Here is a 144,179-nt window from a genome sequence, read left to right on the forward strand (position 1 = left end):
AGAGAGAGGGACAGAGAGTTAGAAACATCGATGAGAGAGAAACATCGGTCAGCTGCCTCCTGCACACCCCCTACTGGGGATGTGCCCGCAACCAAGGTACATGCCCCCGACCGGAATCGAACCCGGGACCCTTGAGTCCACAGGCTGACGCTCTATCCACTGAGCCAAACCGGTCTCGGCTATTCTTTCTTTCTAATGCTAGTTTCTATGCTACAGACTGTACTTCCATCTCATCTGGGCCCATTTTAGCAGCAACTTCACATTCATATACTTGGTGTTTAGTCAAACTGGGACAATGGCTTGTTTTGGTTCTGGTCACCTGCATTCTCCTTCAGGAACAAGATACCTTTCTATTTCACATGATCCTCTTGTCAGAGGCGTTTTAATGAACTGTAGTGTAGAAAAGAGCTTTGGAAGAGCAGTCAGCTTTTTGTTGCCATTGGCAATGCCAGGTGCAAATGGTTGTGCATAAGGATTAGCAACATATACCTCCCTTTATTTCAGTTTGGTGTAGAGGCCTGTGTAAGTGTATGTGGGCACATGTGTCCTTGTGTGTGAAAGAATGAGAGAGAGAAGCAGAGAGGAGAGTTTTATAAAGTTGTATACTATTAACCCGAGCTAACCTTTGAAAGAATGACAGGCCCTTCTATTGTATTTCCTGCTCAGATTCCTAGATTTCAATTCATCTGAACCTTTTTTTCTTTCCTTCCCTTCTCCTTCTTCCTCCTCTTTCTTTTCCTCCCCACCTCTTCCTTCTTACCAGTTCATTTTAGAAGAATGTTACCTATTTTGTAAATAACTCACTCAGGCAGCAATTCAAAGGAGCAAAGTGACATACTATTCTTGATATAATCAAATGATAGTCATCCAAAATTAATTTTATTCAAATGTATGTGATTCTGTTTTGTTTTATTTTATTTTACCATTTTTGTTTTTTTTTCTTGGGTATTGTACTCAGCAGAAGTGGAAATGTAGTCGTTGGTAGTTGAAGATTGATGAAAAACAAAGTTCTGAAGCTGAAGAGATTGCTTAGGAAGACTGAGATTTTGGCTCTCACTTTGGGCATGGTGGACCACTCAACCTTGGCCATACATTAAATGCTTAGGGCAGTGCATTGTGGGAAAATAACTTTGTGAAAACACTTGGGAAATTAAAATTAATATATTGATAAAGTAGCTGTTTTGGTTTTTAGGATAGCTGACTTAATCACTTAAGTTTCTGTGAAAAAAGTAAATGAAATAGCCAGAAAATAAATAGTATTCTTTTCCCAAATCAATAGTTAGTTTTTAATCATTTCATCTATATTTTGCATATTAAAGACATGAGCTTTAGTCTTCTAAAGGTGCTCCAGTGTTTTCTATGGCCTTCTTTAAATTTTATTTTCATAATTTGTTTCAATGTCAGTTTTTTATTAAAAAATTGTAATTCAAATTTATGATACTCCAAACCACAAAAGGGTAATTTTATGTTTTTCCCCCAAGAAGTATATTTTACTAGCAGTTTCCAAATTATTAGTGGGTCTCTATTTAGTTTTTCTTAAAGATGTATAGTGATTGTGTAGAATCTTGACCGTAGCATGAAATACAAAATCACTAGGTAAGAGAAGCTCAGGAGCTTATTTCTATGTTATCATTACTCTGCTGTTAATATGTGCTATTCATTGGCACAGAATAAATGTGATATTGTATTATTTTAATATTCATCTGTTGAATTATTTGGTATTCAATTTATTGATTGAATATTATTAAAAGAAAAAAAAGCTCTCTAAAAAAAATTCTACCAAACAAACAAAAAACCATCTTATTTTCTGTGAGATTCTGATCAATATATTTTCTTTTATATTTTGCAAATAATATTACAGAACATCAGTTGACACATGAGAATAGTATGCATCACTAGTCATTGCAAATATGCTTAAGTTTGCTTGGTATGATTCCAAATATAGTTTGAATGTGTGCTTCTCTGCTTAACCTAATGCAACTACAAAAGCATTTACAAAGTCCCTTTTCTCCCAGGTTGTTTTTGCATAAAATTATATTGCAGGTTTTTTCAAACTTTTTGAATATATGAATATAAAAAACAAACAAAACGTTAGTCAGTTGCTTCCATCCCTCTATCACGAAAATTTGGCAGTGTCTTTGTTTTACATTTTATGAAAATAGTTCAGTAATTTATTCATATGGGAATCCAAATTTACCAAAAAAAATGTTTAAGGTTTTTATTGAAATAATTAAGTCATTAGTTTTCATCAAGTGATCAAACAGAACTGAGCAGGAAGTTTCTATAGCACAAATATATACTCCCAGGTGGATTTTCAAGCATAAACTGACTTTATGCACACTGGTGTTAAATAGTTAGATGCCACAAACAATATCAGTGGCTATTCATTATCAGTTGAAATCATACTTCTAGAAATTGTTTTAGATCTTTATATAAAATTACTCACTTTAAAAGTATTAAACCATTAGTTTGTATTATACCCCTTTGACCAATTGTGAATTACACTGAATGTATAAAGAAAGCAAGTCAGTTTTACACACCAAGGTTCCTATTTCAAGATATATTTATCTATATCTATCTCTTCATCTATTTTATAGCTACTTTATGTTTTAATTGAATGTCCTTATAAAATCTGTTTTTCATGCATTCATTAAAGTTGGGGCTAAAAAGATACTTGAAAAATGATCATCTTTCTCTGAGGCTCTGTACAAAGAAAAAAAACCTGTTCAAGGGCGGCTCAAAGGTAAAAAAAAAAAACACAACACACAAGAAAACTTTTAGAACTCTTAGATTTTTGCACTGGTATGATATAACAAAACTGTAAAACCCCATTATATATATAAACATAGTCATATCAGTAACACATGAAATAAATTATGCCATTTAGTTTGCCAATGTGTAATGTAATTTTTGATCATATGCAAATTTGCCATAAGAGGCTTTAAAAGGAATCTTTTAAAGTATACCTCAAACTACAACAGATTTGTCATTCATGCACTGCTGAGCACAGAGGCCTAATTTTACCTTTTTGCTATTATTTTAAATTAAGGCACTTATCCAAAAGATCAAAACAGCTTTTACAATGGGCATTTTGTGAAGTGAGATAGTGATAATATCTGGAGGAATATGGTAATTGTTCCTGTTGTGGAGGCACAGGGAGGTGAATGCCTTATTCATATACTGGGAAGTTGGAAATACACCCAATATAAAAGTATATGTCTTGAAGGTTAGATTAGAAGGTGCCTATTGATCAGGCAGAAATATTAAATGAAGCAAAAGCATTGCATTTGAAAAGCAAGTACAAAGACATTTCTTTTGCTTTGCTGGTAAATAATATTAGAAGAGGACAGCCAACATTCTGACAGCAGTTTTAAAGTCAGCTTTTATATTTCGGTTTTAAATTCAGTCCTTAATGAGGGACCCCTCGGTATCAGATGAAGAAAGACAAAGAGAATTTTTGATGAAAAAAAAAAAAATCAGGGAAAAGAGAGAGATGACTGCAAATATGCAAACTTTCTCTGCAGTGGTTTGAGCCCAGGCTTCCTGCCGAAGGGACTGCTACCCTCTAACTGCCTATTAAGGAAGGCTGCATAACAAACAGCAGACTATCCCCTCAAGAGCTGAAAGGTAAAGTTCTCAGGAAGCGCCTGTAAATACTGACATGATTTTTACTCTTCCAAATTTAATTCGACATTTTCTGAATGTGTTTGTGGGGAGGGCGGAAAACTCCCTTCGTGTCCTGCAAAGTGTCATGCGACACGGGAGGATTTCTCTGAAAGAAAATGCATCCTGCTTGACCAAACACTGAGCTCTCTCAGCTCGGGAATAAATGCCCTGAGGACATTGCAAGCTACCAGGAGGCCAAGCAGGCCCAGTGCAGTGCTTTCGTGCCATCTAGTGGCTTCCTGAGAAGTCTCCCCAAGACCCTCTGATCTCCAGGAAACTTCCTGCTCCTATTTCGTGTCTACAGGGCGAGAGGAATTGTCATAATTATTCAGAGATTTCAGGCAAGAGGAGTTATTTTTCTGGGAGGAAAAAAAATTTTTAGGTTAAAATATCCGAGAAGTTTAAGTAACCTGGCTTTAAAATTTTGGTGCCATTTTGGTTTGGGTGGAGATAGTCCAAAAGTTAGGGTCCTTTTCCTTTTCCTCTTCCTTTTCCCTTCTCTTTCCTTCCCTTCCCTTCCCTTCCGTTTCCTGCCCTTTCCTTTCCAACCCATTGTTGCTCCCCTACTTCTCTTTAAAATTCCTGTTTTGACTTCCAGTTACTCACGGACTTGAAGCTGTGTTTGCTTGTATCTGTCAGGTTTTCTTTTCCAATAAAATGTCGCCTTCAGCATTCTAATGTTGAAATATTGAGAGGTGATAAAGTCAAGCAACCACCACTTGGGAACACCTGAAATAGTTGTGTTCTCTAACACTCTTCCATTGCCACCCCTCGGGCATGCTACCCTGCAAGCAGCATTTGAATCACCAAATGGGAAAGGTATTGTTTACAAGTTCAGGTATTTTTGTCACTCTCAGAAATATAGCTTTCCATCGTTATTTTTGTAAAATGCCATTAAAATGGCCTTATTCACACTACTTAGATGTCTACAAGGTGTGCTTGGACTTGTTTTGAACAAGTCAATCTTCAGCTGCTATCAAGTGCACTTAACCAAAATCACACTTTTTTTTAATCTTTCCTATTTGAGATTTACTTCATAGGCAAGGAAATTCTCCCTTTTGATACCACTGATTCACACATGTTCATATCTCATTTATTATACCTACAGATATAAACCATTCTACTCTGGAAATACAGTATTGCCTTCTTGGACAATGCGAAAAGATTAGATTTATAATGTTTTCAGTGATGATGTATATATGTCTCTTGATGATGCAAAAAGGCAGATTCTAAATTCGTGTAACAACCAACTGCATAATTTTTGTCATGGATCAAGAATTAAACATTTTAAATCACCCAAATAGGGGGCCTATTGGTAAAAAAAAAAACAAACACAAAAAACTGTAGCATTATATATGTAGAAAGTACGGAGACTTCACAGCATAAGAAACCATACAGTTTTATTATGGTTGGAGATTAATAAGAATTATAAGTTTTAACTTCATTTATACACATGATGGTCAATGGCTGATAAATATTTTTCATAAAATATATCTACTTTAAAGGATTTAGTAAATAAATTTAAAAGTTAATGAAGAGGTGTGAAAACTTTTCATACATTTTAAGTAATCTTGCAGTGGGAAAACAATTTTATTGGTTATTTTCCTTCTTTGGGGTATATATATTAAAAATTCACTTTCACAGATTCAATTATGAACAAACAGAAATTCATAAAATATGAATTTAACATTTGTCTGATTGATATGATGTATTTGCCTTAGTTGTATTCTTTTTGAATATTTGTGTTCACCATTTAATTAGACAATGACAGCTATCTTAAAGTTAGGATGCTCTTTTTAAATGCTGAACCGAATAGAATGTTCTTTAATTTCTCTACTTAGTATACTTTTTAAGCAAATTTTAGTGTAAATTTGCTTAATATGAGTTCAGGTCTGAGTTTTCACCTTCCTCCTCATTTATAGAATTTAAACAACAATAGGGAAAAATTCATGTCACACAAAATACTGATATTTCCCCCATTTTTTCTTAAATTGCACTAGTAGATTCTAAATAAGAAATATTTACATATAAATATATATTTTTTTATTGTGAAACTGCTTATTAAATTTTTAAAGATATTTTCTTATATAATTCTTTACCTGAACTGGTAATTTAAAATTTTTATGCAGTTTTTACATTTTCTAGTAATTATTACATATGTACTTTAATTTTATTTCCATATGTAAAAAGTAGTGACTTATAAAATCTGAGAAATATTGGTTCAATTTCTTAGCGTAATATCTGTTCTAATTTAATGTATATATATTCCAAACTCAGCAGCTTTGTTATACTTTTCAATGTCAATAATGTTGGGAACTGTAGGGAGTCATGTCTCTTAAAGCAGAAAGAAACTTTGAAAAGCTAGAAACTTTTTTGTTGGGTAGCATAATAGTGCTTTTCTACATTCTTCTAAGTAGATTCACATAAAAAGATAAAATAGACTTCCTTTTTTGATAAAAATAAATTCAGTACAGCTATATATATTCAGTGTTTCTTAAAAGTGGAAAAAATCTCAGGGAGGTTTTATTTCAGAGAAGAAGGCATATGGGCATCATATACACATTACTTTCTGAGGACAGTCCTGAATTTTTATGAGATCAAGGATCTATATTTGGAGTGGTAATTTTTTACACTGTGTTTAATTGTAATCAGTGAAGATGTTTGTAGCTTTATAATGGGAAAAATGGTGCTTTAAAATATGTATAGTTGATCATTTTCTAGGCCACAGGCTGCTCAAGGTGGCTTATCTTAAAAGATAAATTTGATATTCAACATTACTGAAAAATAAGAAATCCACAAGTATTTTAAAAACAAATAAAAATTAACTATATACAATGAATTAAAATGTATATATTTTAACCTTACCAAGCTTACATAGGTAATTTTCTTTTTCCTTTTTGTATATTTTTGCATGATGTGAAATAAAGAAGCTCCATCTAGAATACTAGAGAAAAGTAGAATTTGAATTATATTTAAAAATATTTTTATACAGAAAATATTAAGATCTTCCTAATTTAACCCTGATCTCTCCAAGGATAAAATAATTGGCTCATTCTTTAAGTTTTAAGATTGAATTTCAAAGAAAACAATTCTATGCAAGCATCACATTTTGCATCTTTTTCTTTTTGCCTATTTTTTATCTTAGTATGAATTTAACTGATATCTTTGTTTCCAAGTAAATTCAAATTTAGATTGCTACAGATGTCTGAATTTTTCACTTTTTTTTCAGATCCTTTTAATGGAATTAATAAAATTAATTTACTTTGGCATTTATATTATATACCTGAGAGCCTATAGTTTCTGGAATAATGATTTGCAATCTCATAAACACAAATCAAGGGGGAGGGGGTCCTGTCTCCCTTTCATGTGTAGGACTATATTTGATGTAGAGAAGTTTCCTAATGAATGTCCTTGCTCAGGAGTTCTCCACCTAATGCTGCACGTAGAGACAGACATTCTGGATAGTGGAGCCTTCTTTCACTTTGTTCTGGGCTGTTATACTCTCTTGGGCTACACAGCTGCGCTGCAGCACTACCCCATTCTATCTGCCTCATAAGGGAAGCAGAGGGTGGAAAACCAGGCCCCACACAGAAGCATCTGCTGTATTTAAAGCAATGCATGTGTTCAAGACTCAACAAGGCATTCTGAATCACAGTGAGGTTTAGAAATTAGCAGATTAATTTTCCACAAGAATCCTACGGGAATTTGCCTTTTTTTTTCTTTGTATCCTAAGCACAGTAATTTAAGCTTTCACAAATATCTGATTATATTTTGTAGCTAAGATTCTGAACTGGTTAACATTTAAATTAAGTACTGCCGAAACCGGTTTGGCTCAGTGGATAGAGCGTCAGCCTGCGGACTCAAGGGTCCCAGGTTCGATTCCGGTCAGGGGCATGTACCTTGGTTGCGGGCACATCCCCAGTGGGGGGTGTGCAGGAGGCAGCTGATCGATGTTTCTCTCTCATCGATGTTTCTGGCTCTCTATCCCTCTCTCTTCCTCTCTGTGGGGGATCAATAAAATATATTTTTTAAAAAATTAAGTACTAAAGGTAAGAAATTTAAATAGTGTATTTCTGCTTACAAATTTAGGGCCTAAATTCCTAACTTAAGAAAGATGTCCTCCTTTCATTACAATAGCAATTTAGAAATTGATTCATCACTAGAGTGCTTGTGAATTTTATAAGGGAATCTTATAAAATTCTGTTGTCATATATCTTATTTGCCTATAAATTCCTCCACTTGATCATTTATTTATCTTACCACTTTAAATATACACACAGTAGACCTAGACTAGCTTGTTAATCTCTGCCTTGCCTGGCTTCCCACTTTCTTCAAAGTTCAATAACGACACTTACCTCCAGGGAGTTTGTGGTGGTTGATCACACTTGATTGGATTCCTCTCTGTCATGGCACTGCTCAGCATTGATTTCTACCATACCAGTTTGTATAATAACCTTGTGATTCCATTTCATATATGTACTTGATATCTTAAATCACATTTGAAGCTTTTAAAGTGGAAGCAATTTACAATTCATACATTTCTATGATATCTATCCAATGTACTCAGTAGAATATTCCAAATAAGGGGTACCATGTTCAAGAGTTAAAACTGAGCCAGATAGTAAAAGAAAAAAATGAAGAAAAACAAAAAACTGAACCAGATGAATGGCACATCATCAAGTCAATTCTCTGGTCAGAATAAAGGAATAACACTCAATTCTGTCATGTATAGTAGGAAGACATTGTTAAATAAGATGAGGCCAAGACTAATCCTTATAGAATACTAGAGGCCTGGTGTACAAAATTCATGCCCTGGGGGTGGCGGTGGGGTGGGGGGGTCCCCTCAGGCTGGTCTATGCCCACTCACAGTCTGGGACCCCTTGCTCCTTAATGCCCGCCTGCTTGCTGCTCCCTACTGCTCGGCTCGCTGCTCCTTAAGTGCTGCCGTGGAGGTTCCCACCACCTCCGCTGCACTCATCAGCCGAGCCTGGCTTCTGGCTGAGCGGTGCTCCCCCTGTGGGAGCGCACTGACCACCAGGGGGCAGCTCCTACATTGAGCATCTGCCCCCTGGTGGTCAGTTCATAGCGACCATTCTACTGTTTGGTTGATTTGCATATTAGTGTTTTATTATATAGGATTATTTGTTAAACATTTTCTAGGATAGTAAGAATTGAGTAACCTTTCTTTTGGGTACAGTTTTATATCCACCTGGAAATTTTTACATAATTGTAGCTATAGTTTATGGAGCACATTAGGAAGACCAAAATAAGAACTTTTGTTAAAATTATAATACACTAGTGGCCCAGTGCACAAAATTTGTTCACGGGGCAGGGGGAAGGGGAGTGTCTCTCAGCCCAGCCTACACCCTCTCCAATCTGGGACCCCACAGGTATCGGGCCTAAACCGGCAGTTGGACATCCCTCTCGCAATCCAGGACCACTGGCTCCTAACTGCTCACCTGCCTACCTGACTGATTGCCCCTAACCATTCTGCCTGCCAGCCTGCTTGCCCCCAACTGCCCCCCCGCCGGCTTCCTCCCAACTGCCCCCCCTGCCAGCCTGCTCACCCCTAACTTGCCCCCTGCCAGCCTGCTCACCCCCAACTTTCCCCCCCTACCACCTGCCTGCCCACCCTGCCAGGGCTCTGTGATCAATGATGCACAGAGAGAGGCCCTGGCCACCCGCTGGGGCTCTGGGATCAATGGCAGAGCAGAGGCAGGCGTTTCCCACCTGGCCTAGGCTCCGCCATTAATCCCCGCCCACAGAGAGGCCCTGCCCACCAGGCCTGGGCTCTGCGATCAATGGCAGAACAGAGGCTGCTCCCACCATGCTGGGCTCACCATTGATCCCCGCCCACAAGGAAGCCCTGCCCACCCTGCTGGGGCTCTGGGATCAATGGCAGAGCAGAGGCAGGTGTTTCCCACCCAGCCTGCACTCCGCCATTAATCCCCAGATGGTCGTCCAGAAGGTCTCCTGGTCTAATTAGCATATTACCCTTTTATTAGTATAGATTATAACTATTACTATTCCTCCATCTGCCAAACATATCTCATAAAGTATCTAAGAAGAGTTGTTTTTCATTCAGCCACACTGATTATAACTGAATATCTCTAATTTTGAAGGGCTTTTGAAACAGTGGATGTTAAATAGCTGCACATATATCTATACATTGCATTGGTCAAATAAGCAGGAATGGATAATTCAGTCCATGATAACAAACTCTAGGCCAGATCTCCTCATATATGCTTTGTTTAGCCTGCTCAGTTTTTGAAAAAAAAAAATTTTTTTTCTTAAATTAAAAAACCAGGGCATTTCACATATTTTAAAAACTTTGCTTCTCATGAGTATCTGGGAGGTTTTGTAACATGGGGCCCTCTTTCTTGCAGGATAAAATCCCTTGGGACTGAACATTAGCTGTTCTCTTTAGACAGGGCACATGTTCTCCAACTTGCCCGGGTCCTCCGTACTTCTTAGAGAGGTTTCCACCAAGCCTGCTTCTATCAGCCATTGTCTGCTTTCTGTCTGTAAGCATTTAAGTGATTTTTTTATTTAGTTTAAGCTCTGATTTTATTTTTTAAATTTTTTTCTTTATTTTTATTTATTTATTTATTTTATTGATTAAGGTATTACATGTGTACATATCTTCCCATTTCCCCCCCCCCACCCCACTTCCATACATGCCCTCACCCCCCTCCCCCCACCGCCAGTGTCTTGCGTTCATTGGTTATGCTTATATGCATGCATACAAGTCCTTCGGTTGATCTCTTTAAGCTCTGATTTTAAACCATTAAGAGGCAAGCTGAGTCATTTATAGTGATGCATCTAAAGCCTGGGTATTATGCACTGATTGATTAGATGCTTCTTGGAGTGAGTTACTTTTAGAAATTTCAGGGTTTTTTAAGTAGTAAAGGCATTCTATTATCAATGAACACATAGGCATGCACATAATATAATTACTCAGATTGGCTGTAATAGGATTTATTATACAAAATGTCTTCCATATCACATTTTTCTGAAGGTTGAACAATAAAATGGGTAATATGTATTTTCATTAGATCTGAGTGTTCTGTGTATATAAGAGAAAAAAACATAAAGGGTTTTAAGGTAGATAGTTCTGCCTGGATGAGGGAACTGATTTCTCAAGTACATGGGTAATGCTCTTTCTTCTCTGTTGTTTTTCTGTCAGTTTGTGCTAGAGTGTCTGATGGTGAGGAAGGACCCAGCCTGAGAGATGTTGATGGGCAAGCTGACTTTGGCCCAAGTACTAGAGATTTTTATTGCTCTGTGTATCCCTAAGAAGGATTAAAGGAACTGAAGGATTTTACTGTTCCCAAGAACTGCCTAGTAATCTGAATCCTTGGAATTTTCTTGACTTGGTTGAGCAGAAATTCTGACTCTGGATCAGAAAGAGATTCTTCTCTAAATAGAACCTTTTCTTGAGAGCTAGCTAACCCAGTAATACTGTATTTGTTTGTTTTTTTTTTAATGGTAATATAATTTTTACTATTCATAACAGAAAATTTCTTAGGTGAAAATGAATACTTTTAAAAACACGCAGGGATACTTACTTACCTAGGGTAGTTTCTTTTTATTGCCTATCATATTTATCCCAGGCAAACTGAGAAAACATAGAAAGCCAATTTCAGCATGGTAGCAATAGCTGATAGGCCACCTGACACCACATACAGGAGCTTTGATCAAGACATAATAGAATGTTATAATACTAATTATAATATCATTTTTCAAACATGACATTCTCTAGAAGTTCAGGTTAATTTATCCCTTCAATGGGTATTTTTAAAATGCAAACTTGATGAAAGGCATGGTTGATGTGCTGAAGAAGCTAAAATAAAATGTAAGATCAAAGCCCTACCCACTAGTGGCTTACTGTCCAATTGGAGAAAAGTCATAATGCAAAACAGTGTATATACCAACACAAAGGAAGTGGGCAATGAATGTCATCTAAGGCAAGAAGAACCTAGTGAGTGTATTCTAGGAGAGGAGAGACTTGAGCTTAACCTTGGGGAAGACAGCATATGAAAAAGGCCAGAAATGTGCTCTGTTGGGTTGACAGTAAGGATCCCCAGCTGTCTGGATAGGAATGTTCGCAATGGCAAGTAGTAAATTAGGTAGGTAGGTGGGAACTTCCTGGCGAAAGACTTGTGCAGGGCTAAGCTGCCTGAGTTTGAATTCTGGATCTGTCACTTACTAACTGCAAACTTGGATTGATGACTTCACCTCTTAAGCCTCAATAAAGCACCTGCAAGGTTATGATCAGAGCAGGAACAGTGTTATAGAGCCACCTGAAAGATTATATGAGTCCATTTATGCAAAGCACTTAGCACAGCTCCTGGCACATTAGTGCTACTCCATAAATGTCAGCTTCTCTCAGTAGAGGCAGTAGAGAACCCAATATTAGATAGATTTGAATGCCAAAATGAGAAGTCTAAACTCACTCTATAAGTAAAGTGAAAGCTATTAGTGTTTTTTTTATTTTTTTAAATATATTTTATTAATTTTTTACAGAGAGAAAGGGAGAGGGATAGAGAGTTAGAAACATCGATGAGAGAGAAACATCGATCAGCTGCCTCCTGCACACTCCCTACTGGGTATGTGCCCGCAACCAAGGTACATGCCCTTGACCAGAATCGAACCTGGGACCCTTGAGTCCGCAGGCCAACGCTCTATCCACTGAGCCAAACTGGTTAGGGCAGTGGTTTTTAAAAAAATAGATTTGAGACATGATACAGATGATGCTTTGATAAGATCTATTTGGTGGTATTTGCTATAGAGGATGCGTTAGAGAAAGAAGGTGGGAGAGAAGGCATCTGGTAGGCATAGTCAGGATAAGAAGCACTGAAGATCTAGATGGAGAAATTTTAAAGATAAAAATATCATTGGGAAGTTGTTATTAATTAGCTATAGGATGCTGAATCTTAGTCATTTGGGGGCATGGGCTTTTTATGGTATCTGACAAAATTTATCGATCATCCTTTCACAAGTATACAAATACACTTACATAAAAAGTTTGCATGCAGTTTCATGGGGTTATGGGTACTTGGAAGCCCTCTCTTGGATTACAGATGTAGGAGATGAAAGAAAAGGCAGAGAATAGAAGGCACTACCATGAAGAAATGCAATAATAAATACAGCATAATGATAGAGTAAATGTAACAGGTCATATTGCGTATTTTTTATTTCTACTTTTCACTTATTAGTTTGTAAACTGTTTTGAAATTTTAGTTTGCCCCATAGAGTATTGACATATTTTTGCATCTTGATTGATATTAATTGTATTTCCTATTATCTTTAATTATTTTCTCCTGAAATATCTTACTTCACCTAACTGATCTGTCAAATGCTACTTTCATGCTCAAATACTAAGCATTGGATATCATAATGTACTCCACACTGACAGATTATGCTTTTCTCTCCTGTTTTGAAAATTTGTGACATGTGTCTTTTCCATTTAAATTTCAAAATCAGGTCATAAAAATTGCCCAAAATTATTTTTTTAGTTTGAAAATTAAAAAGAAGTCTATATTATAATCTTCCCTCCTCCATTTCTAACACCAGTTAAGACTGAAGACTGGGAAGAAGGCTACATGAGGAGTCTGTTGTATCAATCTTACCTTCACTTACCACTGATTACCCTTCTGCCCACTTATTCCTATGTTTCATATCATAATTAAACTGGCTAAATGATGGTTAATGTACCGTTAATTTTATTTTCCCACATTCTTTTCATTAAAGGAGAAAAGAAAGTCCAAGCAGTGGATATGTGTTTTCTTGGATCTGCTCTCTGATTCCCAGTAGTCAATCCAAATGCTTCTCTTTAGATCTTTTATTATTTCTTTTACTAGAGGCCCGATGCATGAAATTCGTGCACTGGTAGGGTCCCTAGGCCTGGCTGGCAGTCAGGGCTGATCTGTGGGGTGACCAGCAGGGCAATTGGAGGGGCCCCTGCTGGTACCCGCCTTGGCTTGCCTGGCGCTGCCTGCTCACCAGCCCCGCCCCCCACCGCCAGTCACCTCCCTCTGCGGGAGGCGACTGGTGGGGCAATCAGGGGTCTCTGCTGGCACATGTCTTGGCTGGCCTAGGGCCTGCAGGCTGGGGGCAGCTCCTGCACTGAGCAGTTGCCCCCTGGTGGTCGGTGCCATAGCAACTGGTCGTTCCACCAGTCATTCTGCCGTTTGATCGATTTGCATATTAGGGTTTTATTATATAGGATGTTCAGAGCAAGCTCATCCATCCTTAATTTTGTGGCAGATACCAAGAACAATTTGTGTCTTAATTAAAAGTATTCATATATCACACGGAAAATGTGAACATGTTTTTAAAAAAATAATGTATCCATTTTATTTGTCAGCTTGATCCTTTAGGTCAGTGGTCGGCAAACTCATTAGTCAACAGAGCCAAATATCAACAGTACAATGATTGAAATTTCTTTTGAGAGCCAAATTTTTTAAACTTAAGCTTCTCCTAACGCCACTTCTTCAAAATAGACTTGCCCAGGCCATGGTATGTTGTGGAAGAGCCACTCTCAAGGGGCCAAAGAGCCGCATGTGACTCGTGAGCCGCAGTTTGCCGAACACGGCTTTAGGAAATCTCAAATAATATTTCATAAATATTTACAAAGCTTTCATCATCAATCCTGAGTATCAACAATCTAATACTGCCATTTAGGGTACATCTAACACAAGGCAGGACCTGCCATTGAATCAAGTAGAGTAAGAAATAGAGTAGATAATAGATCAAATGACCAATTGACTCAGGTCAAAATTTTCATATTTTCATTAACGTTAATCACATACTATACCTTTAAAGGTGTGTCAATTATTAATACAAATGTCATTCTGCCCCCAAATACATAGACATTGGCTTTAGAAAAGGAAGTGCAGTGCCTGAGATCTTCAGTAAATCCTCCTCGAGTCAGCGGAAAAATATGGATGTGCCATGACTTAGGGGTAAGATTTTATGTGAAACTAAATATGTTATAATAGAATTAATCTACACTTTTACAATAATAGATATTTTATATGTTCATATAGGTTCAAAGATAAACTAAAAGCAATTTAGTTTCAGTCTGATCTTTCATATTTGAGATAACAATCAAATTTAAGTTAGACCAAGACTAATTAAAACAAGCAAACAAAAACACTTTCCCAGTCTCACTGACCTAAGAGAAACAAAAGCTTTAAGCAGAGTCAGCTTGCCATAATGGAAGCCTCACTGAAGTTTGAGAATTATGTTCTCTGTCACAGCATCTCTGAGGCCATTTTCTATTCTGTAAAATGGGAATTAAAATACCTTCCATCGTTGTTGTTTTTCTCAAGGTAATTGTAAGGATCAGATGAAATAAAGGATGAAAACACTTGAATAATAAAGTATTAATCTTAGGTGACACAAAGTTATTTAAAGAGTGGGTTACCGTATGCTATTCCAAATATTAACTTGTTTTCCTACAATGCTCATTTTTCCCTTTGATTTTTATTAATGATCTCTGCCCTCTCTTTGGCTATAGATAAAACCTTGGAACTATTTTTTGTAGTTGAATAAAATTAGTAAGGATCCTGTTTCGAGTAGAAAGATGCCTTATAACCATTATACATGTAAAATTTCAAAGAATCATGTAGGCCTGCAGGCTCTATTCAGGGATTTCTATTTTATAAGCGATATTGGTGTGAAAGTCTGTGAGTGGAATTCAATATACTACACTTAACATTTACCCTTAACTAAACAGATAAGTCCATGTGAAAGGAAGCCCAAATGTCTAGTCTCGCTTCCAGTACTCATGCTAACAAAGAGATCTGTGTCTGTCCATTTCAATATTTAAAGGAGGAAGCTCTTTTTCCTAAGCTACCTCTAACTGGCAGCATCCTGCATTAGACTAAAATCTTAATGACAGTGCTACAGCAGGCACAGGTGAGCCCTGCACATCCTTTACATCCAGACCTGGGCAGAAAACTTAGCTTGCACCATCAGAAGATGGGGAGCTACAGAGCTGGGAGGAGGGTGTGGCTCCGGGCTCCCCCCAGCATTAGAAATAAAAGCGGGGGAACACACCACTTTGCATTCTTTCTAAGTGATTCTTGAGGTACTCTGATTTTGGTTTAGTCATCACGTGAGTTCACTACAATGCTAATTAGCTCAGTTTGCGGGGACTGTGTGCATTTTCTTCACTAGGGTTCTTTGTTTGACCTGCTACATCATAAGCTTAGTCATCTGCTTACAAGCATGGAGGAATTGCACGTATAACTGAATGTAGACAGACTCACCTTCATCTGTATTAACGAAGAAAACCAATAGATTAATTAAGGGTAGTGATGAACAATTTTGATAAGCAGTTATTTTTAAACTAGAAGCCCGATGCACAAAATTTGTGCAAGGGGCTCAGCCCTCGCAGCCCCGGCTTCATCCGGAAGGTCATCCAGACGGTCGTTCTGCTATTCGGTCTAATTAGCATATTAGCTCTTTATTATATAGTATATTGAAATTTGCTACTGGAAAGAGTAAGGAGATAGGGAGGAAACTCAGCTTTCCACCCAGAAAGGTAAAGAGAGACATCCTGCTTCACTTCCCTTGCTTCTCCTACAAACTGTTTTAACATATAATTGAATCGGTGCCTTTATTTCAAAAGAAAAAAGAAGGAATTATAGAGCTTGCTGGGATCATTTTCTGAACAGAGGACATTATGCCTGCATGAATTCCACTGGTGATCTGGAAAGGATCAGGCTGCTGGGACCATTACCCATCACTGTTGAACAGCAGAGTAATTAATTGGGAAAATACGTTGAGATCTGGCAAATTCACATGCACAATAACTGGGCAGCAGCAACATACATACTTTAAAATATATATATATTTTATTGATTTTTTACAGAGAGGAAGGGAGAGGGATCGAGAGTTAGAAACATCGATCAGCCACCTCCTGCACACCCCCTACTGGGGATGTGCCTGCAACCAAGGTACATGCCCTTGATTGGAACCGAACCCGGGACCCTTCAGTCTGCAGGCCGACGCTCTATCCACTGAGCCAAACTGGTTAGGGCAACATACATACTTTTTTAAATGTGAATAAAATAGCAATAGTTTTATGTGCTTGTGTGCAATGTCAGATGACTTTTTTTTTTCTCTTGGCTTTACCCATTCCAGTTATTTTGTCCATTTTTATGTACTTGCTTAAAAAGTGGTGTTTTTTTTTTATTACCAATGAAAAAAGATATGCAGATGAGCAATTTTGATTTGCATGTGTCTGTTTATTTTTAAAGGAATGAATTTGGTTCACAATTCCTCCACTAACTAATTCTAAAAATAATTTGATATTTGCACTAAATTGGGTTAAGTCAGCATGTGGAAAGAATTTTTTCATGTTTCAAAGGGCTTCTCAACCACCAAGGCCTTCTAATTGCTATACAATATTGATGCAAAAGTTTCATTTTTCATTTAAAAGTTACCTGTAAAGGTAGAAAATAAGGCCCCACATTTGCCTTGGATAAGGTAATAATGTTTGATCACCACCTTTAAAAAATAGTTCTCCATAAAAGTATAGACAAAAAAAAAAAATCTAACACTTCATTTGAAGATTACAAAAAACTGACAAGGATTTAGAGAACTATTTATTATTTTTATTGTATTTAATGTAAATCATCTCTGATGGTTAAATCTAAATGGAACAAGAAAGTCTTGGTCTTGATTTAAAAGTAACTCTATTCCCCAGCATCCCCACCTCTCAAGAGGTTAAATGATGATTTTTTTTTTTTTTGCCTGATCACATTTTAATCCAGATAGCAGGGGACTTGCACTTCTAATTCAGACTTTCTGGTAAGGCTCAGGCTTGTCACAATGTATAGCTTTCTTTCCTTTGATAAGGTCAGTTTGCCAAAAAGAACGAAGTACATATGAGTAATACATTACTCAACCACTTGTATACATACATCTATTTTTCTTACCAGGTCTCACTATTCAGAAAGGTACAGACATGGCACCATGATAAAAAGGGTCATTTAAAAGACTTCGCAGAGGCTCTGTACTGTGAAGGATTGAATTTTCACTTGAATGCCTACATTTTCACATCTTTTTCTTTGCAGAAATATTCCTTTTGAATGGCAGACTGCAATTGGGTAGGTTTTTTTTTTTAAGTCACTGACCAGGAATATATAAAATATTAGGAGGCATTTGTCCCAGTGGAAGAACACAGTTCACTGAAAAGCACTAGGTGGTTATTAAGAAGGTTATACAACTTTGCCTCTTCAGATTGGAGGGCTCCCTTTGACAAGAGCCTCAAGTTCAGTCAAGGTGGAACACCAAAGTATGCCTCTTCTAAATGATAGACAATTTAAATAACTTGTGAACTCATTAGCCCCCAAAGCCATCTACCTGGTAATTTTTTATACTCACACCCACTGTATAGTTTGAGGACCACATAATGCTGATTCCAGTTTATTTCATCTTTCTGTCTACTTCAACATTTGACCAGAACATTATGAGAAATATGCTCATGATTAATTTTTAAAACCTCTAATTTCCCCCAGTGGTTTTAAATATCCCATGTTCACTTAAAAGTAGAGACAAAAACCTACTTAATAAATACACTAAAACACTTAATCTTGTATTCTCTGTGGAGTGTGTTAATTCAATTCAGCCAAATGCAATAAATATTATTTGATCTCCTACAAGTAAGGTGTTGTGCAAGGATCATGGGAAGATATAGAAACGAATAAGGCATCTTCTCTACCCTTAAGAATTCTATAATCTAATTAAAAATAAAGTGAACATCCATAATAAATGGTAGACTATGGTGAATAAGAACAGAAAGTCACAAAATTCCGTCAGAAAAAATCAAGGTGATTTCATCTGGCTGAATTAAGGAAGAATTCCTAAACGAGAAGCTATTTAAACACAGCCTTGAAAGATGCATTCCATTGGGTTTTAGCAGGAATGGTCTGAAAGCACTGACACATCCCAGATAGAAAAGTGGCGAGAGAAAAAGCATCAGGGTGGACAAATGCAGGACATTTTTTGTGTGACACAGAGCACCTGGAGTGGGTATAACATGAGCTTCCTGAGGAGGAATGATGGGCGTCAAGAGTGAACAACTCTGTCTTTGCTAAGGAGTTTGGAGTTTGGTTGTGATGCAATAGGAAGTTTCGAGCAAGAGTGTCTATCAGAACTGTGATTTGTAGAGCTCATAAAATATTGTTTCTTCTCATGTATAATTTATCTGTTTTACCTATACTTCTGAAGGCTTTTCTTGAATTTAATTCTCTTCCTCCCCTTTGCCTTTTAGAACTAAATCAGAGAAATATAGAAGTCACAGGCAATCTATGTCACATACAAGTATTCATGTACATTTGGGAACCAAACTAAATTGTTAAGAAACTCCATAGTAACAATAATGATTTTGTGACTCTCACTGTAGTGGAAATTGCATATAGTTATTTTATAAAAATACTCAGAATTACTTCTGAGTTACATGGACTCAGAAACAATTTTAAATTCCTTTGAAAGCAGAACAAGAACATCTTGTGCACATTCTATAACAAAAATAAATGAAAAATATTTTTTAAGAGATAAACTTGTAAGCCTACCTCAAATACAGACACTTTTCTCTCTAAATGTTGACCTTTGGAAAAGCATTAAGGAGTAAAATACATTGATTTGTCTATATATAATGTCATCATATTATTCAAATGAAATGCTCAGTAAGCTCCACCCACTGTCATCCAATTCTCACCCTAACACCTTTACAGCTAACTGAAAAGGTACCTACATTTTACAAATTCAAACTCTGATTAGTAAAGACAAATAAATGATCCCTTTCTAAGTTTTATATTACTCTCAGCTATGGAAAAGTAAAACAAATACTATTTTGAAAAAGATGAGACCATTGAAATGGGAGAGAAAAAATAGCAGCAATGGTGAATTTCAGCTCAATATGGTTTTCAGGTTATTGTACATGGGATTAATAGAATTGGAAAGTGGACTAGAGCTATTCTGATGGCCTAACAGACCAATTGTTTGTAGTGTACATGGGTGAATGACAGATCAGACACATTCTATTCATTCTGGTGTCGGGTGGTGTTTTTTTTTATCCAATCAATTGCTAAATATTTAGCCCTTATGACAGCAAAAACAAAAAATTTGACACTAAAATAATTGAATTAGTGGCTCCACATTTATACTTCCTACTTGGAGTGAGCAGACACAGTGGGAAAGTTTGTCTTTCATAAGACAATTGGATAAAAGGAAATGCTTTTCTTTCATTTATGCATAGGAATAGTAACATTTTTATATATAAACTTGAAAACATTGCATTAGTCTTTTTCAATTTCAAAACGAAGAAACTGTTTTTTTTTAAAAACTGACAATAATGGCATTAGTTTTGGTTATTGTCATGATTGAAATATTGACCTCAGTGTACAAAATGATATTTCTCCTTATACTGCAAATTGCTACAACTAGAAATTATAATCTAGCAAGAGAAAATAATTGCAATCCCTGTGAAGGTAATAAATTGACTGACAGTGCAACCAGCAAAAAGACTGGATGACACATATTTTCCAGTTTCATAATGTGTACTATACTTGCCTCAATGTTACAGTCTTAAATTTAGACATCATAAGTTCAATTCTAAACTTATTTTGTCTTTGAAGAAATATAGGTCAACTAGGAATTTCTCCCTTTACTTTAATCTCCAGATAAACATCTGATGAGGATGGCAGTCTCTAGTCCAGAATGCCAAGATTTTTCTTTTCCTCGGTACCTCAAAGCCCCTGGAATTTCTCATTCTCTTATCCCAGAAGATCTATTTCTCTCGGTAGATATATTCTCTTGGTAGATGTATTGCCAACACATCTTATGCCTGCCATGAACAATCTTTTGAGGAATGGTAGATGTCTTGCTCCAAATTATTTTTGTAAGATTCCCACTTCCCACCCCTCCTTGGTTTATAGTATATTTCTCCTTCTGTCCCTTCGAAAAAATCACAGCTCACTGATGGTGGGCTACTTGCATAGCCTCCTGAACTCTGAAAATATTGGATTATGTATAGGTTTCCCTGATAAAAGTTTACATGTCACCTCCAAGTACAAGAAAATACCTCCCTGTCCTTCCAGAACATGTGGTCTGGCATATGCAAATGTGATAAAGTTAATAATTGTTGGATAGATATTATGAACAGTTATTATGATGGGGTTACATCCTGATAAACCTATCATGAGTTGGAAATATTGTAAGTAAAAAATGCATTTAATACACCTAACCTACAGAATATCATAGCTTAACCTACCCTACCCTAAACATGCTCAGTACACTTACATTACCCTATAGTTGGGCGGAATCATCTTGCCAGCACTCCCCAGCATCATGAGAGATTATCTTACTACACATTGCTAGCCCAGGAAAAGACAAAAATTTAAATTCTAAGTTTGGTTTCTACTGAATGCAAATCACTTTCACACCATCATAAAGTTGAAAAATCATAAGTTGAGGACCATCTGTACTGTGTTTGACAATGTGTGAAATACAAATCAGGATCTTACAGGTGTATGGGGACAAGAGGGGAAGGATTTGTAATCATGACCTGAGCTTGAGATCCAGTTAACACTTAGAAGCTCCAACATGAGGTAAAACACTTAACTTCTCTAAACCCCATTTCCCTCTTTTATAAAATAAAGACAATACTCTCAATAATGCATGATTCTTGAGAGAGTTAAAGATGATAATGTATGCAAAAGTTCTTTATAAATAGTAAACTACTCAACAAACATGATCCTCTGGGAGAAAGGTCTGAATTTAGGGATGAGCTGGGTGGAGACGAGGATTTGCCTTGGGGAAGCCCCAGTCCCTAAATAATAAGGGAGACAAGAAAAATACCAGTTCCCTTTAGAGGTAGAAGCAACTTTGCAAGGCTTTCTGATTTAATTTAAGGAATAAGAAGCTGGAGAAAGATGTCAGCTCCTAGTGAAAGGAGAAGTTACACGTCCAGGGGTTGGGAACTGGCAAAGGCAGCCTCTCTGCACTCTCGATACTGGTATTAAAAATCGGATGTAGCTGAAACCGGTTTGGCTCAGTGGATAGAGCGTCGGTCTGCGGACTGGAGGGTCCCAGGTTCGATTCCGGTCAAGGGCATGTACATTGGTTGCGGGCACATCCCTCGGTGGGGGGTGTGCAGGAGGCAGCTGGTCGATGTCTCTCTCTCATCGATGTTTCTAGCTCTCTATCCCTCTCCCTTCCTCTCTGTGAAAAATCAATAAAAAATACAAATAAAAAATCGGATGTAGCAGTACCATTTGTCCAGCTTCATTTCAATAGCTTCGCTGTGTAGCCCCACGGAAGGCAAGATGGGAGGGCATACCTCTGTGCCTGGAACTTGAAATCGTGAGCTGACTAAAGAAACAAAGGCAGCACTGAAAGAAAGAAAAGTAACTGAAAGTAGAACCTGTGAGAGAAGGAACTTAGGAAGAGTTCCTGCAGTTACTCCAGTGAGGCAGCAGTATCATCGTTCTGTTTTATTATTGGTGACTCCTATTCCATGATTTGACTCCTTGGCTGGCAAAGCCTGGAAAGCACCTGATACTTAAACATACAAGAACTCTTAAAGTTGAGAACTTTCTTTACGGATGTTTAACATGATTAGGATGAAAGAGCATCCTAGTATATTATCTCCACTTTCTTTTTAAAAAAATATATTTTATTGATTTCTTACAGAGAAGAAGGGAGAGGGATAGAGAGTTAGAAACATCGATGAGAGAGAAACACCGATTAGCTGCCTCCTGCACACCCCCTATTGGGGATGTGCCTGCAACCAAGGTACATGCCCTTGACTGGAATCGAACATGGGACCCCTCAGCCCGCAGGCTGATGCTCTATCCACTGAGCCAAACTGGTTAGGGCTATTTTCCAGAATCTTGATTGTACTAAATTTTAACAAGATAATGAATAAAATAAATTGTGTTCTATACCTATTGATAGACATATTTTCCCTTCACGCACCTTAAGAAAATCGTCAGGTCCTTGTCTTTCTGTGACTCAGTAGTTGTTAAATTTCCAGGAATCCACAGACAATCCCTGCCCCGAACTTTGGTTTGGAAAAGCCCAGCCTCTTATACATGATGGACTGTACTTTCCAATGGGGAGAAGACCTTCATGGGTTAGGAGAGTCCAAAGTGAGCCAATTGAAAAAGTGAGAGAGGTTAGGGGAGTTTTGGGGGGTCCTATTGGTTCTGCAGGCGACAGAAACAGAGCTTTGATCCCATGCAGCATCACAAAGAGGTGTCTAAACCTCAGATGGGGGCCGTGATGGTAGTACCTGAAGAGAGTGGACATTAGGTCTGAGTCTCCAGTTTGGAGAAATGCAGCTACCTGTCCTTAAGAGAACTTGCTGTGTCAGGCAATGAGCCTATGAAGGGGCCAGAGTGGCCTGAAGAACAGAGGGTGCTTCATGGAAAAGTCTGCGGTGGATAGGACCCTAGAATTCTTACGTGACCTAAGGAGTAGGAGCTTCCCAAATTATCACTGATATCGACTTTCCCTTCATCCAATTAGGAAGGGGGGCTGAAAGCAGTTTTATCTGCTTTAGAAAAAATAAAATTAAAAATCTGACAACTTTTTTTTTTTTTTTGCGTCTCTCAGATGATTAGTGACTTTGAGCATTTTCTCATATTTCTCTTGGCCATCTGTATGTCCTCTGTGGAGAAGTGTCTACCTAGGTCCTTTGCCCATTTTTTTAATTTAATTTTTGTCTTCCTTTTGTTAAGTTGTATGAGTTCCTTCTATATTTTGGATATTAACCCTTTATCAGATGTATCATTGCCAAATATGTTCTCCCATACAGTGGGCTCTCTTTTCGTTTTGTTGATGGTTTCTTTTGCTGTGCAGAAGCAAAAAGCTGACAATTCTTAAACTCCATGAGTTATAGAAGAGAATTCATGCCTACTATTTCATGAGGGGTTTCAGTATTTTAAGTACCTACATATTCATAGTGATTGTGTAGTAGATACTGATTTATATTTTTAAGTGTCTCAATAAGAAAGGTATTACCATAACAATATTACAAATGAGGAGAATAAAACTCAGAGATATCATTTATCTTGTTCCAAGTTTCATAAATCATAAAATCATGATTTAAGCTTATTATCTCAAGCTGCAAAGTCAAGTTCCTGCCACTAACTACACTGTTTCCCTAAAGTGTAGGTTCTAGAGAAATATATAGCTGGTGTTATGAATATGTCAAAGGGGAAGCCACTCATTCATCCATCCATCCATTCAACTAACACTTATTGAGGTCTCCTGTGGACCAGGCACTGTTCTGGGGGGCTGAGGAAACAGCAGCAACAAAGTTGGCCCTTGTGGATCTCACATTTCAGTGGTGGGAAGTTTGGGAGGAGACATTGAAAAAAGACAAATATATAATGTGTCAGATGGTGATATGTGATAAGAAAAATCAAGGAGTGGAAAGGGGACAGAGGATGATAGGGTGCTGTTTTACAAATAATGATTGGGGAAGACATCTTTGATGAAATGACATTTAAGTAAATTGGGGAAATCATTGATGGAGTGAACCATGAAGATACAGGGGAGAAGCTTTCTGGGCAGAAGAAAGAGCAAGTACAGAGGCCTTGACAGCAAAGGGTGCTTGATGTGTTGAGGAACAGGGAGGATCCAAGATGATTGCAGGAGGGAGATGATAGGGTGAGTGAGGGTGGCATGGAAGGCCGGTGAGATAGGGCCTCACAGGCCATACAGACATCTCAGCTAAACTCAGAATCCATCTCCTCTGACTTGACTGGTAGGCAAATGCTCTCAACCAATTTGGGGTTCTAATGAACTTGTGCAAAGGTCTTGATGCATTTTTTTTAAACGATTAAGATGGTAAATTTTATGTTTGTGCATTTTACCACATTTTTAAATATGTTTTTATTGATTTCAGAAAGAGGAAGTGAGAGGGAGAGAGAGATAGAAACATCAATGATGAGAGAGAATCATTGATTGGCTGCCTCCTGCATGTCCCCTACTGGGGATCGAGTCTGCAACCTGGGCATATGCCCTGAAAAGGAATTGAACCATGACCTCCTGGTTCATAGGTCAATGCTCAACCACTGACCCACACCGCTGGGCTTGATGCATTTTTATACTTACTTTATAGGCATCATCTGTTAAAGAGTCAAGTAGAATTTCTTACAATGATTACTTTGGTTGCTTTATGAAATCAAATTAATGATCCCTCCAATCCAGTGTTTGCTCTCTGAGGGAGCATATCTTGCAGAATAATTTTCATTTATGGTAACAAAACACAAATAATCAGGAACGAATACCAGACAGTGAAATATGACTTTAAATTAAATGAAGCCAGCAATACACCTTGGCCTTTGCATCTGGAAGTTGGAGATCTTGTGATTTCCAAAAATGAATCTTATTTTGTTACTTGTTTTGTGCCAAGCGTTTATTCTTAAGTTCATCTCTGCCCCAATCAACTATGCTTTATGAGAGCAGAGTAAATTTTCCAATGGGATAACAAAGATTTAAATAACATTTCATCCTGGTAGTTTGGTCACATAATGTTAATTAGGAAGATGACAAGTAGAAAAGTTGATTTCAGGTTTACATGACCCGCTATGTGTGTCAACCTCCAGTTCATTCAAGTTGTGTCCTTCACTTCTCCCACGGATCCGGTACTCCATGTGGGGATGCCATCTTAATAAAAATTAAATGATCTATTCTCTCACCAGTACCTAAGGAATTTCAGGGGTAACTTTCATTAACCTTGATGGTCTTACATATGAAAAGCTCTTGAATGTCCATGGGAGACCAGACTCCAAAGAGCTTCTTCTATTTTCTTTAATATTGCACATTTAATCAAAGAATGACAATAAAGCATTTATCATTAAGGATTTATACAGAAGTATTTTAAAACTTTGAATGGGACTAACAAATTACTAACATGTGTCAAAGATGATTACTACAGATACTTTCAAAAATATTTATTGATAAGAAACCAAATAAAACAAAACACAACACAGTAATTGCTTCCTCCATTTCTTCTTCCAGCTCACAAGTGTTAAGGTAATTCCTTTAGAGAAATACATCATCTGTGCCAACATTTGTCACATGCCTCTGATCTGAGGGCAGTGCTAAAGCTTAGTTTTCCAGCCCATCATCACGGTGCACTGTATTTGCATCATTATTGAGCTCCTTTTGCATGGGAAGTGTGGCAGTGGGCCTCTTAGTTTCAAAACTAGGCCCATTTCAGTATCAATAAGGTAAATATTAAATACATTCAGAGAAAGGACAGTGCCTCTTGCTCTCCCACCATGTCACCCCTCACCCACTTACTCATCAAGCACAAGAGCTCATTGACCCTATTGATAGGGAAGGCCACAGAGGATTGCAGAATTTTGCAAATTAGTTTTTGTCCCCTGTGAGCTGTATAGTAATTTATACTTAATGGGAATTATAAAGAGGTCTTCCACCAAAATGTGTCAGAGAGGCAATGGGTTAATAAGAAACGTGAACTTGAATTCCATAGAGAGGAGGCTGAAAGCCCCCACTCCAAGAGGAATGGATGCATGAGGGAATGCAGGAAATGTGGTGAGAAGGTTCTGGGAAGGAGTGAGCAGAAAAGGGAGAAGCCTCTGAGTTGGTCAAAGGAAGCCCTAAGCCATTGCCAAAGCAGGTGACTTTAGTAGAAAGCAGGCAATTTGATTTTCAGTCAGTTTAATTGCTTATGGGTCTGGCCTCTCTGGTGGCAGAGAAAATAATGAGACAAATTGTTAGATGTCAGAGTAGACAAAAATACTCCATTAACTGACTCCAATTCATTTTCTGACCGACTGCTATGGTTTATAAATGCAGCATCGGTATGTGATTGTGTGTAGCTGTGTGTGTACACTTGTGTGAGTGAGGTGGGAGAGGTAAGAGTCCAAGTTCTGATGTGTTGGCATTCTTCCACTCCTTTCCTGTCTACATTAACCCAAAGGCCTTGAGATGCTAAAAGGGTGCTTTCCCGAGGTTTTCCCCATCCCAGAAGAGAGCAGCTTCTCTTTTGTTCTTGTAAATAACTAGAGGCCCAATGCACGAAATCTGTGCAAGAGTAGGCCTTCCTTCTCCTGGCTACCGGCACCAGCTTCCCTCTGGCACCTGGGACCCGGGCTTCCCTCCAGCTGCCTGCAGGCACCCGGAACCCGGGCCTCCCTCCAGTCCCAGCTTCATCCGGAATGATGTCCGGTCTAATTACCATATTACCCTTTTATTATTATAGATTCTTCAATTAACACTAAAATTGCAATTTCAGAAGATCTGTGTAGACAGACTTTATATGAACTCAATGAAAAAATTGCCAAATTTACATATCATCTGATATTAAATATGTCCTATATATGTCTGCCCTGTCTCCACAAGGAATCAAGCAGTTTTCTATGTCATTAAAATTAAGCAACAACTGGGGAACACAAGATATATTCTGGTTTTACATAAAAGAACTAGAGGCCCGATGCCCGAAATTCATGTAAGAGTAGGCCTTCCTTCCCCCAGTTGCTGGCACAGGCTTCCCTCTGGCACCTGGGACCCGGGCTTCCCTGCAGCTGCCAGCAGGCACCCAGGACCTGGACTTCTCTCGCAGCCCCGGCTTCGTCTGGAAGGACAGCCAGTCTAATTAGCATATTATGGTTTTATTATTATAGATAACCGTTTTCCTCTGAAAGTTTCTTTGCCATGCAAAGAATTAACTGTACTTTCCCTTACTCCAGACAGTAGCCAAGGATGGGGAGCATTGTTCTTCCATGATGAGGACCTCTTTTCCACATAAAATCCAAGTTCAATTGGATTTTTTTAGTCTGTTTAAATCCAATATGGTAAAATCAGCATGTAATTTCTTGTTTTGAATAAGAGTAAATCTAAGATATAAATTATTTAATATCTCACAAATCAAATATGATATAAATAGGGCTGTAGGGAAAAATGGATCCATGGAAACATCAACACATTTGTACTAATTGCCAAAAAATATTCTCATGAAAAACAAGTCATAGGATATTATAACTATTTTTTCATACTTCAAGGAACTACAGTATGAATACCGCCCCAAATATTTAATCATTTTAAAGAGAAAATTTTAAAATTATGCTTGAATTTTTGATAGAAGAAAGCTCATAAAACAGAAGTATTTTCCTAGAAATCTCCACTAAGAGAATTGTGTATTTATAGAGATAATTTTTACATAAGTTTTAAATTTTAATATTTCAGAACTTCTATTTATTAAAAGTGATTGTTTTTTGTTTCTTTAATGAAAGCATTAAATTATCTGACTCATTGACTACTGAGGATGTAGTGTAAATCTTGGGGGGGAAATCAAAAAGAAGCAACAACATAGAATACTTACCATGTGACTTGCTTTCTCAGCTTCTCTGAGCATCAGTGGTCAGGGGCACCTGCTCTTTGCTAAAGAAAAGGCAGCAATCTTACCCCTGAGCAGGATCAAAGAATGCTTGCTTGTGTCTTGCAGTGCAGAAGAAGGGAGGTTTTTGGTATTTTAAAAGTGTGTCTCTACCATTTATTGTGTCATTTCTGTGTGCCAGGATGCTGTCAAATGTTTGATACATGTTGTCTTGTTGACTCCTTACAATTACTATTCCCATTTTACAAAAGAAGAAATCAAACCTCTGTGCAGTTAAATAATTTGCTCAAGGTCACAAGTGGTAGGACTGCCATAGAAACCAGGTCTGCATAGCTCCAAGACGTCTGAATCAGTAAACTGCTTCTCTTCAACACAGATCATCTAAAGGGCACACATTTGTCAAAGGGCGAGAGTATCAAACTGAACCTTCAAATTCCACATCTCTCCTACATGCCCAAACTAAACAGTTTATGGATATATACTGAAAATGATTAAAACATGAAAATTGCATTGTGCTTTTTATAACGCTAGTGATTTCGGGGCTATAAAAGACAATAAATGATAATAATAATAATACCTTAACCACCACCTCCAAGAATAATTTCTACTGCCATTTACTAGGCATTTACTTCAAGTACTTTACTAAACCCTTTGCGTATATTATTTCATTAAAAAAAAAAAAGAGCTAGCCACAGATTTCATCATCTAAATCTCAGACTAAGTTGAAACATGTATATGTGTTTTTCCAAAAGTGGGAAATGTGGACATTTCCCTGAATCTACTCTCACTTCAAGACAACACATTCTCTATTGTCTGAAGTCTGGTTCACATGGGTCTGAATGATTAAATCCAGACTTTGGTCCCAAAAAACATGCAAAAGGTACTGAAGTCATTTAGCAAGGACTGAGCAAAATAAGACTTAAACCAAGACCCAACTTAGAACTAATTACAATAAATTTACTCTTCTTATTTTCCTACCTGCTCATATGAGGTGGCAGAAGTTAGATACAGTATGATGTGCCTCTCTCAAAATGTACCTAAGTTAGCAGGCCAGCATACTGTCACCCTGTGCTAACAGGGAGAGTCACTCTGTCATCTCTACCAGTGCAACATTAAGGGAAATGAATCTCATTCTGTTTTTTTTTTTTGGGGGGGGGTGGGAAATAATTTATCAGATGATTTATTTACAGTGCAGTCTGCATGACAAGTAAACAAATATGCTATTTTTGCTCACTGTAGTTGGATTTTAAACATGAGAAAGAGACAGAGGAAGTGTCTCTCTAGGATATGTGAGTAGCTCTGACAACAGCTTTGAAAAATAAAGGAGCTCCATTACGAGGCGTTTAGCAGGAACTGATTTACATACTAGAGTAGACCTCTCATGAATTCTGCCAACGTAGTGAGGAAAAGGGAGGGAAAAGAAAGGTTCCAATTGCACACTACCACTGTGCATGTTGATGAATCCCCCGGCACATGTTAATTAATGCCCTATTGTGTTTGGCAGACTACCAGGGACTGTGATTGTACACGAGCTGATCCTTTAAATGGAGAGTGGCTTACTCTATATTGAAAAGAAAAAAGATTTGTATTTGTATAAGCCACAACTATTCCTTAGGAATAAGTGTTTTGCTTTTAGTGCAATTAAGAAAGAAGAACTGCCATCTATCACAATATTTTATCATTACATGTAAAATAAAATCCTCAACTGCAGTAAAGTAAGTAAAAAAAAAATCACAGAAATGTCATTGTTTTTAAGGAAAAATAATATTGCTCCCTGTGCCCTATCCAAATCAGTGTCCAAATTTCACTCACAAATGATGATAATGAATACTGTTATCTACCATCTTGTGCTCTGGATAAATTGGACGATTGTAGTCAAGCAATTAAAAGGAAATCCTCATTATAAGCACATGGCAATCTTGAAAAAAATTAAATAAATAATGCCATCCTGGCAACAGAGGTGAATTAAACAGAGAAAAAGAACCAGAAGATGCAGATTCCCTAGGCTTAAAGCTTACAGAAATCTTATGCCCTGCTAGAATTTTATTTTTAATCATGGGAAAAATAAAGATTGACTAATCTCCTAGCCCTTATTTTTTATTTGTTTTAATTTGCTTTTTACTACTTGCACTGTAAAAAGCTGATAAATATTGGATGTCTTAAAGCATGAGTGGCCTAGAAAAATAAATTGCCTTATATTATTGTTCCTTATGAATAAAATTGACATATCTAAAGAAGCTGCTGCCATAGAGTCCAAAAAGATATTGCAGCCAAATTGATTAATTAATTGTCTTTCACCATTCCAAATAATAATAAAACTCAGCTGAGACATACTAAACAACCCACCATTTTCCTAATCTACATTGCTTTAGCTGAAATAGGCTGGTCTTTTTCATTTGTATTTTTTCCTTAATTATTTTAGTCATTTGGGTTTTTTTGTATGTGGAACTCCAAGATTTCCCCTGGTACATTTAAGCTTTATTTAAACCAGTGACCCTCAAAGTGGGGTGCAAGAGCCACCTAAACCAGAATCACATGGGGATGCTTATTTAAAATATATGTTCTGTGAACCATGCCTCCAGACACTGATTCAGTAACCTAGGATAGAAGTCATAAATCTGCATTTTTAATGAGTACCCAAGAAGTTCTGATCATTTAAAATATTCTATATGCTCTTCTTTTAGAATTCAGTGGTTTTTTGGGGGGGATGGTAGAGGGAGGTAATTCACTAGCTCTTCATTTTTGTTGCAATGTTTAATTTAATGGAACAAGTGTCCCTTAGAGAGTGTAATGTCATGAACTTGGTTTTAGATGGCCAGGTCTGTTCTCCTCCTGGTCTGAGGAGGTTGGGACCCAACATCACAATGACTTTTAACTCAAAGTGCCAGGATAGTTGGCCTTCTTTGCCAGTGGAAAAGTACCACCTGGCTATGGGGACATGAAAGTTCAAGAATAGAACAGAAATCATCACAGAGTGAACACAGAGAGGTTTGATGGGCCCTCCAATCTTTGGGAAACCTCTTTCTGCATCACAGTTAGCCTTACTAATTCTTAACTCACGTTTTTAATGAACCTGGATATGCAATAAACTAAAGGCATAAAACTAAAGCCTTGTAAAACAGATCTATCATTGATTCTTTTTCCAATATAGGATTCTTGGAACAATTTGTTGAGCGGTTACTATGTGCCAAGGAAGAGCTAGGTGTTTTGTGTATGTTATATCATATATCTTTTTAGCAGTAATCCTTTGAGACATTACAATCCCCCATTTTATAGATGAGAAACTAAGGATTTGAGAGGGTAACTGGTTTACCTGAGGTCCTTAGTGGTAGACTTGGAATTCTGCTCCACATTAGTCTGACTCCAGGGCCTGTGCTCTTAACTAAAAGGCAATCCGGCCTCTGATCTTAAATGGGTTTTTTCTTTTCTTCCTAATCAGCTAGTCTTTGTGCTTCATGGCTTTGAAATAAAGTCTAGGTTGTGTATGAGCATCTGCTTCCTTTGGGAATGCTTCTAGCTACTATTACTATATTATAAGTTCTTTGAGACAAGAACAAACGAACTGAGCCCCACCTCTGGGTTTCCTTGCCAGCGCTGCCAGAACCACAGTACAATGGTGACGTGCTCGGGCTAAGTAAGTGAGGTCCTGCTGCTCTATTTTAGGACTCAGAGCTCTGACAGAGAGCTCACTGTTACATTATCGCACAACATGATTACAATAGATGAAGTCACATTCAAGGGAAGCGGGAGCCTATACCCTGCCAGTACTTTGTTTAATGAGCCCAAGACAAAAATAACAGCATCTAATGGGCAGGGACGCTGAGAGAATGGCACAAAATAGTCTTTACAGAGTGCAACTCTGAAATACAAAGTAAGGCAAAGGCAAGTTGCAAATTGATTTTTTAAATCTTGCTTTGCCCCAAATAATCATTGCTTTACATAGAGGATTTTCTTTCTTTGGTGTATCCCATAGTTGCACAAAGTAGAATGACCAAACTCCCACCAGGCTTCCCCACCTCTGCACTTTGACACCACTGCTCTCATTTGGATATCTTCCTTACACAGACTTCTCTTTGCCCAAACTCTACCCGGACAGTGGCATTCCTTTAAAGATGAGGAACAGTGTGGCTGAGGAAGGTGTGTTCTTGCTCTTTTAAAAATAAGTCTATACAAGGAGATTTAGTGCTGAAAATAGACTCTGTCAGCCGAATCTCCTCTTTAAGTCCACAACTAATCTCGATGCTTTATTTGGTTCTACACACTCTTGACCGGGCTTTGGTTGTAATTCTGATTCCATAATTCATTCCATTCAGTCCTTAACCTGCTTATCCTCATAAGTGAGTACTGGGTTCTGGTTCTGCCCCTGGAAGCTACGGTTCTTTCCTGGACTGGCTTTGATAGCTGGCTGCTGTTAGTTTAGTATCACCCCTCAAATCTCTAGACCCACTTTCATTTTCCCTCAACCTATGGCTGATGTTTGATTCAAGAACAGTGAGCTAACAATCAATCTTAACCAAAATCTTGCCTGGTTATTCAGGCAAGAAGTGACTTATTCCTCCCCTGTACTTGACTTGGACCTTTTTTTTTATGGCACTTATACTGCCTGCCATATAATGACTATTTTTATACATGAATGCATCTAGTTTTCTTTGCTGAATTATCAGCTCCTTGAAGTTAGGGACCAAGTCTTATTCACCTTTATACTGCCCACAGTGTTTTGAATTAATAATACTAGTATTAATATTAGGTAGCATTTAGTGAATCTCTAATATGTTCCAGGTACTATACTATATGGTTTTCACTCATTATTTCTCTTTATTCTTGCAGGAATACTGTGAAGTAGGCATTATTGTTATTAACATCTAATAAAGACATCAAAGCTTAGAGAAATTTGCCCAAATTTATACAACTGGGATATGTGAAGCCAGGATTCTAAATTGGGTCTGCCTAACAAAAACTCTTAACCATTGCACTGGAATTGTTAGTGAATTGGTTGAATGAATAGACCCATTTAAAAAATTAAATAGAGTAAACTGTTAAAATATAAAACTCAATTCAATGTTTCAAATAAATATAAAATAGGCCCAATGTTTTTAAATGTCAAAAGGGGTATTTTTTCTCTGACTCTACAATATTTAAGGAATTTATATCATTTAGAATTGACATGTAAAAATAGTTTACATTAAAGATGTAAATAGAATGAGATTCAGTCAACAAAGTTGGACAGCTAATGGAAAGCATGATGAAAGGAATTTATGGTGCTTTATACATAGTAAACACCCATATTTGTTGAATGAAAAAAAATTGAATTAATAAGCCATTCAATCAATGACCAAACATTGAAAATCAGCATGTATACTAGCTACTTTAGAATAGTTAATGAAAATGTATAATAACGCCTATAAAATATTTTTAATTAGACATACTATCAATAGTGTATATCATTGCAAGAATAAAAAAATATATGTGAAGATGATGATCCCAACAAAATTTTCATTGTGGAATCATACCTGACATGAAATTTTAGAGTTAGCAGCTCCAGCATGTCATTGGCTTAAAACAGAGATGGCTTATTCTAATTAACCATAACATAGTAGATTAATGAAATAGAGCACTTATGTATAGTAAACTTGGTACATAATAGACACTTATGAATGTCAATTTTCTTCTCCCATTCAAAACCTTCCTATCCTATTCATTTAGTGAAACTAATTTTACCTTTCTAAAACCACACTTCTAAAAACTAACTAACTAACTAACTAACTAACTAACTAACTAACTAACTAAATAAATACCACACTTCTTCTAGGCCTTAGATAGCCATCATAATGGTGAAAATCAGACCTGGCTTTCCCAGAAGTTTTCAGTTATATCAACAAGAGACAAAGGAGAGTCAGAATATTTGTGTTAATTTCTCTCCTCTCTCAAGATAGGTCTAAAGAGAAGCCTCAAGCGTGGGCAGTATATGTGGCTCCTCTAGGACTTCTAACTCTCCTCAGTGGTAAAAAAAAAAAGGGGGGGGGCATAGCATGAGTTACAGTAAAGCCCAGTTTCCTCAGAAATCTGAACTGCATCCACAAGTGTCAAGTCTTTGGACTTTGAATGTCCACAGCTTCCCCAGACCTCATGCCCTCTGCCAATAGAAGTCTATAGGGAGGCCTAGATACCCCAACATACTAATTAACCATAACATCACCCTTAACGTCTTTGCTACCATGCTCTACTTGACTCTACCAGTACTAGTCACAGTATTCCCATTATCCCTGTCTGCATCAGTCATTAGAAGAAGCCCAAAAATCCCAGACACCCCTCAAATCTGTCACTTTAATTCTCATAGGACTCTGCATGGACTCAGACTTATTTCCCTCTCCTACCATTCCCCAATTCATGAAAGCTTTCTTCTGTGTCCTCTGGAATTCACGGTCTGTTAAAAAATCCCCTAAATCCTTAACTTCTCTGAACACTCCCTTTACCTTTTTACTCTAATGGAAACCTGGCTTTTCCCTGAGGAGGCTGCTTTCCTTACAATGTCTCTCAACTGGGTTCTTGTTTTATTTGTTTGTTTTCTTCCTCAGTCCTCATACATCTGGAACTGGAAGTTGTGGACATGTCCTTCAATCCATTCTTTTTTACTTACCAGTGACAAGCATATTATATTGCTAAGTCCAATGGTTAATTTGGTTCTCATCTTACTTGACAGAGTTGGTTCAACCCCTTAAAACTTTTCTTCATTTGGTTTCCAGTACACCACATTCTACTGATTTTTTTCCTATGTCACTAAGCTATTCCTTCCTAGTCTTCTTTGCCAGTTCCTCTTCAAATCTCCAACAAAGTAAAATTGGAGTATCCCATGGCTTAGACCTTAGGTCTCTCCATTTCTCTATTTTATTTTCTCATGGGTTTAATTACCACATATCTGTTGATAACTTCCAAATTTATCTCTGGACTTCTCTTCTGATTTCTAGATTCACATAGTTAACTGCCTACTCAACACTTCCAATTGGAGGTAGAGTAGAACACTTGTATCCTTGGCCTCCCACAATCTATTTTTTATATAGCGGGGGAAAATATAAGATTCTCCAAAATAACAGAGCACATAACTTTTCTGTTTAAACCCTGCAAATGCCTTCATTTTTCACTGAGAGTTAAGCCAAACCCTTACAAAGGCCTACAGGGACTTATAGAATTTGGACCATGTTACCTCTCTAACTCCACGTATGACCACCTTTTTCTCATTTACTCTGCTCCACACACACAGTGTATGTTCTCCTACCTTAGAGCTGTTTGTTTGACATGCAGATCTCTTCCACAGATAATCAGAAAGTCTAACTCCCTCACCACCTTCCAGTTTTTGCTCGTGTTACCTTTATGAAGAAACTAAACCTAACCTGACATCCCTAGTATATATTGTAGCTCCCTCCCCAGCTCCATACTCCTAAGTCCCTTTACCTGGCTCCATTATTTTCTTTTTGAATTATACTTATCCCTTTTAACATATGGTGACATTTACTTTTTAAAAAACCATCTAATGCTTGTTTTCTGTCTCCCCTGCTAGAACATGAGTTTCATAGATTTAATTCTTTTTTGTTGTTGTTCTCTGATTTGTCCCTGGAACATGGAAATATGCCTGCTACATAATATGTGCGTAATACATATTTGTTAAATAAATGCTAGATTTGTAGAGTGTTTTACAGTATATGTCATGTGTTACAAAATTGTATCCTTCAAATTACCCTTTGTTATTGGTCAAACAATTGTCATTATTTCTGTTATTCAGATTGTCTCTGGCCTCAGATTAGCATGCTGAGGCCAGAGACAATTTTTTCTGACTCTTGAGTTCATTGTTTTTGATACTTCATTCTGGATATCAGGGCATTGTTCTTTAAGACTTTGCTTAAATTATAGCATAGAATAATGGCTTAAACCTTTATTGGGCACTGAATTCTGTGGGCTGGCAATTATGCACAAACACAGACTATAGCCCAGGTTCTGGCACACAATGTTTTTGGACAAGTTTCCTTCACTAGCAAAACTATACAAACACTCATATCAGTAGTTTCTCTTCAACCTGTGAGCCACCGGCATCCTGCAATTGGCTCGACGTGTTCAAATCAGGGTTTTGATCTCAGCATTATTCTGAGATGACACCTTGGAAGGTGACTACTAAATTTATTAAATTTAGATTTTGGTAATTTGCCAGCACTTATTCACTTGACTTGGGGAGCAAGGGTCCTTTGGTACTTCTGATCATGAAATGGAAATAATGAAGCTCTTGCTGATTGCTTTGGAATGCATTAAGCATATTTTAGGCACAGCTTTATGACTGGTAACCAGAAGCTACCTTGTGGTCAGTTGGCAATCCCAGCTGAATATAAATGTTTTCACTGGAAGTTACTTGCTTCTCTGAAACATGGTCAGAACTTTACCTTTGGCTTCCATGTGGGAAGCATTACTGTTCTTTCAGAAGCTGCTGTACATACTACAGGGACACATAGGCCCTATGGTCTGCATGTCATTAAGAGCTGTTACCTTTGTCCCTGGCTGGCTAATACATTCTCAGATTCCACACAGGCATTGATTTAAATTTTTATTGTATTTATGACCAGAATAAGCAATTGAATTGATCCTAGTAAGTAGTGAGGTTGCTTTGAAAGTCTTGAAGTTGATTTGCTATGATTATTGATTCTTATTGAGCTTGCAAAGGAACATTTTTATTGAGTGATCACTTCCTATATGTCACACCAGTTTTAGGTACTTCTTACACATTAGTTAGTACAGTTAGCCTTGCCATCACCCCATGAGAAAACTATGCTCAAGGCCATTTTACAGATAAAGATATTGAGACTCAGGGAGGTTAGGTAACTTCCCTAAGGCTACACAGCTAGGAAAAGGCAGAGCCAGGATCTGAAACCAAATGTCTCAAAATGTGTTGACTAAAATTCTTTAGTATTGTACAAATTTAAAATGTAGCCATATAAAAATATGGAAATAACAGATAAGACAACCTCATATTTGAGAACCACTACTATAAAATACCAGTAGATAGAGCCCCTCAGCCAATTAGACCAGCCCCATAGAAGTCAACAAGAGACAAAGGAGTGTCAGAATATTTGTGTCAATTTCTCTCCTCTCTCAAGATAGGTCTAAAGAGAAGCCTCAAGCATGGGCAGTGCCTGTGGCTCCTCTAGGACTTCTAAGTCAGGCTGAGAGACCATGAAGACAATTATTTTCAGTCATTTTATGAATGGCTAGTGGCCCAGTGCACGAAATTCGTGCGGGGGAGGGGCACTCCCTCAGCCCAGCCTGCACCCTCTCCAATCAGGGATCCCTTGGGGGATGTCTGGGATCAGGCCTAAACCGGCAGTCGGACATTCCGCTCACAATCTGGGTCCGCTGCCTCCTAACCACTCACCTGCCTCTCTGCCTGATTGCCCCTAACTGCCTCTGCCTGCCTGACTAATTGCCCCTAACCCCTCTGCCTGCCTGCCTGGTCACTCCTAACTGCCCTCCTCTGCCTGGCTGATCTCGCCCAGTCTCTGTCTCTCTTTGTTTTTCTCAGCTGTCTTCCAGGCCTCTCTGCCTCCCTGTGTCCCTCTTCCTCTTTCCCGGCTGGGAGGGGGTGAAGCCAGTGGGGGCCACTCCACCCTCTGCCTGCCCTCCCTTCCATCCAGGCCTCTTTAGGCCCAGTCTGTTTTGTTTCCTCATTCTGAGAGATGCTCCAAGAGCAAGCTGGGTGGGAGGGAAAGAAAGGGAGAAAAGGCTATGAGCTGGTGGGTACTGTGTGTGTCTGTGCGTGTGTGCAGTTGTGAGTGAGTGTGAGTGCTGGCCCCGCCTCCCCCGTCCCCGTCTCTGCTGCCACAAGTCCCCTCCCACAAGAGCCTGCTGCGTGCGCAGCCTCAGTGAAAGGTCGAGTCTCTGGTCGTTGTGGATGTGACGGACCCAGGGTTTTTATATATAAGGATTAACAATCAACCAGATGCCTAGGAAAATAATTCAACTTCTTTCAAGTCAAAAATAAAGTAATAAATCGGATGTGGCTATTCAGATAGGAGAAAATTTTGACCACATGCTTCCACTGTCTAAATGCCTGGTAATATTTATTAGGTAGCAGATAGATATTTGATCTGATGTATTTTTCTCAGGCAAACCTCATGCATTCATGTGCTAGAGAAAAAAATTCTGCTCTTCCTTTTGCTTCTTCCTCTATCTTTCTGCTCTGTCGTTTTCTCCTCCTCCTCCTCCTCCTCCTCCTCCTCCTCCTCCTCCTTCTTCTTCTTCTTCTTCTTCTTCTTCTTCTTCTTCTTCTTTATATTGAAGTTCCTACTACAGAGAAGTTGAAAGACCTTGAAATTGATAAGCCTGTCCCAGAAGTGTCTGGGCTTTGTTCTTTGGATTACAAAAATACTTTTTATGAATTCTGAATGCCTGAATTTAATTAATTTTCTACTTAATCCCAGTCCATTCTCAATTTCTCAATATCTATTTTTTAAAGCAGGAATGCAGCTTCAAGACTGTTATGTAAATAAGAGACTTCCTTATTAGTTTAGAAGAATCCCACCCCCAGATGTGTTTAATTTGGTTATCATAATGTTCATTTTGTTTTTAATATAGTTTGAATGGTTTTAGATGAAGTATAAACTATCTTGTAAATCACAGCCTTAACACCTCTCAATTATTTAGTTTCTGACTTCTTCCTACATTTATAATACTTGCTTAGGCCCTGAAGGCATTTCAGTTTGCAACCCTTATTTAAATGAAAATCAACAGTAATATGATTTAATGATGGTTCAAGATGTCTTTAAGAATATGTATTTAGGTTCATCACACAATATATTTCATTTCATATTTTATATCTTTTGGATCAGGTGATGCACCAACAACATTCTTATCCATATCCATTTCAAAAATTCATTGACATTTAGCAGCATTTTTTTCTCAAAAATGAATATAAATTTTACAAGGTCATTTTTGGAAGACAAATTTGTCCGAGCAAATATATTTGGACCTTTGACAGTTTGATGGTTTCAAATACAAAATTAACTGTAACTTTCCAAAATTTTTAAAGCCAAGATACCTATGTGCCTGAAGAATCTAGCTATAGCAGTATTGATATTTCTGAGTGATTGTCAATATTTGGGGGATACAAACACAGTATAAGAGATAACTTGTTAAAGAGATGTGTTTTGTTCAAAGCAGGGAATTTACTGATCAATAGTTAATAAGTAACAAGTTGTCAATCAGGAGCTCATTTTATGGAAGCCATCCATCCACCAAATGAAGATCTGACCCCAAAGGTACTTACAAGTGTAAAATAGTTTGAACTTGAAAATATAAAATGCAATTTGTTTGCAATATAGAAAAAAAAAGTGCTACTTATGGTTTACTATTTTTTTATAGGTTCATCTTGAGTAGAAAAGGAACATACTGTACTTACCAAACCAAGGAAAATGCTTATGTGTTTAAATAATTATTACTTTGTTGAGGTCCTTGTATATTCTTTCCTTTCTGTTTTTTATAAGTCAAATTTCTAAAGGGATGATTTGGATATTAGAAAATAAAATACTTACATTTTCAATGTCTTTTGTTATAAAATTCAAGGCCTAGTTTTCAAATGTGGATCAATTTGTCCTTGAAATATTGACATTATTTCTAAGTACCACTAAAGCAGAGAACAAAAAAGGTTGAATATTTATTAGCAAAGTCAGAGGTGAAGAAGAACTGTTATAATAAAGTATTTAAAATAATCTGGATTTCTTAAACCATTGTGAAAGGAATATCTGTATTTTAAGTGACAAAAAGCCTCAATGCAGTTTTTACACATATCAAAATAGTGTAAAAATTAAGGCTAGAAGGAGAGCTAAGGGTCCTTTTGTTAAATACTTCATTTAATAAGTACGAAAAATTATGATTTGGTTAGTTGTGGAAGAACTGGAACTAGAATCCTCTTTTCCTAATGCCTAAACTGCCAACACTTATACATAGTCAGAATAGTTGCCAATTTGGGGGCTGTTATGTGTCTGACATGAAAAGTCTTACTTTATCCTCTTAAAAATCCTTTACGATAGATTTTAATACTCCAATTTTACTGAAGAGTCAATTATAAATTTCTATTTTGAGATTAAGTAACTTACCCAAAGTCACCTTACAGAGAACCAGCAATCTCATAAATGTCTGCCTGAGTTCAAAGTCTCTCCTTTTGCTGCAAAACTATTGAATTTTTTTTTTTTTTAATCACAAACAGGTGTATAGAGTTGTATAGGAAATGGACAATATACTCGTTGGTTTTTCTCTTTTCAGCTTCCCCTACTACGTAGATAAAGTTAAATATTTATGTAAAATGTATAACCCGTCCTCATCATAGGCTGTTTGATCCAGAAGCAACCTGAGAACAGCTGATTCACCCCACTTATTTGTGAATGAGCTAATTGAGGACAGAAAGGTGAAGCACTTTCTACCAGAGGGAGAGTTGTAAACCTAGAACAGAGCACAAGCTCCGGCTTGAGGTTCTCTGATTAGCCCACTGGCCCACAATCACATTTCTGTGGGTGAGTCAGGGGGAGAGAAGATGAAGAGGAGTGCCTGGGCAGACACACAAGTACTGCCGTGGAGTGAGCAGCGTGCTGACAAGTCAGAGGTAGCACATTTTTGGGAAACAGTACTGTTTGTGACTGACCTTCAGAGGGCCTGGTAACATTTTTAGCTTGTGTATGACACTTATGAGGGACAAATAAGCAGACTGTGCACTCCATGTGTGCCTATAAAGGACCGCCAGTCATTTTTATATTTTATGGGCTGTCCAAGTAAAATGCACATTTTATTATGTAAAGTGAGAGAGAAGGTAATTGTTAGTTAAAACACTAGTCAGCGATTAATTTTAAAAATTTTTTATGTCTTTTTCATTGATTTAGCTTAGGAGAAATTGTTCTAGTGAAAAGAAAAGCATCTATAGTACATTTAGTAATATTTTCCCATATCTAGTTTAACTTACTTTCTTGGGGAAAGTGAGGTGGCTATAAATACCTTTACCACTTGATCTTGTAATCTTAAATGAGGGCAAAACTCCCCTTGGCACTAACAAGAATTTTGTCTACGAATAGTTACAGAATTGGGTCCATGACTATTATGAAGCAATTTGGTTCTTTCCCAGGAGATAGAAACTCCGGCACAATTTTCAGATGGAATACACATACTAACACCTTGTCCATATTCCTAATAATAACAAGAATGAAGGAGGGAAAAAAGCCAGGAATTCTTGCAGGCTTTAGCCGACCTGCTTCAAAAGCCTGTCAGCTAAACAAATAAAGTGAAGTAGTGGGAGGGAAAGGCAGGAAATTAACTGCTGTGGGCTATAGTTAATGAGTAGTCCGACGAAAGGGAAGTTATGGCCATGGAAGTGTACACATAGAATGAAAAAAACACTTCCAAAAAGAGTTAGCATGCACAAATTAGATTTTTATTCAATCCTGAAGTTTATGGCTTTCTTGTGGGATCTGCTTCCAACCAGCTACAGAAATATTCCCCATCCCCTCGCCCCAAACAAGATGAGTGAGATCAATCAAAAGATTGAAACTTTGAAGCATGGTTAGGCTGCTGGGTAAAAGCATGCAAAATATGTCTGAGACTTCATTAAAAAATGCCTACACGACACCTTGGGTAAAATCCACAGCAGCTTAGCATTGCCGCCTCATTAGAAGTAAAATGAAGTGGTCATTCCCTGAAGATTGCCCTGCCATATTCTGACCAATCCCAGGAATGTCCTGTCCACACTCGATGATTTCAAGCCCAAATGGCCACAAACCTCTCTCAACCAAGTCTGTGCAAGGGCTGGTTGGCTTCAGGTAATACAGCCCAGTTAAGGGCAATAAATCTGTCCAGGCTTTTAAAAGAGAGGACTGATGGGAGATTTTCTACAAATAACTTTTCAAAAATTTGAAAACAAATGAATTATCAACAACTTATTTAGAGAACTACATTATCCATTAAAACAAACATTGCTCTGGACTAGAATTTTTAAAGAAAGGGGCAACACAGGAGAATGGCATTCCCAAAACAAATGCTCTGGTACCCTGTAGCCCTGTACCAGATGCCATAGGAGATCACAAACCAATAAGCTCCCATAACAGAAGAGGAGCAAGCCTTTCTCCTGTGTATTCTCAACGATTGTGCTACTTAAAGAGCGGTTCAGGGACCTGCCTCACTTTGGATCTTGTTAGAAATGCAGAATTGGGGAAGATCCCAAACCTCTTGAATCAGAATAGGCATTTTAGCAAGGTCACGCTTTTGCATATGAAACTTTGGGAAGCACTGTTCTGACTCAAGGGTTCACAATGGAGAATATTGTGGAATAGTAGTAAAAACCCTTAGAAATGATATTCTACACGAACAACTGACTTTTGACCCTCCTTGCTGTCAATGCGGTTCCAAGTACCTAATGACACAAAAGACTTCAGAAGTATGCTAGTTACGGAGTGCCAATCCTGAGAGCAGTTGGTTTGGTTTGACATAAAGTGACGTGGGCCCATTATTTTGATTAAAATATTGATGGCAGCAACACTAACTTCTATGAAATATTTTACACTGAAGGTGGGGAAAGTGTTATAAAGTCATGGTATTTGTGTTTGTTTTCTAGGAATAAACCTTTAAATAATAAAATTTATCCTGAAAAGGTCATAGTCAGGCCTAGACCAAAGCTGTCTGTTCAGTCAGTGACTCAGTTTACACTAGTAATTTCCAATCAAGGCATCTTACAATCAGAACTAAGCTAATATCATTAAGGGCAAACCTGTCATCAGCTACACCTGTGTTAGCACATGCATAGATGAGTCCATGTGCTCCTGCAGTTAAATCAATGGCTATATTTTTTAATAATTTTTCTTGTATATCTACCTTCACTGTGATTTTATAAAAAAGGGCAACAAAAATATTAGACTGGATTCTTAAGGGCATGATAAATGCCATGAAGAGTCATGTTAGATGGACCATTTCTTATTTTCAGTTACTACTACATTATAGTTCTGTGATTTATGGATTTACCAAATCTAGCATTTTCTTTTTAAAATTTATTTTATTTTTAATTTATTTTATTATTATTTTAAAAAATATATTTCTTTATTGATTTCAGAGAGGAAGGGAGAAGGAGAGAGAGATAGAAACATCAATGATGAGAGAGAATCATTGATTAGCTGCCTCCTACACACCCCCCACTGGGGAGCGAGCCCACAACCCAGGCACATGCCCTTGGCCGGAATCGAACCTGGGACCCTTCAGTCCACAGGCCGACACTCTATCCACTGAACCAAGCCGGCCAGGGCTTTGTTTTATTTTTTAATTATAGTTTATATTCAACATCAATTTGTATTACTTTCAGGTGTATAGCATAGTGGTTAGACAACCATACACTTTACAAAGTGATGCCCTGATATTTCCAGTACCCACCTGGCACCATACACAGTTATTACAATACTAGAGGCCCGGTGCACGAAATTCGTGCACGGAGGGGGGTTGTCCCTCAGCCCAGCCTGTACCCTCTCCAATCTGGGACCCCTCAAGGGATGTCCGACTGCCCGTTTAGGCCCGATCCCTGAGATCGGGCCTAAACGGGCAGTCGGACATCCCTCTCACAATCCAGGACTGCTGGCTCCCAACTGCTTACCTGCCTGCCTTCCTGATTGCCCCTAACCGCTTCTGCCTGCCAGCCTGATCACCCCCTAACCACTCTTCTGCCAGCATGTTTGCCCCCAACTTCCCTCCTCTGCCGGCCTGGTCACCCCTAACTGCCCTCTCCTGCAGGGTTGATCACCTCCAACTGCCCTTCCTTGCAGGCCTGGTCCTTCTCAACTGCCCTCCCTTGCAGGCCGGGTGCCTCCCAACTGCCCTCTCCTGCTGGCCATCTTGTGGTGGCCATCTTGTGCCCACATGGGGGCAGGATCTTTGACCACATGGGGGCAGCTATATTGTGTGTTGCAGTGATGATCAATCTGCATATTACTCTTTTATTAGATAGGATAGAGGCCTGGTACAGGGGTGGGGGCCAGCTAGTTTGCCCTGAAGGGTGTCCCTGATCAGGGTGGGGTTCCCTTGGGGCGGGGGCGGCCTGAGCGAGGGGCCTGTGGTGGTTTGCAGGCAGGCCACGTCCCCTGGCAACGCAAGCAGAGGCCCTGGTATCTGGAATTTATTTTCCTTCTACAATTGAAACTTTGTAGCCTGGAGCAGGGCCAAGTCTGGGGCTCCCTCCGAGGCCCATAGCCATTTGTGTTGGGGTTATAATTGAAACTTTGTTGCCTTAAGCGGGTGGGCCCAGCCAGGGTGTGCGGAAAGCTTTGCTTCCCCTGTTGCCGGCAGCAACCCTGGCCTACTCTCTCAAGCTCCATTCTGCCGCCATTTGTTTACCTTCTATAATTGAAACTTTGTAGCTTGAGTGGAGGCTTAGGCCTGCAACGGCTGGCAGAAAGCTTGGCTTCCTCCGTTACCTAGGAAACCTTGCTCTCTGTGGCTGTAGCCATCTTGGTTTGGGTTAATTTGCATACTTGCTCTGATTGGGTGGTGGGTGTGGCTTGTGGGCGTGGCTTCTGGGTGTGTCGGAGGTATGGTCAATTTGCATATTTGTCTATTATTAGATTAGATTATTGACTACTAGTATATTCCCTATCCTGTACTTTACATCCCATAACAATTTTGTAACTACCAATTTGTACTTCTTAATTCTTCACCTTTTTCACCCAGACCCCAAACTCCTCACCCCTCTGGCAACCATCAGTCTGTTTTTATATATATACTAGAGGCCCGGTGCACGAAATTCGTGCACGGAGGGGGGGTTGTCCCTCAGCCCAGCCTGTACCCTCTCCAATATGGGATCCCTCTCACAATCCAGGACTGCTGGCTCCCAACTGCTTGCCTGCCTGCCTTCCTGATTGCCCCTAACTGCTTCTGCCTGCCAGCCTATGACCCCTAACCACTCTGCTGCCAGTCTGTTTGCCCCCAACTTCCCTCCTCTGCCGGCCTGGTCACCCCTAACTGCCCTCTCCTGCAGGGTTGATCACCTCCAACTGCCCTCCCTTGCAGGCTTGGTCCCTCTCAACTGCCCTCCCTTGCAGGCTTGGTCCCTCTCAACTGCCCTCCCTTGCAGGCCAGGTGCCTCCCAACTGCCCTCTCCTGCTGGCCATCTTGTGGTGGCCATCTTGTGTCCACATGGGGGCAGGATCTTTGACCACATGGGGGCAGCTATATTGTGTGTTGCAGTGATGATCAATCTGCATATTACTCTTTTATTAGATAGGATAGAGGCCTGGTACAGGGGTGGGGGCCAGCTGGTTTGCCCTGAAGGGCATCCCGGATCAGGTGGGGGTTCCCTTGGGGTGTGGGGCGGCCTGAGCGAGGGGCCTGTGGTGGTTTGCAGGCCGGCCATGCCCCCTGGCAACCCAAGCGAGGCCCTGGTATTTGGGATTTATTTTCCTTCTACAATTGGAAACTTTGTAGCCTGGAGCGGAGCCAAGCCTGGGGCTCCCTCCGAGGCAGGCAGCCATTTGTGTTGGGGTTATAATTGAAACTTTGTTGCCTTTAGCGGGTGGGCACGGCCAGGGTGTGCGGAAAGCTTTGCTTCCCCTGTTGCCAGCGGCAACCCTGGCCTGCTCTCTCAAGCTCCATTCTGCCGCCATTTGTTTGAATTTGTTTACCTTCTATAATTAAAACTTTGTAGCTTGAGTGGAGGCTTAGGCCTGGCAAGGGCAGGCAGAAAGCTTGGCTTCCTCTGTTACCTAGGAAACCTTGCTCTCTGTGGCTGTAGCCATCTTGGTTTGGGTTAATTTGCATACTTGCTCTGATTGGATGGTGGGCGTGGTTTGTGGGTGTGGCTTGTGGGTGTGTCGGAAGTATGGTCAATTTGCATATTTGTCTATTATTAGATAGGATATATGAATCTGTTTCGAATTGCTTGGTTATTTTGTTCTTTAGATTCCACATATAAGTGAAATCATGTGGTATTTGCCTTTCTCTGTCTGACTTACTTCACTTAGCATAGTACCCTTTAGGTCCATCCATGTTGTTGCAAATGGTAAGATTTCATGCTTTTTAATATATGTAGCACAACTATTTTATCCACTGGTCTATTGTCAAATTTAGCATTTTCTAAAGTATGTTTGGAGGAATACATTTTTAAGAGACATTAAGGATCCAATGGTTAATTGAAATTTTGGAAAATAGAGATTAAACAAAATTATGCAGGTTACTTTTCTGCATGACTTCTTAGAGCCTTCTGTATACTATGATACATTATCAACACTCAATAGCAGCAATATGATACACAATGTTTTGACCTCAAAAGCAACATGCTAAAGAGCATTTTTTACTATCAAGTGTCTTCAGTTACATATTCTGGGACCCCTTAACCTACTATAATTTCCAATCTTATCTGGATTTTTGTTCTTCTGAATACCTGACTATATTACTCACATTAAAAAGAAAAGAAACCAGCACATTTGTAACTATTTGGGACATATGAAATTTGTTTTATACATTCATATCTGCCACAGAATCTAGTTCTGTATTTGATATGATGGTGATTAAATGCATACTGATATATACTGCCCTACATTAAAATTACATTTTTCAAGTTTCCCTAGGTATTCAGTTGTTCTAATATTTCAAGATTTGATGAGATAATCTGTTACTTTGGATAGAGCTTACTCATGATTTTATAAACTTTGATTCTACATCAAATAAGCCTTTGTCTTTCTGAGACAATGAATATAAATATTTCTTGCATATGATTATCAAAGTACTACCAGGATCTTTTTCCATATTTAAATCTTTAACACAGAATTAACCTGTGTTCTTTATGCTTTCAATTTCAGAAAGTAGACATGCCAGGAAAATTCTAGTGCAGATGCACCATTAATTTGAACCTGTTTTGTTATTTATTTTATCACCAATGATTTTCTTAAAGAAACCCAATAATAATTTGGGTTTGACACTGGAGAATAATGTGAAAATCATAAGTCTAGAAGATATCCAAACCTTTATTCATGTGTAAGGGGGCCGAGGCCCCTTTAGGAATGTTTATGAAGTTGCCTGATTTGGTTTTGCTGGCACATTATTCTTGCAAGTATAGCTGCCATTATTTTTCTAAAAGAATAATAGTAACATACCATTGTTTTCTGTGACGTTCATTTGTTGTTTTCCTCCATTTTTACTCACATTGTTATCTCCTACTTGAGTTTAGACTTTTTCCATGGACATATCAAAATTAAGAAAGGAAAATTGGTTTATAAAGCTTGGAAATATCACTTAGAGCTCCATTCCTTGGGGTGGGTGGGATGGGAAAGGGGTGAGTAGGGAAGGCAGAGAGATAACATGTTTCTCTTCTCACCATTTCAGGCCACTGAAAATTCCCCCGATAGTTCTTTTTTGGTCTTTGGCCGTATTTCCTCAAATATCCACACAATATTTTTGGGGTGATATGGAGAGCTTGCATTGAGTTTCATGAATTGATTAATAACAACCAGTCACAGACATGCCTATTCAAAAGTATGAGGGTTTATAATAGACTATATTCGACTGGTTACCGTGGAATTACCACCACCCAGTAATAGAATTTGAATTCCCACAGCAGACACACACTTGTGTAACATTTGAAACTGCCTTAGTTCCTTAAATTGGCATCTCGGTGAGAGAGGAAAGCAAATTGCCTTTTTTCCCACATATAAGATAAATGTCTTTGGTTGTTTTAAATATCCGTCTTAGGTGGTTTGGCTAATCACCTGCCTAAAGGCAAAAAATTGGACCCAATTATTTATCCGTAGCCTTTATCATATTAGTCTGTCTATCCTTCAACTGAGTACATTTTTTAAAAAAATGTTAGCATTCCAAGGAGTGAGAACAATCACCGTCCCCCGAAGGACTTGTGCCCATAGAGATAAATTTTATTCTTGAGCACAAAGGTTAAAAAAAAGTAAGAAAGTGAGATTTCAAAGTCAAGGAGATGTTTCAAAACACCTATCAACCTTCCATTCCCACCCTGTCCTGATCTGGACACCATTAGGAGAACCACTGAAATTGAATTCAACTGCTATGTATTATGCATGACTGTATTGTTTACTGTATTGTTTTATGCCACTCAGTTCACCTGAGATGAAATCAGGCAAAGAAGGTAAATTAAGTCTACCTTCAGAACTCTAGACTGCTGACTCTTATAAAAATTGATTTACTAGTTTATCTAATGTTTTAAAAACTCATTTTATTAAGTTGTAAATCATATTATTCAGTACTACTACACCAGAAGGTAAAATTAATGATAGAGATAAGGACATTAGAAAAAAACCACAGCATGGCTACACGACAACATGAAAAATTTGATGAATAGCAGCTTAGGAGCAGTGACACAGGGTTCAGATTTAATTTGAATGGTGAAGGGCATCATCCTATTGAGCTGACTGGATAAGGGTAAGTTCACACTGGCACATGGTTTGATGTCATCATGGGTGACACGGAACAGAGGTACAGTGGGAAAAAGACATGTAGCATTTTGAAGACAAGAAAAATAAAAATTTGATGTTAGCCCTGAATAAAAGTGTGTTTGTTTGTTTTTTGCCAGATTAAAAACAAACACACACACACACACACACACACCCACACACACACACACACACAACACCCATTATCCAGTAATTCTGAGATATAAAGCTTTCTTTTCTCTATTAACGCTTTAGAAGTAGCCTAAAAGGAAAACAAAATTGATGGCAGGGACATGAGGTCATATTAAGTGTAGGTGAAAGACAAATTTGTGAATGAAAATTTAATATCTGTGTAATTTTATCAGAATGAAAGAAATGCCATCATAACAAGACGCATGCTACATGAGGAATTTCAGTACCTTCCACATAATAACAAACGTGCTTCTTACACTTTATTATGCCAATGCTCATGCCATCTCAAGAAAGTGATGGATTTAAATAGAGACACAAGTATCTTTAATCTACTTAGAGATGAAGGAGCTGAGGTTTAAAGAGTATATCAGCAAAGACAATGCTTTCTACAAGAAATTCTAAGACATCAATAATTAGGTGTCCTCAAATCCTTGTATTGATCAGCATCCAGTCCAAGTCAGCAACTTTTGCCCTCAGATCTCCTGGCCAAGGACCTGTCCTGCCTTCAGAAACTGGCTCCATCGTGACAGCCAACCACGTGTCCCACCTGAAGCTGCAGTCAAATCACACGAAAGCCAATCACTGCTCCTCACCACAAAGAGTTTGGAAATCCTGACTTACTTGTTTTAGTGTGTCAGACGTGCTTATGAAGATCAGAGCGTGTCACTTTACAACTGAGGAAAGTGAGACGAGAAAACCGCAACCCTCCCCTTTTAGTCACCTAATGACAGATCGAGGACACAAACTCGGGTTTTCTGTCTCTGTTTTAATAAGCCTGATCACAACAAATAATCAGTTGGCTGCCTTATTCTCCTTTCAAAGAAGAAATACTGCCCATATTTTGAATGAGTCTTGAGAAACAAGGAAAATGTCTATTACTCAGGGGCAGAAAAATGGATCCATGATGCAAAATGTAAAATTTACATATTTCTGTTTACGGAAGGGAATACAACTAATACAGGTATATGTTTTTAATAACATAAAAGTGAGAAAAGGAGATCTTTAACATAATTCTTAAAATGATAAAATACTAAACCAGTTACCAGTCTGAAAATGAATCAGTCTACATATAGGATGATAAAGTTTGGAGATGCTACTCCTGAAAATTTAGTATGTGAGTCAGGCCTCCCGCCAGATTTGAATTGAACACATTGAAGGCCTAGTGCATGTGACTGTCTCCTGGTTTATGAGTGAGATTGAGGCAAGCGTACACTTGCCCAGGACAAGTAGACCTCTGCAGAACTCCCCTTCTGACCATTGAAAAATCACACGCACAGCAGGAAATAATCAGGTCTTCACTCATAACATAACCACATGCATATTTCTTTATTCTTGTAGGACTATGAATTGATTTTTAATGATGAGCAAGCAATTTTGTGTCTTTGAAATAGGAATATGTTTTTTAAATATTTTATTTTAGTGTACGATACATGCCAGCTCTCCATATTTATCTCTACAATTGTGTGTGAGGAGCCGAGTGTTGTAGCACCTAAATAGTATATATTAGATAAGGGAACACACTAAGACTTGAAAGTATCTCCAAGATATTTGGGCAATGATGAGTACATCCTAGCATCACTTGACTTTTCTTCAATATAGTATATTTTATGTCAATTACAAATAGAGTAGTATACCAACAAGAAGTACAGAGTGGGAAAGAAAAATAAAGAAGAACAGAAGGTGTTATAGAAAATAAAGCAAAATACATAGGACAATAAAGTATAGACAAGTGTGTGGGCAAGAACACTTGCATGTGACGAAATAGTATGTAGCCAAGTTGATCTTGTGCATTATGTTAATTGACTCTATTAAAATTTGTATTCATTCACTTATTATATGAGTCTCAATACAACATATAATACGATATGTATATAGCCATGAAGTTATCACCACGATAAATAACAATCTGTCACCATACAAAGTTATTATGATACTAGAGGCCCGGTGCATGAAATTCGTGCACAGGGCGGGGGACGGGGGAGGTCCTCAGCCTGGCCTCCACCCTCAGGGGATGTCTAACTGCCAGTTTAGGCCCAGTCCATGGGGATTGGGCCTACACCAGCATTTGGTCGTCCCTCTCACAATCCAGGATGCTGCATGCACCAGTGACCATATTTTTCATTCAGGTGAAAGGCATCTTGCTATTGTATGGGCAGCTACATTTTTTTGCCCTGATTATAAAAAGTAGTACATAACATGATCTTTCTGAGGCAGTAGTACCATTTTCCCCATCTTATGGGTGGAAAAACTGAAGCAGAGAGAAGTTAAGTAATTGGCTTTGTCACACAGTTATAAGTGTCAGAATCAGGGCTGACCACAAAATGTGCAAGCCAGAGTCCATGCATGTCATCGCTGCATCATCCTGTTTTCTCAGTGTTAGAGTAGCCTTGCCAGGTTTTAATTAATTTTTAAATCTAAGAGACTGTTCCCAATATATAGGGTAGGGCCCCTAGGCCTGGCTGGCGATCAGGGCCAATCTGTGGGGCAACCGGTGGGCGGGGTGACTTGGGGGCCCCCACTGGCACCCACCTTGGCTGGTGGCCTGGCGCTGCCCGCTGGCCAGCCCCCCACCCCCAATCACCCCTGCTGATTCCCTCCCTCTCGGGGTCAGACACTCAGAAGCAGCAGCTCTTGCATTGAGTGTCTGCCCCCTGGTGGTCAGTACGCATCATAATGACCATCGTTCCACCTATTAGGGTTTTATTATATAGGATTACTAACTATATTCCCTTTTTAATCATTGTGTACCTCATTCTTATATGATAAACTTATTATCTGGATAGAATTTAAAGGTCCTATTTTACTTTTAAAAACTTACAAAACAATGAAATACATTGAACAAATACTTATTAATGTCCACATGCCAAAATGGAAACAAATGTATTTAGGAAATAGATAAGAAGTCATCATTCTAGCAAGCACAGATAAAAGTAAACTAGGAAACAAAAATAATGAAAATACATACAATATACTTACAGCTGATTTTCACCTTGAGAAAGGGGTCACTGACTAGTTTATAATGGAAAGGATCCAGCAATGGATCCTTTGAGTGGTTACTAGGGAAAGCTGAGAGCAATGTGTATGTGTATGCAGGGGTGCAGGGAGGGTGTGGGGTGGGGGTTCTTGTAAGAACTGACCTGCTAGTGTGCTTCATGTAAAAAGAATGAAATAACAAAAATAATTAGTCCCTTTCATATGGTTTATCGATAAATAGTAGATTTTCACCTACAATCTTATTACAGGGAAAATTATGTACTATCAATACAAACTTTCTTTATTTTTCCCATTGAAAGCCCTTTCTTATAAGGCAAGAGAAGAACATTGTAATTGTTCTCTCAACTACACATTCTCTTAAATGTTAATCCAAATATAGACCAGTTAACTGATAATTATCCATCAGATTTTAACTGTATGGACAGCAAATTCAATTATTAAGGGCAAATAACATGGTTATGATTTAGAAGTGATCCTGATGTTTTGGCTGAACAATAAATATTTTTTCCAACTCTTTCCTCAGTTTCCAGTGTTCTGATGAACAGGCAATTTAGAAGATGCTATAACACTCAACATTCCTCCACAGTCTGGAAGGAGTAGAGAGGAAACCCACGAGGTCATAAGAACTTGTCCACTAATATTCAAATCACGGCCAAGTTCAAAGCTGCGTTTATGGAGATAAAGGTCCTCAGTTCTCATCCTGCCGGATTGGGCCACGGGACGCTTTGCTCCTTTAGACTGCACTCACAAGACCTGTTAGTGAATGAATTCTTGAAGACAAAGACATTCCTGCAATCCTCTTAATACAAGCAAGGTTCTGGTCTAACTGTATGGAAACAAGATAGTGGATGGGTGAAGCTTTATAAATAAAATGTAAGTGCCTTCAGTTCTTCTAAAAAACAGCGTGAATAGCCTATTTGGGTTTGTACGATGCTCAATGTGTGCTAGAACCTACAATGAGTGGCCAGATTATTATGATCTCTGAACGCATAATAATCTGGCCACTCAGTGTATATCCTATATAATAAAAGGCTAATATGCAAATTGTCCCCTTGACCAGGAGTTCGACCAGCAGGCAGGCCGACCAACAGCCATGTCCCCTCCCCCTGGCCAGGCTGGCTGGACCCCACCCATGCACGAATTCATGCACTGGGCCTCTAATACACACACACACACACACACACACACACACACACACACACACACACACACTAAGTGGCCAGATTATTATGCACTCAGAGATCGTAATAATCTGGCCACTCAGTGTATAAAGAACATAGAAACTACCTTATTTCTCATGAACAAATACCATTTGTGCAGTTATATTACAGCAATGCGGTGAGTATAGGGGTCTAATAACCAGAAACTAGGCCATTGGGACGAGCCACTCCTCCTTCCTTTCATTGTTTGCCTTATCCACAGAAACAAGCTGGGCAATCCTCTTTTCCTAAGTTAGATGATAATTCCGTATATTTATAAGTTGTTTATTTAATAAACCCTCATATCTAAGAATTTCCAAAATTAATGCTAAATAGAAAGGAGTATCAAAATGGTAAATATTTTCCTCCTGAACCTAATCTTTTATTAATCTGCACACATGTTATTCCAAATATATACATGTAGATCGCCACATATATATGTGCACAGAATATATAAATACATATATATTATACATGAATGATTTATTACAGAAATATCGGTGTTTCTAGATTACACTGCATACTTGATGAGCTGTCATTAGTGCAGAAAGGATACATAGCTTTTCAACAAAAGAAAAGAATGAGGCTGCCAGAGTGTTGCAGTGGTTTGGGCTTTTCTTTTTTTTTCTTTTTTTTCTTCTTTTTTTTTTTTTCCTCCAGCATCCATCCCTGCCAATCTCTGCACTGCCAGTAGGGAAAACCATATCCATGGCAACCAACCATACCATTCCAACCCACATCAATGACGCCTCCAATCTAAACTGTCAAATATTCTATGCACATCATGTAAAATAGGTCTCTCCCCGTATACCTCTGTGCATCTCGTTTCCGTGGCTACATGTTTATGCAAATGAGAATTGTCCTTTCTCTCTCAGGTTGATTGAACACTGAATTTGTTTTGCACCTTGGCAATGCAAAGCCATGCTGTCTTGCCACCTGGTCTACCACATAATTGCAAAAAATTACATTATAATGATAACTGTCCCCAAATTAGCCTGATAACACCATCTACCTGCCTTGTGAGCAAAAGACACAGTGTGCAATAAAGAAGCATGTTAAAACAGAGTCGAGATAGGGGAATAATGTTTAATTGGCTCTCCAGAGTCTACTAATTTTCAGAATTGGAAACCTAGTGTTTGATTTGTTCTTTTTAGTCAGTGAGAAGAAAAAATACCCTTCATAAATTCTGAATGACAAATTTGCCCATCCTTTTTTGCATGTGGTTCCAGCATCCCAGGGAATCTAAAGTGCCATTTCCTCTCTGGAAGAAAGGAAGCACAAAACATGCTAGGTATGTACTTAAATTTTCACTATCAGCTCCAGCTATAAATTTCCTCCAATTCCTGTATCTCTCTCATTCTTTTTTTCCCAGCCCCTTCCAAATCTTGAATCAGTACCTTTCATTTAAAATTAAGATGCAGGATTTTTACAGGATGACACACATTGAAATAAAATAAAGCTGGGAATCTAAAAGAATTACCTTCTCTTTTCCCATTGTCTTCTTTAATTTATTGCTTCCACTAGATTATGTCCTGTAAATAATTTTGTCGTGGTGGTGGAGGTGGTGGTAGTGGTTAGTTCCTTTCTCAGAATATTAGAATAATATTATACTAAATATTTTGCAAATAATAAGAACAATCCATTGCTTTTTATTTAATTTATTTTAAATTATAAATTACATTAAAATGGTGACTTTAAATAAGGACCTTTTCTCATGTTAATTTTTCTACCAAAAAAAAAAAAAAAAAGAGGAAGAAAGTGGGCAGATGAAAATGTGGTACATAATATATTTCCCCAGGATGTAAGTAACAAAATAACAGATACTAGATTCTATTAAGATAAATATTGAGGATATATTTTACTTCTTCCCCTGCTTAATATCTCTCTCTCCCTGCAAAACAAATCTTTCATATTAAAAAAAAAACAAAAAAACGAACAATTTTATACAATTTCGTAAGATTTTTGTCTGCCTTTATCTTTTGAACTTTGTTTAATAAAGGCTGCGAGTCACCTTGGAATAGATTAAGGTGAAACAAAGGTTACAGAGGTGGACAAGGGTTTCAATTTAATTAGATCATCTGTAAATGTGTCCTGGTCAAAGATAAAAAATATGAAGTTTTCAAAGCCAGATTCTTAGTCATCTTTTCCCCATCTCCCTCTACACACCTTTCAGGGTTCAGCCAAGGCCCCATTTGCTCCCTGCCTGGGAAGATAAAGTGGCGCCAGCCTCTCTGATCTCTTGGCTCCATCAGTGCTGTTGTTTCAGCATTTCATAAGATGCCTTTCCCCGATGGTATGATTTGCTCTCTGACAAGAGTGTAAACCCTGGGGCAGAGTTAGGGGAAATAATTTCATATCATTCTTTTGTATTTTCAATCCTTAAAGTGAATATTTTGCTCAGTTAAATTGAATATCAAGTCTTGATTGTTCCTGGATTTTAGGCTGTGATGTTTAGGCAGCGAATAGCTAATCAATATGCCTCAGGTCATGGCAGGAAAAGAGAAATCAACTTTTAGTTGTTCACTATGTTCAAGGAATCACGTCAAACATTTCTGCATATGAAACAATACCAGGTTCCTTGTTAAAATGTACTTTTAAATAACAGATTCTGTTTTTCAAAAGCTGTAACATTTGAAAGAGAGGACATGGTGTCTTTAAAATTTCTGTTTGATTGTTACATCTCCGCCAATGATACTGTTTTCTGGACACTATTCTTGGCTCTTTGGGGTAATTGCCAAGGAAGTGGAAGACCTAATTTTACAAAGATTACAGTCAAATAGAATGACAAACACATATAAGTACAGGCAATACAAACAAAAATCATGTCTCACTAGTAATTATGACTGTTAATATCATTCCAATGGATTTGCTAAATGTAATATATACAATTTCTAAGCACTTTGGAAGGCTAAAAAAATGATTATTAGTTACATTCTAGAAAAACAAGTATGGATGAATAAGTTAAATCAGATTTATCTGAGGAGGACAAATATTTAATGACCTGACTTTTTCATGAAGTTAATTTTTAAAACCTAGGGTTTGTGCATTTGGACTATCCCCCCTCAGTCTCAGTGTTGGAGTTCCTTATTTTTCTAGTCCTTCTCTGGGTACAAGAAACTTTCTTTCAGGATTTCATTCTACTCAGGGAATTCTTTGTTGAGTCTACCTTATTTTTTCTTTTAACTCTGCTTAGGCACATAAAGTAAAATGTAGAAAGGAGGCATTTATGTGCAAAATGTAAAGACCAAAAAAGTTTGTCTGAAAAACATGGCGTTTATGCAAATGACTAGAAATTGCCTCAATTCTCTTATCCACTTTTTTATCTACACAGTTTACACACCCTAGATTTCTCCTATGAAAGAGATTTTCCCCATAGAATCATTGCAGAGAAAAATAAAACAGAAAACAAGTCTATCAACTAAGAGTATCTACTTACTTGTGAAGTTATAACAATACTAGAGGCCTGGCACACAAAATTTATGCATGGGTACAGTCCCTAGACCTGGCATGTGATTAGGGCCATCTTTCCCGGCTGCCCACAGCTGGCCCCGCCCCCCATTGCCACCCACCCCCAGTTCCCTGTTGGCCATGGGGCAGTCGAAACCTGCCAGCCGGGGAAAGGGCCCAAGAGGTGGTCAGTGCACCTCATAGTGACTGGTCAAGCAGTCATTCTGGTCATTCTGCCATTATGGTCAATTTGCATATTTCCCTTTTATTATATAGGATTACCCTCACACCTAATAATAGACAAACATGTAAATTGACCATACCTCTGCTACGCCCACAGCCAATCAGAGTGAGTATGCAAATTAACCCAACAAAGATGGAGGTTAATTTGCATACTAAGCACCAGCAGCCTGGGTCCTGGGAACTTTCTCAGCACCCAGATCACTCCGAGGTAGGCCCTCCATGGGTCCTGAGCAACCTGGGAAGGGCCTGAGCCAGGGGGCTCCTGGGCAGGGGCAGAGCCAGTGATCAGAGGGAGCTGGGGGTCCCCTGCCCAGGCTCCAAACCCCAGCCAGAGGCTTGAGGACTGGGCAGGGGCAGAGCCGGGCGATCAGAGGGAGGTGGGGGTCCCCTGGCCAGCTCTAAGCCCCGGCCAGAATCTTGTGGCCTGGGCAAGGGTGGAGCCAGGCAATCGGAGGGAGATGGAGGGCCCCTGCCCAGTCCCCAAGGCTTTAGGCCTTGGCAGGGGTGGAGCTGGCAATGGGAGGGAGATGGAGGACCCCTGCCCAGGCCCAGAGGCTTTAGGCCTTGGCAGGGGCGGAGCCAGAGATCGGAGGCGAGGCGATCGGTGTGAACTACAGAAGAAACACCTTTTTGACCGCTCATTAGCTAAGCTCCCTGTATGCCACTGGTAATGTTCTTAGTAACTTGGGTATAAGAATTCAAAAAGGTGATCTAGACTTTTCCACCACACTTCTGGAGGAAAAAACGAAGGTCTGCTGCTGGAGGGGCTAAGAAATGTCATATCCTGCCCTACTTGGTTTGGCTCAGTGGATAATGCCTAGGCTTGCCAACCGCAGGGTCCGGTTCAATTCTGATCAAGGGCATGTACCTAGGTTGCAGGCTCCTCCCTGGCCAGGGCCCAGATCAGGGCTCATGCAGGAGGCAACCAATCAATCCTGTTCCTCTCACTTTGATATTTCTCTCTGTCTTTCCCTTTCTCTTCCACATTCTCTAAAAATCAATGGAAACATATCCTCAGCTGAGGATAAAAAAAATAAAGAAAGAAATGTCATATCCTATGAAAGACACATCTTGAAAATGCCTAAAGAGAGTTGTCATTTTTTCATGGTGAAGGGACTGGAGTCTGTGTTGATGAAAACACCTTAGTGGCTGTGATGACTGGCAGTGGCTGCAGCAGCGGGGTGATGGGGCTGGTGCCTTCCCCTGATCAGCCCGGTCGCCTCAGTAGGACATCCATAAGGGCACCCAGTATGTGAGAGGGGGCAGGCTGGGCTGAGGGACCCCCCCCCCAGTGCATGAATTTCATGCACCGGGCCCCTAGTATATAATAAAAAGCTAATATGCAAATCGACTGAATGTCAGAACGACTGGTTGTTATGATGCTCACTGACCACCAGGGGGCAGATGCTCAACACAGGAGCTTCCCCCTGGTGGTCAGTATGCTCCCACAGGGGAAGCACTGCTGAGCCAGAAGCCGGGTGAGCACAGCAGCGATGGCAGGAGCCTTTCCCACCTCTTCAGCAGTGCTAAGGACCCCTGGGGAATGTCCGCTGCGGTGTCCCAGACTGCAAGAGGGTGCAGGCCGGGCTGAGGGCCCCTCCTCCCTCCCCCAGTGCACAAATGTCTTGCACTGGGCCTCTAGTTGTATAAATAATAATAGTAAATTCTTATGAGACACTATGTTTCAAGCAGTGTTTTGAACCCTATACATAATCTAAATTATTCAATCATCATAACAGCTTTATAAATTACGTACAAGTATTTATAGATGAGAAAACCGAGGCATAGAAGGGTAGCCCAAGTTACGCAGCTGAGAAGTAGTGGGTCTCTCAAAGACCAGATTAGCTTGCTGTAAAGTTTTCAAAGTGTTGACATTTCCATTTCTATGCTATATGACCTTTCAAGAAATATTTTTATTCTCAATTATCACAATAAATTTCTATCAGTTAAAAATCTCTTTAAAATGTAATATTCCAAAATTCTGTCTTTATAACTCAAATTCCCTTTCATTTAATCTTTCAAAGCATGAAATTGAATCTTCCCTTGGGGAGGAAAAAAAAAAAAAAACCTCCTGAAAGACTTCAAAATTGGAAACATTACTTTTAATGCCAGCAATGATTTAGAAGACTTATGGTGATTTGAAAAATAAATCCAGCCCTGGCCGGTTTGGTTCAATGGTTAGAGAGCATTGGTCCAAGGACTGAAGGATCCCAGGTTTGATTCAGGTCAAGGGCATGTACCTTGGTTTCAGGCTTAATCCCTGGCCCTGTTTGAGGCACAGTAGGGAGACAACCAATTGATGTGAGAGACACATCGATGTTTCTCACTCTCTGTCTCTCCCTCTCCCTTTCACTCTCTCTTAAAAATCAATGGAGAAAATATCCTTGGGTAAAGATTAACAAAAAATAAATATATCTAGACATATGTCCTTAATGCCTTAAGTCATTAATGCCTTTCATTCAGTAAGTTAGTTAACAAATACACTTTATAAGTGCTGGCACTGTTCTTGACTCTGAGAATTGAGCAGTAAACAAAAGAAAGCTGATGCCCTCATCAGAATCACATTAGAGGGAAAGGAGAGATTAGAAAATAGGTTAAAATAGGGTAGGATGAGCTGGATAGGATAGGATAGGATAGGATAGGATAGGATAGGATAGGATAGAATGAGATAGGATAACTTAGGTGGAGTAAGGTATGGTAGGGTAGGATAGGAGTCAGATGGTGATAAGTGTTATAAAAATACTAGTAGCCCGTTTGCACGAAGATTCGTGCAATAGACCTTCATTCACCTGGCTGCCTGCACTGGGGGCCCAGGCCTTGGCTGTGGCCATCACCTTCTGCCTTCTTTCAGGGTCGGGGCTTGGCCCTGGGCGGTGGCCTTGGGCTCAGCCGCACCCAGCGTCCCTGCTACCGATCGCAGGAGCCGACCCCCAGTGGTTTCCTGCAATCGGCTGCAGGCTCCCCGCAGGCTCCGCCACACCCCAATGTCCCTGCAACGGTTTCCTGGTGGGCGTGGTTGGTGGGCGTGGCTTGGTTGGTGGGCGTGGCTTGGGCGTAGCGAAGGTGCGGTCACTTTGCATATTTGTCTATTATAAGGTAAGACTAGAGGCCCAGTGCATGGATTCATGCACCAGTAGGGTCCTTCGGCCTGGCCTGTGGCTCTCTGACATCTCCCAAGGGGTCCTGGATTGCGAGAGGGCAGTTCTCAGGTGACACACCACGGAATCGGGTTCTCTCCTCTCTGGGTCCGGGTGTGTCACCCGAGAACTGCAGCTGCCAAGTCACCATAGCTCGTCAGTGCCTGCTTTGAGCGTCTGCCTCCTGGTGGTCAGTGCGCGTCATAGCTACCAGTCGGACAGTTGGATGGTTGGTTGGTCACTTAGGCTTTTATATAGAGAGGTTTAAACAGGAAACAAAGAAATGGGGACTGGTCTTTTACTAGTCCAAAAAATGAAGCAGTGGTCGGCAAACTCATTAGTCAACAGAGCCAAATATCAACAGTACAACGATTGAAATTTCTTTTGAGAGCCAAATTTTTTAAACTTAAACTATATAGGTAGGTACATTGTTATTAACTTAATTTGGGTACTCCTAAGCTGGCCTTTGCTAAGAACTCAAGGGGCCAAAGAGCCGCATGTGGCTTGCGAGCTGCAGTTTGCCAACCACTGGGATAAAGTAATAGGTGAGCAGAGACTTGAATGAAGTGAAGCCAGGAGCTGCCTTGCCTAGCTTCAAGGATTGCTCGGATGGGTGAATGGAGTGAAGGGAAATTGCTGCAGGAGATGCCCTCAGTGACGCAGCAGATGGTCAGATCATGCAGGGACTTGCAGGAAAATTTACACACTTTCCCTTTTAACCCTGATGGTGATGGAAACTCGTCTGAGGGTTTTCAGCAGGGCAATGATAGGAACTGACTTATGTTGTAAAAGCACTCTGACTCAGAGTGAAATATAGAATTGAGGGTTGGGCAAAATTAGGGAGTCCAGTTCAAAAGGCTTTTGTTTCATCCCAAGGAATAAGTGACAGTGGCTTGTAGGAAGATGTCAGAAGATGACTTGTGAGAAGAGATTTTAAAGTTGTAAACTACACATTTTATAATACAGGGCATGGCAAACGTAGGTTTACAGTTCATGTAGAAAATAGTACAATAATTGATAAAATAATACAAGAATAAACTTATATTTCATCATGTACTCACAACTGTAAACCTACTTTTTTCACATCCTGTATAATGGATGTAGGATGTGGAAAAAATAAAGTATTACTCTACTTCTTACAAAATGAAATAGGAAGTTTTATGCTTAGATAAGAAGTTGTATGTAGCTAAAAGCAGTTGATGAGGGATGAAAGGATATCTAGTATTTTGTTCATGGTTATAATTACTAGTAAGATGAAATATTTTTCATTATATGTTATTCATCATTTATATTTCTGATTTTTGTAAGTTGCCTGTTCATATACTTTGCCCACTTTTCTAACTCATAGGTTCTTTTTATTACCAAATTGGGATATTTCTATAAATTAAACTCATTAATGCCTTTCTGTCCCATTGTTATATTTTTCTTTGTCATTTGCTTTTTACTTGGATTGTATTGTTTTTACCCATAGAAATGTCTTAAAATATTTATTTAGTCAGATATTTAATTTTTTGCTAGGAGTCATATTGTTTTAATTTCATTATTTGTATTTAATAATTTGGAGAATTAATTTTTTAAGCTGTGAATTAGGGCTCTAAATTTGTTTTTGCTAAGTAATTAACTGGTTTGAACATCTCTTCTATATTGATTTTAAATGCCCCCTTTATTATATACTAAATTTTTATTTGTAGTTTTGTCTGTCAGAGTTAAAGGAGAAAAATACCCAGTATGATTGAGACTAAAAAGAAATGAGCTCTCACAGATTGCTGGCAGGAGTAAAATTAATACAAATTTTCTAAAGTATAATTTGAAGTAAAGTATTTAATTAAGAAATCCTACTTCCAATTTTTTTTTCAGTGATCAGATGGATTGGGAAAAGTAAAAATATAATTATCTATATCACAATATTATCAACAATGGGGGAAAACTGAAAATACTTTAAGTGTCAGCCACAGGTTATTACTTAAATAACTGATACATCCATAAAATGGAATTCTTCTCAATCATTATAAATCATGGTGTCAATCTATATTGATCAACATGTAGCATGCCAATGACATGGTGTTAAATGCTAAAGGTATATCTAACATGATCTCACTTTATATATTTATGTATATTGAAAATTACACTTATGCATATTGAAAATAACCTAGACAAAACTTCTCCAAAATGTTACTAGTGGTTATATAATTGTGGTAATGCTAATAATGGAAATAATAATAGTACTAATGACGATAGTGAGAGGAGTTAGAAACAGGGTTATGCAGATAGGGTAAGGGAGGAAGAAGAAGAAAGTATAGACATAACTGCAGAGCTGAGCAGGGCCGAGCTCCAAACTGCAAGGATGTTTATCTTGCAGGTGCAGAATGTTACAGGATTCCAGGGCAGGAGGAATAGGGAAACTGGGACACAAAAGTTAAAACAAGGCCAAACAGTGTGGACAATTTGCAGCCCGCTTGTAACTAACAAACCATTATCTTCCCCAGCCAAAGACACAGAGCAAATGGTTAAAAAAAAACACACAAAACACAAACTTCCTAATGAGAGAATGCCGAAAGGGAGGGGGAAGGGGAAAGGGAAAAAATGGTATTTTACTCCTTAAGCAGAGAATCCAGCAGTCTCACGGCTTGGCAAGATAAAGTTGCCAGGTGTTTTTCATGAATTCTGGGAAAGCCACAAAAAAGTTAAAAAAATAAAAAAAGGACCTTGAGAATGAATCTGTATCAAAATAGTCAGCAGAGGAATTTTGAAGTCTATGGACAGGAGGGTGTATGATGCCTCGGACCTCCACCCAACTTGCTCTTCAGATTGGCTGAGAGCCTGCTTGCACTTCATAAGCTAGATGTATAGGTTTGCTTGCTTTGATTTTTCGATAAAAGTGCATGCTTTACTTGCTTTAATAAATTGGCTTTTCACAACACAGTCAAGGTCTCTCATATAAATTCATTTCTATGAGAAGACAAGGATTGTGTTGGGGACAGCCTTCTCCCAGTGGCTCAGGAGGCTGTCTTGTCTGGAAACACCTCTCTGGTGTTGGTGAGAGGTGCCTATAAATAATAGGATTATGGGTAATTAATTGTTTTCTGTTTGCTTTTTTCCCTTCTATCTATATATATAAGGAGGTAATATGCTAATTGGTCCTAATGGTGTCCCAATCACGACCGGTCAACAGGCAGGAGCTGCTGGGCGGGGACAGGGGCAGGGACTTGCACCACCAGGACATGAGGCTGCCGCTGGGGGTGGCCCCTCTGGCGGAGGTGCACGCAGGCCCACGGTGCCACTGGGCCCGGAGGGGGGGGTGTCAGGATGTGGGTGGGGCCTCAGCGGAGAGCTCTCAGCACTCCTGCTCTGGGCTCTGAAGGTGTGGAGAGGAAGGAAGAGCACATAGGCAGGGGGTTTAGGCCAGGAGGGGAGAGCAGTTAGGGGCATCAGGCAGGCAGGACAGCAGTTAGGGGCATCAGGCAGGCAGGCAGGTGAGTTCTTAGGAGCCAGTGGTTCTGGATTGTGAGAGGGATCCCAGATTGGAGAGAGTGCAGGCCAGGCTGAGGGACCCCCCCCACACCCTGTGCATGAATTTTGTGCACCAAGCCACTAGTTTTTTACATAAATAATAATAATTTAGTTAGTTTAAAATGCAAAAAAACAAGCAAATACATATTGAATGTGGGTTCTGGACCTGATTTTCAAGTGTCTGCGGAAGAGTGGCTTTCCCCCCATACAACTCCAAGCAATTCTCAGATACCGGAATTGGTGTCCAAGAATTCAATTAAATTCTGATACTATCTACCTGGAGATAGCACCAGATTTCACAGGTAAAGGGTTCAGTCCCCTGAGACTGTCCTCTACTTCAGAAGCTAGCCATAAGCCAGGCTTTTCCCTGTGCTTCTTGACCAAACTTCTATAGACTGGAGCTTCTCTTGAACCCCCTCTTCTTGGGTTTGATTAATTTGCTAGAACAGCTCACACAACTCAAGAAAACCCATTTACTCACTCGATCACTTGTAAAAGGATATAACTGAGGAACAGCCAGATGGAAGGGATGCATAGTACAAGGTGGTGGGAAGAGGCTCGGAGCTTCCATGTCCTCTCCAGCTGCCTCTCTCCCAGCACCTCCATGTGCTCACCAGTAGCTCTCGGAATCGGTCCTCTTGTTTTTTTATGAAGCCTTCATCACATAGGCATGACTGATTACATCATTGACCATTGGTGATTGAGTCAACCTCCAGCCTCTCTCCCAAGCTGAGTGGGTGGGATCTGGGTGGGACTGAAAGTTACAACCCTTTAATCACTTGGTTGGTTCTCCTAGCAACCAGCCCCCATTTTTACTAGGTGCTTTTCAAAAATGACCTCATTAACATAACAAAAAAATCTTGATTACTTTCAACACTTAGGAAATTTCAAGGGTTTGAGGAACTGTAAGCCAGGATCTCTGGAAAAAGACCAAATATATATGAGAAATATATTTTGGTTATCTGAAAGTCTAAAAATATACTTTCTATAAATCATGATACTACCTATATATCATGATTGAAATATCATAATTTATAGCGATGCAAAAACCTTTAGACAAGGTACTGTGTTTATATTGTAAGAGTTAATTTGTGCCACATTTCTTTTCCACTTTCTGACATGTCTAGAATCTCCACAGCACATCCAAGTAGGTGCTTAATGGGAGCCCACAGACTTTTAGTTCAACTCTGCAAAGAGCTAGTGCTGTCAGGCTTGCCCTCGGGAAAACATGGTGTTGTAGGCATTGTCCTGCGCTGGGTACCTGAGCTTGGAAGACTGCTTAAACCCTTGCACAAAGGTTCTCTTAGTGTTTCATGTGCTCTTGTTACAGCCTGGTTCTTGCTCTGGGAGGAGAGTTGTCTTCAAGTTCTTTAATATTAAAAACAATAAGAATTTTGTTCATTTGAATAGTCATTTATTTTCCAAAGAATCCTGTGAGCTATGTTGACCGCTTTCATCTTCTTCCTTTTCACATAGTAGAAAAATAAGGTTCAGAGAATTCACAAGATTTTTTCCAAGTAGCAGCATGAGTACTCAAACTCAGCTATTTTTCTTTCAAACCTGAGGCTCTCTCTCTTTTTTTTTTATCTCATAGACTTCTATAACTGTCTTCAAAAGCCATAGCCTTTAAATAACTAGTAAGAAGGAAAAACTCAAACACTTTTGGTTATAAAATATGATTAATAAGAAATTATAAGTAATTACTTCACAAAATATTTTCCAACTTTTATTTTTATTTTTCAATAAGAAACAACACAAAAGAAGAGAAAGGAAAGGGATTATTTAACATTCCCCAAACTGATGAGGAAAATAAGACATTTTGGGGGGTTGAGGGGCTAGTAGCCTGACTCTGTACCTAGTTAATCAGTATCCCTAATGCACATTCCTGTTAGCCTATAGTCTAGTCACTGCCCCTTCCTTAATTATCTGGTCTTGCAAGATCCGTTTACCTAAATACTCCCATTTTACAGAGGCCATAAGCCATGAACCATACACAACCCCGTTAGTTGTCAATGCAAGGTTGTGAGGGGGTTATCAGCGCTGGTGCCAGGCCAGGCCTTGAGGTGTGGTCTCACGGCCCCCATCCCAACACACGGGGATTTTTGCAAAGCCCACGAAAGGTCTGGAAGTCTGATCCATATTTGGAGGACAAAGAAACCAAAGGGTATAAAGGGAAAGCTTCCTCCATATTGGCTTGCTCAGGATTTGGAAACAGGCTCCCCTGAGTCACAGTACTAGTACGTCTGAAAATAAATGGGTTTTTCCTGTGTCTGTGAGTACTCCTGTGTGTATTTTCCGGTCGCCTGGTAAATTCTGTAAAAAACTATTTTCTGAAAGCTACTTCTTGCCCAGGAAGAATTTTTTTTCAATTACTTGGCACATAAAACTGGAATAAACACACTGTAAAACGAATGCCGTTGTAATAACGTGGTTATTATTTAACAGGAAGGGAGTGAAAGAGAAAACCAAATAGTACAGGCATGCCATTTACACAGCTTTGCCAAAATGGCAATGTCTGTCTCCTGCTCTTCAATGGGGGAAGGGACTAGACTAAAGCAGTTTAGAGACATGCCCAGTGAGGTCTGAGTGCCTGTGGGAGGCTAATTGCCCATCACTCACACCTGGAAACAGGTAATTGGCCAGGATGGGCATGGCCACTACAAGCTCAAAAAATTCTAAATATTGAAACTTCTAAGCGAAGAAGTGAGATCACACTCTCTCACGCACAGTCCCTCTTGGGACTCCTGCTGCAGAGGGGCTGTGCTCCCTTTGCCCACACAGCACCCAGCCTTGTTGGGCTCCACACATGGACTAATTGGCTTTCATCTGGCCTGAATGCTGAACCACACCCGGCAGCAACATGGATATGAAACTCTGGACACTGGTCCTCCTTCTGTCTGTGTTGAACCCGCAGCTGCCCCCCTCTTTCAGGACTGGCTTAAGGGCAGGGTTCTTTGAAACCCAAGAAATGTAACTCTACACCAATAAAGCCTTCTTCCACATTCCATCCTCCCTCGTGCCAGTATTAGAAAATTCATTTCCACTCATGTCTGGGAAGTCTGGCCCTTTAATTCCTCCAGCATAAAAATCTACTTCTTTATATGTATTACAGATGGTGTACTGGGAATAAAATACTAAATTAGAGGAAAATATATATGATACAGTGCTACAAAGTATACCACTCATTTAATTCTTCTGGAACTCTTCAAATATAATAAAAATTGTCACTATATTTTTAAAGTGATAAAATAGCTTGTATCATAAAAGCCTACAGGAAGGTGAAAATGGTCTTAAATATCTGTAAATCAAAGGCTTAAAGCTAAATATGTTATAAAAGCATAATTTGGTATAAAATTTTTCTAGTTTTGAATGAGCCTCCTAGTGCATTAACATCCAACCATGAAGCAGTGCCATGTTACATGAGCATCATTGCCAAAATGTCCAATCAATTTGCTTGTATCATGAATCATGCACTATTCCTACTGGTTTTCTGCACATCAACATTTAACTAATGGATTCAAAGTCCTTGCTATGGATGCTAAACTAAAATTTCTCTGTATACAGCCTCTGCAGAAATAACTGACCACAGAGAACACAGTGGTCATATTACTTTAATGTTTGAAATCCAACAATTGCACTCTCAGAGCCAATGTCAGTGGAGATTTTTCTAGCAGGTAGCATAATTTTTCATTTCTAACTGGATCTGGCATGTGCTCTTGGAAATAGTCACTTTTCTTTTTCCTGATTGGTTCTTAAATTAGTCATCAATACAAGGTCAATAAGGACTCCTCTCATGCCCTCCAGCGATGGGGACTGGTCAGGAGTTGAAATGCTAATCCATTTAACATTATTTCATTTGTCTTCATGTTTACAAAAGTTCATGTCATACAGACCCATGGGTCTGCACACCATTTTTTAATGAGTTACAAACATTTGTTCTCATTAAAATAATATGTTTTAATAGAAAATTTTAAAAGAAAAGAAAAAAATCACAGTTATCACAGTAACACAACCATTATTTTTGTTTATTATCTTCTAGTCTTTTTATTACTGAATCTTTAAAAAGTATTTTATATTTTAAAAATGTATCAATTTCCCCCCTCCCCTTTGGCCTTTAGTATTCATAATTGCAGGAATCATAATTCTTGGTTCGTGACAACATTCACATTAGTGGTTCAAGCATGTACTTTTTTTATTTTTTTTTAATCCTCACCCAAGGGTATTTTTCCCCATTGATGGTTTTTTTCAGAGAGAATGAGAGTGAGGTAGAGGGAGAGAAGAGCAAGAGAGAGAGAGAAATCAATGTGAGAGAGATACATTTATTGGTTACCTCCCGCATGAACCCCTACTGTGGTGGGGGATCGAACCTGTAACCCAGGACCAAACCCGGGAATTGAACCTGGGACCCTTTGCTGTGAGGGCAGTGCTCTAACCATTGAGCGACCATTGAAAATAACCTACATCAAACACTATGTCCCCCATTCCTCCCTCTGCCTTTCTCCACAGAAGGTAGCAATCATTTAACGTTTTATGTTTATCATTCCTTTACTTTATATGTAATGTATATCATATTACATGTTAGTTAACTAATTATTATTGGTGAGCCTAATGGGCTGGGGAGCGTGAGCTATTTGCTTCACCAGGAAGCTGTAGCTTTTCACACTCCAGGGGATCATAGCATTGCTCCTCCAAGAGGATTAACACCCCTCCCCCACCTCTACTCCTGGATTGTTGAGGGAAGCAGGGAAAGATAAGGACATGAACAATAAAAATCAAAATGATGCAGGGGATGGTGCTTTACCATAGAGGCCTGTCAGTCTAACCTGGGGAAAAGGTCATTGTCAGGGGGTGGATCCATCAAAAGTCTGAGAAAACTTGGAAAGTTGATTGGCTGTTTTGAAAAAACTCCTGGTTAAAACCCCAACAGAACAAAGAGTCTCTCTCTCTTTCTCTCTCTCTCTCTCTCTCTCCCGCCTTCCTCCCTCCCTCCCTCCACCCTCCTCTCTCTCTCTGACCCACACTTGTCCCATTCCTTCTAGTTCTTTCCCGCCCAGGAATACATGACCATGCGGGTCTAGTAGCAACCAGGGCCACAGACTCGGTGGGCTCCAAAGGACTAGGCTTTAATATGAAACAGAAACCCTAGACACTGGTCTTTGTCTTGGCCTTGCCAAAGACACAATTGGACTTTTTTCATGGTGCGGCAAACATAGATGGGACATTGGAAACCCAGGGGTCTTTTTCCACCCTAATAAAACACCTTGCCATACCATGATCTCCTGTGCATGGGTTTTTGAAATGATTTTTTCACAATCCTGTGGAAGAACTTAATATCCACCAACATATATTTATTGTATATGCATACACATATAAATTGTAAATATATGTGATCCTAAAAAGTACATATTTTATTTCTGACTCTGTAAAAGTTTAGTATACTACATGTAACTTTTGGATTCTACTTTTTTCATTTAATAATGATCACGGAGACATTCATAATATTGTCTATCACTCTGTCATTCATTATGGCTCTGAGTAATAAACCACTGTGAACATACCACATTGTTTTCATCTATTCTCACTTGGATGGGCATTTGAGTTGCCTTCCTTATAGGTTTTGTGACTATTGGTTTTAGTAGTTTCAAAATATTCCATCAATTTCCTTAATCGATTATCTATTTTTTTATTTAATTGTATCTAATTCTTTGCTCTATTGATGAAGTTTGAAGTCAGCACCTTTACACTAAGAGATTTTCTAAACTATATATTATAACTTAGATAACTAGAAATGGAATTATTAGGTTAAAAGACATGAACAAAATAGATATTTCCAATTTGGATTCTAAAGTATGTAACTCAGCAATTGTATAATTACTAGACTGCTATAAGCACTGCCTTATCAATTTCTTGTTGTTAATTTAAGAGATAGTCATATTTTGCTTTTAGGCCTCACTGACTTTAATCAATCAATTTTGTTATATAGAATTTCTGATCTGATAATTTTTCATTTGGTGGACACAAAGGTAAAACATTAAGAGTGAAAAAAATGGCTCATAACCTAGTTTCAAAGTCTAGTTTGAAACTATGAATGGAATATATTGTCTGTAAGCAGTGTATATTTTTATAAGAGTGACTTTTAACTTACAAATAATGAAGCTGAAACTCAAAGAAAATGAATAACTTTCCTAAAATTATATAGTTAATTTTCCAACACACTATACTAAGTGATCTAGTATAGAACAGACCATCAAACTTTTCATTTTATTTTACTTTTTATTAAATTTATTGGGGGTGACATTGGTTAACATGAACATATAGGTGTCAGGCGTGGATTTCTATGTTACAAGATCTGTATGTTGCACCATGTGCCCACCACCCAAAGCCAAATCTTCTCCTGTCACATTTTATTTTTAATGATCTTTTCTAAAGTCCTGTAGGATTTACAATACTGGTCTTACTGCAGTAGTACTTGATCATGCCCCTATTGTTGTTGTTTTTCATAAGATTTTTTTTTATTTTTATTGCTGATTCTTCTTCCTTGAATTTATCTCTCACAATGTGTTGCACAGTGCTAGGCCTGGAGTAGTTTGTTAATACAGACTTTCTGAGCTGACTTGACAGATGTCATAACCTTTCTGCAATGGAGATACTTCCTTACCATTTCTCTAAATCAAGTCAAAGTATTATTAATTCGATAGTACTGGTATCTCATTCTCAATGCAACCTTTTTCATATTCCCAATATTCAATAATAATAACTAACTACAGATGCATCACATTGTGGCTTAATGTGCATTTCTGTGTTTGTATAACTTATATAGAATTTTTCAGGCCCTAGGTATGATCATATTATTTGGTCAACGGAAACAATAATAGGGACCTTTATTTCAGGCTAATACAGGGTGAGAACACTTGCCAAGCACTCACAACACATATCTGCTCTTTAGTCAATGACCACAACCACCATTGTTCAGCCTGATGCAGCCCTAACAAAGCAAACACATATTTAACTCTTGGTCTTGATAACTAAAATCAGGGATTTTACCCATCATAACTGCAAGTTCCCACCCTTTGCCTCCATGCCTGTAATCTGCATTTGAATTGCCTGGTGATTCCTCTGCCCAGTTCCTTTTGCCCACTCTTATGAACATATGCCAATCATTGTAGCCCTGTGCAAAAACAGACCCCTGGACGGGTCATTCATTGCGTGTTCAAATACGGGGCAAGTTTGTAAAACAAATTCACACTTTCACTTTTGTCACAGTCTTTTTTACCTCAGCCTGGAACAATTAGCTCTCCCTAGGTTTTGTTAAGTTAGGAGTAAGCCCATACACATTGTATTCTTCTTTTTTTATCCTTGTGATAGAGAAATTTCTTTGGCTATAGAAAGATGAATTTCACAATTCATCAGATAAAAGATTCTCAACCTCTTTTCCTCAATAACTGAACTACAACACACAACACTTAGTAAAAGCCTTTGCTGTATTAAATGCATCCTTTCTTTGTAGCCCTGGCAGGCTATGCATTTCCAGGAACATGGGTTGATTTTTTTGTGCAAAAAAAGTAGATGATGAGGCCTTTAACACACTCTTCTCAATGGTGAGCGTACTCTGCACAGTAACATATAATGCATTTTCCCAAGGACTTTGCTGTACTTTACAAACAAGGACTGAGGGTATTTAGTAGATGTGGACTGTGACTTACAGAAAGCAGAAATAACCAACCTGAGGTCAAACAGGCAGTCCCTGGCCATTTTGTTCAGAACCTTGACCTTCTAACTCTGTCTTTTGATTTACTAGTAACATTATGTAGACTCTTTTATTTTCATCCATCTAGGAAAAAAGCTTTCATAGACATTTGAGAATGAATTGTTACCGTTTACTTATCTCGATATATAAACAAATCCTTGACTGTCAATGCTAAGCAAGAGAATTACAAGGGAAGAAATTCAGTTATAACGACACACCATCCAAAGACACCACAGAAAATGCAGACCACTTAAATTCTGGTAGCTGTAAACTTTTTAATGGATTATTTGAGTTAAAATGTTAATTTTGAAATTAGTTATTTTGATCATGAAATGTATTTTTTCCATTGAAATTATGTGTATCTGCTGGTTATGCTCTTAGGAAAAAATGAACAAAAAGTCAATTTAATGCATAATGGACTTAAACAATGGCAATAATAGTACTACTTAAACTATATCTCACATTGTTTTCATTCGAGTAAACATCTCACACTACAGACTTTCATAGTCCTTTGTTGTGATGCAGAGAGGATATGGTTGAGATGTATGGTCACACTGGCAGAAGAAGAGGAGGTGCACAGTGACTGTGACCAGGCAGAAACTAAAAATAACATTGAAAATCTGATTGTTTTAAGGCAAATATTACTATTACTAGAGGCCCAGTGCATGAAATTTGTGCACAGGAAGGAGGTGTCCCTCAGCCCGGCCTGCACCCTCTCTAATCCAGGACCCCTCAGGGGATGTCTGACTGCCAGTTTAGGCCTGATCCAGGGGATGTCCGACTGCCAGTTTAGGCCCAATCCATCTCACAGTCTGGGACCACTGGCTCCTAACTGTTCGCCTAGACTACTGCTGGCCTGATCCCCCTAACTTCTCTCCCTGCCAGCCTGATCCCCCTAACTGCTCTGCCCTGCCAGCCTGATCACCCCTAACTGCCTCTGCCTTGACCCCACGACCATGGCTTTGTCCAGAAGGACATCAGGTCTAATTAGCATATTACCCTTTTATTAGTATAGATACTACAGGCCCAGTGCATGAAAATTCGTGCATGGGGGTGCAGGGGGGGTCCCTCAGCCCGGCCTGCCCCCTCTCACAATCTGGGAACCCTCAGGGGATGTCCTACTGATGGCTTAGGCCCGCTCGCCCACAGGGAGCGGACCTAAGCCACAGTCTGGCCTCCCTCTGTGGGAGGCGACTGGGCCAATCAGGGGACGGTGCCGCCCCCATCACCCTGCTACTGCTGCCACTGCCGGCCACTGGCCAGCCCTCCTTGGCCAGAAGAATGTCTGGAAGGATGTCCAGTCTATCCAGTCTAATTAGCACATTACCCTTTTATTAGTACAGATTATATAGTCTTATACATGGAGTTAACATTAAATTTATTTAGCTGTTAAAATATATAGTACGCATCTTCATTTATATATATATGTATATGTATATGTGTATATATAGATATATATATGTATATATATATATATATGATTAGAGGTATCTATTATAATAATTATTGATAATAATTTACTGCTATATTCCATGGCCTTGATACGTATACATATATTGCATATTATGTCATGAATAATTCTTGGTTCATGTTAACTTTGCAGACATGGGTTTAGAAAATATTTTGTACACCTCTAAGATAAGCCAGACAATTATTTATGTTCCACTTGTGATCTTCTTCAGTAAGTAGATGATTGTCTAGCAATTAAAATTAAGATTTTATAGAATTAAAGAAAAGCAAGATATAACGGTTGCTTAGCAATTGGTAAGAATAATTATATTATACAGAAACAGAAGAAATCAACTAATATGGAAAGTCATTTAATTCTGGAAATATGTTTTCCTTTCAAATCTGATATTTGATAAAAACTTTTCTGTTTCCCTTTAAGTGGCTGAGAAGCCTTTCTGGCATACTCAGGGACAGTGATACTTATGTTTAGGTGACTGAGACTCATATTTAAAAGAAAAAAGCCAAATCTCACTAACATCTGAAAAATAATCATGGACTTTGAGTGTGATTATCATACATGAATAGGAAAGACATTTAATATGGGCAAAAGTCATTTTTCTCCTAAGTTGGTTGTTAGAAATTTGCACTCCTGTTGAATTTGACAGAAGCTATACAATTAAAGAGAGATTTGGAGTAGAATATAGGAACATGAAATTAAATATGAGGTTCAATTTTAAAATGAGGTGTTTAAGCATGACAAGTTTAAGAGCAAGGATTTTTTAATAAAAGATTATAATAAGTTAGATGTGAATTTTCAGTGCAGTGTGACAACCAAAGTATCTAATTTTGGACTGGTTCTGCAGAAAGGACAAAATTAAAATAATATTTATGAAGAACCTAACATAAGTCTAATGCTATTAGGACCTTACATGTTTATTAGTTCATTTTAATTCTCATATATCAATATTATTATTGACAATATGACAGACATGAAAACTGAAGTTATAAGCAATTGCGAAAATTCGCCTGAGATAATACACTTAGTCATTCTAATTGCACAACAGTGCTCCAAACCTATGGTATTCACAGGGCGATCTTGAATTGCTCATACATTCTTTTAGGCATCTGACTACATGAACTATTTAAAATTCATCATTTGCAAAGATGAAAGTTTCATTTATTAAATAGGCTTTTTAGTTAAAACAAGTGCCATGTTTTGCCATCTGGCCTTAGGCAAGTTGTTCCTGCTTACACAGATACAGGGTACACTGTGCCTCAGTTTCCTCATCTATAAAATGGTATAATAGTAGGACTTTCCCATAGGATTATTATGAGAGTGAAATGACCTAAGATATGCTAGGTACCTTGAAAAGATATTTAAAAATAGGAAATGCTTAAAAATTATTATTATTACTATTTTGATTTCTATTAGTTCTTTCATTGGTTTAAAAAATCCCTTTTTTTTTACATTAAAAAGAAAAAGAGAGATGCTTAAATAAGACACTCATACTGCTTACTCTCATAAATGTTAAACCTTTCAAGAGGAAAGTTAGGACTATTACTCAAAGTGCCAAAGTGTTGTCGTTGAGAGTGATTTATAAAGTGAACCCAATCATTCTATTTCAGATCCTCACTAGCCCAGATAATCAAGATTTTGGAAAGATTTCAAGTAAAATTAGACAGCAAATTACGAAGTATTGTGTGAATATACTGCATGTATTGAGGAGTGAAAAGATGATCCAGTAATAATGTCATGTTTACCTGATACTGTTAAACAGACCTTAAAACATTTTAAAATTATTTTGATTTTGTTTTAAATTTTTACTTCCTTAATGCCTAAGGTGGGTACATATGACAATGTTGCTCTCTCAGGGAAACAGTTACTTTTCACTTTTTTGTGAAAGCACTTTGAAAAACTGAAAGTAATATATGATCATAAGACAGTGTCAAAAAAGGTAGCCATAGGTTTCCCTATATGGTAAAATTTGAACACTATAAACATGTAGACAAATGACAGTATATATGTGACCCTGATTCTTGGAGTCTGATTGGAAAGTAGAAAGCTTCAAATAAGATCATCTATGTGTTTTTAAAATATCCTTACAAGCAAGGATATCTTCGGACAGCTGAGAAAAATGAGGTGGCAGTTTCCCATGAATAAATCCTGGTCTGTCTGCTCATAGAGCAGACATACCAAGGGAGAACCCAACTGGCTCCAATTCTTTGGTTTTTCTCTTGATTTCAACCATTTGTTTCCAATCCTATATAATAAAAGGCTTATATGCAAATGGTTGTCACACCCTCATGCCGTAATGGCTCAACACTAGGGAGAGAGGAATGGGGACCAGCCAAGCACAAATGAGCTCGCGAGAGAGGAATCATGGCTAGCCAGGCTGCAGCCTGGGAGAGGGACAAGCCTCTTGCCCCACGGTCCTGGGCGCCAGCGGCTGCACCTGCACCTGTGGCCCAGGAGAGGGACAAGCTGCCCGCCCTGTAGTCCTGGGCACCAGTGGCTGGGCTGTGGCCCAGGAAAGGGACAAGCCACCCACCCCGCGGTCCCAGGCACCAGCGGCTGGGGCTGCGGCCCTGGTCCTGGATGCCTGTGGCCAGAAAGAGGGAGAAAAGTTTGGGTCCCGGGTGCCTGTGACCAGCCAGAGGAGGGAATCCTGGGTACTGGGTGTGGGGCGAGGCAGAAGCAGTTAGGGGTGACCAGGCCAGCAGGGGAGCAGTTAGGGGCTATCAGGCCAATAGGGGAGCAGTTAAGGGCAATCAGGCAGGCAGGCAGGCGAGTGGTTATGGCCAGTGGTCCCAGATTGCGAGAGGGAGTCGGACATCCCCCGAGGGGTCCCAGATTGGAGAGGGTACAGGCTGGGCTGAAGGACCCCTCACCCATGTGCACGAATTTAATGCACTGGGCCTCTAGTCATATACATAAAAAGCAAGGGAAGATAAGAGAGTTGAAGCAGATTGGTCAGATAGTCACGAGGTATTATTTTTTAATGTTTTCTTTAAATGCAGCAAAATTTGTGATATATCTTAACTTTTAAAAAGTTAAAGTCATGTCCTTTGACCTTCATTCAACAAAATGAAATCTATCATTATGAGGATAATGTGATAGGAGCAATGGCTTGGAAATGGGAGGAATTTTAAATTTAAGAAATTTCTTTCTGCTTTCGTGGAATGAGGTAGATGAGAAGCGTGAATGTGAGACAGCTGTTCAGATTTGATTAAGTACACCTTTAGACAATCTGTGTTATTCAAAAGAACATTTGGAAATATTGGAGTTGTAGTCCTTAGGTATGGCTACAAAACCATGGTTTTGTGTAATTAATGATTTAAACATTTCTGGAAAACAATCTCAGCATTCCAAAGAATCTAAGTGATGAAACTTAGAATGAGTAGCTAGATATTTTTAGTCATCATTTCCATGAAGAAGATAATCAACATTAAGATGAATAAAAAACAATGAGACGTTAACACTTCTGCATTAGAAGCAAACAGCTTTGCTTCTCTTAAAGATGTTATCACAAGCCCTGCCCTGCACCACCTCCAGAGAGCTACTCGCTTGCTTGATACATGAGATAAAAACAAGGCTCCACATTTCACGAAGTTCATATAGGACACATGCAGAATTTGTAGATCGTTTTTAACATCATCCTTCCTGGAATGTTTTCATTGATTACTAAAGATAAGCCATCTGTCTCATTGCATGGGAGAAATATTCATGTGCTCATTACAGCCCAGCTGAGGGTGCAGAGACTGTCTCATCCGTAGGCTTCTATTGTGTTAAGATGTTTTGCATACTTCAGAACAACCGAGTGAATTCCATTTCACCTTTCCTCTGCCCACAGTTATGTTAGTTGGTAGTAGTAGCATTGTCCCCATTTAAATGTGAAAAATCAAGCTTAACTTTAGAGAGGTCAAGAAATGTTTACAGTGCAGAAGAGCCAGAATTGGTTTCCAAACCCAGTTTTGCTGACTCCCAAGTCTGGAAAATTGCTTCTGCTTAATAAAGCTAACATTGGTGAACTTGGAAATGGACTTGCAAGAGCTATTATGCAGGGAGCATTTAGTGCTGTTATTATAACACACAACTTGTGTGGGGGTGACACATAGTAGGAATCCATAAGATGCTAGTCCCCTCTCTATTGTCCCTTATAATTGGTAAAAACATTTCTTATTTTAAAAAGAGCAACAAAAGACTGCACATGGAATCTGTTTAAAGAATGCAGTTCAATTTTTTATAAGCATATTTACAGTATTGGGCATCATTTTGTAGGGAAATACACTCTGTTGATGCTTATGGAAATTCTCTCTACAACAACAGCATAGACTATACACACATAATGGTCATTTTAGAGTGGAAACACATCAATCACAATTTGTACATATAATTTTGGGAGACATAGTATGCTATACAGTGTCTCCAAAGAATGTGTTTGTTCTGCAAGGAAATATAATGCAGCTCTACAGTAAATGGTCCTGAATATATCACCACAGTGTTCCACCTTGCCTTCAAACTCTTTGCAGAACTGGACTTTGACATGTATAAATTTGACAACTCTGAACCATTTGGAACCTTGACCCTTATTCCGAAAGTTTCCTCTTTTACACAACTAAAACCATCCTCTCGTTTTCTTAGTATAACTTAATCTCAGCTTCCATCCCCAAGTTTTAACTTTGAGTTGTGACAGGTCAGGTTATTAATTTTCCCTCTAATTACTTTATTCAAACACTAGGAAATATATAAATTGTAACCTATGTCTAAGACCATTCTCAGAGTACATGTCAGGAGGCTAACTTATAATGAGATCTTTTTTGCTTCTCCAGTAAAACTGAATCTTGGAAAATATCCAAGACATATCTGTCTTGTATCAAATTCTGCTCCAGAAAATGTGGTGGTACAAATGTAGACAACAAGAAATACCTCTCCAGCTCCAGCAAAACAGTAACTTTAATTAAATATTCATTTGTTGCCTGTGATACTTTGCAGTTTTTAAAGAGATTTTAAATATCTGATTCTTCACAGCAGCCTCATGTCAGGTAATCGGTAGAATACTCACATTTACCCATGAGGAAGCTAACACAGTAAGACAATAAGCAACCTAAGGTCATACACCTGGAAAGAGTAAAAGCTGGTTTCAAGTTGAGAATTTCTGACTTATTCCAGAGCTCTTGTTACCACACTATTATGTCTAAGTCAAAAAAGCTGAAGTGAGGTCACTCATAAATTTGGGGGTAAAATGTAAGTACAATATTTTTGGAGGGCCAAATATAAAAAAAAAAATCTTGAAATCATTCTTGGTTTGGCAATACAGGATTTTCCTGCACCTGTCAAACAAAGTTCCATTCTGCTGAGAGCAAATTCTGGGAGAATATTTTTACAGAATATAAAAAATTTAAAAATTATGAGTAATAAAAGGAAACTTGCCCAACCAACTATTAAACTACATTATAAAATTAACAATTAAAATAAATGGCACTGGTACAAAATGAAGTGGTTCAAAAATAGACCTAAATGTATTAAAGAACTTAATATGTTCCCAAGGAAATAAAGGTGGAAGAGTTAATTACTCTAATATGATGTTAGAAAAATTATCTCTTCTTTTTATCCATTTTACAACAGAGAATAAAATGTATTTCAAATGGGTTAAAGAATTAAATGCATATAAATATATAGGTAGGTGTTGGACAAATTGAGGTCCTGAATATAGTTGCCCACGTTGTATGCTGCACAACTCAGAGGCTGTATTTGCGTGGACTGCAGTGTGAATGGCACACCATCTTGGGTGAGCAATGTTAGTACTTTGTAACCAAGTTTTGGTTTGGGAAGGTTTTTTTTAAAATGAGAAAGTAATATAAAAATCACAAAAAAAGAGATTGATAGATTTGACGCATAAGTACATTTGAATATTATACATCAAACATTGTAAAATTATAAGGCAAACAAGAACTGGTCAAAACATTTGAGACAAAAATTTATAGGGTTTATGTATGAAATACATACATGTATGTAATTTATCATCAAATTTAACTTTACAACACCAAAACCCCAACAACACCATTCATTACTTGTATAAGGCATGGTAATGCTTAAAAAAAAAAAAAAAAGTAAAATGACTCATTCATAATATAAATAGCCATTCTTAAACTTTTTTTGTACCAGGCCCACATTAGCAGTCTGGTGACTGAATAATGCTTTCAAATACATAAGATAGAATTTAAAATTTCAAAGATTTAAAAGAAATGAATTATATTTAAATGCAACCAATAGGTAGCAGGCTCACAGTTCTGGGGAATGGTTGGTTGAGGGGTGAGGTGGAGGGATTGATTGAAAAAGAAAAAGAGAACTCAGTGACATGGACAAGCGTGTGATGATTGGGGGAAAGGTGGAGTTGGAAGAGGGTATAAGAGAGATAAATGTTGATGGAAAAATTTAAAAAGAGAAAAAAGTATCTCAACTTATGATATAATAAAGGTACTTCTTTATTAAAACACTAAATATTGAAATATAGCAGTAGGTTTAATTACTACCATAATTTAATTATTGATGAGTATGACCTAACTTTCAGAAACTGCAACGATTGTAGTGTGATACAAAAAACATCTGTCACCGGTATTGCTAATACTACTAGTTTGTTGCCTACATTCCTAATAGAAGAAAATGCTATTTCACGTTAGTGAAAATAATACTTTTTCCCATTCCAAGTTCACAGACCCTCTAACTTCTGTCTGTGGGCACCTTGGAGATCCTTGGGCCTTGAGTGAAGAAGTGAGCTGCTGCAATAGAAGCTTATTTCTTGCTTAACCTCCCTGCATGGGAAGGCAGAGGACTGGGCTCAGGCACCAGCTGAAGGAGGCCTCAGGGAGTGAGCCAGGGACCAGCTGACAGAAGCTTGACACCTTAAAGATGTGGCTTCTAACATTTCCATCATCGTTCCTATCTCAGCAGCTAAAAGGGAAGATGGACATGGAAAGCTACCTGTGAGAGAAATGTATGGGCCAGGCCTAGACATGGTGCGGTAAAATGTGAGTAGTCATTATAAAATGAGAATTGTCGTGGAAATAAATTGTATAAAAACACATTTCAGAGAGAAAAATCATCAAGATGGATCAAGTGTCTTAACACTGTTCAAACTCCTTGATCCATTAATTAATTTCTATGAATTTTTCTTAAAAATATAATACAAACTGAAGGGAACATTATGCACAAATGTTTCGAAGCAACATTAATTTAAATAAAAATATAATTATTAAGTGGAAGAGATATATAGATATAAAATAACAGAAATAAAATAATATTGTCAATGAAATTGAAGTACATCCATATGATAGATAGACTATTATGTTGATGACGTGGAATAAATAATAGCTGAAATTTCTTGAATGCTTGTGTATGCCAGGCATTGTGCCAGTCGTGTTACAAACCTTAAGTCCTCACAACCACTCCAAGAGGTATTTTCTGATCCCATTTCAAGTGTGAGAAAATAGAGTATCAGCGAGGCTAAGTGCTTTGCTGAGTGTGATATAGCCGTGGTTTAATTTCTGCTGGTTGCTCACGTCAAACCTATTCTCCATTCTTCCTTACTAATAGAACTCCAGTTTTGTTTGGAGTTGCAATGTGCTCAGATAAAAATACTCAACCTCCAGACTAACACAACTGAGGCTGGACAAATGCCTAGTTGTGGCCAACACCACATAAGCAGAAATCGCCACTCTAAAGGAAGACTCAGTTGGAATGAGCCTTTCCTCCCTTCCCTCAGCTGAGCTTGTGCAGCCTGTATGTGTAGCAGTCACTTTGTAACCCACGCTGAAAACAACAAACTAGGAATGCTAGGATGGGAGGCTAGGAGAAGTCCGGACCTTGATGACATTCTTGAGGACTGCCTGAGCCCATGTTTGCCTAAGTCCCTTAATCCTGTTCGATTAAGTCACAGAAGTTAGATTTTTATTCAGTGCAGCCACACACAAGTCTATCTGGTTTTGCCAGTCAGTGGCAAAATCAAGACTTAAGCCCAGATCTGTTCAACTCAAAGTCCTCTTAAGCACAATTCTATTTTGATTTTGTGCTTTTTCTCTAATGTTAACATTAAAAAGTAGGATAATTGTATATGTAGTATATAGTTGTATGTATAGTATGATATCAACTATATTAATATGCACAGGAAGAATACTGGAGCTCTAGCTGCTGGTTTTGGCTCAGTAGATAGAGCGTCAGCCTGCGGACTGAAGGGTTCGGGTTCGATTGCAGTCAAAGGCCCGGTTGCAGGCTCAATCCCAGTAGGTGGTGTGCGGGAGGCAGCCGATCAATGATTCTCTCTCATCATTGATGTTTCTATCTCTCTCTCCCTCTCCCTTCCTCTCTGAAATCAATAAAAATATATTTTAAAAGAAGAATACTGGAAGGGGAGAGATCAGAATTTTAATAATGATTATCTCTGGGTGGCAGCATTATGAGGGTTAATTCCTTAAAGTAACTTTATAAGAAAATTTTATTATTATAAACATAATAGCTATTTATTGTGAATAATTTGCAATTTAAAGGACAGGACAAAGGAAAAAGAAAACTGTACTAACTTACAATTTTCCCAACATTTATATTTTAAATTGTATATATTATTTTGTATCCTGCTGATTTACTTACTATTGTAAGCGTTTCCCATTGTCATGAAATATTTTAGAAATACCATGTTAATGGCTGCCTATTATTCTAGCATGTGAATTAATACAAATTGTTTACACATTTTTCAGTTGTTGAAAAATTTAATTAGTTTGAAATTATTAGTTTTCAGATGAAATCTTTTGTCTGTTTTACTGACAGTTCATTTCTGAGAATCTTTGTTGTCTTTATTGAACTTTTTAGTATGTTCTTCAGAAATATTGCAAAAATACTTGTACCAGGTGTGTGTAAGAGCCTTCCATTACTTAGAGGCCTTGAGAATGCCCTCATACCTTTATTCACCTCCAGCTAATTACTTTCACACAATGGTTAAATGGATTTCCAGAGTATGTTGTTTTATGTTAATTAAAATATCTTTGCAAAATAGTGAGGGAATTAGTGATTGAATAAAAAAGACCCACAGTTTGTACATAAGGGAACCTTAGAATAAATGACAGAGCTAAAATTTCTCCTACTTCTAAGGAGTTCTTTGTCAGCCATATTATAAGTTAATACCAAGATGACCTAGATGGAGCAAGAAGGGGTTAAAAATAGAAACTCAAAAGATGGGTATTAAAATACAGATTTACATCCATTATCATTAACATCTACCTTTAACTAAATGTGTGTTTTTCCTTAAAATAGATAATGACGGTGAAAGATATATATGAATAGAAATAAATATTTCGACATTGAGCTGTGTTTTAAAATAATTTCAATTAGTGAGGTACATGGTCAAAAGCACAGGGAGCAGTTTTTTAAATTAAGTAATTTGTATTACTGATTCTATTCTTCTGGTAGTAGTTCCATTAAAAAAATAAAAGGCTTTCAGTGACCTCAAAATAATTACTTTCTCAAAAAAGCTGAGTCCTGAGCCCACAGTCCATGTTCAATATATGTGTGTTAAAGTGAGCTGATATTTAATATGGCCAATATAGACAATATATATTTCCATTTATCTGTACTATTGACAACTTCACCATATGTTTCTCATTTAGTTGCACAGAATTGGGTCAGTCATAACCAATGGTTCATAATGTGTTCTCATCATCAGTCTATGCATGGCCTATGTTTTAGTTATTATTGAATTGGTTATTTAAAATAGTATAACACTAATAAACCCCCCACCCAAAATAATAGCTAGCAACTTTATGATAATCTTGTATATGATTTCCCCCAACAACCTGCTCCTTTGCTACCCCATGGTTTTATTCCCATCAGGGTGTCAATACACTTTTAATATTTTGTTTCATAAAGTTTTTCTATGCTTTCAAATAAATTTTTAAAAACCATTTTCTAATTTTCATATTAGTTTTCAAGTTAGGATTTGTGTTGCTTCAAATTTAAATGGTGTTTTCTCTGTTCTAGATCCTAATCTAATGTCTTATTTGAAATCTAATTCAAGTAAATAGTTATAAAAATATTGGACAGGTTCCTGTGGCTTTGTAATGCAAACATATCTAACTGATATGTCCTTTTGGATCTAGCAAATGCAAATTTGCCATGAATCCTTTCATTATATCTAAGGCAATAGATGTCAAAAGGGCTTAAAACAATAGTAGGCTTGTTTCAATTAAGTTCCGTAAATATTTATCAAGCATCTACCAAGGAGAAGGTGTAAGTTTGGCATTGGTGGTGGTGGTGGTGACTCAAAATGACTAGGATAATGGCTTCTCCTAAGGAGTGTGAATTCTAAGAGGCAGCCTAGAAACAAGCACACACATATGGAAACTCAACCTATGGCATAGGTCGCAGATTAACTCAGTGGGAAAGATGGATTATTCAATATAGGGAATTGGGATAATTGATAATTATTAAATAAATTTGGGATTATTATTTAATAATAAAAATCATTAGAATAATTTGTATACATAAAAAATTTTCATCTGTATCTCACACTAATCAACTAAAATTAATAGAGGAGAGACACAAGTCACAAATAAATGTGATTCTGAATAAAATGATACAAATTCTAAATATTTAGTAAAAACAAAGGAAAGCAATTATAATTCTCAGTTGGGGGTAGTGTTAGAGTTCATGAAAAATGTAGCGTTTGAGGTGAGCCGTCAAAGCTGAGCAGAATTAAAATAGGACTAAAAGGTGGCAATAGAAATTTGGGAGAAGTTATTCCAAGAGGTTCTTTTCAAGCAAGGTGACCAGTTTGCCCTTGTTTGCTTGGTGCTTTGCAGTTTTAGCACTGAAAGTCCCATGTCATGAGAAAAGGGCAAATCAGGAGGACAGTTGGGCACCCTGAGAACCAAGCTCTACCTTTCTCGCCGCCCCTTCCAATTTCCTAAACAAAGAAACACACACGCCCTGACCGGTTTGGCTCAGTGGATGGAGCATCGGCCTGCGGACTGAGGGGTCCCAGGTTCGATTCCGGTCAGGGGCATGTACCTTGGTTGCAGGCACATCCCCGGTGGGGGGGGGGGGTGCAGGAGGCAGCTGATCGATGTTTCCCTCTCATCGATGTTTCTAGCTCCCTATCCCTCTCCCTTCCTCTCTGTGAAAAATCAATAAAATGTATTAAAAAGAAAGAAAGAAAGAAAGAAAGAAAGAAAGAAAGAAAGAAAGAAAGAAAGAAAGAAAGAAAGAAAGAAAGAAAGAAAGAAAGAAAGAAACACACATAGTCCCATAAACCCAGACAATAGGTGTCAGCTTTAGGAAACAGCTCTGCCTTCCCTGCATCTACCACCTTCTCTGAGACACGGAGGTTTAAGAGTTCAAAGTTTCTTGTTCTCCGCAGTTATCTCCGGCAGCACTTTCCTTTAAGCCTTCCCAGGCCCCAAAGTCTTTCACCGCTAAGATGTCAAATTCCAGTTTCATTTCTGATGACCACCCCCCAATGGCTCACCTCTCTCACTACCTTATTCCTGCTTAGTGTCCTGATATTCTTATCAACAGCTTTGGTCTCTTACCCCTATCCTGATTCTCCCAGTCCATCAGCTTAATTCTTGTGTATACAGCCTACCTACACACTAACATAACATCCTTGTTGAGATAAAGTGCTCTGCCGTCAGATATCCATCGCTGCCTGTCACTATCCCTGTGAACCTAAGCAATGGAGCTAACTTCTCTGAACCTGTTTTCACCGCTGGGAAATGAGAACTCATGCCTCATATTTTAGAGGGTCCTTGTGGGAGTAAATGAGAGCACTTGTGAAACATTGTTTTTAAAAAGGAGCAAATTTCAGAATCATATGTACAGAATGATCATACTTTTGTGTAAACACATATATCGAATGCTTTTTTTGTGCATTAATGTTTAGAAATGCAATGAAAAGAAGTGGAAACCAAACTCTTAGCGATGGTTAGCTTTTAGAAGGACTATGGCAAAGGAGAGGACTGCTATATAAATAATCTTCACACTCTATGTTGGAATTTTGTGACTATTATACAATAAGAGGAGGTTATTTTGAAGCTAAAATATAAATGAAATCTGTACAAAAATAAAGACTTCAGAGAAGAGATAAGAAAGGGAAGAGTTCTCCAGCAAAGAGAGTAGTGTGAGCAGTGCTGGCAGGATCCTGCAGAAGTCCTGAATAATGAGAAGCAAGGTACAATGAGAGAGATGTGAGTGGTAAGGTCCCAAGATAGGAGGCTGAAGAGATGGCCGGGGCTAGATGTGGATGCCCTTTGAATGCCATCCTATGGAATTTGAATTTTATCCTCAAGTTATAGGAAAGCATGGATGGGTAATAAGAATAAAGGAAAAATTATGAAAATTGCATTTTAGAAAGGTTCTGCATTGCAGATTGAGGGGATGGGCAAGGTGTGGGTTTGAAAAAGAAAACAGAAACTCTTCCAATAGTTACAAAACTTGATGTAAGGAGGAAGGCTGTGACTAATATTAATAGCTGGCATTTGTTGAGGTATTTGTTTAGCGCTAACATTTATTTAGCCAAGCTTAAGTTGGTTGAGAATTCTAAATGGACATCTCATTTGTTTCTCACAATAACTCTATAAGGTAGGCACTATTAATATTTCTAATATATAGGGTGTCCCTAAAATGTATACACACTTTGAATAATTATTAATTCCAACCAGCTAAATCTAAAAAGAAAGAAACATCAATTGAGCTATCTAGCAGCTGTTAAAGTGTGCATGCATTTGGGGGAGAGGAACTTTGTATAAATGAGGAAACGGAGATTCAGTGAAGTCAAGATACTTACTTGCCCAACCACAAGTGGGCTTGATAGATAATAAATGGTGTGGCCGGGATCTGAAGCCATATAGCTTGGTTCCCTACTCACACTTTCAAACACCATTAAATTACTCTTAAATTGGCATTAGTGTTAAAGGAAATATTTGCACTGGACAGAATTAAACAGGCATGGAAGAATCTATTTAAGACTATTGCAATAGAAGAAAGAGACTGAACTCAACCCCAGAGAAACAAAAAGCAGAAGTTTTCTAAGTGCTGGGGTTAAAAAGAAAAGGTGCTGAAGGGTGTAAGGAGGAAGGCTGGTCAATGTGAAGAAGCCATCTGTGTTCGTTAATTGTTGCTTACAATTAAGCTCCTACCTTCCAACCAGGGCTGGGAGGTAGAGGCACTGTGTCCCTTGATGTTTACGTTTCAGAAGCATGGCTTTCAGGTCCTTGAGTAAGACTTTCCTCAGTTGTAAAATTGGCAAAAGTCTGGGAGATGATTTGTATCTCAAGGGGGCAGAGAAAGAATTTAGAATTGCAGGATTTCTAAAGCGAATGTTCTATGAAAAGGAAGGTCAGGGAAAAAGTCTGTCAAAAATGTAGTCAAGCTGAAGGAAATATTAAGGTCTTTTTGGTCATTAATTGTTCTGAAATATGGGATGCGATAAAATTCAGTGTGCCAGCCTTAATTTTCCCGAGGAAATCCACGGGAATGGCATGTAAGTTACTGATGTGCATAATCTACTTAAAATTATACTATCTACATGTATATATTAAACGTTAACACACAATGTAATACACATCTTCAGAGTAAGATTTTCTATTTCATATATATTTTAAAACAGCAGATAGTAATGAACCAGATGATTCAATAACAACAAAGATAATAGTCAGTATTCATTCAGCATTTGTTATGGGACAGACATTAGGCTAAATCCTTTCTCATATACTCCTAGGAGCAATCCCAGGAGGTAGGTACAGTAATTATCTTCATTTTATGGATGAGAAAACAGGTTTATAAACAGTCTGTCTGAACCTAAGTAGGCCTGCCTACCTAATTTGTGATACCCAGTGCAAAACGAAAATGTGGGACCACTTGTTCAAAAATTCTTAAGCTTCAAGAGGCACCAACAGAGCATTAAACTAAATGCAGGATGCTTCTAAGCGCAAAGCACTGTGTGACTGCACAGGTCATCTGCCCCTGAAGTGAGCCCTGCCCTTGGATTTGTGATTCCAACCTTTAGGCTATATTTCATCTCTCCTGAGTAAGTTACTAAATGGTGAGGTCCCTGGGGTAGCAAAAGTTCTTAAGTAGTTATCAATTGACTTTTGTGTGTGTGTGTGTTGTGTGTGTGTGTGTGTGTGTGTGTGCCTAAAAGAAAGACACTTTTTCACAGATAGGATTTGGATACTTAGTCCCACCTGTATCACACAGCTTCTCAGTTGGATATCAAAGTTTTTAAAGACTTGAAACTCCATACTGAGTTTCCATCTGAAAACAGTAAATGCTGGGAACAAAGGTAGTTCTTACAATACAAAGGGTAACTAAAGCTAAATACTGGCTCCTTTCACAGTCTATTCTAATAGCGAGTATTACTGTAACCGGTTAGAACTGAACTTGGATGGCATAGTGCAATACTGACATGGCAAAGAACATTAACCATACAAACAAATAAAAGAGGTGGGGTTTTTTTAACGTTGAAATAAAGGGAAAGATAAATTAAATACCCAGACTACTACCAGGAGAGGCATATATTCATACTGACTAAAAGAGCTTCTTCACACTGAAGCAAGCATGGCCAAGGAGCATTAAATAAAGATGTTTATAGAGTACAATTCCACTATCCAAAGTGACTATTATTATCACTACATGATGCATAATTGGGGCTTAGGTAACATTTCATTGTAAATAACAGATTTCATTATAAAAGAGGTTAGTTTTCATTGTGAAAGATAGAGATGGAACCAAATGAAGCTAAACATAGATCAAATATTATATTCAATGTGAACAGAGGTAAAGGTTATGCATATGTGTGTTTTTTTCATTTGCATGTCTCTAAAATCAGCTCCTTGAAACACTCATATAAACTCTATAATTAAAAACTTGTCATTGGGGATAGACAAGAGAATATTGTCAGAGTGACACATTCACGGACATTTGTCATTTTAAATTATTTTTTAAAAAGTGGTCGTTCTTCTGAATGTATTAACAAAATGCTAACACTTCTTGAATATTATGATGATCCTTGGCTTAAGTATAAATATTTTTCTTCAAAACCAAGCAACTTTCTTACGTACTATATTTTTAAAAATAACTTTATTAAGATATAATTGACATACAATAAACTGAATAAATTGGAAGTATAGAATATAAGTTTTGAAATATGTATTTACTCATGAAAATATCATCAAAACTAAGGTAGTGAACACCTTAAATTTCTTCATTTCCCCATGTCCAACCCCACCCTTACCTGGTTCTTCAAGCAATCACTGACCAGCTTTCTACCACTATAGATTATTTTTCATGCAGTCTTGTGCCCCATGATGATGTTTTTCTCAACAATGGATCACATATGTGACAGTGGTCTGTTGTTGAGAAAGATTATAATGGAGCTGAAACATTCCCATCACCTAGTGGCATTGTAGTCCACCTCTTCAAAGGATTTTCCAAGGATGAGGAAGTTTCAAAAATCAATGAGGCTGGGGTTGAGATGGTAAACAACTTTAACCTGAGTGTGGATGAAGACAACATTGAGGAGCTCCTTGAGGTGGTTCCTGAGGAATTGATTAATGAGGAATTGTTTGAACTGGAACAGGAACAACAGGATCACAGACAAGAGAAAAGGAAACTGCAGGAGAAGGAAAAAGAACTCCCAGAAAATTCACAGTGAAGAGGTTAGCAGATGCTTTTGAAGACCACACCAAGCTCCTTAAAAAGTTTGAAAACATGGACTCAACAACAAAAGGTTTTCATCAATAGAGAGGAATGTCCATGGTGCATTAACTGCTTACAAGCAAATCTATGATGAAAAAAAGAAACAAATCAAGCAAACCACCAGGGACATATTCCCGAGAAGAGTGACACTTCAAGAAGAGCCTCAGGCAGGTCCTTCTGGTGGGATTTCAGAAGACATTGCTATCATAGGAGATGACTGCTCCATGTGTGTTATTGCCCCTGAAGACCTTCCAGTGGGACAAGATGTAGATGTGAACAATAGTGATATTAATGATCCCGACCCTGTGTGTTTATGTCTTAGTTGTTAACAAAAATGTTTAAAAATTAAAAAAAAACAACAACCCACCATCATTTTTGCACAGAGAAAAACTTATCGAGTAAGGATATAAAGAAAGAAAATGTTTTTGTACAGCTGTAAAATGTTTTTGTGTTTTAAGCTAGGTGTTATTATGAAAGAGTCAAACAGTTAAAAAAAGTTTTTAAAGTTACAGTAAATTAAGGTTAATTTATTATGGGAGAAAAATATTTTTATAAATTTAGTGTAGCCTAAGTGTACAGTGTTTATAAAGCCTACAGTAGAGTACAATAATGTTATAAGCCTTCATATTCTCTCACCACTCACTTACTGACTTACCCAGAGCAACTTACAGTCCTACAAGCTCCATTTATGGTGAGCACCCTATATAGGTATACCATTTGTTTATCTTTTATACCATATTTTACTGTACCTTTTCTATGTTGAGATGTAAAAATACAATTATGTTAAATTGCTTATGGTATTCAGTATAGTAGCATGCTGTGCAGGTTTGTAGCCTAGGAGCAATAGGCTACATTATACAGACTAGGTGTATGGGAGGCTATGCCATTTCGGTTTGTGTAAGTGCACTCTATGATGTGCACCCAACAAAATCACTTAACTATACATTTTTCAGAACTTATCCCCATTGTCAAGCATGACTGCATTTTTATAATCTACACTAATAAAAGAGAAATATGCAAATTGACTGTCACTTCACAACACCCACAGCCAATCAGGAGTGAGTATGCAAATTAACCCAACAAATATGGTGGCAGCCCCACCCCCCCAGCTGCTCCAGGCCTCTGAGCAGCACACATGCAAGCATGGAGTGGCCGGGCGGGGCGGGACACCAGCTATGAGGGAGAGGGCAGGGGGTGGAGGGAGCTACGGGAGTGGCACTCCAGCTGGAGAGAAGACTGAAGGCTCCAGTTGGAGTGAAGATGGAAGGCGGCGGCCAGAGTGAAGGCCTGGGTCCTGGGTGCTAGAGGAAAACCGGTGCCAGCAGCCAGGAGAAGGAACGCCTGTTGCACGAATCTTCGTGCAATGGGCCTCTAGTTTTATATAAATGGAATCATAAAGTATCTACTCCTTTCACTAAGCATAATAATTTTGAGATTCCTCCACATTGTAGCACAAATCAATATTCATGCCTTTTAATTGCTGAATAATGTTATGATGAATGGATATAACACATTTGTTTATCTGTTCAGCTGTTGATGGCCATTAGTTTTTTTTCCAGTTTTGGGCTATTACAAATAAAGCTGTTATGAACATTTGCATATAATCTGGTAAACAGGTATATTTACACCTTGAATAAATATTTAGAGTACAATAAATGGATCACTTAATAGATATATCTTTAAAATTTTAAGAAACTACCAAACCATTTACCAAAGTGGTGGAACCAATTTATATTCCAACCAGTAGTATAAAAGATTTCTAGTTGTTCCATATTTTTGCCAAAAAATTATAGTAAATGCAGTTTATATATCTTATGTGAATGCTAGTATTTTAATATTCACATTAGATAATAGTCATTGATAATGAAGATATAAAGCATAATGTATTTTAAAAGTTTGGGGAGCAGAGGCAAATATATTTCAAAGGCATCTTGAGGAGTCAGATTTCTGGGGTATTTTTTGGCATTATAAGTAACCACAATAAAAATGGTCATCCCAAATTTTAAAAAGATATGCTTTAATGCTAGAACCATAGATACAATTTATGGCTGAATATAAAAGTTACAGAAAAGCCCATCAGAACTATTGGTGAGGGTCAATAGGGAAACAAATTAGGGAAAGTACTTCTCAGGAAATAGGACTATAACTGGAGTGGTTCTAATGCATCAGCTGAGTGAGAAGTTGCCTGTGTGATAAAGACATTGTGGTTAGATTAGGGTAGCATTTTTTTTACTTTTAAATGTATTCATATTGTACTCAAAACAATCTGGAATACCAAAAGTTACTGGCCAGAGTAAAAATTTTGATTCAGCTTTTATCAGAAGGTGGAATGTGCTTTTGTCAAGATAAAAAGTAAACGTCAGATCTCATTTCCAAATTTGTGGGAGAAAAGGATCAGAAACTATCTGACTTATTTTACTCTTATTGGTTGATCTGAGAAACACATCACAATCCAACTCCTGTTTCAGCCCTGACTGCTTTGCAAGGTAACAGAAGACGCACAGTGTTATTCTGATGTCTCTGCACAGTGGTGAAGGGGTTACAGAAACACCTTTCCTTAGCTTCTCCTGCAGTTTCCTTTTCTCTTGTCTGTGATCCTGTTGTTCCTTGTCTGGGTGCTGTTAGCAATGGTATATCCCTACCTGACACTGTTCATTTAATAAGTTAAACTGCCTGATAAAATCCAATTCCTAATTTATTTCATCATGATTATACAATACTAGAGGCCTGGTGCACAAAATTCATGCACTGGGTGGGGGGTCCCTCAGCCTGGCCTGAGCCCTCTCACAATCTGGGACCCCTTGGGGGATGTCCGCCTGCCAGCTTAGGCCCGATCCCCGGGAGGATTGGGTCTAAGCTGGCAGGCGGACATCCTTCTCGCAATCCAGAATCCCTTGCTCCTTACCGCCCATGTGCTCACTCCTTACCACTCGGCTTGCTGCTCCTTAGCACTGCCGGGAGGCGGGAGAGGCTCCCGCCACCATTGCTGTGCTCGCCAGCCATGAGCCCAGCTTCTGGCTGAGTGGCCACTCCCCCTGTGGAAGCACACTAACCACCAGGGGGCAGCTACTGAGTTGAGCATCTGCCCCTGGTGGTCAGTGCACATCATAGCGACTGGTTTTTCTGGTCGCTTAGGCTTTTATTATATAGATAATCATAGACTCATATGATCTTACAGTTGGAAGAGATCTCAGTGCCTCCTAAGAAAGTCCATTTTGCTTGGAAAATGTTTAATAGAAGGTGCTTCCTTTTTCTGCACTGAAATTTACTCCCTAATCATTTCTTTCAAACTAATGGAAGATTCCTTACTGATGAAGAAGAGACTTACTGAGAGAAGCATGTAGAAATACCATGAAAAGAGTATGAGCTTGAATTATGGTTCCACCACTTTACTTTTCTTTATAAACTCAGATAATTATTTTTGAACCTCTTTTTCTTATGAACTGGAGATAATAATATCCACATATTAGAGTTAGTTGAATGCTAAGTAAAATTATTATAATGTGTGGTCTCTAATAGCTAACTACTAGTTCCAACTATAGGTTCTATTACTCTCCCCAGTGAACCTGATAGCCTTGCTTAAGTTAGAAAGTTCAGGCTTTATCTTGGCCAAACTATTCTTGCAAATGCTATTTGATCATGCTTCATTTTTAGAAGTGTTCTACATTAAAATTTTTAGTGAGAATTTAGTGTTAAAATTTGAGTGCTTCCAAATGATCTATTTTTTAAATCACTTCCTGTTTAGTCTTTAATTTCAAAAATTACAAAGAATGCCTAAGTAAGAACTATTATATAAAAAAACACACCAAGAATTTTACAAAAGGCACATTAAATATTTTCACCCTCCTTGCAGCTATAACAGTCTAGCCACAATCGTATGTTTCAATGCCTATTTGTCTATCTATCATCTATCTGTCTATCTATCTGTCTATCTATCTATCTATCTATCTATCTATCTATCATTTCCAACTGATTCACTTCTGCCTGTGATCTGTCACAAATTAGCTATATTCTGATAATGGTCCTAGTGGAATCAACAATAAATACAATTAAATCCTATTCTTGTTGACTATAGAGGAATTCAAGTAAATTAATCAAACCCAGTGAGAAAATTAGTGGATGTGTGTTTATCTGTCTGGTGCAATAGTGCTTATGTGTAAAATAACAAACTCTCATTGGATGCCTACTGTCAGAATCTATTAACAACATGCTTAATCACTGAGATTTCTACATTTCTACATTATATTCTTTAAAAAATACATCTTCTACCTTTCAAGCAATCCACAAAACTGTCAATTTTCTGATATGTATTTCTTTCCCTGCATGTCTGCATTTCTGATAGTACCGAATAAAGTATAGCTAGCATCCTACTCCAAGAGTACTTTCAATGTAACAGACCTGGTTTTGTAGATCTTTAAGTTGTCAAATTTTTTGTTTTTCTTACTGTAATTAAAATTGCCAGTAGCCAGGGGATGGAGTGAAAAATAAAAAATGCAAGAGCAAAAATAAAAACAGAAACGATCAACTATTGTGATTTAGAATCTAGATGATTTACACTGTTCACAAAATAGTGATCATCATAAAATTGTAATTTTGTTTATTTCTTCCTCCACCTTTTGATTAGCCATTTATAATAATTTTAGCCATCAATTAGAATTCTTTTAAAAAATATATATTTTTATTGATTTCAGAGAGGAAGGGAGAGGGAGAGAAAGAAACATCAATGATCAGAGAGAATCATTGATCGGCTACCTCCTGCACACCCCCTACTGGTGATCAAGCCCACAACCCGGGCATGTGCCCTGACTGGGAATGGCTTGTAGATCAGCACTCAACCACTGAGTTTACCGGCCAGGCCTCAATAAGAATTCTTTATAAAGGATTCTAGGACTCCTTTTTATCACCTGGAAGGTCGTTTAGTTAAAAGGCCAACACTTTTAAGGACAGCTGTGTTTTTCAGGATGAAATAAGAACATTTTATTCCATACCTCAGTTTGTTAATATTGTCACTCTGGATTTTATCTGCTCTGTATATTGACTCTGGAAAACAAACAAACAAACACAAACAAACAAATAAAAACACTGCTTACCACACCACCTACACCAGCAAATCCTCTAACTTCTACCTGCTGAATATTTTCTGAATTTGGCCCCTTTAGTCTTCTCACCACTGTTCCCCTCATCCAGTCTACATTAGTTCTCACCTGGACTACCTTTGTCATCTGCTACCTGGTCTCCCAGTTTCCACTTAGGCTCTTTAATACTCTATCCTTTACTTTGTAGCCAACAAAACAAAACAATTTAATATGTAAATCTGATAATACATTCCCAGATTAAACCTTTCCAGTCATTTACCATTACCCTTGGAGTAAAATATAAACTCTTCCTTTCAATTTCTAAGTCCTGAAAATCTGTTCTCCACCTCCCTCTGGAAGCTCCTCCCCATCACTCTGCCTCACTCATAGCCTTCCAGCCACACTGGCCTTCTGATTGTTTCTGGAATAAACTTAGCTCATTTCTAACTCAGGTCCTGGAGTTAATTTTTCCAGATTCTATGTCTCAGGCTTTGCTACTTCCACATCAGGAAATAGTCCTTATCCCATCATTTTCTCTCCTTCTATTCTGCTTTGATTTCTTTCAAGAACTTTCTATTCTCATTATCCAGAGTTATATTATGCACGTGCATAGTTGTTGATAGTCTACTTTCGCAATTAGAATAGCTCTGGTGGTACAGTCTTTGCCTTACTCCCATCACATCCACCTCACTCCTCCCCTCCAGCTTAGATTAATGCTTGGTAGGTAGAGGGAAAGATCTGCTGAATGAAAGAATTAAGGAGCAGCATGTTGAGTAACATTACTAAATCTATCACTGGGATCTCCTCTAAAGACACTCTTCTAAAAATGCTCTTGTAAACTGCAACACAAGATGAAACTTTTACACTTTATTAGAAAACGTTTATTTTATAAATATTCATTAAAACATCTTTTTTTAAAAAACAAATAAACTTTACATATTCCAATGAAATAAAATGCTGTTTTATTCACTAAACAAGGATGCCTGGGCCATACAATTACCTAGTTAATAATAACTGAATATCCTGTCATAGTCTGAGCATGACAGCTAACATAACATGAAGAGACTGTGCTCTTGTCTGCAAGGACAATTGTCCTGAAGAGAGAAGATACTCATAAACAAAGGAAATTATTAACGCTAGCTAATTAAACAACACAATTTGTGATGTAAAGGATATGTAATAAGAATTTAGAAAATGGTGAAACTGGATTCAAAGCATTTATAGAAGAAATAACACAAAAGCAGCTTATCTTGAACTTCATTGGGTAAGGAGCTCTTCTTGGCAGACCCATCCTTCCTGAACACCAAAAGCCAGTTTCTCTGGTTAGGCTGTTAGAATATCTCAAAGCAGTCTCTAAGCAGAGAACTTTATAAACCTAAACTGGTAAGGTTGGTGGAAGGCTTGGTTGATAAAAACGAAGCCCATATTTAGAATACGTTTTAATATGTATATGAGTTCTTGTTTGTAGTCAAATTTATGTCTTTTCTCTCTATGTATAGGTGTTTTGCAAAAATAAATAGAACTGTATATTTTAAAAATTCAAATAACTTCAGTAAGATGAGTATGTGACCTTATTTTTCATATGGAAGAAATTCAGAGACAGGATTTCCTGAATTTCTATGATGACTCTCAGATTTCACTGGGGAACCAGGCTTCTTTGATTTTCTGCTCTGCATTTTTAGTATATTATTCCTTTCTTCAAGTTGTCTCATAGTCACAAAATGGCTACTTCAGCTCCAGACATTATATCCATGTTCTATATAGCAGGAAGGAAGAAGGAGTGAGTGAAGAACTTTCAGTTAAAGAACTTTTCTGCAAAGCTCAACCTTCGACTTTTGCTTACATTTCACTGGACATCTCTATTTTAAAGGGAGGTGGGAAATATACGTAGTTTTATCTGAACACATTGATACCCTGATATGGAAAAAATTTTAGTGGTAGAAGATAAAACCATCCACAACATTCCCTTAAACCAAAGCCTAATACAGAGTAAGGCCCTAATTCTTCAATTCTGTGAAGGCTGAGAGAGTCTCTAGCCCAATACAAATATTACCAAACCACCAGAAATATACATAAACTAGAGGCCCAATTCATGAAAATTATGCACGGGGAGGAGGGGACCTCAGCCTGGCCTGCACCCTCTCGCAATCCGGGACCTTTTGGGGGATGTCTGACTGCTGGTTTAGGCACGATCCTGCAGGGATCCCGGTGGATGGGGCCTAAACCAGCAGTTGGACATCCGTCTCACAATCTGGGACTGCTGGCTCCTAACTGCTTGCCTGCCTGCCTGATTGCCCCTAATACTTGCCTGCCTGCCTGTCGCTAACCACTTGCCTGCCTGATCGCCCCTAACTGCTCGACTGCCTGCCCAATTGCACCTAACCATTCTGCCTGCCTGCCTAATCGCCCTAACCACTTTGCCTGCCTGCCAGATCGCCTCTAACTACTCGCCTGCCTGCCTGATCACCTCTAACTGTCTCAGCCTGCCTGATTGACCCTAACTACTCACCTGTCTGCCTGATCACCCCTAACTGCTCACTGGGGGACCGGGACAGCCGGGGCGAGGGGCCATGGTCATTCTGGTCTCTGGTCATTCCGCCATTTTGGTCACTGGGCTTTTATTATATAGGATAACGAAGTGTGAGTCCTGTAAAAAAGAGATTGTATGTTTTTTGTTCACTGCTATATCCCTGACACCTATCATAGTGCCTGGATATCAGTAAATTATGCAGTCCCAAAAATTAATGTATAAATGAATGTCTGATGAAATATTGGTCTATATTTTAATTAGGATGCAGCCAGGCAGAATGTCTCTGCTGCTGTTCTGGTGTGGGCCATTTCCTCTTTAATCATCTGTCTCTGTGTCATTCCATGAGCATCATCTGTGTCCCATGTCAGACTGATCCAATCCAATTCATGTCAACTGTTTTCTTGACTATGTAAAACTTGATAGGCTAATAACATGTTATTCAAAGTTTTTATTTTAAAAGTTCAGAGTATTCGCCAGTCTACATGATTTTATATAACAATCTATTTCTCTATTCTAATGCAGACATATAAGCAAATACTGCAATTTCAGGCTAAGCGTTCCAATTTGTAAGTAAGTCTATTATTATGAAATTTTAAAGTCTTTATTGTTAAAAGTATTACTACATAGTATGTTCTATTTGTCCCCCATTGTATTATGGAATTTTTAAAAAGGCCTTTTCTTTGATGCAGTGGCTGTGGCAAGGAGAGACAACCCAATAGTCCTGGGATCAAAGGTTCCTTCCTATATCAATTACCCACCAGAATCAAAGGTTAAAAGCAGTATACTTTCCACCTAACAATAGTTTTCTATTTCCATGCTCATCTGTGTTTATGTTAAAGAAAAAGCATCAAAATAGCTTTCTTGAAAGTTACCCTCCCCTTTTTTTGTTTCTGATCTGTCTACTTTTGATTGAGATGGGTCTAATATTTATACTTTGTGAGGAATTCCCCTTATTTTCTATCTTTTTAAATTGTTCAGGTAATCAGAAAATGAAGAGTGGTTTAAATATGTAATGTTAAATTTAAGACCCAAATCAAACTTGTACTGGCTCAACATATATGATGAAACATCACAATATTTTCTGATAGCATTGGCACCACAGAAACTAGATCTTCACACACACAATGACTTTGAGTCTTTCCATGTCATGAATCTAGATACAAGAAAATAATAGAGAAACTGAGAGAAAGGTCACTTAAGTGTGGAAATTATGAGAAAGAACAAATGAAAAGAAGGTGAGAGATAATTAGACCCATGTAAAGCAGGTGTCTAAGGCCTTAGAGGCACAGAGGTAGGACTCAGAAAGCAGAGAAACATAACAGATAAAACTGCCAAAAACAAATTGAAAGAATCTCAGTAACATAGGCACCTACTCAATCTCAGAATTTGCTTTTGTTATTATTCATTGACTAAAGGAAAGTCTGTTTCCACTAAACATATCAGCATAAAGAAATGAATTAAAAAATGAAAGACATTGTTCTACCAATTGCCATATTGATATATCTTCAGTGTGATGTTTTAATGATCTTGAAATCTTGAATCAAACTAATGGTAGATGAAAGTTATAAAAGGCATATAGTCTATAACTAATACATTGCTCAATAATGTAGTGTATGAATTTGTTCCAGAGATAAAATTCAGTAGAATGTCATTTGCATAGTGGCAGATATTTCTGTTTCATTGCCAAACTCCAGCACCTAAAAGGATGCCTGGCATATAGTATGCACTCAATAAGCATTTGGTAGGTGAATAAATAAATCCAGAAATTAAAAAAAAGTGATTCAATATTCAATTAAAAACAAAACATGCATTATCTATAATGTTTCCATGAAGTTAAAAAAATCAATAATCTACCTTATTTGAGAAAAACATGAATTATATTAAATAGAAATGAAGTCTAGAATTTAGAATTTCTTTTTTTTAATTTACTACAGTAATAACCCAAATTTTTAAAGGATTCACTAGAAAGCATTGGAAAGTGTTTTGCATAATGTTTATCGCATAAGAACTCATAACTTTCTCTTCCCATTCCTACTTTCTTTATAAAAGGCAAAATAAAATTTTTAGAACTCTAATTTTAAAATAACTGTATTCATGTAATAAAGAACTACTAATATTAACCTGGGGTCCACATGATAAAATAGAAAATATATAGGCTTTCATATTTGACTAGAGGCCTGGTGCATGGATTTGTGCACCGATGGGGTCCCTCAGCCTGGCCTGCACCCTTTCACAATCTGGGACCCCTTGGGGGATGTTGGATAGCCAGTTTCAGCCTGATCCCTGCAGAATCCGATCCAGACAGGAGGGAGCCCAATTCTGTGCGTTGAGCATCTGTCTCCTGATGGTCAGTGCTCATCATAACAACTGGTTGACCAGTCTTTCAGTTGTTCGTTCACTTAGGCTTTTATATATATAGATAACCCAACCTCAATTTGTAAGTGTTATGGCCTTGGCAAATTGCTTGGCCTTTGATGATATCAGTTCTTATATTACAGTATAATTATGAGGATAAAACAAGATGATATATCTGAAATTTTTAATATCATATAAGACACATAGTAGATCTTCAATAACTGTTCTTTAATTGTACCTTGTGACCAGAGCAATATAAACTCATCACATCTCACATGATATTTCACCTCATCTGTTTTTAAAACCACAGAAAACGTATATGCAGTTGCTGGGATGCAAAGGTGTAATGTTATGTAACATTATTTAACTAACAATACCAGAGTCACTTTCTGAATTATTCTAGAAGGGAGGAAATTGGAAGGCTAAAGCCCCAAATTTGACCCAGACCACACTGTAATTCTCCCATGAGCAAACACTGAAGGACCTGAGAAATTCTGCACTCTTTTACATGGCCACAAGGCAAAAGATGACCAAATGGTGACAACAGAAGAATGGTGTATGGTGAATAATTTCACTGTAGAAAATTTTCTCAAGGCATTTGACTTTCTAGAGAACATATGACCTCTATGATTGATTTAGCCAGTCAATGACTGCCTTATTTCAAGTCAATCAAAAGTGATGTGTTTATAGAACTAGAAATTATGCTTAGAAAATATTAGACATTTCATATTGAGTCACTCATATTTTCCTTGGTATATATTTACCTTACTAAATTGGTTAAATAAATTACACACATATATTTAACAAAAATTTTTCAAAGAATGAATGGTTCAATGAAATATTTCTGTTAATTTGACACTTCACACTTAACCCATGTTTTTCATTCCAGACCAAAAAAAAAAAAAAAAAGGAGAGATAGTAATAAAATATTCATTAACTGCATTGAAACCCATTTACAGCAGATGGTCTCTGGAGAGTAAATTTCAAAACATTTGCTGGAGAGCAATGTGCAAACTGTGCAGTTGTCCTGACACAGCAACTAGTGTGAAGAACAGCCAATGCAATCGTCATTAGTAGTAAGGGAGACGATCACACAATGTTAATCACAATTCAGCTGTCTTTTGCCACTTAAACTAAGAAAAGGAGAATCACATTTGCTGTTGTTTATCATTTGGGGGGTTATGTAGATAGATTAAAAAGCACAAGTTATGATTAATTCTCATCAAATATTATGGTAATCCCTAAAAATTCTTGATAAATCTTTAAACACTCTAAGTCCTTAGAGAATTAAAAAATGTGGGAGAATTAAAAATTCTAATCAGGCTGCCAAACAAAAACTCTACCAAATGTAAGTGGATAATATCTTAGGATAAAGTGAATAATTTCTGTTTTGCCCAATGGCCTCCTTGTTCAGCATAATATAACCGTTACTCAGATTTATCAAACTCTAACTGTGTATGTTACTGACTTTCACTATATTCTTTGAAATTATATTGTTCTTCTTTCAAAAAAATTTAAAAATATATTTTAAAAATTTGCTTAAAATCAATTCTTATTAATAGTAAAAGTTTAGCAAAATCATTTCTGTTGGCTAATGCAGGTCGAGTTATTAATTATTTTTTACTTTTTAATTGTGGTAAAAAGCATATATTATTGATCACCTTAACTATTTTAAAGTGTACAATTCAGTAGTACATTTATATTGTTGTATGATCTCTAGACCTTTAGCATCTTAATTGAAACTCTATACGCATTGAACAAAAATACTCCCATTTTCTCCTCCCCCCAGCTGCTGGTAACTACCATTTTACTTTATGTTACTATGAATTTCACTACTCATATAAGTAGAATTTGCCTTTTAGTGACTGGTTTCTTTCAGTTAGCATGATGTCCTCAAGGTTCATCCATGTTGCAGCTTTTTAAGGCTGAGTAACACTCCATGTTATATATATACTAGAGGCCTGGTGCACGAGATTCATGCACTGGGGTGGGGGGAATCCCTCAGCCCAGCCTGCACCCTCTCACATCCTTGGGGGATGTCCACCTGCTGGCAGTCAGACATCCCTCTCTCAGTCCAGGACTCTTGCAGTCCGGGACCCCTAGCTCCTTACCGCCCGCCTGCAGCAGAGGTGGTAGAGACTCCCACCACCACTGCTGCGCTCGCCAGCCGTGAGCCTGGCTTCTGACTGAGTGGTGCTCCCCCTGTGAGAGCACACTGACCACCACAGGGCAGCTCCTGCATTGAGCGTCTGCCCTGGTGGTCAGTGCGTGTCATAGCAACTGGTCATTTGCTATTTGGTTGATTTGCATATTACACTTTTATTATATAGGAGATATATATATATATATATATATATATATATATTATAATTTTCTTTATCTATTTATCCATTGGTAGATATTTATATTGCTTCCATCTCTTGGCAATTGTGAATAATACTGCTATGAACGTAGATGTACCATTATCTCTTTAAGACCTTGCTTTCAATCATTTTAGATATATAAAAATTTCTGGGTCACATGGTAGTGTTAATCTTAGTTTCTTGAGAAACTGCCATACTATTTTAACCATCCCACCAACAGTGTAAAAGAGTTCCAATTTTTTCACCTCCCCACCAACATTTGTTATTTTCTGTTCATTTGATATTAGCCATCCTAATCAATGTGAGGTGGCATCTCATATTGATTTTGATTTGCATTTCTCCAATGATTAATGTTCTTAACATTTTATTCATTAGTTTGTTGACCATTTGCATATCATCTTGGAGATGTATCTATTCGAATTCTTTGTTCATTTTTTAATCGGGTTATTTTGTAGTTGTTGAGTTATAGAGGTTCTTTATATATTCTGGATGTTAACTCCTTATCAGTATATGATCTGCAAATATTTTCTCCCATTCCATAGGTTGCTTTTTCAATCAGTTTATTGTGTCTTTGATGCACAAAAGTTTTTAAGTTTAATGTAGTAGTATTTGTCTATTTTTGCTTTGTTGCTTATACTTTTGGTATACACAAGAAATCATTTTCATTTTGAATACCATGAAGCTTTCCCCTTGTTTTATTTTAGGAGTTTTATAGGTTTGGGTTTTACATTTAGATTTTTAATTCTGTTTGAGTTAATTTTTGTAGGTAAGGGTTCATTTCATTATTTTGCCTGTGGACATTGCAATATTCTTCTTTCTCTCCTCGACCCCCTCCTCTAGGCATTTACACAAAAGAATTATTTTATTAAAAATATTCATCTCCTGCTCTTGCTCCATATTTTTCTCTTAATGCTTTCATCTATTGTTTAAAATGTTACAGTCAGCCTCCATGAAATTATTGTGGTACAATAATCAAAGATTAGCATATCTGGTGGAGGATAAGCAGAAGGAGCGGATAAATAATTAACACAAAATTCTTCTCTGCGATAATATAAATTGAAAATTTTTAAAATTTTGACATAGAAAAGGAAGTGTTTAAGCAATATAATTTTAAAAATTGTGACTGCCTCTTAGTAGATGGCCTCATATGAATCCCAATACTTATATAGAAAGTTATTTATCATTTGTTTCTCACAGAAAGAACAAAAAGAAGACATACCATGTTTGATTTATAAAATATAAATACTGGTAATATAATGTTGCGTTGTGAATGTGAAAGCATGATAACTCTTTTCTAGGAGAGTCCTGTATAACTGCAAGATCTGTTATGAAATTTGAGTCTATTCCCAGCTTGTTCCAATATGTCATACAAATCTGCCGTCAGGTAAAAATCCTATCAGACTGCACAAAAGTACTGAAAGTTAATTATAAGTAAAAACCCTGAAGAGCTTGATATTGCTACTTTAAAAATATCATTTATTGTCTCATATGTATCAAGAAACAACCACTATTGAGACTTTATTCTCTATTCGTGTGAAATCAAATTCTCTCCAGGGTACTTTGTATGACTTATTAAAATAGTATGTTGCCGAAACCGGTTTGGCTCAGTGGATAGAGCGTCGGCCTGCGGACTCAAGGGTCCTGGGTTCGATTCCGGTCAAGGCATGTACCTTGGTTGCGGGCACATCCCCAGTAGGGGGTGTGCAAGAGGCAGCTGATCGATGTTTCTCTCTCATCGATGTTTCTGGCTCTCTATCCCTCTCTCTTCCTCTCTGTAAAAAATCAATAAAATATATTTTAAAAAAAATAGTATGTTGATAGATAAAATTATTCTCACTGTGACCAGAAGACTTTAAAATTGGTGGCAAAGGAATTTGGGTATTCTCAGAGAAAAAGAATCACTGAGTTGGCTATTTGAAGTTAGGTTTGATGGTCTAATTTCATGTGAAAATATAGGTGCAAGCTCAGACATATTTTCATACAAGTATCTGGAAACTGGATATTGACAGACCTTGAAATAAGTAGAAAATTACTCCTGAACTCATGTTAAAAGCAAATATAAAATTGATCACATAAAAATAATCATGACAAAATGTATGTCAGTGATGTATGATTTGGAGAAAATTATTTTCTACATCTTGGATCACATTTCAATAATTATTTTCTTCTCAAATTTATATTACATTTTTAAAACAGATAAATTAACCAGAGCCTTTATTAACTAACGTAGGTCAAATAAGTATTCTATGAAATAAACAAAAAAAAGTATAAGGGAGGCTATAATTGATGACAAAATTTTAATGTTATAGCCGTCAGTCAAGGTTACTATATGCCACAGACTTGATCATTTCGCTAAAATATTTTCTTCAAAAAGTTTTTATTTTCTTGTTGGCTTTTATTTAAGTGCATTTATATAGAATTCCAAACATTTTCAGCATGTAGCTTCAATTTATAATGTTACCAGGCTAAGAGAGAAGAAAGAAATCTGGTGTGTGTAACCACTTCTTTTTAGGGCAATTTACAAATTGGTGAGTAAACAATCAAGCAAACAAACAAAAACCACCTCTTCATACAGATAAGAATTCAGTCTGTGATTTGGGGGGAGCTATTTATTAACTGAGAATTTAACATGACTTATTGTTAAACTGTGAGATGTATCAATTGATTTTACTAAATACTTCCAAAACAAGTGACTACAATACTGATGCACTTTTTTTATTAGCTTTGCCTGGTTTTGAGATAATTTTATATGTGGTCTACTCACAAAATGGAGAATGTTAAAAAACCCCAACTAGATTTGGTGACCTTGTATATGGGTCTAAAATGATCATGTATTATATTGTGAACTTTTTACAAACATTTTTTCTAAGTAATTATTGCAGTCATGTTTAATTCTAACCACAGCATATTCTAAATACTACTCTGCAGATTGAGTTCTTGCTGTCAAAATTATAGACGTTCTTAAAAATTTATTGGAAAAAATTTTACAAGGAATTGCAAGATAAGAGTCTTTGCAAGTAGATTCCTTCAAAAGCTAGTCCACTTATAACCATGTGATATGGTATAGTTGTGATTGCTCAAGACAAAGGGTTTCAACATAACAAAAAAATTCACTAAATAATAACTAACATTCCACTTTATTTTATGTTTATGTGAAAGTTCCAATGATTTCCAGAAATACAATAACTTTTTTTAGAACCATAGAATTTTAGATCTAGAGCAAAGCTGAAGATAATCTCTAAGGAACTCAAGACCACAAGCTTAAAAAAACAGAAGTTAATAAAATAAAGAATAAGGAAACAATATAGATAACAAGAAGAACCCAAAACTACTTCTTTGAAAGTATTGATAATAGACAAACTTCTTGCAAGAACATCCAAGAAAAAAAATAGAAAATCACAAATAAATAAAATACAGAATGAGAAAAAGGAATATATTACACATACAGTAGAAATTTTGTGCATCATAAGAAAATACAATGAATAACTTCATTTTAGTGAAGTTGAAAAGTGAGATTTAAAGAACAATTTCTTAGAAAAACATACATGATCAAAATGCATACAATAAGATATAAAGAACTCAATTGATCATTACCACTTAAATAATTGAATCAAGGTGAGGGGGGGGAATGCCTGTCCCAGATATAATAGTAAGGAATTTATGCAAAACTCAGTGTCAAAGAAAAGAAAATAGAAAAGTTGCCCAACACATTTTATAACGCTATTATAATTTTGATACTAAAACTTGGCAAAAAATTGTAACACCCAATTTTTTAACTAGCCTCACATAACTAGAAATGCAAAAAACATTATATATAATACTATTTGAATCCAGTGTAATTTACTCAAGGTTCACTATTAAAAATCTATAAATTTAATGCACTATTCTAACAAATAAAAAAGACTACATGGTAATCCTAAAAGAACCGCCCTTATTAAAACTTTTTCTTAAGGTCTTTCTATTTTAAGTACTCATCCCAAGTAGATTTTCAATATGTCATATACAGGGGCAGGCAAAAATAGGTTTACAATTGTAAGCATGCAAAAGAGTTTATTCTTGTGTTATTATTTATTAATTAATTATTGTATTATTATTATTAACCTACTTTGCCAACTTATGTATGTCTTCTATAAATGATGTGATAGAAGGCTGAGAATGTCTTATTTCTTTCCAAAATAATTACAAATTATCATTTTTAAAATACTTTACCTTTAATTGTAAATATTATTTTTTGCTCTCCTCATCACTATGTTCAGAATGCCACTGGGTCTATTATACCTAGCAAGTTTCAAAAAAGGTCAGAACTAACAATTTAATAAAAATATATACTATTATCTAAGCCTATGGCATCCCTAATTGATAATGGTTGACAACCTAAATATGATAACGATCATATTCTAAGAGTAATTGTACAAACTTAGCTTACCCAATAACTTTACATAACCTCACTCCTTTGAAATATTGAGTCTGCAAATTCTAACTAATGGAGTTGAGCAATCAGAGAGCAAAGAGTAACTCCAATCAGAACAAGAGAAGCCACTCCACCACTCCTCTCCTCCCCCTTATCCTCCACTATACTAAAAAAAAAAAAAAAAAAATCTGACTAACTTACACACAGTGTTATTAAACAAGATTTATTCTGTCTATCTGTATTTAAACAGTATCAGTTCAGGAAAATGAAAAGAAAGTTTCAAGTATATTTGCAAATTTAAATGATCGGGTTCTTGGGATATGAGTCGCACTGGATGGAGGGATTTGTATATTGGGTGATCATGTTATACACTTACACCATCAATCGGGCGTCCTCAAACTACGGCCCGCGGGCCACATGCGGGTGTTTTTGCCGTTTTGTTTTTTTTACTTCAAAATAAGATATGTGCAGTGTGCATAGGAATTTGTTCATAGTTTTTTTTAAACTATAGTCCGGCCCTCCAACGGTCTGGGGGACAGTGAACTGGCCCCCGGTTTAAGAAGTCTGAGGACCCCTGAATTAGATGAAGAACTCTTAAGGTATATTCTAGCTTCATTGAGACCATTCAGTCTTTGATAAACATGCAAGAATTACAGCCAGGGGATCCATACAAGGTGATTTATATCTCTTGCCTTAGGGTGAAATTCAATTGCAAAACTTTTGTACAGGCAAATATTCCTTAAGTTTAAGGTTTCACTTTGTGTAGATCAATTTAGGTATTATTCAAAGTAGTTAACTACTGGTGGATTTAGCAATGATATATACACAGCCTTAATTGCTTAAGTCCCTTAGCAACAGTTTTTGACAATGTAATCAGAAGATTGAAATGAGGATGCAAATATTACATATAGTAGTATCCGAACATTTATTTTTTAAATCAATCAAGTATAAGGTGATCAGATGTTAAAGAAAAATGCCCTTTAAATGATAGTCTAAACTTATGTATTATGTCTCACTGCTTTTCTTTTTAAATGTCTAAAAATAAAAAATCACTATGTGATGTAAGACTGTATTCACAAGATACAAATTGTTTTTCTTCCTTAAAAAATGTAATGACTTATAATTTTACCTATGTGATGATTTATTTCAAATATTTAAATAAATGCTTTATTTTCTTTAAACAAGGTTTATACAATACAAGATTACTTCTGCCCTCTAAGAAGAATCTCTTACTGAATTGAAAAGTAAAATCTTTGGCCATTCACTAGCTTTGCTATTTCCAACTTTATTTAAAATATGTGTTCTTTAAAAGGGCTTCATTGATTGCCAAAAATAACGTAAATGGCAAAAGCATAAAGGAACTCTAAGTTTATTACATTAAATTGGATATTTCACAATAGTGTCATCCAAAAAAACATTAGATGAGAATTTTTCATTTTCATAAGTTTACATACCTAAAATAGAATTTTAAACATGCTGTCACAGATCTAAAGAGAGACAGGACTCTCTTCTGAAATTATAACTATTCATTTCTTGTTTATAAAAAATTTGGACTTTTTTAATTGAAAGGAATAAATATTGAAGAAATGTAAGTTTAGTTAATTTCATATGAAAAGTATTCAACAGAATGAGCATCACAAGAATCTTTGGTTAAGTAGTTTCAATTCTATAATCTTTATGTAGTTTGGTAAAAATTGTTTGGTGTTTATTACAGCTGTAAACATTTAATGGCTGATAATTAAATAAACAGCATCTATACTGAATCTTGCAAGATTTAATTAAACATAGCACACTGCAGATGTGAGATTGAAATTACTATTTATAATTACATGTAAAACACAATTGTTTTAGTACATGGAATTCTGAGAGAAATTTGCAATTTCATCTCATTTTAAACAATTTTTGTTTTGAATTCCTTATTCCACTTTTTATTATGAAGTGTTTTGTCAAAAGAAAAAATAATAGGTATGTCAAATGTATTCATGAAAATTTGTTCTGAATGAAGAAATATTGTCTCAGAAATATTTCTTTAATATATTGATTCAAAAATTTAGTTAAAAATAAGAAAGAAAATAGAAATAGACCTTTGCCTAACTACAAATAATTCAAATAAAGGAAAATTGAAACTATCAGAACACTATTATTAAATGTATAGAGGGCTAGGAAATAAAAGGATTTTATTTTTCTTCAGTTTCAGTATTGTATGAAACTGGTATTTGAATATTATTTACAAAATTCAGTGGAAAATGTTATAGTGTAATATTGATTTAGAGTGAACTTTAAAATTTTTATATGGAAAGCCTATTAAATACTGAGAAATTTTCAGCCTTCTTTATTCATTATTAAAGATACCTATGGTATTTTTAGCCACATAATGCATAGGAAATACAGTGAACATGGAGAATTTTATAGTTGATTATACAGACTAACTGATTGCACATATCATTCAATATACCTTTTATAACAGTAATTGTTCAGCATCTCATTTGTGACACATTCTTCTATAGAGTAGGAAAACAAAAATGGAATGTGCCAAAGACTAAATTCAATTTACACCATCCTCCCACCCTGTATGTCTGTAATGTTTCAAGATCACAAATGTTTACGATGAGAAGCTTGTCAGTGAGGATTCTGAGACTGGAAATGCAAATGGCTAATGTTCAAGTGACTAACAAAGAATGGTGTGGATCTCCATATTCCTCCTCTCCACAATCATAAAGAAAGGCACAGTATATTTTAGTAAATTATAGGAGTGACTTACACCCTAATATCTAAATTAATTACCTGGTCATTCTTGATTAACACTTCCCTTGTCACTATTGTATTGCAAAGAACTGCCAAATTTAAAAACCTGCAGGTGGACTGAGAGGAAAATATAAATTATGTATTCAACAAGAAATAATTTGTCAAATCATATATGCTTATTCTATGCATATATAGTACCATACTTGTCCATGGCACTTAAAAATAGATGAAGCAGTCTCAAAGTTATCTATTCAAAGAGGATTTGGATAAAGAAAAAGAGATAGATCCTAGCGATGGAGCTGTCCAGGGCACCATATGCATGTGACAGTTTCTTATTTACATGTCGCTCATGTTTATGCATATTCAGAAGAATACAGCTGCTACCCCATTCTCCAGAAATCACAGACACCGGTCAAGTCTACAAACGGTAGCCACATTTGAGCTTGTAATGTACTTATCATGAAAAGCTAGAAGCGCTCATGTTAGGGAGGAGGAAAAGCAACACAATTTGCTTTAAAAAGATAAGACATTTTTCAAAAAACAAATACTGTATATTCAGTTCTGCTCCTTTAGGTGCTTTTATGTTATAGGAATTCTGCTGGTGATGAAAACAGTATTCAGCCAATCAAATGGCGATACCCTAGTGCCATCCAAAGTAGAAGCCTAGTGTTTAAAATAACCCTGATGAATAATTCATAGAGCCGATGTTTATGCAAATTAGAGAATCATGCACCCACCTGACCACCAAGGGAAGAAAAAAATACAGGGGGGAAAAAAATCCACCATGCTTTTAGCATTCTCCAGAACGTATGTAATCAAATGATAATATTCTTTCATTAAATGCATCAAGGAATTACAATCCTTACCTGGTTAGTTTGTAGGGCCTTCAGATTTTCTGGATGAAATAACTGACTGTGCGTGCAACCAATAAAACTGAACTGAAAAGCTGATTAAGGGCACTTACTTAATGCAAAGCCACTCACTGAATATTCATATGATGCCTGTGTTTATGCAAATTAAAGCAAAAGAAAGCCCAAGGGGATTGGTTGCCATAGCCCACAAATACTGTGTACAGCAGAAAATATAGAGAGTAGTGACAAATAAATCTTGAAATTCATAGCTTTGGAACAACAAAGGAGAAATAGTAAAATATTAAAAAGCCTAGGTGAATTACAATTTTAAAGTGCTTTATTTAATCATATTATTTTAGAACTATTGATTATTTCTACCATGTAATGATCCATAATTATCTTAATGCCAAAAGATGCTATCACTTGTGCTTGTCAGCTTTATTTATCCTGCAATCATTTATAAGAGCAGATCACTTAAGCATAGAATAGTAAAGAAGAAATAATTATAATAAAATATAATTTAACATACTAATAACCAAACCCAGGGCCAGGTGTGGCCCTTTATTAACTCTTTCATGTGGTGAACCTGCAGTGGTAAAATCTTAGTAGGGTGTGAAGTATCAATGAAAGATCTCTAACATTAGGTTGAGTGCTTTACTTTCTTAATACTGATCTGCTTCATTTGAAATGGAGATTATTTTACATTAGAATAGACACTGTGGATCTTTTGGCCAAGAAGATTCTGGTACATGCCATTTAAAAATCCTAGGATTTTCACTTTTGCAGCCCAAATGCAATAATGTTCTCTGGCATGCATGCTAATGTGTAGTGTCCTAACCATGAAAAAAATGTGAATCCTCACATACAGTGTATGTACATGAGAACCAATTACAGGTATTGACAGGATCCGTAATATTAAATGATACAATGCATGTCTGGCATAAAATGCTTTACATTGTCAGATAATCTCCACTTTCTACTTTTTAATAAGTAAGAGTTATAGATGACTAAAAGTGCTGGAATGCATCTGATAAGGTTTTTTTTATATATATTTTTCTTTGTTTTCTCGAGCATACTTTCCAAACTTCAAAAATAAGAAGTCAATATTCTTCATGGTAGTTACCACTGACTAAAAAGTACTTATCATTTCCTAATAATTAAAACATGCTCACTTCACAATCATTCTGGTCTCCCCCATGTAACATAATAAATTTTCAAATACATTTAAGAAATAAAAAATTTTAAAACAATTTAAGCATCTATACAAATCTGGCTATGCTTACCATAAGTGCTATAAAGACTAACTCCAATATTTATTACCTTGCGTGGATGGTAATATGGCTGTGTGTCTAAACTCATCAAATTTATGCATTACATATATGCAGTTTTTGTGTATCAATTAGATATCATGAAAGCTGGAGGAAGAAAAAATACTGGATTCACTTCTTGACTGTTATTTTCCTAGAAGGCATTTAGAAAGAAAGAGACTTCTTTGTGGCACCTTACATTTGCCTAATTACAGCTTTCATGATTTCAATTAGGTTCCTTTCTTTTACAGTTGCTCATTGGCTTTACTTGAGAGTAATCTTTGTGAATATACATTTATCTACATCCATATTCATTTTCTACAACTGATAATATATGTAGGTATATATTGATTCTAATTACTGTCTCCTTAAAATTCCCTTAAATTTCAGAATTGACTTGGAAAATATAATGTGATCGATATATTAAGTATTTAAAACAATGTGTTTAGAACCTGTAATTTTCCATGATTGTTTCTTGGTTACTTGTTTCATTTAATTTATTAATTATTACTATTTTTTAAAAAAATATTTTTATTTATTTCAGAGAGGAAAGGAAAGGGAGAGAGAGAAAACATCAATGATGAGAATCATTGATTGGCTGCCTCCTGCACACCCCCTACTGGTGATCAAGCCCGAAACCCAGGCATGTGCCCTTGACCAGAATCGAACCCGGGACCCTTCAGTCTACAGTCCAACACTCTATCCACTGAGCCAAACTGGCTAGGGCTTAATTTACTAAGCCCTATATATATATTCCAAATTACAGAATAAAAATTAATGGATAACTAGTAGTATACCTGCCTAGTAATCATGCAATTCTTTTTCTTATATTGACTTAACATTTTTATTCAGAAGTTGGACTGATAATTTTTAAAATTTCTAATTAAATAATTCTAAATTTAAACTTCTAAAATATAACATTAAGGTTAATCAGCAACAGTTGCCTTTTATTAAGCTTCTCCATCTATAAAAGTTGTTTTGGAAAAAAGTTTAGTGGATGTGGTTAATTATATGCCCTCCTCCCATTCTTTCTCTACAGGACATTTCTCCATGTAGCTTAATTCCCAATAGAAACATTTTTCTGATGAAATATACTCCAATAGTTAATAATAATGATAATAATTTTGTTTTTAATGTAAGTACCCTCATTGAAATCTCTGGAAGAAATGCTAAGATTTAAAAAAAACAACAATCAACAACATGACAATACATTTTTATGTAAGTGAATTCAGATTTTTTTTAAAGATCTAATTTTCCAACTTTCAAAATAAAGTTTAAATATAGTTTTAGCAGGACTAGTTATTGCTTATTTAAGCTGCAGTGGTCATGCTTTGGTTGTAAGAAAACTAAAGCTTCTTTCCTAAAGTTATTTATATTTTTAAAGAAAATGCATTACATACACACACACACACACACACACACACACACACACACACACCTCAAATGAACTGTCAGAGCAAGATGTAAGTGGGTATCATTAATGTCATCCTTTGTCCAATTCCTGAAATCATTAATAGAATTTTTCTCTCCTTTTCTTGAATTGCATCTCTTAATCTCTGACTCTTATTCAACTCTGGGGTGTTTCTGAGAACTTTAAAATATTTATAAACCAAATCTAAACTGCCCTAGGCCATGGTCACCTCAGACCTCATATGCTGTATTTATGCAGGAAAAGAGTAGCTTGTTCAGTGAACTAGGTTCTGTAGAAAACCAGAATGGTCTGTTCCACGTGAAATAACTCAATGCTTTTGAGACAGAGTTAACTGATTTAAATGATGGATTCATAATTTCCAAGTTCATAATTCATTCAATTGTTTACTCTGTGGTCACAATGAAATCATAAAGGATTATTTATAAATTCTATTAAAAGTTAAATGAAGATAAAGTTCAGCTTACTTGCCATTTGTGTTAGAAACCAAGTCTCTCTTTTGAAGCCAACTCTTTGGGCTTTATATAATCAATCTAGAGAATGTGAATGAATATGCAGAGGTAACTAAAACTCAATTAGTAAATCAATCAGGTGAAGTTGGAAGTCAATTGGCACAGATATAAAATTTGGTTTATAAATATTTTTAAATTAAAATGACAAGATTTTACATAAAAAATAAGTTTTCTGGTTTTCTTGAAAAATTAGAAGGAATGTCACTCAGGGCTGGCATTCCCACAGAGGAACAAAGCCCTGGAGCCAGGTAGGGGTGCTCCCTCTCAGCGGGTCCTGAGTTCTCCATCTATCAGGAGCTCTCACCAGGATGTTTGCTCTTTCACACTACCCCTAGAGGCTCCCGAATTTGTGACCTGAGGCATTTGAGTTAGAGTTGTGAAGTCTGAGATAGTCCTACATTTTGAGACTGTTTTCAAAATGCTGCACATGTCTGGTGTTTATATTTTTATTTGGTAGGTGCATGTTTGTAAATGTTCAAGAAGTAATTCAGAATGGAAAGTAAACGACACAAAGGGTAGATTGCCACTAGGAAGCCAGGCTGCTTCCATGTGTACATTTTGACAGTTCTGCTTATGTCAGATATTACCGTGCTGTTCTCTTTATAACATTAACAAAAACATCTCTCATAGAAAAGTGAAATAAAACATCAGTACGATATTTTATAGATTATTTTTCTATAGCAAACTTAAACACACACACACACACACCTACGTATACTAGGTATATTACTAACTTAACAATGTCCTTTTTTTATATATTTTATTGATTTTTTTACAGAGAGGAAGGGAGAGGGATAGAGAGCTAGAAACATCGATGAGAAAGAAACATCGACCAGCTGCCTCCTGCACATCCCCCACCGGGGATGTGCCCGCAACTAATGTACATGCCCTTGACCAGAATTGAACCTGGGACCTTTCAGTCCGCAGACCGACGCTCTATCCACTGAGCCAAACCGGTTTCGGCTTAACAATGTCCTTTTTTAGTAAAAACTTCAAAAAGAGAATCCCTGCGTTCTCTCCTGTTTTCTCCCTCCTTCAGTTTTTAGAGATCTCAATATTCTAGAGCCTGTCTGTGTTTTTACCAGGGATCACAGTCCTCGTGGTTCTCCTCATCACTTTTATAGTTTCTAGTTGAGGCTAGGATCCTCTAATTTGGGAAGGGTGGAGGAAAAATAGAAAATATTCTTGGACAGTTCTGAGAAGTCCCTCGTCTTCTCCAGGTGGCCCTAGCATAAAAACAAGATTATCATTAGTACATGAGTCCTCTGGAGTCTTTGGCAAGAAAATTCGTCTTCTAGTCCAGTCATAGAAGGCTCTTCTCACAATTTGTAATGGAGAAACAACCTATACACTTTACAATCTCATCTACAATAACTAACCTTTAGGTTTGGGCTGCAATTTATTTAAAGCATCATTTCTATCTTGAGTCCTTAGAAAATTGTGTCCACAAGTGTAAGCAAATACACCTATAGTTAGATACTTAGCATTCTGTAGTAAGATCATTTGGTAGACTTGTTTTTCTAAAAAAAATGCTCTATCTTCATATGGGGTGGGAATATTTTAAATGAACTAAAGGAAGCTTAACTGCTTCTCGAACATTATGCATTTGTTATAGGTAAAGATGGGAAGTTTGTGCATAGATGGATGACTAGGTCTTCTCTACCCCACATTGAAAAGTAAGCAAAACGTTTCTTCCTCTTTCTTCCTCTCCCCTTGCTTGGTTTGCCTGGACCCTTTGTGATGCTCACTACATTTAATTCTCCTGGGAAACATGCTTTGCTCTTGATTTTGTGCTTTTCCTACATTTCAAAGTTCCTTTCACTGCTACCTCTTTTTAAGGTTTCTGTGTGGTGTTCATTGACATTAACTCAATAAATTCATTTGAAAAACAGTTTAATAGATAATAAAAAGGCCTCTGGCAGAGACAATTTGGTTCAAATGAATCTTTCAAATTACTCTATATAAGCAAGCATCTGGCAAAACAATATTTGTTCTAGTGGCACCTGCTTTAAGCTTTAAAAGCAAGCAAAGAGGGAAAATTAAAGTAAATTCATTGGGGAAAAAAACACTTGCAAACATGGTACAGCTCTCATTTTATTGAGGAAATGGGGAATCTAATTGATGACTTGGTTTAACTTACTGTTCAATATTAGTGTAAGTACCATTGCTGCAGCCCAGAGTCTCATGTCCTAAGGTAGCTTCTGAACTCACATATTTCAGAGCATAGGCTGGTGTTTTGATTAGAATATTTGCAGAATACTAAGCAACTACTTGTCTTCAGGTTATTGTTCCACTTCGATCGTGCAATATATATGTTCACTGTATCTGTTTGCATCATAACCTCCCTGTTTTCATTGCCATAACCTCATTGTCACAACCTACAGGCTTCCTATTATTTTATCTTTCTCAAATATTTAATTATTTGACTTAATGGTTTCATTTCCAATACATCCTTTAAAATAAATTTTGCCTGCTTCAACTTACACTTATGTATCTTCCTAAATTCTGGACCTAATGTCCTTATTTCAAACATCTCAATTCCATTTCTATAAATTTGAAACTTGTCATTGCCTGGAATATTTCTGCACTTTTATTTTTCCTGTACCTACAACTGACTTATTTCCTCTATTCCATTTAATCTTCTTTTTATTGTCATTGCATCTAGTGTATCTCTTTTTATTTTGTTCTGTACCAATCTGATTTACATTATCAGCCATAGTAAATGTGCTCTAATTCCCTCAAATATCTATCTTAAGAGTTTTCCTACTTAGGAATAAACCCCTCATTTATTTCCTTTGCTCTCCTTCCCATATAGTGAGGTATATGAAATTTATGGTTTGTTTTTCTTTTTAGTGCAATATGAATTTATGTTATCACTCTCAATCTAAGAAATGAGATAGACTTCCCAGGTAACTTCCACTATATGCTCTACCTTCCACCCAAGAAGAATGGGATATGATATTGAAAAGGTGTGCCAATTGTCAGTCGTATATCTGACATCATGTACATGCATAAATCTACCGCTACAACTGAGATACAGATTATCACAATTACCCCAAAATGTCCCTTTGTGCTCCTTTTTAGTCAATCCTTATCCCCCATGTCTGGCACCAGACAACTATTAATCTGCTTTCTATAACTATGAAATAGTATATTTTTACTTTAATTTGTAATATTCATAATTTTACATTAATGAAGTGTAGTCTTTGTGTCTTGCTTCATTTACTTAATACAAATGTTTGAGATTCATTCATTTTGTTGCATGTATCAGTGGTTTATTCTTTTTTAATGCCAAATACACCTGTAGTTAGATACTTACCATTCTGTAGTAAGATCATTTGGTAGACTTGTTGTATAGTTCAAAATTTGTTTCTCCATCCACCAGTAACTAGACATTTTGATTGTTTCCAGTTTTGGGCTATTACAAATAATTTTTGAATATTTGCATATAAGTCTTTATTTACATATGCATTAATTTTTCTTAAGTAAATACTTATTATTAGCAGTGGTGAGCAATGTGAAAGTATATATTTAACTTTATTAGAAACTACCAACTATTTTGGTAGAAACTATTTTCCAACCTGAATGTGCCAAACAGACTTTTAAGATAGCCCCATGATTCCTTCATCCCGGTGTTCATTTTTTTATAACTCCCACCTCTTAAGTGTGGGCAAGACCTGTGACTTGCTTCTAACCAACAGAATAAGGCAAACGTGAGAGGATGTCATTTCCATTAACACATTACCTTATACTAGTATAAGACTGTGTTGCCAGTAGACTTATGCTAGAGACTTTCTTTCCCTTGCTTCTTTGAATAAGAAGCTGCCATAAATTCTATAGCCACAAGTAAATTAATTCTTGTGGAGTTGGAAAAGGACTTCAAGCCTCAAGTCGGAACCTAACCCTGACACAGCACAATAGCATCCTGTGAGACCTAAGCAGAGGGCCACCCTAAGCCATGCTCAGACTTCTGACCTTCAATAACTGTGAGATAATAAGTGTGTATTATTTTAAGCTACTGTTTGTGGTAAGGTGTTACACCGTAATAATAGATTATTAGTAGAGTAGCTGAAACACTTTGTAATCCCACCAATAATGAGCCTTCCAGTTCTACATCCTTGACTTGGTGTTGTCAGTCCTTTCCATTTTAACCATTTTAATCAAATTTGGGAAAACTTTATTAATTCCTAATTTTAAAAAGTGGTTTGGATTTTTATTAGGATTCCATGTAGGACTAAACTATCAAATCTACAGATGAATTTAGGAAGAATTGACATCTCAATAATATTGAGTATTCTGATGAAATGAACAGGATATATTCTACATTTATTTAAATCATTAATTTCTCACAACAGTTCCTTGTCGTTTTCAGTATCCAGGTTTGTCACTTGGATACATTATATATTTATCCCTAAACAAGCCATCCTTTTAATGCTAGTTTAAATGTTATTTAAAGTTTTTTAATTTACAATAGTTAATTTGCTGGTATATACAAATAAAAATTATTTTTGTACATTGAGCTCATATTCTCCTACCTTCTTAGGCTTTAGATTTTATTTGTGGTTTCCTTGGCATTTTCAACATTTATCCAGGAGCACTTATAATTTAGCCCCACATGGCTCTTCTAGGGTTTCTGTTGACTTCCTTGAGTGAACATTAAGAACTGTCCTCTCTGTGAGCTCTGGAAAGTGTCCAGTTAACCCTTTGCACTCGCTTGCTTTTTTCTCGATTCCTTTATTCTAATGCTAACCGTGTCGAGTCACACTTGACATCCGAGTGCAAAAGGTTAAAGAAGCTGATCTCTCTTTGCCCCCATGCATGCATATCACAAGAGAACTCCTATGCAGAATTTTGAGACTCTTTTTCTGCATACCTCCTCTTCTCCTTAACTCTGGCCTGCAACTCCCAGGTGCCTTAGCCTCCCTGAACTCCAATCTCCGTGTTGTCAATTCACCAAAAACACAATTCTGCCCTCCATGTTTCACAGAATGTGCCTCCAGGCAGAAAGCCAGGCAATCACAGAGTTCACCCACTTTGTTTCACTTAATGTTCCTAAACTGCCTTTTGTCCAATGTTTTAAACAGTTCTTCTGGACATTTAATCCAGTTTCATGTGGAAATATAAATTCAATCTCTGTTACTATCTCATGGTAAGAAGTGTACATCTGTGCCTGTGTTTTGAACTTTTTAAATTATCCAATTATATACTATTCTCTTCCCCCCCCCTACAGATTACTCATAATTTCTGGTCCACCAGATACTATTTTTTGCATGCTAACAGAATTGACAGAACACAGCCATGTTGCAAATTGATGAGTACACATATTTTTCAGATATCAACAAATAAAATTGACAAAAATTAGGTAAAGCAATAGAGAATTTTAATAACACATTTAATAGCTTTAATCAAATTGATTTGTGGAGAACATTCTACCAACAATAGAAAATATGCATTCTTTTTAAAACACACACAAAACACTAAAAAGATAACCATTTGGCTTGAACACAATCTCAACAATTTCAAAAAGCATGATCCATACAGATTATAAACTAGCAATGATGTAACAAAATTTGTAATTAATAATAAGGAATAGCTAAAAATATATGCTTATTTGGAACTTGTACATGTGCTTTGAAATAAATTTGTGTTAAAGAAGCCCTCAAAAGAAAAATTACAGATAATAATGGAGTTGCATCATATGCAAATTTAAATTCTGCAGATTCAAACATGCTTACTTATATGAGAGAGAAAGAGTGAGATATAAATAACTATATAAATAATGTGGTTGATTCTGACTGCCATTTATTCAAAGAGCAGATGCATATGAAAAAGGAGAATGTTCTGCTGTGTTAGCTCTGTTGCTCTCCATGATGTGAATGTTAGACCATATTACACCATGTTAAACCGGGTACTTGTTTTAAAGGTACATTAAGGAACCTTCCACTGTTGGTAACGACACGTCGAGTAATTTGGACCAAATAACCTACTGAAGCCAACCCGAGGAAGATTTACCATGAAGCTAATTAGGCTCAGACTTCAAGGTTCCTCACTTGCCTGCTTCTCAGGGCCCTGTAATTTACCTTGTTTCATTTTTCTTAAAAAGAGACCTACAAATTCTATAAGTTTCAGGCTCCACAAAATCTAATAGCTCACCAAAAACGTTAGAGTCAGTGTCCAGGAGAACATAGAAATCCAAGTACACCTGGTCTTTAGGGCTCCTTCTGTGAAGGAGACAGCTGCATATCTAGGAAGAACTTTGGGAAGCGAGCAGTGCTGTTGACAGCTTCTTCCATCTAGAGCAGTGGTTCCCAACCCTTTAATGCAGTTCCTCACGTTGTGGTGACCCCCAACCATAAAATTATTTTCGTTGCTACTTCATAACTGTAATTTTGCTACTGTTATGAATCGTAATGTAAATATCTGTGTCTTCCGATGGTCTTAGGTGACCCTGCTAGTGGTTCTCAACCTGTGGGCTGCTCTAAAGCCTAAGACCATCGGAAAACACAGATATTTACATTACGATTCATAACAGTAGCAAAATTACAGTTATGAAGTAGCAACAAAAATAATTTTATGGTTGGGGGTCACCGCAACGTGAGGAACTGTATTCAAGGGTCGCGGCATTAAAAAGGTTGAGAACCACTGATCTAGAGCAACAAAAGCTGGAGTTCAAGATTTGGCAACTTTACAGCCCACACTGTAAGAGTTAGGACAAAGCGGAATAAATGCAACCTTTGAAAGCACTGCAGCAAGCTCTAAATCGTGGTTGCACAGAAAACCTCAAACCTTAAAACTGATTTAAGATCATCTGTTTTGCTTGTGTCCCAAATATTTAATAAATTTCCCTCTTTGAAGGAAGATAACTTTATTTTAAACTTCAAATTACTTCTATAAGTTATTTTCAAATAGAAAATCTATACCCAACCAAATATGTGAGAAAAAGACAACATAAGAAACAATCAACACAATACACAAATAGATCCATCAGTACACAAGACAATAAAATTACCCAATCCAGACTGCAAAATAATTATGCTTACAATGGTCTCAGAATTAAAATGATATTCTCCAAATGTCAGCCAAGAACTGGAAATTATGAAAAGTGGGATTGCCTATTAAAAAAATCTAGACATTCTAGCTGTGGCATTGCTCAGTGGTTAGAGCATTGGCCTGTGCACTGAAGGGTCTTGGGTTTGATCCCCACCCTGGCTGGGATGCACACGGGAGGCAACCAATCGATGTGTTTCTCTCACATCAGTATTTCTCTCTCTCTCTCCCTCCTTCCTCCCCTTCCACTCTTCTAAAAAAAAAAAAAAAAAAATGGGAAAAATATTCTTGGATGCAGATTAACAACAACAACAAAAATGTAGACATTCTTGCCGAAGCCGGTTTGGCTCAGTGGATAGAGCGTCGGCCTGCGGACTCAAGGGTCCCAGGTTCGATTCTGGTCAAGGGCATGTACCTTGGTTGCGGGCACATCCCCAGTAGGGGGTGTGCAAGAGGCAGCTGATCGATGTTTCTCTCTCATCGATGTTTCTAACTCTCTATCCCTCTCTCTTCCTCTCTGTAAAAAATCAATAAAAATATATGAATAAATAAATAAATAAATAAAATGTAGACATTCTAGAGCTAAATTACAAACAGAAAAATGACTTCCTATATAATACAATAGCAACTATGACATGGGATTGGATTGGAGAAGTGAGAGGTAGATAGAACAAGTTGCCTATTTCAGGGCAGATGGCTTTCTGGCCTATACAGTCCTCATTGGGGACAAAGGGGTCTTCACATCCATTTGTTATTAGAAGAATCTCATGGAGAAGTTGACTCTGTCTCACTTCCAACTCTAATTTGGGCTTGGAAAAGGACTCTGACTGGGACATGTAATATCAAGGATCCATCCTTCATCTAATCAACTGTGCTTAGGAGAAGTATGCATTTGAAATGTCCCCCAAACACACTGGTTAGGGAATGCTTACTGTAATTAGAAATGTAGAACCTGAAGTCAGTATTCTAAGTACTAGAAGAGTTCTTTAAGACTCTAAGACTCTTACTCTGAGTCCTTTTTATGAATGAAATTTTGCCTTAAGTGTTATTGAAATTGTAATTAGAAATTTCTAAAGATACTTCACTATCTTTACTAAAATTTTCTAGAATGTTATCCTTTTGAAATACTGAATATGTTTATTGCTGATGAGTTTTCTGTTTTTATACTTAAAAAGAGAACTCCATCTTTATATCAAAGGGACTTTTACTTTGTAGCCTCATTCCCCTCTATCTAAACATTAAGTATTGGGTTTTCTTAAAGTTTTGCCCAATACTTACTCCCTAGGCAATCTCTTCCATGTTGAGAGCTTAAAAAACCACCTATATGCAACAATCCCACATTTAACCCCTAGTCAGAATTTCTCCTCTCATTTTATAAATATTTAAATCCTTCAATTCAAAGTCATGTAAGATGTTAATAACAGAGGAAACTGAGTATGGGGTATATGGAAAGTCTTTTTACGATTGTCACAATTTTTCTGTAAATACAATTTTTTAAAATAAATGCATTAAAAAACAAAACTTGATCATCAAATTAAAACATTCAATGAATAAATGGAAAAACTGGTAAAGGAACTAGTAATGTTTATTCAGTACCAGAAAATGGAGTATTAACCTCTACAAAGTTATAAGAGAAAGGAAGTTTGATCCAAAGATTTTATGCTCAGCTAAATTATCATCTGAATTAAAGAAAGAGACAAATACCTGACTCTTCTGGAAAAGAAACATGAAAAAACAAAATACAGCTTTAAAAATGAACTCAAAATTTTAAATTCAAGATAAAAGGCTGTATTAATTATCTATTGCTGCATAGCAAATCACCTCAAAACTTTCAGCTTAGAACTAACAGTTACTGTGTCACAATTCATTTCTGTGGGTCAAGAATTTGGAGGTGGCTTAGCTGTGTGGTTCTGATTCAATTTTCATGAATCAGGATGTTGGTTAGAGTTGAGTCATGTGATCCCCCTTGGGGGATGTCCAACTGCCAGTTTAGGCTTGATCCCACAGGGACTGCTGTCTGTCTGATTGCCCCTAACCGCTTCTGCCTGCCAGCCTGATCACCCCCTAACCGCTCCCCTGCCAGCCTGATCACCCCCTAACCACTCCCCTGCTGGCCTGATTGCCCCCAACTGCCCTCCCCTGCCAGCCTGGTCACTGCTAACTGCCCTCCCCTGAAGGCCTGGTCACCCCCAACTGCCCTTCCCTGCCAGCCTGGTTGCCCCCAACTGCCCTCCCCACTGGCCCAATCGCCCCCAACTGACCTCCCCTGCTTGCCTGTTCACCTCCAACTGCCCTCCCCTGCCAGCCATCTTGTGCTGGCCATCTTGTGACAACGTGGGGGTGGCCATCTTGTGACGACATGGGGGCAGCCATATTGTGATGACGTGAGGGCACGAGGGCACCAGGGCCACCTAGGCTTTTATTAGTATAGATATTTAATATTAGAGAGTTCATTGATATCTAGGAGTTTTCAATTAATTAAGATTTTATTTTAATTCCTAATGAATTTATACTCCTCTCCCCCTCAACATTTTAGGTATGTTTTAGAAACTAACATAAATTGTGGTGAAGAAGTATTTATGTGGTTACAATTATTTCCGTTTCAACTCATTTTTTTTCTTTTGTTATATTAGAATAAAATTAATTTAATATTTTCAAATAACATGTATAGAACATTCCACTTATGAAATTATTTCCATATATATCTACATTCCTTTATCCTTCTAACTATAGATGTGAAGAAAGATGTCTATAATATTTGCCTAGTAATTGATTCTGTTTCTAGTTGATGTGATTTTTTAACTATAATTTTCATCATTCTGCATTATTTGAGCAAAATTCTGATCATGTGGGTCTTGCTTTCTCAGAGTTTACAGAATCTCCAGACTAAGGGCTTCTTGCCAGACCTTGACATTATAAAATGCCTTATAAGTTTTTGTTCAGAGAGACAGGACCTACTAGATGGCACTGCTGGTGGGAGGAGGATGCAGAGTAGTAGGAAGAAAATTATATTACTCTGACCACTTCCCAAAAAAGAACACTTCATGTGATTTCCCATATGCTTTGCTTGCTCTAGTAGACATTCTTTTTATTAAAATTCTGGTAGGCAGAATAAATGTGAAGCTTACTAGCATCATCAGTTTATTTATGACCTTAGCTTTATTCCATTTATTTTATTATTGTTTTACTTTTTGTTCCCTTCATCCCTAATCCCTAACCCCATTTTCCACCTACTCTATCTATCGTGAAATAAATATTAATCAAACATAGTGTCTTATGTTGTTGTTGTTAATCCTCACCCGAGGATATATTTCCATTGATTTTAGAAAGAGTAGAAGGAAGGGGGAGAGACAGAGAGAGAGAAACATAGATGTGAGAGAGACACATCAATTGGTTGCCTCCTACACATGACCTGACCAGGGCCATGGATTGAGCCTGCAACAGAGTTACGTGCCCTTAACTGGAATCGAACCCAGGATCCTTCAGTCTGCCAGCTGATGCTCTATCCACTGAGTCAAACTGTCCAGGGCTATTTTAATTAAGGGTTTTACATCTTTTTTTAAAAAGTAAAATTTGTATATAATTTCTTTTTTTGTACTCTTAAATTTCTGTTTTGGTATTGAGGTTCTAGGAATTTCATAAAATGGCTTTTTAAATTTATTTTGAGGAACAATTTGCATGAAACATTATTAATTCTAAAGTGTTTGTCCCAGTTGCTGTGGTATACATCTGGCGAGGTCTGTGAAGAAGAGCTGGGTGTAAACATTCGCCGTGTCTTTTCTCTCCCAGACATTCTATATCCTGCCATTAGCCCACATTTGACCTCTACTGATTGTTACATTTTTTAGCTGAATTCTTCTTACCAGATTGTGTAGTGCCAAAATGAGCAAGTGCTCAGTCCATCCTCTCCTTGGAGGTTCCTGTCTTTCCTTAGATTTCAGGTTAGTTACCTGGAAGCCTTACCTTTCTGTTGCATTCAAAACAAATGGTGATTTGGTAGTAATCTGGAATTTTTGTTGTTGTAACAGTAGGAGTGACCCACTTTCCAGCTCTCTACAAACTCAGCAGAAGCCAGAAGTCCACTCCTCTGTTCTGATTGCCTCCCAAATCAAAGCCAAGTTCTAGGCTCAAATGTAATTACCCCATAGGAATCTATGGTATGCAGCATTGGTTCCACTTTCATATTTGGCCTTATTTGTATGTTTCATTGTATTGCACATGTTTTTTAAAATAACCTCAAATCCTATGTGGAATTAGTGATTAATAAACAAAGGGATAGACAGAAAGGTTTATCTGCTTTTTTGCTCTTTCTTCTTTTAAAGAGAATTCCAGCTTTCCCACTCAGTTTCTTTTCTTCTCTTGTTTTTTGAGGGCTATTATCTTTTGCACACATTTCCATTTGAAATGAAAAATCAAGAAGGGAAAGGGAAAAGAGACAAGAGGTATGCAAACTGAAACTGGGCTAGGAATTTTGGATAGTTATTAAGTATGAAACACAGAAGCATCCTGGATATGTGAAGAAAAAAAGAGAAACAGGGAAGGAGAATTCTTTAGTACCATTGCAGACCATGTGTCCCTGCATGGTGTATAAAATAGACAAATAAGTAGATTATTTTAAAACTTCTTTTTGGCTATGAAATTCTTTTCTTTTATCTGGAAAATATAGGCTAGGCATTTAATCTCATGGCTTTATCATATTGTATAAATAAATAGCTTGGGGATTTGGGGGTGGGAAATCACTAAAACAATTCTAATATCTCTTTTAGCTTTAAGATATATTGTCCTAGATACATGCTGTTTCCTCCCATTAAGTAACATATCTGCTGCAATAGAATTTGATTTTTTAAAGCATGTGTTTTATAGACTTTTTCTTATTTTTAAAAACTGCTCTAATGGAAATATGATAATAAAGGAAAAGATGTATGCACTATGACAGGGATTCCTTTTCAATGAACCTATCCCACAAAAGCAATAATATAATATCAGTAAAAAGATATGTATTTCAATATTATTTCTGAAGCAAAACCTAGAAACAATCTACTGTCCAGTAAGACAGAATGGTTGAATAAATTATTATGTGTCACTAAAGTGGGTATTATATAAGAATTAAACAGAATGTTATATATTTATACTGTATATATTAATTTGGAAATCTGTACATATTCCATGTTATTAACTGGAAACAGCAATACAGTGAGTAGTAAGTATAACAAATTATATTTTTTTAAACTGTATATAAATTTATGTTAGTAGACAGAACTGTAAAAGCTTGGAAAATAGTGAAGAATAAATAGCAAATTTTAAAACAGCCATTATTTCTTGAAGTTGCATCTGCAGAGAGTTAGAAGTGCAGAGGGGGATACGTGCCCTTTATCCATATATTTTTTGATGGACCTATTCTTTATCTACCCTCAATCCGTGGAGACAGTCTTATGTTTCTTAGCTTTACATACATACTGTCTATACACACATTTCCAAATTTGTATGCACAGCTTCAACCTCCAAACCTTGCCTGAACTTCAGATTTATATATTTGCATAACATCTTCACTTGGGTATGTAATCACAATGCAAAATTGAGCTTCTGGTCTCGCCTTTCCTTCCTTCACAAGCCTTCTGCCAGTTCCCCATCCTGACCAAAAATAACCAACCCTGCTTCAACCACAGTCTTTTCAGGCCCACAAATTGAGTAGTCATAGTGTTGGATTGAAAACTATGCCTGGGCCCTAGCCGGGTTTGGCTCAGTGGATAGAGCGTCGGCCTGCGGACTCAAGGGTCCCAGGTTCGATTCCAGTCAAGGGCATGTACCTTGGTTGCGGGCACATCCCCAGGAGTGGGTGTGCAGGAGGCCCCAGGAGTGGGTGTGCAGGAGGCGGCTGATCGATGTTTCTCTCTCATCGATGTTTCTAACTCTCCATCTTTCTCCCTTCCTCTCTGTAAAAAATCAATAAAATATATATATTTTAAAAAAAGAAAAGAAAAAAAAAAAGAATATGCCTGGGCCCCATCGCATGGGATTCTCATATAGACTGAAAGTCTGCTTGTCAGGCATGGAATCTGTTGTTAATTGTTCAATATGTTACCTACTCTTGAGGAGACCAATCAGCCATTTGGTGGCAACTTAATTTAATCAAACTACGTCTTCCCTGGGGGGTGCATTGATCTGTTGGGATAAAAAAAGGGGGGGGGGTAACTAACACTTCAAAACTCCCTCTGGATCAGTTTTTGTCTAAAAAAGCACCTGTTTAACTTCAGCCTCTTCCCTGTCTTGCTTTCTCCACCCTTTATTGGTTTCTCCAGGCGGCACTTTGTTAATAAATCACTTACACATGAATCCTTCTGGGGACTCCAGCCTGGACACTGTGACACAGTGACACTGGCCCCGTCTCCTCGGGGTACACTGCTGCCTTCCGGGTGAAGCTCCAGCACACGTGGTACAGGACGCCAGTAAGTGTCTGGAATTGCTTCTACCTGGTACCATGTAACTCATTTCCAGTTAGAGCTGAAAACACTCCTATGAAGGTTTCCTTGTGCCTTGGCATATTCCATCCAAATCCAGTAGTAGTGACTTAGAGAAGGCTTTATTTTTAAAAGTCACATGAATTTCTGCTGACGTGTTTGGTGCAAGATGTCCAAGAAATACATATATGTTGCCCTTACTATTATACAACCAACTTAAAACAGGCGTTTTTAATTTTAAAAAATACTAAATTTTGAAAAACGTACAAAGCTAAACACAATGAGTTTCTGATACCCTTGATCTACTAACAATCTAAATATAGGGACCCGGATTTTAACATCTGAAAATAAAATCTAGTATTGAGTAATTGCTCTGGTTTTTAAGACTATTTTAAACAATCACCACATGTCGTTCTAAGTTGTACCTTCATTGCAAAAACAACATGCACATTTCATTCTTTTTAATTCAAGCCCTGGTTTAAGAAAAAGCATAATTGGGAACTGAACTGAAACAACTTTGGATTCACTTTCTCAGCTAAACTGATTTTTTTCATGTTTTAATTGCTCCCTAATTCCTCTATTATAGCTGCGTGTCCTAAAATAAATTTTCCATCTGCTCTTTCCATGTTTGATTGTCATGTTGGTTCCCTTTAAAACTGCTAAACAAGCAGCTTTTCTAATCACAGTTTGTGGCTGTGGTACATTTCAATGTTCACTCTGCATATAGAAAATGCACTTGCTGTTTAAAAATACAGATAGATTGAATATAACTAGATAATTCCATTTGTGGATATAGACTGTACTCTGCAGCAGTTTTATTTCCATGTTTAGTAAATTCTGGTGAAATGAACAGTTTCTGGGGAAAAGTGATTAAAAGGGAATAGGGAACATCTGTGCATATATCCTCCAAATTTTTCTCCAACTTTTACCAGGCTTTCAAAAGTTCTCAGTTCAATTTAAATAGTAACAGTACATGTTTGTAAAAAAAACAAAAAACAAAAAAACATAATGACATTCTATAATTAGACACCTTTCTTATAAAAGGAAACAAGTTGCTATGTGAATATGTTTCATTCATCCGAGTAACAAATTTACATCAAAGTGATTGGAATGACAATGAGTTATTTTGATGACCTGTCAGTATACAAAATTAAAGAATAATTAAAAGTATAAAATTAAGATTTTCTAGTGTTATATTTAAAAAACACAAATATAATAATAAAGGAACACACATTTTTTAATAGTCAATTTAATTTTCTATGCAGGCGAATAGAAAAATCCAGTAGTTTGACTCTATGGCTTAAGGCAGTTCATGGTCCATTGATTGTTAAACTTTTATTTTCACCATTCAAAATTTATTATGGCTATAAAGTAAAGCCAACTCTACTTTTAAGAGCAAATTAGTAAATTTGAGAAAGGTGATTTAGTCCTGTACTGTATAAGCCTTAAAAACCCAGTGTCTTTTAGTGTAGTAAGTCTATTTACAAGCAAGTTATTCTAAGGAGATAATCAGAGATTCATACTAATACACAGTCAATGATATTCATTTCAATGTTATTTATGATAGTGCATAGTGTAAATAATTTGACTTTCTAATAGGAAGGGAATGGTTTAAAAATTAAGGTATTTCCACATATGGACAATAATTTAGCAATTAAAATCATTTTAGGGGAACATTTGATCTCTTATAAATGCTCACAAAATATAATAATCTGTATATATAAAAGCCTAAGTGACCAGTCGACCAGTAGCTATGATGTGCACCAGGAGCTGCCCCCGGGTGGTCAGTGCACTCCCACAGCTGGAGCGCCGCTCAGCCAGAAGCCGGGCTTACAGCTGGAGAAAGCAGTAGTGGCATCACGAGCCTCTCCCGCCTCCGCAGCAGGGCCGGGAGGAGCAGGAGCGGCATGGTGCCTGGCCCCAGCTCGAGCTCCTCCCCGGCCACTTGCTGCTTCACACCCTGCTACATCCCTCGGGGGTCCTGGAATGCGAGAGGGAGCAGGCCAGGCTGAGAGACCCCACTGGTGCATGAATCCGTGCACCGGGCCTCTAGTAATGTTATAAAATAATATATTTATATGATTATAACTTATTACTATAGATATAGAAAAATTATGGCAAATCATATGTAAAATGTTATTGTGGTTTTCTCTGTCATGAAATGATTGGTGATTTTTATTTTCTTCTTTACATGTATATATTTTCCAAATTTTTACCATAGTAATATTGCTTTTGGGAAAACTACAAAAATTATACACTAAGAATTTTATGTTGAAATGCTAAAGCACTACTTTATTTTGACTACCTGAATTAGACAATAAGATTGGTGTGAAAAGAAACATGCGGCATGTGACTTTAAGTTTATAGTGAAAGATGCTTGGAGGAAGTCAAAAGTTTTTGGTATTTTTTTTTAGTTTTTAGAGTAGTTTTCAACATGAAGAGACTGGGAAACTGTTACCTTTTCACCTCCAGTTTTAAACGGAAATGCGTGTGCATAACCTGAATCTATGGGATGATAATATTTCTGTACTCTAGGCCTGTCAACCCCTTACCTTTCCAGAACACTAAGCCAATAAAGTGAATTATTTTCAAGAATAACGAAACAGAAAAAATGTGATCCATAAATTGACTTCTTTGTTCTGCCAACTGACTAAGTGACACTTAGTCATCTCTAAGTGCCTGGAGAAAATAAAAGGCATTTCTTTTTTGAAGCTGATGAACAATTAGGCAATTGTAAGGCATTGAATGACTAAGTGGAGAATGCAGGGTAATATTGTTTTATGTGTCTTCCTTCCCATTCTCTTTTTATTTTTATTTTTTGAGGGAAAAAAATGCTTGAGGCAGATATTTTACTCTTCCTCCTACTAGCTAGCTTTTAAAATAATGATGAACTTTTGCTATGGCTAACGTAGAGGAATACAGCCACAGTTCAAATAGAGAAGTTGTTTTCTGAGTGAACTAGCACATTGTTTGGGGGCATGGGTGGGGGTGTGAGAGATGCTGCCAGGCTTCTTAACTTTGTTCAAAGTTCAGAAGGTCTCATAAGTACATGCAAACTTCACTCCCTGAAACAACTTACAAGGTTTTCATGTTGGGGAATACAGAACACTGCCGTTCTCAGTATTTATTATCTTTCAAACTCAACTGAGATGGTTATAGAGTGTCCCCTCTAAAACCGCATAGGCTTTGAAAGCTATCAGTAATAAAGGATTATCCTTAGTTCATAAAAATAGATTTTTTTTTTATCAAGGTAATGCTAACAAAAGCTATATGATATGGAATCATGTAAAATCATATATTTGTTTTACATTATCACTCAATTGATACATTCATATATACAGTATAAGTATATATACATAGTTATTTGTGTTTGATGACAATTGTTAAGTTGGTAAACTACTATGAAAGGCAACATAATAGACTAAACTCTGTAATGTAACCCTTCCTGTTACCTACACAGAAATGCTGGAAAAATATAAAAAAATAAACAAATAGACTCACTATAGATGTCTTTTGCTGCAAAGGAACCAAACTCAAAGGAGAGTAGTTAATAAGTATTAGGCAGCCAATAGAGTGTTAGATATTGAATATAAGTTAAAAGGAATAGGGCTGGGTTCTAACATCCACAGGGACATAGAAGTTATGTCCTTAAGGCTAAATCACAAAGGAAACGTTTTTAAAATGTACAGTTTCAGTGTAATAACAATAAAAGCAAATAAAGAAAATTCTAACAACCTAATAGCTGGTCTAAAAGAAGCAGAGGCAGGGAGAGAAAATAAGATGGCAGCATAGGTAAACACCTAAACTGCTGCCTCGCACAACAATTTCAAAACTTATATTATATAGGATAATTACTATTGAAATTAAAAATTTGTTAGAACTACAAAAGTAAATTTCTTGAGTAAATTTCATTTTCTTCTAGTTCTAGATAATGTAAGAATCATATTGTGCTTGTTGCTGTTTAGCAAGTCTCCCACAATATGAACTGTTAAGAGTTTTACAGAAAATCTTGCAATTTCAGATACTTGAGACTCAAAAGTATGGTTTTGTGAAGTGTGTTTGTTCCTGTATATAAGGGCTGAGTTTGCTCTAGTTATAACACTAATGTGTTTAACTAAATAATTTGGGGATTAAAAAAGGAGTCATATCTTAAAATTTCTGAGAGATAATGATTTTTAAATAAAATTCTATACCCAGGCAAAATATTAATTAGTTGTGAATTGGAATAAACACACTTAAAAATAAGCAATATCTTGAAATATTTACTTTTCATACATTCTTTCTCAGGAGGCTATTGAAACCAAAAAAGGCAAAACGTGAGTGTAAGCCCTAGGATCAAGGATGAATGAATAAAATCTTGAGACTCAAAAAGAGTTTAGGGTAAAATAATAAATGTGTCTGCAAGGGTGTGAATAAACGAAATAGTACCACAAGTAGCTCACTTTAGTTTTACAAAGATGTAAGGAGAGATGATACCATGTCAGACTGTTTGATAAAAGGACATGTATGCATGCATATAAGCCTAACCAATGGACACAGACACCAGGGTGGGGTGAGGGCATGAGTGTGGGGGGGAAGGGGGGACAAAGAGAGATAAGGACACATATGTAATACCTTAATCAATAAAGAAAAAATAATAAAAAATAAACAGAATTTTTGAATCTACCAACTAATTGAGAATAGTGACAAGTAAATTTATACAACATAATATGATATTATTAAGGCAGGAAATACAGAAGGTGTGGAAGGAAGAACAAAGAAGGTTCCTAACCCAGAGGGACCTGGGAAGGAAGTAGGAAAGGAGAGGAGGTCGAATGACTTCGCTGAGACGTTGATATGTTAAGTCAAACTGAAATTTGAGTGTGAGCTGGCCGACTAAGGAAGGTATAAGAAGAAAAGGGTTCTACTTAAAGAACTGGTTTGTGAGAAGTCCTGGGACCACAGAAGAACTAAAGGCGTTCTGGATCAAGTTCAAGAATGGCTGGCCATCCTCGGCCATAAAAAAGAACAAAATCTTACCTTTTGTGACCACGTAGATGCCCTTGAGGGTATTATGCTAAGTGAAATAAGTCAGCCAGGGAAAGGCAAACACCATATGATTTCACTTACATGTGGAATCTAAAGAACAAAACAAACTAATAAACAAAATTAAAATAGACTCATAGATACAGATAACAACAGACTAATGGTTGCCAGAAGGGAGGGGGGCGTGGGGCATTGGGTGAAAAAGATGAAGGGATTTACAAGTACAAATTGGCGTTACAGAATAGTCACGGGAATGTCAAGTGCAGCATAGGGAATAGAGTCAATAATATTGTAATAACTATGTATGGTGCCAGTGGAAACACTTTGTAAAGTATATGATTGTCTAACCACTAAGCTGTACACGTGAAACTAATACAAAATAATATTGACTGCAAACTGTAATTAAAAATAAAAATTTTTAAAAGCCCGGTCATAGATTTTTGAGGAAAAGACAAGCGAAAGGTGAGGCTAGAAATTTAAGCAGATACTAGCTTACGTCTCAAAGGGGCTACGGGCCTTGTGCGGTTATTTTGGGTGAATTATAATATTAATAAAGAGCTTTAAGAGTGATGGAATAAAAAAATCACTGCATAGAGAAGGAATTGAAAGGAGTAAATATAAGGCAGAGGGGGACTTTTGAATGGCTGATGAAGGTCCAAATAGGTAGTGAGAGAAAACTATAATCAATAGGATTTAATGAAGACTGTGAACAGGAGAGAGAAAATGAAGAATGAGCCTAAAACCAGCCACTGATAGGGCCGGTGTCATACTTCTTCCTTCAAGGTTCTTCTCGTACTTATTAAAAGTTTGGCAAAATGAGGCCTTGGCTTTATTATTGAGAAAGTGGATCTTTCCCTAAGGAGAGTGTCATTCATGTGGGGAACCACAACTTGGGCTTGGCTTTTCTAAAGAGAAACAAAGCCAATGGGAGTGGTCTTATTCAAAGAGAAGACGATATAGAGGATGCGAGGAAAGGGACAGGTTTCAAAGCGTGTATCTCTGAAATAGAAAACCTCTTTAGGGTTAGCTGCTAAGTAATTACAAATTGGCTGGGGCTTTTCAATAGGAGTCAGAGGATGGTGCTGGAAGCCTGGGGCTCTCTCGTGCTCGACCTTCTCCCTCCTTGTTCATCACACAATGGGCAAGAACTGGCAGAATTACTGTTGTTGTTGTTGTGTGTGTTTGTGTGTGTGTGTTATCTTCCCCCGAGCATATGTTTTTACTGATTTTAGAGAGGGAGGAAGGGAGGAAGAGAGAATGTGAGAAAGAAACATCAATCCATTGCCTCCCATACTGTGCCCCAACAGAGGGATTGAAACCACAACCTAGGTATTGCTCTGATGGGGAATCGAACCTGCAACCTTTTGATGTATGGGATGATGCCAACTGAGCCACCTGGCCAGGGCAGAATCACTGTTTATGGAAGAAAGTATCAGCAGGATCACCAGTTACCAGGGAAGAAATCTGAGTTTTCAGCTTTCTCATTGTAAAGCCATCGGAATAGGAATGAGGCTGTGGGTGATGTGTTTGGAATTATTAGAGTTTTTGGAATTGTCAAAAAGGAGGAGGAGTGAAGGAACCATGACAGGAAAGAAAGATACACTTGGAAAAGCTAAACGGGATCTGAAACATTTAATTTGAATACTCCACAGATATGAATTTATTTCCTACCCTCAAAACTGGTAAAGTGGAGCAGTCCTGTTTATATATAGCACAAGTATATCTAAGTCATAATGTAAATGAAAAAATATTCTTTCTCTTTCAGTAACATCGTGCAAAATAGAGACAGACTCATAGATAGAGAGCAGGCTGATAGCTCATTGCGGGGGAGGGGGGCTGGGGGAGTGGAGGAATTGAGCAAAAAACAAAGAAAACAGAAAAAACTCATCGACAATGTTGTGGTGATTTCGGTGGGTGGTGGAGGAGGATATAGGGGGGATAAGTGGTGATGGGAAAAAAATAAAGAGAATAAATAAATAAATAAGAAAGAAAGATAGAAAACAAATGTGAGGTAAGCTAGAAACATATTTATAGTCATGAATATGAAGCTTTTGTCTGGTAACCTCTCCCACTACCTAAATAGTCACTCAGTACTTTAATGGCAGGTTTTGTAAGGCAGAACCAATTCCCATGTTAAAAAATGACTGCTTGACTGAGGCCTGTCTACTTAATAATTCCTTCTGCAATCTGTTTGCTTGTAGAGATAGGTCTGAACTCACAGTTGAGATGATTGCATAATCGGTGAAAGGAGAAAGGATATTTATCTTGTCACTTAAACAAATTAGTGTTTTAGGCATATAGGCAGCCCTCATTTTCATTCACTTATAGTCATTAAGAATGTTTTTTAAGATTTGGCATTTTCCATTAAATTATGGAGCCATTGTCAAGTTAGTTTGAAATCAGGCTCAAAATAAATAAGACATATGATGAGCTTTTAGCATGACCACGTTTAATAAATATTGTTTTCAGTAATTTCAACAAATATTCTTTCTGGCACAAAATAGAGTTAAATACTGAAATTTATTGGAAAACAATCATCTTCACTTTGATAACTTTGGCTCCATGTGGGAAAAATATCCTACTCTTAATTTTAAAAGTAACTTTATTTTCTATTACCATATCTTAAAATAAAACCTTTTAAGGATGTGGCTCATCCGCCCGACCAGAGTGCGCAAGACCAATTTACAGAAAGGCCCGTGAAGTGCTGATGAAAATCGGACTTGCTCTTTCCTCTGGCCATCACATTGCAAGTGTTTTTGTGACAGCATTGGATTCAGAAATTAGGCACAGCAGGAAGGAAGATCTTGCATAGATTCAAAATATATTGCATGTCTTGATATTATAGCCTGCTTTCATGGGGAGAAAGGCCTAAAAACCCTCCACTGTACTTAGGGGAAATTAAACCAGGGACGAATAATATGTTTCTTAGGGGGGAATAATATGTTTCTCCTCCTAAAGAACAATTGTCCCCAAAGTTTGCCAGTAGCTAGTCCCGGTGTATCATTCTCACTTAAACATGTATGATCACAAGATTATTTCCAGTGTTGCAAACAACCAAAATGTCCTGATTCCAAAAAACTAAACTCTATTTTGAAATGTATTCTATAATAATATATAACGCATATAGGAAATGTAGAAAACAAAAACGTATATCTCAGAAAATTAACACAGAGCAAACATTCCTGTTAATGTCAAACAGATCAAGAAATAGAACCCCATAAATACCCTCATGCCTCTTCTAAATTAAAACCTGTGTCTCTAGCACTGTAGTTTAGTATTGTGTATTCTTAAACTTTATACAGACAAAATCTTAGAATGTATATTATTTTATTTTTGGTTTCTTTTGCCCACGTTATGTTTCTGAGATTTATTAATGTGTAAATATAAATATAATTCTTCCTTTTGGTTGCTTTATAGTGGTTCATTATATATGTAAATACTTACAATTTATTCATTCTTGGGTATTCTGTTGCCATGAACATGAATGCATACCTGTTTTGGTGCACATGTACATACATTTTTATATACCTAGGAATGAAATTGATAGAGCATGTAATAGTTTCGGTTTTATAAGATAATTCTAAAAGATCAACCAACGTGTTCAAAGCAATTTGCACTCCACCAGCAGGGCGTGTGAGTTCATGTTGCTCCATAAGCTTAGTAACTCACCAGTATTTAGTAATGTCAGACTTTTCCCCATTTTGGTGGGTATGGATTATGCAACACTGTAGTTTCAACTTGCATTTTTCAGCTTATTAATGATGTTGAGCATATTTTCATATGTTTATTAACTTAAATAGCCTCTGTTGTACATTGGATTTTTTGTATATTCTTTTGCCAATAACACATTGTATTAATTACCATAATGTTTTTCTATTCAATAATCTATCTTTTTCATATTGACTTGGAAAGCTCTTTTTTTTTTTTTTTAATCCTCACCCGAGGATATCTTTCCATTGATTTTTTTTTTTAGAGAGAGTGGAAAGGAGGGGCAGAGACAGAAAGAGAGAAACAACAATGTGAGAGAGACACATTGATTGGTTGCCTCCCACACGCGCCCCTTCTACTACTCCTTGGTTCTGAGCTTAGCCACACGCCTTCCTTTGGCCTTTGGATGTTAGCAGATCTGATACAAGCACTGGCTTCTCTACCTTTGCTGTGAGACCACAGCTGGGCTGGTCTGTAAAAGAATGAGACATGAGAAACAGAGTGCAGTCATACCAGTTGTGCCAGCCGTGGTCATCCTAGATTAGTCAGCCCATAGATATTTGAGTGACAGTGGTCATGATCAGTCTCCTAAACAACCAGCTCACATATGTGACAATAAATGATTACTGTTGTAGGTTCTGTGATTATTTGTTACATAATAACAGGTAGAGAATTATTTACAATGCTGACAAGATATATCCTTCCACTTTAGGGTTTTTGTTCAAAATAATTAAACGTACTTTGGGATACTTAGAAATTCACACAACATTTTAAGTTGAAATTCTAGTATTATATTTCTAAAGAAAACAGAAGTCTTTTATACACTAAGTTTTGGAATTAGAAGCATTAGTGATTTTAAACATCTTTCTTTTTTAAAAAAATATGTTTTTATTGATTTCAGAGAAGAAGGAAGAGGGAGAGAGAGATAGAATTATCAATGATGAGAGAGAATCATTGATTGGCTGCCTCCTACATGCCCCCTGCTGGGGATCGAGCCCTCACTGGAACTGAACCGTGATCTTGTGGTTCATAGGTCGACACTCAACCATGGAGCCATACCAGCAGGCTTAAACATCTTTCTGAAGCATAGTCTTAGCATGAGCTAGATGTTACTTATATAAATCAACTCAAAATAGTCTTATCACTAACAACAATTATCTTGAATCATTTTAACCCCTTTTAGAGGATAAGAAGTAAGGCAACTTACATACATTCCCTAAGGATTTTGCACTAATGTAAGTACATTAGTGTCACACACTAATGATGACACATAGAAAATATAAAGTAGAACTAATAATACTCCATTTATGATTTTACACATTTCTCTCATTTCTTCCATGTACTTGTTCTTTATACAAAACATCTTTGGTGAATAAGCTTCCACATGTCACACAAGTATATTTATATCTCTATCTCATTTACATCAGAGAAAGACTTTCTATGCATCAAAAAACTGGACCACATTTCCCCCCTTTGCCTAGGCCTATTCTGTGAGTGGGTCATATAAGTAGCTTATATCAGTTCAGGGTCTCTTTTTATAAAGTATTGGTTTGATAATGCCTCCTACGGACAGAAAACATTTTGCTGGCAAAATTGCAGTTCCCCTTGACCTTCTCTTGGTCTACTTGGTACACGACAGTATTGTTGTCAGGCAACTCATTTACAAATGGTATAATCAAGTGCATTATGGGACTTCTTTTAAAGCACTGATGGTATATCTGTACTGCCAGCTGCTCTAATGATGGAGAAGCAGCAGCATTCTAAGCTTCAAATACACTCATCACAGTGGGACTCCATGGCATGTGTAAATGTGTGTGAATGTGTGCATGCATGTGTATGTATATGTGCATTTGCACCTGGGCATGCGCATAAGCCCATGCACTTAACTGAATTTATTGAGTTTTGATTGACAGTTGAACCCAATTTAGGGGTTCTACTCTACTGACTTTTTAAACAGTGACCTGCCAGGATAGGGGAAAATAACTGTGATGCTGAGAGTTGAATTGAAATGTATTTATAGTTTCTAATCCATCCTCCTCAAAAGAGAATGAAATGTAGGATGGCGGAATATACTCTGTGCTGGCATACAGAAATTGCTTCTAGTGTTTTTTGTTTCTTTGCTGTTGTAGATTTTTATTTTTATTTTTTTATCTATTTCGCTCCATTTTTCCCTCCCTCTCTCCCATCCTTACGTCTTTCCTCTTTTCCTCCCTTTTTCAACTTGTTTTGTTTTTCTTTTGAGAGCCAGAACTCTGAACTTGGAGATAAAAAAAAATCTGTTGGAGGGACCATCACTTCTGTACCAAAAATCTAAAACATTAATATGCTTTGAGCTAAATCTGTGACAAATCAGCATTATTCACATTTTAAGTCAACCTTAATATGCCATTCCAGACCAGATCTTAGTGGTCCTGAGCATAATTAAATTAGTTGCAGAGATTGTGGCCCCAACATGTAATTTCAAGTGTCTCTCTGTGCCAATTACCCAGAGGCGGTGCTTTGAGCTACTTCTAGGACACTTTGAGGATAGTAATGTTGCCTGTGTCTACTGATCCTGCAGTCATGTTTATCTAATTTCTAATTCACCTTCCCTACAACTGAGTACAGAGAATTTTATTATACATCAGCACTGAAGTATGACATCAACAATCTCAGAGGCGCCAACCTTCCTTGCCTACTTTGCTAGCAAGTCTTATTTTAAAACATTTTCCTCTGTTTATTTTAACCTACTTACAAATGGAAAATTTTTTGTTTGCATATTTTTATTCTTATTTTAAGCTCTCTTGACAAGTTCTGTTTTTCAAAGTCTCAGCTTTAAAGAACAAATAATCCAGGTTTCCCTCTTAGTACAATAGGCAGCGCAAATCAGTCTCATAAAGAACATAATCCAAAAGAAAAGGAAGAACAGGATGTGTTACTACCCAAGACCTAGTTTTTCACACAGCATTGCCCAGAAGGAAAAGATACAATGATATTAGTTGATTATTTTAACATTAAAATCTCAATTGTCCAAAATAAGAAAATACATAGATTAGGAATAAAATATAATTTCCACATTTACTATTCTAGTATTCTGGTAAATTTTCATGCTACAGTATATCTCAATTCCAAATTTTCATTGGAAAAACTTGATTTAGATATAAAACATAAAGTTGAAATAGTAGATTCATTTACTAAAGTTATTATTCTTCATATTGATTGATGTTTTTAAAATGTATAAATCCTTATTAATTTGTATTATGAAAACTTTCTATTTTGCACCTGCCTAATTAGATCATAGATAAGAGTGGAACTTCAAATTTCTAAGAAAATCTTTACTTTGAATTATCGACAAATTTTTTCAAAACAATTATCTTTATAAAACTCTTCCAAGACTCAACCAATGGGCCCTGGTGAAGAACACAGGATCACTAGGTTAACTGCCTGTTTTCCCCCCAACAATTTAATAAACAGGTACTATCATAGCATTTACACATATATACTAACCAATTTTAACAATCCTATCCACAACACTTTCCATAGACTCTGCTTCAAAAATCTGAGCATAAATACCTTTAATATATATTGAATGAAATTAAAAAGAGAAATAAAACAATAAGAGAAAATAATAACCTTTTGTTTAACATTCCAGTAAATGTAGATTTTTGACCTAACATAGCTAGAACCTTGTCCAGTGTGATGTTCTAAAAATGTGAACTATTTTTTAAATATCTAGTTCAAATTATTATTTGATAGATGTAAGATTCAAAATTAGCAATACCATGAGTTTGATATTTTTGGTCACAAATTAAAAACATTTCTTCATCTCTCCAATTTAAAAAAAAAATTGTGCACAGGAGTCTCAGTTTATAGCTGGCTAAAGGAATAATCTTAGATCCTGTTAAAAATTATTTTAAAATATTTTAGGGACGTTTCATTCTGATTTTATATGAACAGTTTCACTAATTTTCTTTTAATTAAGGGTAAACTTCTTACCAAATTCATTTAGTTTTGTCAAAATGCCTCTTAATTGGTCCAATTTTGCTTGAAAAACACTTTTTTACACAAATAACTACTTTTTTCACCATGTCCTAATTGTGTAATTGCCAAAATCTGTGATATAATTTCTTATAGTCTTCTTTTTTCTTTACTGTGCTGTTGGTACTACTGTTTACTGTTCATTGTTCTTCCATTATTGCAGTCTCTTCTACTTCAGTAGAATGCTTTCATTTAAAATTTAAAATGTGTCTGTGCTTATTAATATTAAATGAATAACAAATAGTTAAATTTAATTATCAGTTAATTTTAATTCTAAATTTGAATGGCCTAATGTTTAAGGTGTTTTTTTGCCAAAACATAGGTGTATTTGGAAGCTACACTCTTTCAAGCTGTAATGACCAACCGAAAAACAAAACAACATAAACATAAAGACATTAATGCATTGGTGCTCTGGTTTAAAGTCTGAAGCACTTGTTTTAATGGTCTGACAAAATATAAATCCTAGTGAGACAGTTTATTTGCTTGGGGGTCATGGATATTTTCAGCTCCATTCTCCTTCACTTGGCACACTGTGTCACCTAGGTTCCCAATGCATGTCACCCCATCATAACCCCTGAGAGTGTTGTCCTATTCTTGTCAAAGGCCCCAAATTTGACATAATAATATAGTTCTCAGCCCAATCTCAGTGATGTGTATGCACAGAAGGGTTTCAGGAATGATTTGAAGAAGAAAATGGAAAAGAACACTAAAGTTTAGAAAATATAGTGAGAGTTAAAATGGACTTGTGAAAATGTCACCTCTCTATCTTCTATATGTCTCCAGACTTACGGTTTTAGCTCCTTCAATGGTACCGGTTCTTTATCAGTGTCAGGAGCCCAGAAGAGCGAGCTGCACTGTCCCTGAGTCCAGGCCTGATCAAGAGATGAGAAATCATGTGACAGATGATTTCTGACCTAAACTTTTTACTGCTATTGCTAATGTGAGCAAGAGAAAGAACCATCAATTTGCAGAAATAATACCGCTTATAATATCACTAGAGGCCCGGTGCACAAAATTTGTGCATGTGTGTGGGGGGGTCCTCTCAGCCTGGCCTGCACCTTCTTGCAGTCCAGGAGCCCTTGGGGGATGTCCGACTGCCGGATTAGGCCCGCTCTCCGCAGGCCACTGCCGCTGCGCTCGCCAGCCATGAGCCGGCTTCTGTTTGAGCAGCACTCCCCCTGTGGGAGCTCACTGACCATCAGGAGCAGCTCCTGCATTGAGAATCTCCCCCTGGTGGTCAGTGCACATCATAGCGACCGGTCGTTCCGTTGTTCAGTCAATTTGCATATTAGCATTTTGTTATATAGGATGTCTTTGTCTAATAAACATGGGAAATGTAGTAAAGTGCTGCCTGAAAAGGAAAAGATAGAATGCTTAAACTTCTTAGGACATTAATTTCATTTTGAAAGTGAGAGCAAAGAAAGGAATTTATTCAAAGGGAACTCAGTGCATCCAGATTCAGCCAGTGAATTGTCTTTCATCGGACTACCAATTGGATTTATCAAGGAAAAATCTTAAAGTTCAAAAGGTTTCTCTATATTAACTTCTGCTAAAACTAAAAATTGGATAGATGGCATCTCAACTGCCAAAGGCAGGTCTTTTAACTATTTGAATTATTTTCTTAATGCAAGTAGAGTTCAGTATCCAACACGGAAAAGAATACAAATTTCAAAGGAGGAGCAAAATCAGGGATAATCATAATAGCTAATGTTATCGAATGATAGCATTGTCTTGGGGGCTTTACATATGTTATACCATATGATCCTCACAACCAACCTGTGAGACTGGTGTTTTCATTCTCTTTGCTTTAAAAAAGGAAAAGTCAATTGAAGTAATTTTACCAAGGTCACTCTGGGTAAACTCAGAATTCTGGCTGGAACCCTGCCTTCCAGCTCTTATGCTTTATACGCAAAGATTTATACTTACAAATTACTGAGTAATGGAGTCATATGTGTTTTAAAATTTAGAGGAAAAAATAACTTACCTCGCAAGGCAAAGAAATATTATTCTTTAAGTTTTATTTATTATGTATTATTCTTTTTCTTTCAGTGTATTTTTTAAAAATATGTTTTTATTGATTTTAGAGGAAAAGGAAGGGAGAGAGAGAGAAATGGAGATATCGATAGAGATAGAAACGTCGATGAGGGAGAAACGTCTATTGGCTGCCTCCTTCATGCCTCTTCCTGGGGATGGAGCCCACAACCCGGGCATGTGCCCTGACCCAGGAATTGAACCGGTGACCTCATGGTGCCTGGGTTGATGTTCAACCACTGAGCCACACTGGCCAGGATTCAGTGTGTTTTTAATGTCCTTTAGTGTTTGAAGACCACTTTAATTTCTTTTGAGTAAAAATTTTCTAAATTAATTTATCATAATTGAGTATATTTCAGACACTATTCTCCATACTGAGGGTACAAATATCTCATGTCCTCCTGCTTTGAGTAGCATATAATCTAGAGGAGAAGACATCTTCATAAACAAAGGTCTCTAACACAATGGGGCAAATACAAGGAGAGCCAAACAAAGGAGAAATGAACTCAGCTGAGATCATAAGGAGATATTGTTTTAGAGAAGCACCAAAAAGATTGACACATTTGGGGAGGAATTTTATGAGATTGAGATTTGGAGTGTGTGCACAGGAAAATAATAAACATCCTATATAATAAAAGGCTAATATTTAAATCAACCAAATGGCGGAACTACTAGTCACTATGACGCACACTTACCACCAGGGGGGCAGATGCTCAACGCAGGAGCTGCCCCCTGGTGGTCAGTGCACTCCCACAGGGGGAGTGCCACTCAGCCAGATGCCGTCTCATGGCTGGCGAGCACAGCGGTGGTGGCAGGAGCCTCTCCTGCCTCTATGGCAGCGCTAAGGATGTCTGACTGATGGCTTAGGCCCACTACCCCATGGGGAACGGGACTAAGCCATCAGTCGGACATCCCCCGAGGGCTCCTGGATTGCGAGAGGGTACAGGCCAGACTGAGGGACGCCCCCCCCCCCCCAGTGCATGAATTTCGTGCACCAGGCCTCTAGTTGAGACAATAAAGGAATATTGGAGGTAAAACACACAGTGGTCTTGAAATTTAACTATCTCATTTTGTAAGGTAAGATCTATATTCCAAAAATACTGAAAAATATTGATAAGAAAACATTTTAAAAGGAGAATACATTCTAAAATTTTAGAAAATATTCCATAAAACTTCATGTTAATTTAAAAAAAAAAAACAAGTGTTAAAAACATGACACTAAGTCAAAATTTCTTCTGTGAATTGTGATTTATATTTAGCTTTACAAATGGGATGAACTAGAATAGTTTGTAAAATTAACATTCAAAGTCACGAAGAAGAGATGCATTTATATTCTGCCATATGCCATCTAAACTCCATTTTTTGAAAGATGGACAAGCTTCGTGCACTGCTCAACATTTTTTTCAATTAATTACCCAATTACTTCACAAATTATATACTTGCTGCAAGTTGTGCTATTTTGAGATACTATATTTAAACCCATTTTCTTTTTGTATGTTGAAAAACTCTCTACTGATTTCATGTAGCTGAACGCCCCCTATTGCAAAATTTTAATTCAATTCATGAAGTTCAGCTTGGAATTTATTGTATATTTTGCTTTTTACAGAGTCTATTGGTTTGCATTACATTAATAATTCACAGATTGCTCACCTGTACCCACACTCTCTCATGCACACACACAGACGCATACACACACAGAGACACCTAAAGTAATAGTCCAATTTTCCAAATAAATTTCCTGATCCAATATACTATAGTTATATGTAACTCTATATTTTAATAATATGCAATTGTCACATCATTTAATAATGATTAACATAATTATTAAAATATATTTTAGTAACTCCTCTCTAAGGTAATCAGCCTTTTCTTATCATGGGTATGGACTTGAGTCTTTCCTTCTTACTAAATGTCTAAAACTAGGTAATAGAATTATTAATGGAACTATGACATTTTTATCTTGATATAGAAGCATATAAACTGGAATTTACAAATCACTGTAACATTGATATACATTTCAATTGAAGGATCATTAGTGAGTCTACCATGTGGCCAGCTCTCAGTTCTCAGCTTGTGTTTGGATCATCACCCAAATTCAAGACATACACCTGACATAGAGCAGTGAGATTTTACAAAATTTAATCTGTATGGCTTGAAGTACTTATAAAGCAAGTATAAAATGAAGTTTCTTTATTTTATCTAGAAGGCCTTCACTTTATGAAATAATTTAAAATAGTATTATTCTAAATAGCCACCTTCGTCTCTTTACATCATTCACACAGGTTTTTAAAAAGAATATTAAGTGAACTGAAGCAGACTATTGTTTCCATTCTTTTAGAAATGTGGTAGAATGTTTACTTATGTGTAAAAGTAACTGAAACAGAAGAGAATACAAAGTTGATGATTTGGAGTCAATAAACTTTCAGGCAAGAAAACTGAAAATCATATGTATAGTTATAATCTTTTCTCAATCCTAAAATGCCATTAATTGCAAGATGATTTAGCTCCAAGTATGACAGCTTTTTGACACACAAGATGCAATACCGCATTACATGTGCATTGATTGCTTGGCCTATCCAAATATCAAAAATATTAAAATATGAAAAATGGGGTTGAGCAAATTTAGTTTATGCATACCAAGGAATATTTCCCCTATACAACATGCATATTTTCACACAACCACGTGTGTGTGTGTGTGTGTGTGTGTGTGTGTGTGTGTGTGTGCGCGCGCGCAAGCGCGCGTGCCTGTAAACACTTACAGAGGGGAAGGCAGGAGAAAGGAAGACTGATGGCTAGCTGACACAGGTGCATACAGACTTGCCTGCTTCTTGAAATCTCTTCCTCTGTTCAATTGCAAATGCCTCAGGCATTCAGCTGCAGCATGCAAAGAGACAAATACCCACCTACACATCAATTCTCTATTTAGTAGTTTAAAATATCTATCATCTAAAACATAGTTCTTTAAAAACTCTAAATACAACTGAAAATCAGTTACATAATGACAAAAGAGAAGAAAGATATGTGCTCAGGGCAATATCTGTAGGAGAGGGGAAGGGTCAAGCTTTGAAGATTTGATTCCCTCCCTATGCTGCTTTTTAACTTTTCACAGTAGTTGCTAAGCTCATATCTGTTTTGTGTTCTTGATGCTTTAGCACCCTTTAAAAATATTAAATTACCTCGTACCAAGAGAGGGAAATAAAAATGGTAAGACTTGAAAAGGAAAATCATATAGCCCCTGCAGGTGTGGCTCAGTGGTTGAGCGTAGGCCTATGTACCAGGAGGTCACCTGTTGGATTCCTAGTCAGGGCACCTGCCCAGGTTGCTGGTTCTATCCTCAGCAGGGGGTGTGCAGGAGGCAGCTGATCGATGTTGATGTTTCTCTTTCATCAATGTTTCAATCTCTTCCTCTTCTTTCTTCTCTCTCTAAAAATCAATAAAAACATATTTAAAAAAAGAAAATCATAACTGCCTCCCCCCCTCCCCCCCCGCCACCAGCCTGGTCACCCCCAACTGCCCTCAGTTAAATATTAGCTAAGAGAACTGTATAGATTTTCTCTCCCGAAATATACTCCTAGTACTTTCAAAGCTTAGGACAGGTTTGTTTATAGTAGAGTGGGAAGATAGTTCATTTACTCAACGCACTTCACAGAGTCTCATGAACAATTTACCTAGTAAATCCAAAGCAATAATAAACAATTTATATAATTTATCCTGATACTCTCTGTAGGCCTACATATGGTTTTCATTACATGTACCAGTACACACAACTGCCATATTTTTTTAGCAGAAAAAAGATGTAAGCAGAGAGGTATAGTATCCAGAGAGAAGGTTCATGCTGATTCACAAGAAGCCTTTAAGCCCACTTGGATTTTTTAATCATTTTTTATTTTCAATTACAGTTAATATACATTATTATATTAGTTTCAGATATACACTCAGTGATTAGACATTACATAACTTAATAAGTGGTCATCCCGTGGATCTTGCACTCATCTGACACCATACATAGTTATTAGACTATTCTAGAAGCCCAGTGCATGAAATTCATGCATGGGGACGGCGGGGGGGGGGGGGTTTCCCCCTCAGCCCAGCATGCACCCTCTCCAATCCGGGACCCCTTGGGGAATGTCCGACTGCAAGTTTAGGCC

The sequence above is a fragment of the Eptesicus fuscus genome, chromosome 4, assembly GCF_027574615.1.
Source record: "Eptesicus fuscus isolate TK198812 chromosome 4, DD_ASM_mEF_20220401, whole genome shotgun sequence".
In the NCBI taxonomy this organism is placed as follows: Eukaryota; Metazoa; Chordata; class Mammalia; order Chiroptera; family Vespertilionidae; genus Eptesicus; species Eptesicus fuscus.